Raw genomic sequence first — 134,171 nt, 5'->3', positions numbered from 1 at the left:
AGTAATTTACATCAAAGACTGAATATTTTAGAACGAGGTGATTCAAGAACTAAGTTTAACAAATTTATGGTAAATATTAAAAGAACTGCATCAATACAACAAGTGCAGACATCACATTAATCAAAACCTAACATTTGTACATTTACAAAGTGTATGTTTCTAAAAACATTTTTGCAGTTGTGAAGTTAAAGGTAATACAAAATAAACATATCAAATAAACTGTTTTTTAAAACAAAAATCAGACTTTCATAATGGTGCACACACCTTTACGAAAAGTGTCTGATTGGCGTACGGGTGTCTATCAATTTTAAGGCAAAGATTTTAAGGCACTTCGTGCACGCTTCCTTATGCCGCGGCCCCGGTATGAAGCGATTCCCATCATATTTGGAACCGCAAGTATTTTTCATTTCGGCAACGTTTGATAAAAGCATTAAACATTGTCAACGGCAATGCAGTTAACCAATCGGCAATGCAGTTATATGCATATGGCAGTGCAGTTAACCAATCGGCAAAGTACTCTTCATGACAAGCACATTAAGTACTACAATCCGAGTTAATCACCATTCCTTGCAGTGCTAAAGTTTTGTTGCAGAAAATTAAAGAATTGTTCTACATATTCGTACAAAACCTTTCTACATCCAATTAACGTTGCAGATTTTACGCACCTAAGGGAGGTATATGAAAAAACTTAACAGCAAAAAATATACCTGATAATAGAGCATCAGCAAGAGCAGGTACTACACTGGCATTAAAAATATGATAGCAACATGAAAAATCTTTCTCGAAATCTGTGCTGCAGGTTCGAGCAAGAAATAACTAATGAAAACTGCATTTTTCAGAACATGAGCAGATACTAAGCAATGCTCGAAATATTAAGTTAGAACACATTTTATTTAGAATAAATATTACCAAATTTCAGCAGTTCGCATTTAACCCTATTTAAAGAATGCATAATAATAAAATCACTGGAAAAACTGCATTAAAGAATTTCATGAAAGTTTTCAAGATAGAAAGAGGGGAAAATGTTACAATATTGTTCGAGTTACAGGCTCAAAGATCTCTTCAAATAATTATTCCAGATGAGCAGGAAGAGATTAATATTTTGTGTTGTAATGAACTACGGTAAAAATAACAGCTGTAAATAACTCAAGAAGAATGAAGAAATCTGCAAATCCTCTTTAATACATGATCAGATACAATGATAGAAAGATTACCGATATCTCTCAAAAAGCAGTTCAACCAATTAAGCCACGGCTCGTTAAAATCAGTTTGAACTAACTAGCAACCGACTGTTCTCTGTCGTTCTTATTTATATGCTGTTGCTTCGCCTTTGAAAGCTTCGGTAAAAATCAACAGCCAGCAGTCAACAGACTGCACAAAGAAGAGGTAATGCAGAACATAGCATAGCTGACAATGACTTTGGCGTTCGATAGCTAACAATAGAAGACTGGAAAAGGAAACGGATAGAAAAACATTATCCATTAAGAGTTATGGAATGTGCATTAAAAAGTAGAAAAACTATGAAAAAATTTGACTGAGAAAGTGAGTATAGTTTTGTATGTTTAGTTTACTCAGTTCAAGATCAAACGTATTATTAAAATTTCAGCCATTTAAGTAACTATTTTAGGGCAAAGGACATTGCATTTTCGTAACGTGTGTGTTGGTGTATTTAATTATGGCAAAGCACACTAGGGCTATCTGCCTAAGGGGAGGGATGCCTTCGTGGAGGACTTTCTAAGGGAAACTGGCTCGTATACACGTTACACATGGGGGAAACCACGAAAACGCCCATGCAGCCAGCCCGTTCGCGGGATTCGAACCTCGGACCGAACTACCAGTGTTCAGCGACTTTACCGCTCGGCCGCTGGTGGGCCGCATTTTCGTAACGATTTCGATGAAAGGGGCCCAGATTTCATAGCTAGTGCCGATTCTCTTGACCGATGGCAGAAGCACTACGGTATCCATCAGTTAAGTGTTTATGGTGAAAACACATCATATAATTTTGAAAATGGAAACGTTCAAAAAGCATTTCAGGAATTATTTGAAACTGCAAACCTATCGTATGATCAGATATTTAACCTTTATGAGTCAGGAATTAGTTATAAAACATTATCTAGTAAGAATCTTGCAGCCAGAACTGAAATGGCAGCCCCTGACTATAAGCATAGCAAAGACAGGGTGTTAGCATACAATAATACTAAAATAATCCTAAAAATGTCGCAGCGAGTTTCAAAAAAATGAACTACCCGACAATTTCTAACTCCAAAATTTAATTAAATCCACAATTTTATAACTTGTTCTATATATCTTTATTCGAAGGGAGATTTTATTTATTATTGGCTTACATAACGCTGTACACATTCAAAAAAATTTTTAACTTCAGTTTTTAGAATCGAAACATTTTTTTTGTTGCCAAGCCAAGCATGCTAATATCAAAATTAAATTATTGATTCAGAAAAATAAATATACTATACCATATGATTTACGTAACAGTCAGAATAGCGTTAAGATCAGCAGTGAAATTTTCAAAGACTGTTCTTTTTAAAGAACTGAAGTTCGTTGAATAAAATCTAAAGTATTATTATTATTATACTATAAAAAACAAACTTCTTTAAACTCCAAACTTTCTAAAAATAAAATATTAACTATAAAACAGGAGTGAAACAAATTATAAGTACCCTTTTGAAAACGAAATTCCAATGAATGTATTTTTCGAACAGTCTTTCTTTTGTTGCCATTGTGGGTTTCAAGAGGCTGCTCATCATTGTCTTTTATGGTAAAACATGGTTTCAATTTATCTATTGAAATTCTTCTGACAGTTCCATTAACTTCAATGTCAAAATACTTTGGTGCTCGGTGTTTGGCAACATAAGGCTCAAGATGAAATGGTTGCAAAGATGAAGCGGCTGCGTTATTGTATACGAAAACTGAACAATTCAAAAGGTCTTTGGAAACGAATACGGTTGTATTGCCATGGCTACTAATTGGAGATGGTAGTCATTGCAGAAGGTGTTATGTTACGGATAATACTTTGTAGCCTTTGCGCGATCTCTGAGTGTGTGACATTAGGTACATTGGTGATGAATTCTCCAGGTAAACAGAGGGGACTTCCGTAAAGAAGCTCGGCTGAAGCGTATCCTATACCTTCTTTCAGTGCAGAGCGTAATCCGAGAAGAACCAAAGGTAAAGCGTCTACCCAAAAGATTTGCCTTGTTGTAAATGACATATCAAGCTTGCCTTTATAATCCTGTGTTGTCGCTCAATCAATCTGTTCGATTGCTGCTGTTCTGGATTTTTGAAAACCGAAGTATTTGCTCAAAGATGGAGAAGAGTTTACTTTCAAACTGACGTCCTTGATCAGACATAATACACTGTGGTATTCCAAAAGGATAAATTTAAGTTGAGATCATCTCCTTTGCAACTGCCTCTGCTGATTGGTCCGCCATAGGAAGGGCTTCAACCCATCTTGAAACCTATCAGTCATCGTTAGAACGTATCTGAAACCTTGACATGAAGGCAAGGGTCCAACAATATCAACGTGAACATGTTGAAAACGTTCAGGTGGAACCTAGAAGTCCATAAGAGCTGACTTTGTGTGTCTTTGAACTTTAGATCGTTATCTTTCCTAGCATTCCCTACACCATAACTGACAATCTTTATTGATATTTGGCCATACGAATGTTTTCGTGATTAAATTTTCTTGTGCTTCTAATCCCTATATGAGATAGGATACAAATAGAAAAAATATCTGTCGGCGAAAGTTTGAGCAGATGTATGGGCGCTTACTGTTGTTGGAGACATCACAATAAATCGATTTGTCGATGCCTGGAACGGGAATCTGAATTATTCCTTGGGTTTCTTTTAAAATTTTTAATTCTTCATCATCTTGATATTCTGCAATAGCTGCATAGTCAATTGGAGATAGTATTAATTCTGGAAAGAGCATCTGCAACAACGTTTTCTTTCTCCCTTGATGAAGCGAATATTCTTTGAAAATTTAGTAATATAACTCTGTTGTCTTGCATGTCTGAGAGAGGCTTTGGCTAAATTTTGTTGAAAAGCGAAGGTGAGAGTTTGTGCTCCGTATAAATGTTGAAAGACCTTTCTTCTAATAATATATACCTAAAATGCTTTATTGCTGTATAGATGGACAAGAGCTCTCGATCATATGCGCTGTACTTTTTCTGTGTGTCAATTAAGGAGCGTGAGAGGAAACTTAATGGACGCATCTGTCCCTAGTCAGTTTGATGAATAACGGCTCCGATAGCTGTATCTGAAGTATCGCATGTGAGAGATATATAGCAGCGTCAATTGAAGGCAGGGCCGGATTTAGATTTGATGAAGCCCTAAGCTATTTGAAATATGGGGCCTTTTATAAGTATGTTATACTATATTTTAATACCATATTTATACTATATTTTAAATTTGGGGGGCTAAGCTATAGCTTGTGTAACTTAATACGTAAATTCTGCACGGGTTGAGGGATGAACCAGCATAGTAGCATGACAAAGCGCATTTTTGAGGTTTTTGACGGCATTGCTAAAATTTTCAGTCCATGTTAGCGGTATTTTACTATTTTGGCATCTTCCACTGAGTTGTGAGATTAGAAGTTGTTGATGCTCGGCACACTTTGGAATGAAGTGATGATAAAAATTGATCATCTCTAAGAACCTGCGCAAGCTGGTGGATGATGTGTGTTCGGGTATGTTTTGTATAGCATCAACTTTCGTCGGAAGAAGTCTTAAAGGTCTTATTCCTTCAGTTGTGATTTCATACCCCAAATAATTAAGTTTAGAAGTCCCCAAATAATTTAGTTAAAATACATTTTGCAACATTGATATATAAACGTTCGTTGTTTAACCTTTAAAAAACTGTGTGTAAGTGATCACGGTGTGACTCTTCGTCTGGAGAAGTGATTAGTATGTCATCTAAATAGCAGAATTTAAAGTCTAACCCTGATAGTACCATATTCATGAATAGCTGAAATGTTTGCGCCGGGTTGCGTAAACCAAATGTCATGAATTGGAATTCAAACAGCCCAAATGGAGTTATAAGGAAAGAAGTATAAACTTTATACTCCGTGGTTTCACCATATTTCAGTGTAACGGTTAATTCAAGTGAACCCTATTTATGCTACCTCTTACTTTGAACCATTAAATGGTGTAACATTGAACTGAAATTTTTTACAGTATGATGACAGCGAAGAAACGGACTCGTCAAGAAAGGAAGATACGATCCAAAATTTCTTTCGCTCATTACAAGACTGAACTAGTGAAGTATTGTATTTACTGTATCTAACTTCAGCTAACTCTGTGACTGTAAGTTTATTTCTTCAGTTAAATTTTCACATTTTGTTGTAAAACATGATTATTAATGTACAGAATAATACAAATGTACAAAAATATAACGTAGTTTGACATTTAAATGAACTTTACTTACACCTTCCCATTATCCGACATTCTGCCTGCTCGTTTGTATCGGATAAATAAGACTACTGTATTATGCCTTTTATACAATTTTCAATTTAATTTTATTACTTTATTCAAAGTTCAAATTTATGGCACAAATCATAAGTCATCGTAATAGGCTGAAATTAATTTGAGAAAATCAATTTTAAATTTTACATGTCTTCGTGGAATTTAGTACAGAAAATGAAAATAAAAATGGAGCCTTGGAATAAAAAGAATGTAAAAAATAGCGTACAAAAATTAAATGCTTAATAGGGAAATGAATCTACTATTAGGATTCCGGTAAATGACTTGGATGCATGGGTGTTTTCGTGGTTCTTCCGCACGTATAACGTAAATCCAACCCAGCTTTCCCTCAAATTTCTTCGACGAAATATCCTTTTCTTTAGACAAATAGTCTTCGTATTTCTTGCATACTGAATTAAACAAATAAACATAATTGAAGGAATATTCCTTTCTTTATGGTATATGAGCGAAAATATTCTTAAGAAATGTAAAAACTGAGTTTTAAAGGAACAACAGAGTATGAAGAGAAGTGATCAAGTATTTTAAAAAGAAGTAGCTCTTAAATATCAAAACGATATAAATGTTTCAGATATTCCACCAGAAATACATAGTCTTAAAAACGATGCTATTTCAATAATTGCGATCGCTAAAACAAAATCATATTCTTTCACATAATTCAGGAATACAGTTTAGTTCAATCATACCTGAATTCAGAAATTGTGTTTATAATATTTATGACATTGCCAGTTACCAATACTTGACTGGAGAAGGCTGCAGGGGGGGGGGAGAATACAAGATCCACCTTTCCTTCCGAAAATATTTCAAATAGCAGTATTTTCTGCGTAACTTGTAACACAATTCTTGCTAAGTTCGATGTTTTAGAATTAAATAGGCATTTTGATTTCAAAACTATAGTTTTCTTCTACCTCGTCAAATTTTTTCTGCACACCTTATGTGATGTGACCACTGTCCGCGGCATACAGCTTGAATCAAAGGAAGTACTACCGATCTCCTATTGGCGGACATAAAGCCTCCGATTGGTGCCAGGTGAGTGACGTCTTAGGAGACCAGCGACAGGTGCATACTTGTCTAGACTAGTTCAGCTACGACAGAGATACTGTAGTAAGACGTTGTGTGTCCCTCTGATATAGTGACATATATCTGATATTCCGACGTAGAGTTCGGGTTCTAGTTTGTATGCAAGGTTAGCAGTGTTTAGTTATTTATATATAAACTGAAACTTTTTCTTATGTCTGCCTCTGGTAGTTTGCATTGTAAGTGCTTAAACTACAACGATTCGTTTTGTTATATATATAAATATGGCAGTTTTATTATTCCCAGTCAAAGGATAAGCATCACTACATTTGTAAAGCAAGCCTATTTTGTCGATTTTAAAGGGAAAGTAGGTGATCAAGCTAAATGATAAGCCCCCTCACAAAGTGTGCAAGTAGCGTGTCGAGAGTTTATGGATGTGGATGAAAAGAATATATTCTAAATTTCCATTTAGACATTCGGTATACCAATGATTTGTGAAGAACCCAAAGATTACTCAAATGATTGTTACTTTTGTATAATGAAAACATCAAGATATAACAAGAAAAACAAATGTAAAATAGAGTAGTTTGCCATCAGCTATACGCCCAGTACGCCATTCGGCTGAACTCCCAGTGCGTTTCCAGAGAATTACCCTCTTTGGAAATACAGGAATACGATTCTGGTGAATATCGAATTTACCCCAACGACGATTTTGTAATTCAAAGATGATTCCATTCGTAAAAGATATACAGCATAAAATGAATTATTTGGGACTATCTAAAAAGGCTTCCTGTTAGCATCAAGACTGCACGAGAAAAGCTTACTTGAAAAGGGAGCTAAGGTATCCTACTATCGATCAAGAAAAAGTGTGTTTCTGCAATACCTTCGAAGTGGTGATGGATTTGTGTACTGCCATAACTTACGTGGTTTAATGGAAGAGTAAGGAATTTTAACCTATAATGCAACTCAATGGCGATTTTTCATCAATAGCTCCAAGCGAAGCGTCCTCCGTCACAATCGAAATTTATTTGCTGCAGTCCAAATACGACATTCAGTTTGTTTTTGTGAAGAATATGAAGACATACGCAAAGTCTTTGAGTTGTTGTAATATCACATGCACCAACAGATCATCTGTGTTGACCTTAAAACGGTCTCCTTCCTCCTTGGCCAGTAATGCCAATATACCGAGTATCCATGTTTTTTTTTTTTTTTTTTTTTTTTTTTTTTTGTGTGTGTGTGTGTGTGTGTGTGTGTGTATGTGGGACAGCAGAGCTCGTGAGAAGAATTGGCTGCAGTTGAATTGGCTACCAAGACCTGAACTAAAACTTGGTGATTCAAACATTCTACGCCAGCCACTCATCGAAAGAAAGAAGATATTTCTACCTCTGCGTACCAAACTGATTCTCGTGAAGCAATTTGTGAAAACTTTACCAATTGAAGAAAACTGTTTCAAATACTCATTTCGGCATTTCCTAGCCTGCCATTTGAAAAATTAATACGGCCGGTGTGTTTGATGGTCTACAGATTCGGCAGCTGCTTCAAGATGGACATTTCATCGGAACAATGACAGAACTTCAAAGAATATTTGGTTGGCATTCAAACACATTGTTAAAGACTTTTATGGAAATACGTAAGCATAGAATAACAGCGAAACTGTCCAGCAGCTTTTGGAGAGATTCAAAATGCTTCCTTGCAACATAAATATCAAATTGCACTTTTCACAAGTCATCTTGATAACTTCCCGAAAAATCTTGGTGTAGTATGCGTGATGAGCAAGGTGAGCGATTCCACCAAGATTTAAAGGTCATGGAGTCACGGTACCTAGGTAGATGGGATGTAGACTGCGAAAAAAAAAAGGACAGTTCTGTATCTCCTGTTTTACTGGGCCGTTTGAAGAAATTCGAATTGCATTTTCCATGTCTCGAAAGCGCGACTTAGGATACATATTAGATTTATATATAACTTTGTTCTAACATAGGTTGACACAAAATGGACTTTTTCAGAAAAACATACCAATTTTTTTACATATTTCCATTCTACGACTCAAATTATGCCTAGATATTCAATTTTGTAGTTTTTGGTGAGAACTTTTATAATAAATACGCTAAATTTCAAAACGCGCAAAAATGTAAATTCATGAATATCTTAAAAATTTTTGAATAAAAAACTCTAATTTTTTTTTGAGGTATGCTTAGAAAGACATCTACTTTAAGATGATGGTAAAACTTTCATTGGTTGTAATTCAAAATGTTTTTCGGAAAATTTATAAAAAATATTTAAAAATAAATCATAAAAAATAGGCGAATTTTATTTGGAATCAACCTAAATTTCGAAATGTGAAAAGAAGAATCAAATAAGTTTAAGAAAAAAAAGAGATAATAATAAATATATATCAAATTCAGTTAACACTGAGGAGCTAAAATTTTGAGAGCTAATTTTTTTAAAACTAGTCGTGCGATTTTACCAAAATGTGGCAATTTGGCATAATTTCAGTCGTAGAATTGAAATATGGAAAAAAAACTGGCATGTCATTCCAGAAAAAATCCGACTTTGTGACAGTATACCTATATTATAACAATGCTATATATATGTCTAAAATATATCCTAAGTCGCGCTTTCGAAACGTGAAAAACGCAATTTGAATTTCGTCAATCAGCCTTAGTAGTATGGGAGATATAGAACTGTCTTCCCTTTTTTTTCTTCGCAATGTACATATGACTGCCATCAATTGTAGGAGCATCAAGCGAGAATGCATACAGATTAAACACTCCAGAAAAAGCCATAAGCGAAAATTTTTACCTTAACATGTATGTTTACCGTTTGATAAAACATCTTTACTATTTACATGAACAAAATTTAATATGCAATAATTATGTATAATCTTTGCATGAATAAAACTACTCTTTGTGAACAGTATATTTGGTAAGTTTTCCCTTTATATGCATATTTTGTATGACTTTTGAGACAAAAAGTGGGCATCCTGTAGCCTAAAATGTTAACATGATAGGAAAAAAACTGAGGTTATTTCCGATTCAGAGGCCAAAAGTTGGTAAAAAACAAATGACACATCTAAGAAAAGAAATTGCTGTTCCCCAGTGTAATCAACTAGAGTTTGGAAAAATACTGTCGATTTTTATTTTGTCGGAAGAAAAGTAAATAAATAAATTACAGGAAAAAAAACTTGACTGTTTATGTAATACTTTTTATATTAATTATAGTTCTATTTATATTATTTCAATGTTATTTATCAAAACGACACTTTCTAACATTTTCATTTAAAACTTATGAATTATTACACATACTGATTTTCTGAATACATAAAGTCATGGTTAAAGTAAGAGTTTTGATATGATTTTATCTAGTTACCTCTGTTGAATATAGATGCATCGGAATACACTTAATTTTTACACAGGAGTTCTATTTACTTCTTTGTCTCAGGTTAAAAAATACCTAGGCACGGCTCTGTCTGTCAGTTGGAGCTCAAATACAGCCAGATCTTCAGATTTCCTTTCGTTCAAAAATATTTTTTATAAACCTAATCTTAATTAGCTATATGTGGTCAGAGTTATAATTAAAGGTTTCTCCCTTTTTCTCGCTCCTAATAAAGAATGAAGCGGTTGTTTTTATACATCATTTAAACAAAAGGCAGAATAAATCATTAAAAGAAATAAATAGAGAAGCTGAATATTTTTTGCAACTAATTTTAATTCTTGAAGCAAAATGTAATAGCTTTGGGAACTAATAGAAACTGAGTAAAAAGCATTGGCAATTTATTCAAATTATTACTTACTTTAAATCAGAGTATACATTGTTGCGTGCGTAGGGGTTCGTAATGGATTGAACGCAAAAGTCGATAAGAAGTCAATGAAATGTATTATTATCCCAAGAAATAAAACAAAATGCTGAAATTTCCTTAGATATATTCGTATAATATCGCAGTAACTCACAGTAGTTATATTTTAAACTACTAAAACGTTTTACAGAACACAATTCAAAACAAAGAAAGCTAATCCGATCTCACCGCGAATTCGTTATAATAAACCACAAGAAATAAATAAACAACAACTGAATTGAGATGTTTTTTACAACAGCTTTTATAAGCTTTTTAAACATTCTCGTATTTTCTCGATTTTTCTGGATAGCAAAAGAGTACAATTACGAAATATCTATTTAGTAAACTGTTAAATGCGCGTGATCCTGTATTTTAATTTTTCCGGTGCAGGTTTCTCTTCAAATAAGTCTCGTGCTGTATTGCACGGGAATATAAAACAATTTTAATTAAAAATTCTACTAAAAATAGCTAAATAAATATAAAAACCGTTATAATACATAAAAAAAGAGTGTAAGGAAGAAGTCATTAACATTTGCAAATTTCTCTCATTTTAAAAATTGAGGTTCAGTCCTTATCTCACATTTTTATTTTTAAACGATATGACACATACGAGAAGTATTAAAATAATTCATATTAAGATTATTAAGATATTAATATTATATAAGATATATGATTCTTTGTAATAGTGGCAACTGGTAGGCAATGCAGAATGACAGGAAAATTATTATCTTAAATGAATGATAAAATACAAAGAAAATAAAGCAAAGTTATAAAATATGCATATAATTTCCTTCATATATGTCACCTATGGCTAAAAGTAGAAATTGTTAACTATTAGTTTTACCTCTGATTTTGCTCTGAGAGAGCGACCTGATTTAATGACATTTTCCTTATGTACAAGAAATATAAAGCAAAGTCCTTTCTATTAATTGCATGCGAAATAAAGTTTGATGCAAGATATTCAATTCAGCTTTTCGCTATATTATCAAAAGACATAAATAAATTCTCTGCTTATCAGGAATGGAAGAAAAAACATTTACTAAAAAATTGCGATCAATCTCTCAAAAATGAAAAATCAAGTTATAAATTAAATAAAAAATAATTTTCTAAATTTTCCCTCTCAGCACATAAACAACCATCTGGAAATTAGGTTAAAATAACACGCCGAGTAACTATTATTGGAGAAGTTAAACAAGAATCAGCATAATGTTTGTAAATATGTTTTGCAGGACTAGTTTCGACGATTTAAATACAGAACCAGCTTCTTCAGCTGCCTAAGTGCCAACGAACGATGTTGCATAATCAAGACAATATTTTTTATTTTTAACCAAGAATTTTATTATTACTATTTTTATTATTATTGTCTGTTTTTCAAAGTGTGTTTTGTTTTATTATTGTGTGAAGTTTGTAACTATATTTCTTTTCTTGTGTGGCAACAACGCTTCTGTAATTCTTCTATTTGTTCTTTTGGATGTGTGCCAAGTTTGATGGCTTAATGCTCTGGAGAAAGCGTCGGTTGATTGTGTAGATGAAACATGTTGTTTCAGAACGTTATTTCTTTAAAAATATGCAAAATAAATGTTTTGTTTTCTGAACTCGGATTATGCAAACGCTATTTAGTTTCAACATAAAGGTTTGGCGTCCGTTTGACAGAACGTTCGTGTGATTTCGAGTAGTTTTGATTTAGGCGTTTTGTTAAAAGGAAAACTTAAATGTGAACGTACTTCGTTTATGTTAACTACGAAGATTGTGGAAGAAGAATTGCCTATTGCACGGATCCTGAGAGATTGCAAGTATTGTCGGGCCAACTAATCGACAAATTTGAACGCCTGGAGAGTACTCAAAGTAGCGTTTTAGAACAAAACAAGGAAGCTGATTTTGAGAATGAATTTAATACGGCTGAAGGATACAGAGATTCCTTTATAGCTTTAAAGCAGCGCCGGATTTAGCATTTTTCCTAGGCGGGGCAAAAACTTAAAAATGCCGCCCTTACACATCTTATTTTAAGTTTCTCTAACAAATTTTAGTTTTTTAAATAAACATAGAAATAGGTAGTTTTCGAGATAAAATGTAAAATCCATTTTATAGTAAGAAATTCTTTATTTACCATTTTTGTTCTAAAAGAAATATACATAATAAATGGTTTAATTTCTTTACTTATAGCAAAGCATAAGAGAGCTACCTGCCTAAGAGGGGTGAGGTCTTTCTAAGAGTAATTGGCTCATATGCAAGTTATGCATGAGCGAAACGGCAGAAACACCCATGCAGCCAGCTAATTCGCTTGATTCAAACCCCCTAATGAACAACCAGTGTTCAGACTTTACATCTCAGCCGCTATTGGCCGTAACATAATTAAAAACTCGTGCAAACCCTCTTAATTTAGTTACTTCTCCGGTGCACTGAAATAATCAAATTTACATTTTCCCTGAAATGAGGATTTTTTTCAATATTTGCAACAATACCTATAATATTAATAAATGATGCCAATAGAAAACGATTCAGAACTAAATACTAAAATAGTTCAGCACAGCCCAAAAATGGAAATCAAACATTAATAAATAATAAAAAATTTCATTTAAACAAATATAAGCAAATTACAAATCACTAATACAGTAGATTGAATAATCCTTTTACCAATTTCTCGATACTAACAGTAACTTTAACCTAGCACGTTAAATATTCATTTCACAATAACTCCTTCATGTAGCCTACTCAAGAACTCTACTACCGTCCTCACAAAGCCCGATAACATAATAAATATTTACATATTCACGCAAAAGACTATTTTTGTACTGTAATAATCAAAATTACATTTTCTCTGAAATACGCAATTTTGCAATATTTGCAACAATAACTAGCCACACCATGGAGGTAAGAAAGAAAGGAGGGGCCAACCCTGCAATGCGAGTGAAGCACTGCTCCGAGGGTTTCGATCTCCAGATTGAGTGTTTTTTGTTTACATTTAGAACCTCCATTGACAGCCCAGTGATAGTATTTTGACACACGACACTTCCATACAAATCAAAAAACGGGACACTTCCGCATAAAAGAAACATTCATTGTGTGATGAATAATAGCAATTTGTATAGTTATGCTTATGCAAAATGTTATGTTTAAAGAAGATTTTAGCAAAAATGTTACGCTTAAAGAATGGAAAATACCTTATGGCATCTTTAAAATTATATACGTCTTTCGATACCCTTGATTATGCACTCTTAATAAAAATAATCTTTAGTTACAAAAACTAGATTACATAAGTTGGGACAATAGATGAGCTGATTAATTATGTAACTAACTTTCATTTGCTATACATAACAGCAATACGGGCTACTACTGATAGGAAAAGGTTAGTATTTGTACTTCTTTTCGTAATTCTCATTTCAATCATAATTTTAAGTTCTTACCTAACGCTCTTAAAATATTACGGGATTAAAATTTTACTCTGCGAGCCTTTCGTTCTGCAAATAAATCTATGGCATCATCATAATTAACTTGATGTACTGTTTGATTTTCGATTGCCAGAATTGCGAGACTTGATAAACGCTCCTGGCTCATCGATGATCTCAGATAGTTTTTAATAAGCTTTAATTTGCTAAAACTTAGCTCACAGCTTGCGGGTGTAGTTGGAAGCATAGAGTAAATCCGCAGGGCAATACAAATATTGTAAAAGGCATCCTGAAAATCATAGGAGTAGATCTGTTGCAAGAGATAAAAGCTCTAGCCTTTTTATGTCGACAAATAACATCGGGGCTTGTCCTTTAAAATCGCCAAGTTCATGACAGAACTCAGATGCGTTTAGAGATCTCGCTTATATTTTCGTGCAAGATCTGCTCTATTCTTTTGCAGTTCTTCAGTTGACATATTCAATATTTCACGACCATTGAGAAATGAAAATTTGAATTTAGTGTAATAGCCCTGTTTACCCACGTTTTAATTTTTGATAGGATTCGATCAAATACAATTTTCATTGCATTAGAAAGTAGCTGAACACGATGAAATGTTCGTGATTCGTCCTCGCACAATTCATCTAGTTCCTTTTTGCGTTTTAGAATTCACTTATTTGTCAGAATAGGTTCAACCTCAATTTTTTTCGGCTGCTGCTTTAAATCCTTCTATCCAATATTCCGTAGGAATTTCTCTCATTTTTTGCAAAGTTTTGATCAGACCTTCCATTACTGCGACGGAACGTGCAAGAATAATATCTTCCATTTGAATTTCAGAATTTATTCGATTAATTTCTCGAAGAATATTAGCCCAAATTGTCAGGCTGATAATAAATTCAAAATTTTTTACAACATGTAGCAGATGTCCTACTTCGTACTTTGATAGATAGTTAATTTTAAAATAGTAATATAGCACTTTGAAAAATAATTAATTTCTTTCAAGGATTTTATTACTTCTGGTACATTCGTTAGAAGGGCTTTTAAAGCCCCATATTTTGCCAACCATCTCGTCTGGCTGCTTCCTTTTGAGTTGGTTTTTATACATGTTTTCGTAATATCTCATCGAATAGTGAATCCCACAAAAAAGCTAAATGTCTTCTGGATAATACCAAACAAGTTAACTGCTTCGGCGCAAGACGAGGCAGAATGCACACAGACAAGATTCAAAGAGTGAGCCAAACATCGCGCATTATTCGGGCAGCTTATTCATTTATATAATCCTGCCTTGTACTCCAGGATTACTCCAAGATCTAGTATGGCCGGTAAGTACCGGCAGTACACAATGCTGATGTAACGGCAGTGGCATGTTACTGGTAAATCTCACAGGGTGTACAAAAATTGCATTTTTAGTTTTAGAATATATAAACCAAGATCTTTTAAGACTTTCATTATTTGCTAATGTTCTGTGCCACAATGACGATGTCAAATGTCTTCAATCACGTTCAGTGTACCTAAGGTCTGCGTTTTCTGGATATTTTTCGGCTAATAATACAGCTTGACTGCTAAGAAAAATTGTTGCTGGTCGTTCATTTTTTTCTGTGATTGGCCAACTACCTGGGTCCGACAAATCAAAAGATCTTAAGTCTTCTTTCCGCTGCCCACACTCAACTAAATGAGAAAATACATTGTATTCTAATTTCATGTCCTCTAGATGTTCGTTTGGGGTCTATGAAGAAAGTTGTTCTCTCAGTTGCTGAAATGGAGTCTGTTTGAGGATGATAGATGAAGATTCTTCATTTTGGTCATGCAAATTACAAGAAATATCAATATCGTTTAGAATCTCTGCACCATCGGAAGTTGCGGCAGGGTCTGACGGTTCGTCTTTTCCGTGAAGCCATTTTTCATTTTAGCTGCAATTAGTTTTCTCTGTTCGGTCTTATCTTTTGCTCTGGTTCTATATTCTGCTCCTGAGAGTTTTTTCCTACACCCTCTCATGATTTCTTGCACCCTAAATAATACACAGTATAACTTGCCTAAAAATTGACATAATTAAATTCAACAGTATTAAGGCCGCTTCGCAGACGCGCGCGCTAACTAAATGGTTGCATCTCTCTAACTATAGTGAGGAATACTAGAAGCAGGCATATTAAAAGAAAATGAGACAACAAAAAAGCCTCCAGATTAAAAAAAACTAAAAAAAAAAAATTTAAAAAGTATAAAAATAATAAATCCATTTTTAAAACCTAGGTTGCTGACTGGCTGCAAAAAATCAAAATACCTTACTTCATTTCTGTTGTATATTCTCGACGTACATTAATTTGAATTATTTCATTGGTCCAAAGTTAATTTGTATTGGGTGTTAGGAAAGAGTTACAATTTACAATGCTTCTCCATTTTTTTCGCAAGAGGCGTTGGTATAAAAACAAGGCGCCTCTATGCAATCGTTCTGTTTTTCATTTGAATATTCCCGCCAGGAGAGAGGACAACAGAGAGACTCTAGGCAAAGAAGTTGAAGGGAAAGATATATAGATTCTTTGCTCTAAGCGTCACTTACAGGGAACAAAGACCAAGGCGTCTAGGGAGTACCTTTGTAATAAAATTACACGTTGGGTTGGCAGAGGGATAGGGTCCTTTGACTTTTTCAGTGACGCCTGGAGTCCCTCTATTGTCCTCTCCTTGATCTGATCTTTAGAATCGTGTTCGGCTGTACTTAGCTTACTTTTAAAACTATTTGCTCCATTAAAAGATTTCGACTAATTAATTAAATATTCTTAAAAGTGGTTTTTAAATCTGGCTTTAAAACTACTAATGTTGCACCAAAATTTGACATCATTCGAAATACAGTTAGTTTCAGATCCGGGACTGCTTTAAAGGTGTTTGTTTTTCATGTTTAAGAATTGGTCATTTAAAAAAGCAATATAAAGCCAATATTAAATGTCCCATTTGCAATTTTGATCATATAAAATTTATGTGTCCTCAGAATGTTAGTTCTGTAAAACAAAATGACTCAGTTGGATGTTTCCCTTTCGAATAATAGTAAGAGCGAGAAAGTTTATTTGCAGACTTTATGTGTTCTACTTAAAGATCGAGAGAGAAAAATTAGGATTCTCTTGGATTCGGGACCCCAACGATCATACGTTGGGGAGAAAATTATGAAGCGAATGAAAGCTGATTCTATTCGACAGGAGAAAGTCATTCACGGTTGTTTGGGGGGGGGAGGGAAACTGCGTCCGTAACCCATTGTATTTTTGCTATTGACATAAGCAGTTTAGATAACACTTTTAGGTGTTGTTTTGAAGCTTTTTCTGAAAAAAAGATATGTGGATTTGTTCCAACAATTAAGGATGCTCAGATTAAAGAGGAATTGAAGAGCAGGAAAATTGAGGTCAGTGACACATTTTGCGAGGAAAGTGAAATTGATTTATTGATAGGCGCAGATGTCATTGGTAAACTGTTAACTGACGAATACCTAGAATTACCCTCTGGTTTAACTGCAGTCAAAACAAAACTGGGTTGGACGGTTATAGGTAAAGAAAATGATACTGTTAGGGATAATGCCCTAATAAGTCTTTCCCTACATGTAAATAATGCTTCTTTGAAATCTTTATGGGAGCTTGAAGTTTTGAATATTTCCGATCCGACGGAAAATAGTAAAAGGAAAAATGTTTATTGCGACTATGAGATTGATTTTCAGAATAAATTATCTATTCAGCCCGATGGTACATATGAATTTGAATTACCCTGGAAATGCGAATCTACCGATTTATCAGATAATAAAAGCATTGTTTTGACACGTCATCAAAAACTGATTAAGAGGGCAAAAGAAAATAATTCTTTGAAGGAATCAAATAGTGTTTAGAGAGTGGGAAAATTTAAATATTATAGAAAATGTTCCGGAAAAGGAACTAAACAATAAATGTCACTTTTTACCGCACAGACCGGTTATTAAGATGAACAGTGAAACTACTACGGTAAGACCCGTTTTTGATGCTTCTTCATGTGAAAAGAGAAAAACCTGTCTTTGAATCAGTGTTTATTGAAAGGACCTAATTTAATAGAATTAGTCCTTGATATTTTAGACAGAATGAGATTTTTTCCTATTGGTCTGAGTGCAGACATAGAGAAAGCATTCTTGCAATTAGGAATTTCTCCGAAGGATACAGATTACTTGCGATTTTTCTATCTAAGTGATGAGGGAGAAATAGTGTATAGGCACTGCAGAGTAGTTTTGGGTGTCTCCTGCAGCCCATATCTACTAGGTGCTTCTATTAAGCATCTCTTACTTGGATAACTATTCATCTGATTTTCTAGAAGTGGCTGACAAATTGAAAAATTAGTTCTATGTAGATAATTGCATTGGGGGGGGGAGTTTACAATATTGAGGAACAAGAGGATTTAATTCAAAAGGCCAAATGTCTTATGCCGAGAGGCAGATTTAATTTACAGGGATGGGAGAGTAATGGTGCTTCCAAATATACTACAAAACATTCTGGGGGACACAGCTCTTTTAGGAATATTGTGTAATTTAGACAGTGATACTTTAAGGTGTAATATAAATGTAAATATAACAACTTGTGATACTAAAGTAACTAACAGACTGATTCTGTCTATTGTACAATCAATTTTTGATCCAATTGGAATACTTGCACCAATAACTTTGCTTCCAAAACTTTTGTTACAAGAAACATGGACGTTGAAATTTTCTTCGAAAGAGGTATTGCCTCATGATTTTGTAAGTTTTTTGTGTGGTTATCTGATAGACTTTTGTTGAAAAATGTAGCAATACCCCGATTCATTGGAACCTTTGCAACAGTTGAACTGCATGTATTTGTCGATGCCTGCTAATATGCTTATGCAGGATGTATTTTCGCGAGAAGTGTTGATTCGCGTAGTGTAAAAATTACTCTCTTAAGAGCAAAATCTAGAGTGGCTCCTATTAAGAATTTGACGATTCCTAGATTAGAATTAATGTCTTGTTGCATTGGATCCCGATTATTATATTCTGTTTGTAAAGCTCTTAATGGTTTTGATATAAATGTAACTTTATGGTGCGATTCCACACTCGCATTATGGTGGATCAGAAATCCTGGTAATTGGTCGAACTTTGTAAGCAATCGTGTTAAAGAAATTACTAAGTTGACAAAACCTGAATCATGGAAGCATGTGCCCCGTAATATGAACCCTGCAGATGTGTTATCTCGGGTTTGCTCTGCTAAACAAGTGCTTAACTCGGAGTGGTATAAGGTACCTCTCTGACTAAGAGAAAGCCCTGAATTTTGGCCTACCAATATTGTTTGTCAGCTGAACGAAGTTGACTTGGAAAAAAGAAAGATAAAACTTATTAATGTTAACTTTTCAGAGGATACCACTCCTTGGTATGCAGAGAGTTTCTGATTATGAGAAAATGATTCGTGTAACCTGTTGAGTGTTACGTTTTATTTCTAACTGTAGGAAGAATTCAAATTTGTGTAAAGAATCTAAACTAACTGTTGCTGAAATTATTAATTCCGAAAAAGTTTTGATTCGGTTGGTTCAAATCTCAAGTTTCCCTGACATTGGAGCACTTAACCCACTTGATGTATTCATTGATAATAAAAAAATTATAAGAGTTAAAACTAGAATATTGGAACGCAAAGACAATTCTGAATTTTTAACACCAATTTTGTTACCGAGTAAATGTATCTTTACTACATTGTTAATTCAGTTCATAAGAAACATTGTCATGCTTGGAACTCAAATGCTTCAATCTATTTTAAGAGAGAAATTCTGGATACTAAAACAACGTAAAACTGTGCGTAATGTGTTAAAAGGGTGTGTAATATGTCAACGATATAAAGCGAAACCGATGCCTTGTGAAGTGACTTCTCTTCCTGAAGATCGCGTAGGAGATTATAGGGCTTTTGAAATTTTGGGAGTAGATTTAGCTGGCCCGTTTTTGAAAGACGGTAAGAAAGTTTGGATGGCACTGTTCACATGCGCTGTGTACAGGGCAATCCATTTAGAACTGGTGACTTCGTTATCAACATAATCTTTCCTTTTGGCTTTAAGACGATTCATAGCCAGACGTGGCAGACCACGAACCATTTATTCTGACAATGGGACTAACTTCCGAGGAATTTATAACGAAATGTCTAAAATGGGACATAATAGAGAATGAGACAAAAATAAAGAGAATAGTATGGAAATTCAATCCACCAACAGCCTCCTGGTGGGAACGGCTAGTTCGCATGGTTAAAGAACTTTTAAGATGCTCTTTGGGAAAATAGGTTTTATCTTATGATGAACTGGAAACTTTAATTTGCGATTGTGAGTCGGTATTTACTAATTCTCGACCTTTAACATATATTTCGGAGAGCTCTGAAGATGCCATCCCTTTAACTCCGTCAATGTTTTTAATTGAAAATTGTACTTCGGATGTAGCAGATTTAGATAAAATTGACTCGCAGCATTTTCTGAGAAGAATTAAATACCGCGCAAAATTTCTTAAAGATTTAAGGAACCGTTTCCGAAAAGAATATTTGGACAATTAATAATGAAACAACCACAAAATAAAGTAACTCGGTTGCCTAAAATTGGGGAAGATAGTCTTAATAGGGGATGATTTAAAAAAAAACGCTTGTATTGACCTTATAGAGAAAATTCCTGTCGGGATGGCAAAGTTCGAACAGTTAAACTAAAAACTCAGAATGGGATTTTCATAAGGCCAGTTCAGCGTATTTATCCACTAGAGATACAAATAGATGAAAGTTATTTAGTTGAAGAGCCTAAAATTAGCGACGATAAGAAAAACGATCAGACTGACATAGAACATATAAAACATAAATTTACGTCATCAGGACGGCTTGTTAAGAAGCCTAATGTACTAGACCTTTTTAATAGGATAACCTATGTTTCTGAGCCATTTGCCACTGACTCAAAAAGGGGGGGGGGAAGATGTTGCATAATTAAGACAATATTGTTTATTTTTAACTAAGAATTTTACTATTATTGTCTGTTTTTTCAAAGTGTGTTTTGTTTTATTATTGTGTGAAGTTTGCAACTATATTTCTTTTCTTGTGTGGCAACAATGCTTCTGTAATTCTTCGATTTGTATGTTTATGAATTTAAACTCTTGCTCATTTATTTAGCACATTCAGTTATATTTCTCATAATTCGAAACTTTTATCATGTTATTCGATGAGGGGTAGGGCTATGGCGCCCAGGCACCCTGGTGGTTAAGCACCGCACTTCAACAATCTCTTCGATTTGTTCTTTTGGATGTGTGCCAAGTTTGATGGCGTAATGCTGTGGAGAGAGCGTCGTTTGATTGTGTAGATGAAACATGTTGTTTCAGAATGTTATTTATTTAAAAATATGTAAAATAAATGTTTTGTTTTCTGAACTCGGATTATGCAAACGTTATTTAGTTTCAACAAACGAGATAGAATATGGTGAGAAGATACGAATGACTGGGAAGAAGACGTGCGGAAACCCGGCGCATAAGCTGAATTTCTATAAAATATGTGCAATTTTATAGCTAATTGAGGGAAATGAAAGGAATGAAAACAGAATTCTTATAATCTAAGACATGAGGGTACCTTTTCATGTGTTGAGAATTTTTTAACCGATGGGTTAATAATGTTGGGTGAAAAACCCCTGTCAACGACAAGTGCTTTTAAGTAATTTAGTTCTTAATCAAGAACCCATCAGGAGGGGCAAACGTGGAGTGCACAGAAAACAAAACGAGAAAATGAAGCTAACTTCTGTTTAGTCAAATGACATGATTTGAAGTATGGTGGAAGGCAAACCGATAAAGGCTTACAGTAAACTGTAATACCAAAGTTAGATATGTTGCATGTGACCAATATGTCGAAGAACGGAAAAGAATACAATGTTTGGTAAAATCCTAGTATACGGTGCAGTCTTGGCGCGATTTTGAAAATTATCGCCAACACCAAAATGACCCGTTTACTGCTCATCATAAAGTCGCCAAATCCCTTGTGCACCGGATACTAGGATTAAACCCAATACTTCAAGCTCCAAACTGAACTGAATAGCACATTACTGAATGACTCAATTAGCTATAGAATTGCATGTGTTTTACAGAAATTTAACTTTTGAGTCGTTTCTTCTTCTATCAATAAAATTCCCAGTTTCATACTTAAGGACCCCATCCTGGATATGAATTTCTGGAGTATTTATAGCATTCGTTGCCAGAGAAACTTAATTTATATTGGTCAAATTAAGACAGCCTTAAAATTTTGTGTTAAAGAATGTGAAAATCCTCTGTTGCTCATCACTGTTGGTCAAAAAATCACCAGTTTTCTGCAGCCAAAATTATTCAAAAAAACATCTTCCATTGATGAATTAGACTTTCTAAAGGCATTTCACGTTAAAAAAAACTTTTTGTTCTAGTTTATGACTCTAATTCCAATCCATCTTTACCCTCAGAAGGCAATTATTTTTTAGTTTTCTTGTCTCATCAATAGATGGTGCTCAGTAGCTTAACTTCTTTCCATTCTTATTTTATCACGGTACTCTATCTAAAAACTAGTCCTGTGAAATTTACAAACATGTTGATTTTATGCTCATTCTTGTTGTTTTAACTTCAGTAATCATCTGGAAATGCACCATTACACTGGCAAACCCCAAACAAGAAACACAATTCTTGTAAACAAAAATTTTCACATGTGAAAGCTGCTTTGAGTACATTGAGAATGTATCAGTTCCTTTGTATTCAAAAACTGTCCCATTAATGAATTAATCGGACAACCAATCCTTTCTCGTATCAAATCAATCATTATTCCTGCTAAAATTTTGATAATGTATTTTATGTCTGTTTATTTTGTTTTTGAAACTATGAGATTGAATATTGTAACATAATTTCAAAATAATGCAAGCAGAGCTTAAATTTTGCCAAAAATATACTTTTGTTGTTCCAATTTATATTAAAAAATTTAATAATGAACAAAGAAGATAATAGTTATTTAACTTATTTGAGTTATATGAAATAAGTTTCAGATTTACTTCGTAACACTAAGCTACTTTGCAGTATTACTGCAGCACAATTCTATTGAAAAGTTGTTATTCTTTTAGTTTATGCCATGCTTCTAATATATGGAACCAGAGCTATTGTTAAAAAAAAGCATATGAAAAATTTGGTCAAGGGATATATATATCACAGAACTTGTTTTGGGTCTGGTTTCCAGCATATATTTGATTTATGAATGTGAATCAAATTGGATTCAGAAACTGACAGCTGTACAGCCTTATAAAATGTTATTTTATTTATAGAGATATATGATCAATTCTTTGATTTAATTTTTTCATAAAAAAGTTGATAATCTGGATTGCTAAGGAACCTTTTCTTCGTTCCACATAGATTACAGGTCACAAGAATATGCTTTGAACCATTATCTGCAATTTAAAAAAAAAAAAAAAAAAAAAAAAAAAAAAGACTTTAGAGTACATAATGAAGTAACTAAAGCATCTTCACAAAGAACATTTCACAAAAAACATTTTCACAAAGATTTTATTACATGAACTTTTGATATTTTATTTCTAGATTTAAGACCATGAATATGAAAAATAGCAAGAAAATGATGACTATTTGTGATTACATTAATATAAATACATTTTGAGTGGTAAATCTAGTCAGTAATTTTAATATTATCCATGAAATTTTAATCAAAACAAAATATAATGTTTAGAATCAAAACAAAATACAGTCAAAAGTCGTTAATCCGGACTCGTCGGGACTTCGGCGATTCCGGATTATCGATTTTTCCGGATTATAGATCATTATTTTAAATCTGGTAGAATGGCATGCAGATATAAAAGTAAAAATATGAAACCATAATTTACGAAATAAAGAACAATTATGATCTAAAGGGTATCAAAATTTACAAAAAAAAAAAAAAAAGCTTAATATTTTTATTTGTTTACTTTATTAAACATTTCTTTCAATGTAAGTTGTTTCAGTTGCTTCGTTTTTTATGTGATAATACATTCTCTTTAATTCTATAAACAGACATAATTTCTTGTTCAGTTACAAAGTTCCGCTGTTCTTCAAGTCCTATAATTGCTGTGTCGAGAATACCGACTAATTTGTCAATCGAAATTTTTTCGTTTTCAATAACCTCTGTCACTTTCTTCGCTATCGGAAGCGAATTATAATGACGAGGCATTTGATTTAAATCATATCAAAGACGGAGTACATCGAGATGAAATACTACATTGAGTAAGCAATTATAAGCCAAATAAAATAAAAACATCTGCTCTTAAGATAAGGATAGTGCTGATAAATCAACTTCCAATTCATTGCACGCCGCCGCGGCGTTAAAGATAAACAAAGTTTAGATAAACAAAGAATATGCCTCTATCCATTTTTTGTTTAATGGACTCCGAAAGATACTTTCGCTTTGTATATCCTTTACATATTAGTAAATATATATCTGAAATTCTATTTGACATAATCGAAAGTTCAAGCTTACTTTTATAAAATTGCTCTAACAGTCTGCAAAAAATAATAATCCGGATCCAATTCGAAGATTAAAGAACAACGCAATCTGCAACATTAACTGAAATAGATAATTAGATAATTTTAGCTTAGCTTATCCCGTCCGTTATACATTAAACGCGCATTCGTAAACGTATTTTGCGCACGCGCACACGCAAATTCGCAGCGGTAAAAGTCTTACGCGCATGCGTCAACGCGACGCATGCGCAGAAAGTTTGTAGCTTTGATGTCCGGATTATAGATCATTCCGGATTATGGGTGTCCGAATTAACGACTTTTTACTGTATAATGTTTTAGGCAGATTTGACTACACTTATAATTCATATTTTTAAATCTCTACCTCAGATTAAAATTTTATAGAAGTATTAACTAATAATTGTAGAAATATCTTCTAAATCATAGCTTCTTAAACTTTTTTCAGTCGTGACCCATTTTTATCACTGAGATTTTTTTTCGCGACCACAGGACCCCTATAATATTTATGAAAATTTTGTGAGACCCTAAAAGCATTGTGCAAATCCGACATATGCGTGAGTGAAACTGTCAAATTTTTCACCTGTTACTGTAATATACTACTGCAGTTTTAAGTCATTACCTTTAATTTCTAATTTTAAGATATAGAATAATGTGAAAATTTTAAATAAGTAACAGACGGAATGACAACTTCAAGTGTAAAATGAATGTTTATATTAGAAAAAGAATGAGTCGAAATGTTTTCGTTTTTTCTTTGTCTTTATTGTCTTATCTTTATCTATATTCAGATATATTGTGTAAAAATATTTGGTAATTATAAAATTATTATAATAAGTTAAAGAAATACCATAACTGCAAAAACTTTTGGTGACTCCCTGTTTAAGAAACTCTGTTCTAAATTATAATACAATAATCTTGAACTGAAGGAGTGCAAATAGCTACAGATATACAAGCAAAAATTAGCAGTCTATAACAAGATTTTAAAAAACATCTATTGATATTTAAAGGCAAGCATCTGGATTTTCCCAGTTTTAGCACTGAGTACGAAACCTACAGTAGAAAATAGCTACTATAATAGCTTTTTAAAATTTATTTTATTTTATTTTATTTTTGCTTAGAAAAAAACAAATGTGATAAACTTTAGAATATGGAAAGATTAGGTTGAATCATCTAAATTTTGTAGCAAATATTTTGAGATGATAAAAATTATTCTAAATCTTTATGTGTTGCGAACTCTTTTACTGGTGAAAAATAGTTTCCAATGATAAAAATGCATACTTTACTATAATTTTGACTTATAATTAATATAATAAATAATGTTCATTTATTCTATTAATCAGAATAGATACATTAAATTTATTTATTCTGTTCTCATCAGAATAAATAAATTATGGAATGGTTTTTTGGTCCCCTCCTGTTTTTTTCAGAATCGAAAAACACTCTGAATATGTAGACACTATTTTTTTATTACAAATTGGCATACAGTCAAAAGTCGTTAATCCGGACTCGTCGGGACTTCGGCGATTCCGGATTATAGATCATCAGTTTAAATCGCGTAAGATGGCATGCAGAAATTCTAAAATTAAAAATATGAAACCGTAATTTATGAAATAAAGAACAATTATGATCTAAAAGGTATCAAAATTTACAAAAAAAAGCTTAATATTTATTTGTTTACTTTATTAAATATTTCTTTCAATGTAAGTTGTTTAAGTTGCTTCGTTTTATGTGATAATACTTTCCCTTTAATTCTATAAACAGACATAATTTTTTGTTCATTTACAAAGTTCCGCTGTTCAAGTCCCGTTAATTGCTGTGCCGAGAATACCGACTAAATTGTCAATCGAAATTTTTTCGTTTTCACTAACCTCTCTGTCACATTCTTCATGTCTTTATCCATTTTTTGCAGCAATTTCACTTTTTGTTTGATGAACATCGAAACATACTTTCGTTTTGTACGATCCTTTGAGAGCTCCAGATTCGGAAATTCTATTTGATATAATCGAAAGTTCAAGTTTACTTTTATAAAATTGCTCTTACAGTCTGCAAAAAATAATAAGCCGGATCCAATTCGAAGATTAAGGAACAACGCAATCATCAACATTAACTGAAATAGATAATTAGATAATTTTAGATTATACCGTCCGTTATACATAAAACGCGCACGCGAAAACGTATTCTGCGCTTGCGCACACGCAAATGCGCAGTCGTAAGAGGTCTTACGCGCACGCGTAAACGCCTATGCGCGTGTGTCAACGCGGCGCATGCGCAGAAAGTTTTAGCTTTGAGGTCCGGATTATAGATCATTCCGGATTATGGGTGTCCGAATTAACGACTTTTGACTGTACTTTATAAAAATTTGAATTTTTAGATGAACAGCTAAAAATTAAATACAGAAATTAACAATATTTTGCTTCTAAAATATGCGTAAAATATTTTTTTACAATTTTTTTTTTTTTTTTTTTTTTTTACCAAAATTAGAAATTTTAAGTTTAGTGTATGTATATGGTGGAACCTCACTTACTGAGTTTAATTTGTTCTCAAATCTTACTTGTAATGTGAAACACTCATTAAGCAAAACAATGCTTCTCATAGGGATCAATATAAAATAGGATAACGCGTTCCATTCCAAAAAAGTACAGAAACAAATTTATAATAAATAAGACAATATTCCACAAGAAAATTGTCTAAATACATTTGTTTTTGTCTACACATCAAAATTTGGCAAAAATGAGGGACATGATTATCATAAATTAATTTGCTGCTCGCAAACCTACTGCCTTTTTATGGCGACGCTTTTCTATGCACGGTATAACAGTTTCCCAGACTTTCAGCACCTCCTTTATTTCACTGGAAGATTCTTGCTTTGCTGCTCTTCTCAATTTATCTCTTCCATAACTTCTTACTATGACCCAGAATGCAGCTCTATAAACTCTTCCGTGGTTAATTCCTAGCCAAGTTCTTCCACTAATTCATCGATGCTAAACACTTCTATCTCCATATCTTAGCAAGATACAATCTTGTCAACACAGGCTCCATAGACACTTGCTCAGCAAGAATAAGATATTAGCTGAATGCGCCAAGACGCAGGCGGGATCCTACATGTGGCATCCATGTCTCTACGTCACTCATTAAGAGATTCACTTTTTACTCCAAAGGGGCTTTGTCCCTGAAGGACTATTGTTTTAGTTTTGCGATTTTGCATTGAATCACTATAAATGTCACTTTCAAACAGTTGCCACTAAGTGTTAGAGTCATGCATTATATTTGAAGAAATTAAATAATGAAAAATATGCATATATGTATGTACATTTCTCACATTGTGATAAAACAATGGGGGAAAAAAAGACCTTTTTATCTCCAGCCTGCAGAACTGCGTATCAGAAATTCTAAAGATATGCTCATTTTAAAATTATTTTGCGACATTGCTATTGAACTGAATTTTATGGTTTAAGTGCAAAGAACATGATATTTAATAAATAAAGGTAACACACAAAACGTTAAAAAAAAGTCCCTTTGGGCATAATTTAAAATCTGAAACCTTTCAGATTTTTTTCTTGTTTTAAATTTTCTAAAACTTTAATAATTTTTTAATAAACTGAACGATTTTAAAGCGAGCATTGGCAACACTGCTCAGGGTTAAAACATTGTTTAATATTTTGCTCTTATGCAAATCACTTGTCATCAGTGCTTGTTATCAATCAGGTGCTTGTTATAAAAAAACAATTCAAAACCTAATGCAATTGTGCACTGATAGCAGCAACAAGTGGTGGTAATTTTTGCAAAATAAAATAAAAAATATATTTAAAATTCATCCCATAATTAATTCGGAATAAACCACATACAAAAACCAAAAAACAGAAGTGGCAAGAAATGGAAATGGAAGGAAGGTATGCAAGAAATAGGAGGGGCAAAATATGCCAAAATCAAAAATGAAATTTACATCTTTTGCTGCATTGTCATCAGGGGACCTCTGAAACAAAAGAAATAAGTAAATAAAATAGCCTTCTTCTGAACCGACAAAGACATAAATTTAAAATTAAAAAATAATCTTAGAAAAACAATAAAAGTAATCTATGTCTTGATCAGTTCAACTCCTACAGGCCGATGTAAAAGACCAAAAATGTAAATTTATAGCACAAAAACATAGACAAACTAAAAAAAAAAAAAAAAAAAGACCAATATACCAAAGGACATATAGAGCCAAAAGTCTTTAATCCGGACATCCATAATCTGGAATGATCTATAATCTGGACCTAAAAACTACAAACTTTCTGGGCATGCGTAAACGCATAATACCTTTACGCATGCGCGTTTAATGTATAATGGACAGTATAAGCTAAGCAAAAATTATCTAATTATCTATTTCAGTTAATGTTGCAGATTGTGTTGTTCCTTAATCTTCTAATTGGATCCGGCTTATTATTTTTTGCAGACTGTTAGAGCAATTTTATAAAAGTAAGCTTGAACTTTGGATTATGTCAAAAAGAATTTCCGATTCTGAAGCTGCCAAAGGATCTACAAAGCGAAAGCATGTTTTGATGTCCATCAAACAAAAAGTGGAATTGCTGCAAAAAATGGATAAAAGCATATCCTTTGTTTCTCTAACCATTCCGAAATCTGTTTATCAATTTCACGCTGCTCTACCGGGGGGGGATGTAGCGGCACTCAATGAACTGGAAGTTGATCTGTCAGCACTATCCTTATCTTCAGGGCAGATGTTTTATTTTATTTGGCTTATAATTCCTTACTAAATGTAGTATTTCATCTCGATGTACTCTGTCTTTGAGATGATTTAAATCAAATTCCTCGTCATTATAAATATCACAAATACACATCAAATAGTTTTCTGGTTGCAATTTTCTAATTCCGACTATGCGTAATTTATGCTTTACGCATGTGCGCATTGAAAGAAATGTTTAGTAAAGTAAACAAATAAATATTAAGTAAGTTTAGTAAAGTATACAAATAAATATTTTTGGAATTTTATAGGAAAATTAACCCTAAAGGCTTGGGTACATCCATTTTTAAATAATTTTTTTTTTTTAAATTTTGATACCCTTTAGATCTTTATTTCATAAATTATGGTTTCATATTTTTATTTTTATAATTTTTGCATGCGATCTTACCAGATTTAAACTAATGATCTATAATCCGGAGAAACCAATAATCCGGAATTGCCGAAGTCCTGATGAGTCCGGATTAAAGACTTTTGACTGCATTCATCATATTTCATTTTCATTATTCATATCATTTCCATTATTCATCATATTTCATTTTCATACATACCAAAGGCTATACCATATATTCCGGCATATAACGCGCACCTATAATTTTAAATTAATTTTTTTAATTTTTAGGTATATTCATCATACAACGCTTATCCTTCTTTTTAGAAAGAAACCTGAAAATACATGTGCCATGCTCTAATCTTCTGAAGTCATTCATTGGAAGATTTTCCATAGGCTTCTGAACAATGAACTGAATTGACAAACAATGGAATAATGAACTGAATTGACAATGGAACAATGAACTGAATTGACAAAACGATAAGGGGAACAATATGTATGCTAGAGAAATGCTTGAGGCAGTAAATAATTCTAGGACGTGCACACCAGCATTGAATAAAACCCACTGGATTAGATTCCATGGAGGTTGGATTATCTGTATCCTGATGAATTCAAATGAAAATACACAGTCATATTTAACAAAAAAAGGAAGCGAATACAAACTCAACGTGTATTGAATAAAATTTAATGAGAAGGATGTGTGTCTTCTGCCAATTTGTGGATATTTGGTTCCCTTTCTTTTAACAACAGTTTCAAATCTCTATGTTTAGTTAACTGCAGCTGATTACATTTTTCAGTTAATGGAACTGTGACTGCCCTAAACCCTGCTTTCCACTGAATAAGAATAGAGTAGACCAGGGATTCCCAACCCTATGCTGGCTCCATGGCGCCCGCCGATCGTTTAACATGTGCCCGCCGTTGTGTGATCACAATAAAAATGTTAGTTTTCAGTAAAATTCTATGTGAAAGTTTTCTCATTTTTAATGAAATCGAAAATGCATCCAACACAGATTACCTGCATAAAGCGAAATCTTTTTTTATGTGCATGTATTATTAACGCTATCCAACTATGTATTCACCTTGAAAAAGTAAATGGTGTCCGCCGTCCAACAGATATTCTAGAATGTGCTTTTAGGGAGAAAAAGATTGGGGCCCCTGGCGTAGACTATGAGAAATGTTTGTACAATATTCCCATAAACTAAGATAAAGTTCAGGTATCTGTTTCTGCAGCCAAAACTGTTGGTATCTAGATCTAAATTTAAATTTCGGCTATTCATTTGCTCTTAGCTCAATTTTTTTTTTAAAATTTCAAGATACTTTTGGAATTTTATAGGAAAATTAATCCTAAAGGCTTGGGTACATCCATTTTTAAATAATTTGAAATCTTTTTTTTTTGTGTCCAATTTCAAAGCTTCCAAATGCTTACTATGTTGAAATTCTACAGTTGACAAATTTGTATTCTACAGTTGTAAAATTTGTAAATTCTCCTCAAGTTTTTTTCATGTATCTAAAGCTTTGTCACAAGCACAGAAATTTAAAAATTTTGGTTTTTATAAGATTCAGGTCATCATTTTGGAACTGATGGTTCATTCACTGAATTTATTAAACAAATTTGACATATAAGCCAAGTCTGTTTTTGATTTTATCAAGTCTACTATTAACCGTTTGAGTGCGGCATCTCTTGTGTTGCACGAAAAATGATTAGAAGCGCGATCGTGCTGCTATTTGTTACTATAATTATTGCATTAATTGACAGCAGTTGTATTCATATCAATTTTATTAATATTCACTTGTGGTTTTTAATAAGATAAGAATTAATCTCTTCTGAATAATGTGCTACTATAGTGGCTCACTCTACAGGTACAGGGTCACCATTTGAATTGAATAATCATTTTCATATGTTGTATTTCACACTTCTTTTTCTTTACAATGTTAGCAGCATACGGACAGAATATCCCCTTTTTGCTTTTGATATGCCAATGTCAGGCATGAATTGTTGTATTTCATACGTTGTACTGCTGCATCGTTTACAGGTAATTCACGCTGAAGTCTGCCGGACAAAGAAACAGCGCCGCACAAAATTTAGCCATGCCTAAGAGGTTAAGTAAAACGTTTTCTTTACAAAAACTGCCCGGGTGAAACTTGCAACAGTGTGAGATATACAGTAGAAAAAATGGTAATGGAATTAAGCAATCCAACTTAATTTGCGCTGTACGTAAAAAAGGAATTCATGGAATTTGTACAGACAAACACTCTTGTAATAAGTGAGACTAAAAAATATTTTTGCTAGTAAAAATTACTTTTTAATAATACTTAGAATTAATTACAACCATTTCTATTATTCCCCCCCAAAAAAACTACGCATTTTATTTCACACTTTTAGTATATATATTACCGTGAAAGACCGAAATTGGAGAATGTCGACTTTCACCGGAGAATGTCAACATTCACCAAATACGTCGGTGAAAGATCGAATATTGCATTAAATTCTTGTACATTCGGACCCTCACTGGTGCATGTCGACAATCACAGATATGCTCTGGTGTAGGCCGAAAAGAGAGGAGTATATGTACACGCTGTCATTGCAAAAGGAAGTGTTCCACAAATAAATGCAGTTGTAAAAAGCAAGGGCCTCTTGTGCAATTCAAACTGCCATAATTAAGTTTTTGCAATAAATACGATTTGAATCGCATAATTTAGTAAGTTTATAACTTCTATTATTTTTTTTTTCCTCATTTTGAATGTACTGTGTGTTTTAAGTTCTTATATTCTTAAGTTCTTATTTTAAGTCTCAAGTGCGTTTTTTCGCAACTGAATTACGGAGAAGAAAATATAATATTCTTATATGTTCAACATTCACCATTAGTAGATGGTGAATGTTGACATTTACCAGTGTAAGTCAGAAATAAGAGTATTTGGAAAATATTTCGGTCATACAACAAGCGACTATGTGAATGTTGATATTCACCGGTGAAAGTCGACATTCTTCAGATTTTGATGTTTCACCGTAACATATATACAAGAAAATTCTTTGCTCAAACGAGTAAAGCAGTATCCTTGTCTTCCCAAAATGCAAGAAGTAATTTGGTAAATTTGGAAAAAGGCTTACGAAAGTTTGCTTTGATAACAACTCATGTCTTAGTGAAGAAACAGAATGAAATCTTCATCGGTTTCAATACAATTTTCTCCAAACAATTTGTCATTCAAAGAATTACTTATGATTTAAAATTAGGCTGAAAAGGGAGCTTAGGTTGGAGAAGAAATTGATTAAAACTCTATCAGTTTTGAAAATGAACTGAAACAGGTCCGAAGCAAAAATTTATTTGCAAAAATGGGTGAAATAAGAACCATTTTATTTGGAAAGTGATGGTTAGAGCAAAAAGAAAAAGAAAATAACACCACAAATTGAGGAAAATAGTAATGAAAATCAATACATCATAACGAAATTTTGATTCTGATATTATACTTACAATATTAACCAATTTTTGGAAAAATCACAAGTGAATTAAATTTTATTATAATCCAAAATTTAGACATTTTATGCATAAATTCCAATTGCAACTGTCGTCACATGACATTGTAAATATGAAGAATGGCTTATTCATGGTGAAGTAGGAGATGTAATATTTTGTTGGTACAGTGTTCATGAAATATTAAGCATATAAACTCACTGCATATATAAATTATACAGTTTATAACTACAGTTTAATAATATAAAAGTATAGAACAATATTTTTTACTTTTCTTTTAACTTTTTTCTTTCATGTTACCAATTTCAATTTTACTAATCATTAAAACTTTAAGAATATGTATAACATCGATGATTATGAATATGTATAACATTGATTTAAGAATATGTATAACATCAATAATTAAAGGTACTCTCTCTCTCTCGCTCTCCTTTTACACAGCTGAAAGGTTTTAGTTAAAAAATTCATGCAAAACTAATGCTTTTCCATTTACATAACAATGTGCTTAGTGTTGATTTGACACTGTCAACTAGCCTCTAACAAAAACAAGTAATAAATCAAAACAAACGGAATTTTCAGCCACTAAAAATAAATATAGGGCATGGTTGCAATTTACACATGACTTTTGCTTGGAATTAAAGAAGATAAAACCCAACATTTTAGAAATGGTAGCAATAAAAAGGGCTCATCCGTTGCATTAATCCTCACCATAATAAATCTTAAAATATTTGCTATTGTGTATTATTACCACTATCTACTACAATATATAGCGAATTTATATTTTATTATCACTGTCAACTAGCCTCTAACAAAAACAAGTAATAAATCAAAACAAACGGAATTTTCAGCCACTAAAAATAAATATAGGGCATGGTTGCAATTTACACATGACTTTTGCTTGGAATTAAAGAAGATAAAACCCAACATTTTAGAAATGGTAGTAATAAAAAGGGCTCATCCGTTGCATTAATCCTCACCATAATAAATCTTAAAATATTTGCTATTGTGTATTATTACCCACTATCTACTACAATATATAGTGAATTTATATTTTATTACCATTTAAAATTTACAAATGTAGTTGAATAATACAAATTTAAAATGTTTTATTCTTTGATTATAAACACTTCATTTAGAATGAACTGATTTTTAATCAGAATATATTTTTATGATGGAAAAAATTTTTATTTTTATTTATGTGGTACAAAATTTAAAAAATATGAAAATCTCTGCTTTAAATAATCTATTTAAAGTTCAGAAAATTAATAAATATAAATAAAATTGTACACTGCAAAATAATAAAAATCCCATATATCTTTAAATAAGTTTTAAAAGTTAGCCCCTCTATGAACAAGACAGTCATATACCTGTCTCAGAGGATATGAATGGAAAATTTAACCTAGTTAATAAGAAATTATTACTTTTTAGTTTTACTCGAGATGTTATACCAGGTCGTAAGATAAGATGACATTTCTTGCAAATCTGTCTTTTAATATAGGGTGCACTGAAATTAAAGAGAAAATTAAATAAATAAAATAATGAACTAACTGTACTACAGAAAAATGTTCTGCTCTTAAAGAAGAAGACTGTCTTTTACAAACAATTTAAAATAAACTCCAAAGAGGGATAAAAATAACATAAACAGAGTGTAGTTTCTTTAGATATACAAACTTTGAGCTCCTCTTAACTCAGTGACTTATTTGTACTTTCTTGTCCTTCTTTTGATTGATATGCAACAAAATATATATTAATCAGTTACACAAATCAACAACTTTAGACATTTTTCTCTACATAAATAAAAGCAGGTAATTTTAAACAAACTGACCTTCTTGAACATGAACAAGAAATAAAAAGTTTATAACATGCAATGTTACTATATGGTTGGTTTAGTTGATTATGGCAAAGTACACTAAGGTTATCTGTCTAAAGGGAGGGATGCCTTCATGGAGGACTTTCTAATGGAAATTTGCTTGTATATACATTAGACATGGGGAAAGCCAAGAAAATGCCCATGCAGCCCATTTGCCTGGAATTGATATTTTTGTATGAACAGTGAAACAAATTCTATCAAAAATGAAAAAATATTCTAGTTTTGTTAATCTATAATTCTAGCTATGTCACTAATATACCTATATAATCTAGGAAAATTTAATCAGCTAATATTTTTAGGTAATATATGATATAATAAACTAATGTTACTAGTAGAAACATGGCTTTGAATAATTTTATGTTCAAAATTTTTTAATTTATCAGGTATTTGAGCACTATCTAATTTTAGTAAAGCATAATATACTAAAATAGGACTAACTGAAAACAATAAAAATATTGACTTATATAAATTTAAAAAAAAAGTCTAAAACTAATATTTTGCAATACCTGTACTGATATTAACCTGATCTCACAGATGATATAAAAGATATTCTAAAAATGAGAAATATTTCTCTTATAGTTATTTCCTTCTTTTGTATGGATCACTTTCTAGAAAATAAGATTAGTCACCCTTCACGTTAATGTTATGTTACCCGTCACATTAATCTAATCTTGATATCTCTACTGTAATTTTTGAATATCCTGATAGAATATTTCTCTTTGTTGCTTGCTTATATCTCTTAAATTCTTTTAAGTGAGAATGCAGAAAGTGAATTTTCATAAACCTTCTACATCCTAGCTTGTAAAAACGATCCAAAAGTTTTCAAACCAATTGTTGGTAATTTTCTACTTTATTATTTACTAGAAACCCATGCAGCACTTTATAAAAAATATTCCAGGTTAACAAATCATCATCAATTAACTTCTTAAAACATATTTTTAAGCTCATAAATGTCTTCCAATTTGGGAATCAATGAATATTTCCTTTTTCACTTTTGCTTTACTAAAATTTGCAGACTAACTACTGGGTATGCAAAACTTTCACTGTTTCTCTCCATACCCTTATAAAGTTTTTGTACATATAAAATAATAGCTTAATTTGGCTCATAATTGCTAGATAACATTATGTTGTTTTGTTATAAACAACTCTCTAACCAGCGGCCACTCTTTCACAGTGTAGTGTTACCCACTTGCCTTACTATCTCACAAGAAAAATAATGTTTCATAAATCCTCTAAGTAGCAAAGAAATGATCTTTAAATCTCCACAAACCTGCTATTTCTACTTATTACAATGAATCACTTTTAATTACACAGATAGACACTAATACAAGTAAACTTTGTTGACGTATCTTCTATCCTTTATGAGAAAACTTAAGGGAAATGCACTCACCAATTTTATCATTAAGCATAGCTCTGAATATAGTTTTACAAATTGAAAAGTCTTGTATCTTTTTGAATCATCAGAACAAATAGTTCAAAGTAATCATGTAACCCTCCAACTAACAATTCAAATCTTACATTATTGAGCAAGTTACCAGGTGGTTGCTTGCTGATAGGTAAACATTAAGTGGAAAGTATTAAGTAATTAACTCAAGTGTTTCCATTAACTATATTAAAAGATGTACTTTCTACTGCTTTCAATGGGATAATTTTCATCACTTCTTCATGTGGAAATTTTATTTCTCCTTACAAAAACAGTTATTGTTTCACTCTTGGTTTAATTTTCTCCATTATTTCCCTCACCTTGTATTATAGCTATATCCTTTTCTAACTTCAGTATCACATTTATAATCATTTCCTAAATCTCCATCTGTACATTACTAGTTCATTAAAATATTCAAAACTTTCTTTAAGTTAATAGGATCATTGAAATAATAGAAATGCTCTACTTAAGTCATAACTGCACCACAAATAAAAATAAAAGCAGACAGAAGCAAGCAAGAGAATGCTACTCATATATAATCTCTTCCAGAGCCACTCAGATATGTTTGATTCAACTAGTTTCTATGCGCATATTGATAAAATTAATATTTTCAAAAGCGATACAGATCAGAAGCTGGGAACGTAGCTCTCTCTCTTTTTTTCTAAGTATATCATTTTTTGTGCAGTAAACAAAAGTAAACACAGAACACCAGTCACATACTTTGCAGGAGGCAAAGGCTTAACGATTACCAAAGTAGTTTTCTCTTAATAAGAATTTATCTCTTACATTTTGCAATTAATAATTTAGTTTGCTTTGAAATCACTAGAAGTTTTATTATTGATGATTGGAATATATATAAGAAAATGTATTTGAAAAATTAATTTCAAATGATTAAAAACTACGCTAAATTTGTTGTTGAGAAAATAAAAACGATAAAATTATCTTACTCTTACATTAGTAATGGATTTTTTACTTACATAATATGTATATACATACAAAAATCCCATATTCATGGAGATAATTTCAAAGATATACAACGAGAAGATATCTTAAGGAGAAAAGTATATCAAACATTTATAATCAATTAAATGTTTTGGTTTGTTTAAATTCTTATATGAATAACAGCTGATTTAATCAGAAGTTACATATTTTTCTGTCAACCATAAAATATGGCAGAGATCCTGGTAAACTTAACAACTCACTCTGGAGGAAATTTGAAGAAACAGATTGCTCTTTGTTTAGTTGCTTAGTTAACAGATACAACGTATGGCTATAGCATACAAAATACTGGTTAGGGTAACATGAAACCAAGAGGAAGATCTTACAAATGAGTTGTGAGGTAACACTAATTCATTATTGGTGCTAAATCACACTGCTTGGCAACAATTTCCATTTGTCAAATATGGTTGATCAAAAAATAAGCAACACTGATCATCTTTAAAATTTTCATCAAGAAATTTCATTCAATATTTTTCCAATACTGTTGAATGATATTCATAAATACTTTAAGAACTTATCTTCATCTGATTTTCATAAAATGCATGACCTTACAATGTGCATAAAATAATAAAAGTTAGATTGGCAGTTAGTTAATCAAAACATTTAAGCTTAAGATAAGGCTCTTCATACAGAAATTCCAGTTAAGCTCATTTGTGCTATAACCTAAATTAGCTTATATTATCACCACATATAGCAATCCTTTCAATTGCCAGAAAACGTATTTCAGAGAAACTATAAGTATTCCACTCAACCATAATAAGCAATATAATTGTAGGAAGAGTAAATTGTTGCGGCTGTATAATTGTATGTCTGATAAATTCTACAAGTCCTCATGAAATTTTACAAAGATTTGGCTACAAAAGGATGATTTTTACCTGGAAATGAAAGGTTAGACTTTCATATAGAAAGAAAGAATTTTATTCATTTCATTCCTACTTTTATTTTTAATTTATATATACATTTAAAAATCTTTTCTCCATCAATAAAGAGTACACCTTATGCTTTTCATTAGGTAATACTTTTCAAATTATTTCCAAAGCTATCCTTTATTTATTTATTTTTTTTACTTTATTTAGTAAAATATAGAAACCATGCAAAGACCTCATTTTGTTCATAAAGAACTTAATATGTTTTAAGTAATCATGTATTCTAAAAATTTTTAACCAAAAAGAACTACACATTAAAGTTAGTCCAGTTTTAGGTACATGAAACTTTACTAAAATATGAATATTTATCCTTAATATTTTTCCTAATTAGATAGCCACTTCTACATTTTTACATCAAATCATATTGTTTGGATTTAAAATAATGTTTAATAAATAGCAAGGAAGCATTTTTTTATTCTTTCTCTCTCTTTTTCAGTCTAGATGCATACAATAGCTCATGAATAGTTTGAATAAAGCAATTAAGCAGCCAAATTTAAAAAAGAAAAAAAAAAAAAAAAAAAAAAAAAAAAAAATCATACATATTGAAGAAAACATTAAATTGTCAGCAGTCTCTATAACTCTGACAAAATTCAGCAGTCATACAGACCTTTATTTAAATATTTAAACTATTTAACCTGAAAATAATAATTATAATAACATTTACAATCTAAGCAATAAGGAATTTACTTACAGTTTAGATTGAGTTCGGTTTGATAACATCTTTATCATATGACCATATGAGCAAATAAGTCCAACATTAGCTGGACAAGAAAGCACCAATGTATATGCAGCCTATAAGAAGTAGAATATTATTAATTTATCATTTTACAGCTATATAAAAGCATTTTTTTAAATAGTATTGCTTGTTATCATTTATGCTGTAGTGAAAAAAAAAATCTGAGCTACAAGATTGGCTACTATGATCAATCAAATAATATTGTTACACATACAAACCCTCGGAGGAGCCTGTAACCCCTACAGGGTGCGTCCCCAGGTGGCAGATCGGGAATGCCTCCATTGGATTTCCAATGGGTGGTTGAGGGAAAATAAAATACCCTCCATGGACTAATAGGTAGAAGTCCAACCTCTTCGGAGGCTCTAGCAAACTTCCTTTTCCATGGATAGTACAATATTGGAGTCTGATCTTAACGCTACTGCGTACGGGGCAGCCGGCGCATCATGGTCTGCAGTTCGGGACCATGTTGAGAAATTTTCTATGCTGACAGTGAATTCCCTCCAACTTAATATTAATGGCATGCAAAAGAAAAGGGATGAATTGTCTTTTATTCTGCATTCAATTAATGTTCACATAGCCTGCTTGCAGGAAACGAAACTAATCATAATTTAAACTTAAATATTAAGGGATTCACAATGATAAGGAAAGATAGGCTCACTGGTATTGGTGGAAGCATTGCTTTATTAGTTAAAACTTCAGAGCTGAAGTTTACAGAAATACTCTTCTGCCAACAGTAACACGGAAGCTCAAGCAATAAATATTTTTCTTCCTAAACATACTATTACTGTGGTAAATGCTTACCATCCTGATCATTCACCAATTGATACCGATCTCCCCCAGAGTCTTGCAGATACCAATTTTACCAATTGCAGATACCAAATAAGCAATTATAAATTTAAACCTCTTGCAACAAAAATGAGCCAGCTGCAATAATCAAGGAGAAAGGCACCCACACCATCAATGAACTTTCAAATTCGGCCCAAAATCTAGCTATTGCATATACAGATGGTTACTCTGATTCAGACCTTCATAAGGGTGGCACTGGCATCTATTTTGTTCATGCTAATGGTGAATCTGAATCCCATAGAATACCTGTTGGTAAAACTGTCTCAAATTATACCTGCGAGCTCGTGGCCATCAAAAAGTCTTTACATATCTACCTTTCCAAGGCTATCCAGAACTCCAATGGCCTCTTATTATTCTACTCTCTGATTCTAAATCTGCATTCCAAGCCATTCTAAGGGGCAACTCTCAACTTACCCAGGACATTGTCATGCTCATAAACAAAACTACTGCAGCCCAAAGGACCTGCACATTACAGTGGATACCAGCACATGTTGATATTTACGGAAATGAGCAGGCTGATGGCCTTGTCAAAGACGCCTGAAATAGTTCTCAACTTTCCAACAGCTTAACCTTTACTGATGCTGACGCATAATGTTAAATGTTCATCTAAAGTGTCTTTTCCTCACTAGAGGGAGTTAGGGGTTCCACTTGTGAGAGAAATTAAAACCTTGTTTTTTTTTATTCTTTTTTGTAACCAGAAGATAGTTTGGTTTCGAATCCGTGTGACGGACAGATAAATTGATTCGTACATCCATGAGAGAAAAAGAGAGGCTGTACTAGAAAATGTATTTAAATAATATTTTTTTCCTTTTGAATGTTTTATGTAAATAAAATGTGATGTCAAGAAATAGAATTGTGGTTTTTCTGTAAAGAAGATTGCCAGCTGAAACATCACGTCAGATTCAACAATGCATCAGAACAGGTAAATGAATTTTGTTCTTGTTTTTTTATATCAGTTATATAAATAGAACCTGCATACGTCAGTGGATTCTGACAACTTCGATCAACAGTAGTTGATTAATTACATAATATAATACATAGCCTGCCGAAGACTTATCTCTCAATCAATCAAAAAGAACTCCATTCCTACCCTAAATTGTAACTGTTTCATTTCCACTACCACAGCTAGACTGAGGACAAAACACTTTTAGGGAATGAAGACATCCCCTGATGGGCAGTGAAATTATTATAACTATCCTCACTGTACTGATATCCAACTTTCTCCAGACCATCTCTTCGACTGTCCTGCTATTTTGGCCAGGCCCCTCAGTATAGATATAGCTCCCTCGCACCACTCCTCTATTCTTCGAAGGTTATTGATGTTGCTGTGGCTGTTTTGGATACTTTTGGTCCTATTTGACTCCTCTGCACTGACTTCTAGGAGAAGACAACAACCCATACAAAACCATACAGAAATGATAAAGAAGAAGGAGTTTCAAACAACACATGTGAGAAAACTCACACTTCACAGCAGTTTTTGTATATTTTGGCATGCAAAACAACATTATTTTATTTATCATTTTAATAGATGTGTCACTTATCTCCAAAATATTAGCCGTAAACTGCTTATGATGTCGACTCCATAGACCTGAAAATTACACTTTACCTAATAATTCTTAATTACTTATGTGAAAAATATCTTGTGCATATATTTAATCTTTTACAGAAAATATATGATTAGTTGCCTGCTACCTCCTTTTCAATAAAAATGCTGGATGTATTTTATATTAAAATAAAATTCCTAATCATGGCTATGAATAAGTAATTATATATTTGAAAAGTAGTTCCAAATAATATAATCTTATTTATGGGTATCTAGATCAAATAAGATGTTTTCATTACAATGTTCCAGAATTAACATATAGGCAGAGTTATAAAAATCCATTTTGTCCTAAAATATCAATTAGATTCATGGTGATACTAGTATGTTTTGTCCAGAACATTTTCCAAAGAATAGGTTTTAAAATTGCGTTCTGTTTCTGATTAATATATTAAGCACAAGATGAAGTAAATTCATAATATTTTATTGTAAAGTCACTCCGCAAACACAATAGCATTTTACACAAGTAAGTTGTTTTTCCATAATCATTTTGACACCATTATGCAAAATATGAGCATTGGTTTAAGGATGCTGGCATCTTTATGCAGAAGCAGTCTAAAAAAGTACTATGCAAATGCATTCATTTTGCATAACAGCTCTTTTATGCATAAAATTGCAATGAATCTGAGAAATTTACATTCAGTTAATAATTCCTTTGTGAATGTATAGTGAATATACAAGAATATTCAATATACATTCACAAAGGAATTATTAATTGAATGTTAACTTCTTAAATGAATGAATATACAAATCTTAAAGTTTTCATGATTATTGCAAATATAACTGCATTTTTTAATGAAAAGATCAAATTTTGATTTTTCACCAGAAATAATGAAACAACCAGTGCAATGCAATGCAGTAATAGCTGTGGCCACATGTGGTGGCAGAGATTGCACTAGATAGCAGAAAGCCTTGGATCAACACTGTTTTTCACATCTATGGAAGGGGGAAGAAATTGAGATATGATAATTAGATGTTTCATAGCTTTTTTTGTAAAAAACAAGATTAAAGAAATGAAATTATGAGGCAACTGAAGGCATTTTATTAAATAGTTCATCAGTGCCACATAGACACCTCGCTAAACAAGCAAGCAATAAAATTAAGACAAAGAAATGACAATTTTAAAATGAGTAGCTCATTCATAATCAAAATTCTTGAACCCAAACCCTATTTTATAACCTTCAAAAATTAATTGATATTCCTTTACCTTAAAACAAGCTAACTACAAAAAATGCAAGTAAAATGCTAGTATATGGTTACAGCCTTGGGGAGAGTTTGAAAATTGTCACCAACAGCAAAATGATGTGTTCTAAATCCCATATGTACTGTATACCACTAGGATTGGACGAACAGGCAACTTGTATTTGTTGTTTGATGCAGATTTTTGAGTACATGATAGGCTTCAACTTTTATTACGATGTGAAAAAGAGAGAGAGAGAGAGCAGGGAAAGTCTCAGAAGTTTTCAAAAGTTTTACAATTAAAACACATTTCAAATCTATTCACTTGTCTAATTGCAAAAGCATACTTGGTATATGTGTGTACGTGCATGCCTCTATGTGTATGTGAGAATATATTTCAATTTTGTGTCTGTTTAGCTTAACACTAAATAAACACAATAAGAAATATCTGATGTGGACACCACATGACTTCCTTGTACGGCCTATTAAATTATATACATTTTTTTTGCTGCATTTCATTTAAACTTATTTCCTTGAATTTCATTAGGAATATATTTCTCAATCAATTAATTTAGTTCTCACTTTGCAGCAAGGCAAAAATACATAAAAACTCAAAATATCTTCATTAAAAAATGTAAAATACAGAAAAACATAAAAAAACCTAATACAGTTAATTTTTTTTACAATTAAAACTAAAATTTCTATGCAAAAACAAGCAATTCGACCAGTAGGCAGGAAGCAGATTTTTCAGTGCATAAAATTGGAAGTATACTTCGGCCCCACTCTGCAAAAAGATACTGAAGTTGGTGTACAAATTGACTAAATTCACTATTCTACAACGAGTTTTAAAATGGTACCTTCATTAGGCTTATCACTACTTAAACTTTAAATTGTTGATAATTCTACAACTACTGCATGCAGATTAACATAAAAACCTTAATTGAAACATAAGAGCAACATTAATTAATCATTTTTAAAGCAAAAATGCACAATTTACTAACACATAAGGAAAAAAACTGAGCTCACTGAGAGAGTGATATATACAGTGGCTCACAGAAATGATTGGACACTGAATTTTTGTATTCTTTAATTAATATAAAAACTAAAATAAATTAAAACAAAAAGAAAGGCTTTTATTTTGATTATATATAAAAATTAATTTTAGAAAAGATGATAATTAAATTAAAAAATCAGTACCATTTATTTAATGAGGAAAAATATTCTCACAAAAATAATCGAACACTTTTAGTAACACCCAAAAATGAAAAAACCGTGCACTGCTTTTGCCTTTTAATTTCTTGTGTGATACCTTTACACTTACTTGATCACTTCATTTAATCTTTTGGGCATTGACTCCACGAGTTTCTTTTCTTTTTCTTTTTTTTTAAATTTTATTTCTGGACTTAGTTTACGCCACTCCTTTTGAATCACTGCTTTCAGATGCTTCCATGAAAATATGCTCTATTCCCGAATTTTCGATTCTAGTTCCAGCCAAATATGTTCCATAGGATTAAGGTGTGTCTTAATTACTTCTGGTCACTTAGACAGAGTCTAAGACTGTGCGCAGTATGCTTTGGATCACTGTCCTGGTAGAATTTAAACAATTGGTATATTAAGCTTTTGTGCTGATGATGCCAAATTTTGCTTCAAGATGTCAAGTTACTGATACTGATCCATAATACCATCTATATTTTACCAACACCAGAATGTGCCATAGCTCCCCATACCATGACTCTTCCTCCGCCGTGATTAACACTTGGTACTTAGTTTGGCTTCAAAAATTCCTCTTTGGGTTTTCTCCCACCAGCATTCATCCATCTGAGCTGAATATGTTAAATTTGCTTTCATCAGCAAACGACACTTTTTCCAGTAGTCAGGTGTCTTTTGAATCATCAATTTTGTGAAAGCGAGTTGACATTTTCGGTTTTTTTACTGACATAAAACTATGTTCTTGCTACTCGCCCATGATATCCTAGAGATTGCTTTACTCTTCTTAGTTTTTGAATTTACACATATTGCATATAATTTACGAAGTTTGGCAGTCTAGGATTCTTTTTAATATTCCTTAGAATAAAGCATTTCACTCCATCAGATAACTTAAATGGTCTTCTAGATCTTCTTTTGTTTTGAATACGATTATGTTTCTTATAAGACTTAATAATATCAAAAAATGTATAATTACTTAAATTAAGTAAATAGGCAATTTTTCTAATAGGTTTCCTTTTCTTGTGATGCAAATCAATACCTAATCTGCGGGTTTTAATGATGTTTCCTTTAGTGATAGAGCCATTGCAATTATTTTCTAAAAAGAAAATTTGGATTATAAAAGCAAACGATTTTTAGATTTTTACCTAGCTTCTTTATCCAAACTAATTCCATAAAATTTAATTTTTTATTTATTGCAGACAATTTTAAATATAGATTATGAAAATATCCAATTCATTTTGTGGTATCTTTCTTTTTTCCATTTCAGCCTAAAACACTATTTTTAAATTTACTATTTCATTTTTTCAAATTTATTAAGTACAAAGAGAGTGCTAAGAAAATATGCATTCAAAGGGAAAATATCCTTCATTGCTTTATTGCAAAGCATTTCTCTTATTACTTAAAAAAATATAAATATTGTTGCGTGCATACGGGTTCGTTTGAATTTAATGCACAAGTCCGATGAAAAATGGACAAAATTTTATTATTATCACAATAAAAATGCTTAAATTCCCACAGATATTCTTTCAGTATTACAATATCTCACAGTAGTTATCTTTCAACTACTCAAAAGTTCAACAAAAGTTAATTCAAAACAGCTAAAAGAAAGCTAATCCGCGAATTCGCTACAATCAACAAGAGCAGTTTTCTAAACAAACTCTTAAAACAACAACAAGCTAACTAAAATCAATGACTGACTGAATTGAGAGGTTTTCCTCCTTTTTATAAGATTTTTAAATTGTGCGCGAGAACTTTCTAGTACTTTCTTGAAATCAAAAAGAGATATTTATTAAATGTTAAATGCACGCGCTCTTGTATTTTCAATTTTACGGTTTAGCTATCTTTTAATATTCGTCACGCGCTACACTGCACGGGAAATAAAACTATTTAATTTATAATTCAACTAACACTAGCTATTTAAATACTAAATTCGTAACACTGCCCCCTTTCCAAGAACTGAACGTCCCGGGCAGTGCAATCCCTGGACAGGAAGCCAAACTTGAAACTAAGGCATAAATACAATAATAAGCATTACATTACAATAACAAACAACATGAACAATAAATGCAATCAATAAAACAAATCAAATGCTATCAAATACAAATCAAACACAAAATACAAATCAAATACTAAATACACATTTAGAAGCAAAAAGGACCATGGTCTTACACTATTTACAATTATTTACACTACATACTATGGCCATAGATAGTAATGAGCTAACCTAACCTGTCGTAAAGAACGACTTTAGGTTCAGAGTTCGAAGACTTACGGATCCGAACTACGAGGTCATTCAGCCTGTTTAGGACCATGTGCGGACCATCCCAGTGTGACTGTAATTTAGGCCTGACTCCTTTTTCTCGAATCAGGTTCCACAACCACATTTTGTCTCCTTCATTGAATCTGTGTCCAGTAGCTCTCGTGTCGTATCTCGTCTTCACTTTCTCTCGCCAAGTTGACTTGCTTTCGTGCAGAAAGGTGCATCACTTCAAACCGGGCCTGGACATCTTGGATGTGTTCCACAGGCGATGAAGGCGAATCCGTAGGGTGACCAAACAGGCGTTCACAAGGCAGACGAAGGTCTCGACCGAAGAGCATCCGGGATGGAGAATAGCTGGTAGTGTTGCGTTTCTTTTCGACCCTAGCATGATTTCGGCAGCTTCTCGAGCTGGTTCTTTCAGTCAAAGCGTCAGCATTTCCAGGTGAGGATCTCTTCTGAGGATGGATAGTCATGTCTTCAGATCATGAAAGCAGTTTATTGTTTTTGAAGTCTAAGGAAAAATTGCATTTCCTTAAAAAGTCCAGTCCGAGTATGCATGGATCTGTAATATCCGGCACATATGCCGTGTGATGGTAGGCGACACTTGCAAACGTGATGTTCACGCTTAACTTCCCAGCTATGTCGATCTTGTCACCAGACGCAGTCTGAAGGGTAACACAGGATGGCGTCCAAATAAGTTTATCTTTAAACTGTTCAACTAAATCTTTTCTAATGATGGTAACATTAGCTCCTGTGTCAATGATCATATTGCAAGGAACTCCATCGATATGCCCATTGATGAACAGTCCGTTACTGTTGCCACTCACCGTAGAAATCTTGAGTGCTTCAAAACAAGGTTTTTCATTATCTGGCAATCTCCGTTCCTTGATATGGTCATTAATTTGTTTCTTGCGTCGTCGCTGAGAAATGGTCTCAATTTCTGTGCTCTGGGGTGTTCTGCAGTTCCTTCGTATGTGGCCCTCAACACCGCAGTTCCAGCACTTTAGGGTTGGTTTCTTCTCACTAGAATTCTGTCTCAAGGCATTCACTGGTCTTGTCAAATCAACCATTTTATTATCCGTGCCCTGGGGGTGTTCTGCAATGCCATCGTATGTGCCTTTCAATACCACATTTCCAACACCTTAGAGCCACTTTGTTCTCACAACTACTCCATACCAAAGCATTGACTTCTCTAGCTAAATCATCTAAACGAGCCATCAGTTGATCCACTGGCTTGTGGACTCGCATAGCTCTGACTGGGTAGCAGTCTCTATGAGTTGCTTGCTGGGCTGCCTCGAATTTCATGGTGTACAACAGAGCACTTTTTATATCCTTAACATCCGCCATTCGCAGTCCTTTCTGTATTTCAGGGTCCCGGATACCATCGATGAAATATTGCAACGACAGGATTTCTCTTATTTCTGTTGGGCACTCCGAAAACGCGTGAAGTGACAGCCTTTCAACATCTGTGGCGAGCTCCTGAAGTGTTTCGGTGGGCTTCTGCTGACGGGATTTTAGTTGAAGCCTGCTGTAGTCTTTTCTCCGAAGCACAGCTCCAATGCGCCAGATGGAGTTTCAAAGTCTAATCTCTGGTTTTCGGGAAGAGTCCGCAGGATATTCCCTGCGTCTGCTCTCAGAGAAGCGGCGAGATGACAGGCCTTAGCTTGGGAATCCCATCCATTCGCATTCGCCACTATAGAAAACTGTGTTTTATACACTTGCCAAGAGGTCTTCCCATGATATGTAGATAACTTCAGAGAGAGATGAGCAGACATGGGTAAAAATTTAAAACCATCACTATTGTTCCCTGCTGTCGCTACGAATTTCTTTAAAATATTCACTTCTTTGGCAACTGCAGAAACCCGGTCATCAATTTGTTGTTGAATGGAACAAACTCTTCCTTCAATTCGTTCCTCTACAGCAGAAACTTTCATTTGTACTTGGTCTCTTTGATGGAAGAAACTCTTCAATTTCTCAAACCTTACTTTCAACCGAGTCTATTCTACCTTCTATAGCTTCGAATTTGTTTTCTATTACGCAGGTAATTTCTCTTTTCATTTTGTCCTGACCTGCTTTCATCTCGTCTTTAGCAGATTTCATCTCTTCCTTAACAGATTTTTGACAAGCATTCATTTTCTCTTTAACGGCTTCCTGTCCCGCTGTAATCTCTTCTTTAAAGGATGCTTAGCTAGCTTCCATCTTTTCTTGGAACGCAGCAAAAGCACTGATGAGCTGCCTCAATTTTTCTTCCACTGCTCTTGTTATTGGTATTCAAACCCCACTCCTGACACCAAAAATTGTTGCGTGCGTACGGGTTTGTTTGAATTTAATGCACAAGTCCGATGAAAAATGGACAAAATTTTATGATTATCACAATAAAAATGCTTAAATTCCCACAGATATTCTTTCAGTATTACAATATCTCACAGTAGTTATCTTTCAACTACTCGAAAGTTCATCAAAAGTTAATTCAAAACAGCCAAAAGAAAGTTAATCTGCAAATTCGCTACAATCAACAAGAGCAGTTTTCTAAACAAACTCTTAAAACAACAACAAGCTAACTAAAATCAATGACTGACTGAATTGAGAGGTTTTCCTCCTTTTTATAAGATTTTTAAATTGTGCGCGAGAACTTTCTAGTACTTTTTCGAAATCAAAAAGAGATATTTATTAAATGTTAAATGCACGCGCTCTTGTATTTTCAATTTTACGGCTTAGCTTTCTTTTAATATTCGTCATGCACTGCACTGCACGGGAAATAAAACTATTTAATTTATAATTCAACTAACATTAGCTATTTAAATACCAAATTCGTAACAATATTGTTGTGCCCGATCATTTTTGCATGACACTGTATATATATGTTTGCTGTGGCTAATTGCAACAAAAAGAGAGGTACAGAACTAGCAGTCCCATGTACAAGTATGTCCCTGTACAAATAGCAGTCCCATGTACAAAATTAGCATGGAATAGCAGTCCCATGTACAACATTTCTACATTCAAAAGCTACTCATTTTTGGGTTATGTGAGATACATAAATACATATGTATATACAGACATCATGAAAAAGTCTCTTCTGAATCCATTTTATATCCACTTTGCAATCTGTTTTAGAAAAAAGATTCTTTATTCTGTCCATACGTATGTATGTCATGCAAAAACATTGTTCAAATGGATTCAAGATTAAAACGGATATTTTCGTTGAAATATGATACCCCAAATTGTTCATGATTATAATACTTCCCTTTATTTCATACAAGGAAGTAAAAATGGTCTTAATAATGATATATGCTAATGCAAAAAGTTAATAATATATTTTAGTGCAAAAAGATCTAAAAATTATGATTAATTAGATTGAATGAGCTAAACATACTGTTGATGTGCTTATTGGTCTTGGAATACGACTAGTTTTTGGCAGTTTAAACTATTTAATTACCACTTGTAACAAAAATAAAAAATCTATTTGTTGCGTAAAATTATTAGTTGTTTTACAAATACATGGACTGCAATGAAATGATCATTTTTCAGACATACGAATAAAAACAGCAGGTAACTTATACAATGGAAGAAAAAAAAAAGATTATTGCCAAAAAAAAAAAAACAACTAAGTGGTATAGCTTTATTTCTTAAAAAATAAGATAGTGCATTTCGACATCACAAACAGTTTGAAAACTCAAGCACAGTCATGTATAGATTCGATTATTTTTAGTTTTATACTATATTCATACAAAAATGAGCTCTGCTTGCAGGACCAAATGATCTTATTGATGTATGTAATCAAAACAAATTAGAAATAGCTAAGACACTTTTGTTACAATTTTCTTGATGAAGTAACTAATGTGAATGTCGCATTAGTTAGAGACTATCTTTAAACAAGATAATGCTCATCATATAGCAACTGTTTATGTAAGTGACACATTTTTCTCAAGCTTACAGATCTCTAGAACTTCATCCAATTGAAAATAAGTTACAGACATGTTACAGTACCATTATAGACCTCTTGTAACATGCACAAATTTATTCAGCAGTTATAGAGTATACAGAAATAATTCCACTGACAGTATTCAATATTTGTGTGAGCCCATGCCAGACAAAATATCTACATACACTACTACTAGAAGTATCATATTAATTTATAATGGTTATAGATTTGACTTGTTCAATAAATGGGTTGATTGCTATCCAATTTTAATATAAACTAAATTTCTTCACCTTTGCACACCTGCCTAATGGTCAATCACATTTTATCATAATTGAAGCTTTTCTTTTATAAGTGTGCCAATTTTTTTTATCCACAGCAATATTATTCTAATTGTACTTGAAACTAACTATATATATAAATAACAAACTAAATTAAATTATTTAACTTACAAAAAGCACACAAAGGTTACCTGCCTAGCTTCATTTTAAGTTTGAATGAGCATCACAAGAATAGAATCCAGAATTTTGTACCCCTTTTACTGTCCAGCATTTGCTCAAGTGGATTGATTGACAGATTTTTAAATACCTTTATGTGAAAATCCATAAAAATATTACAGACGCAAATATCCAATGCATGTGACCTGAAATTAATCTCATAAGATTCATCATCTGCTAACCTCCATACTGTGGTAATGATTCTTTCCTTGGTTGTGGTGGCAAACGTATATGCCACATGTTATGATAAACAGGAATATAGTGGCAACTTACCCCAGGACAAGATCCAGGTCTATAGCCCGCCGTGACGAGAGAGTGACAAACACGTGAAAACAGATTTAATTCTTGCTTTATTGGATACTAACAATACTGAAGAGATATTCCTTTTTTTTTTTTAAATCCGGTATGTCACATGACGATATGAGGCCTCCTCACTCAGTACAAAAAAGATAGGTCAATTCTTCCACACAGCCCTTCGAAGACTTGGTGTATTTCAGCTCATACACATGCAGATACTCTTCATCGGGATGCCGGGCGAAAATGCCAAGCCCGGGAAAAAAAAGGAGATTAGCTTAAATTTTGCAGCTACAACATCAAAGAGAAAGAAACTCGCTTCTTTCATACATACTGGGAGACTAAAGAAAGCTTGCACAATAAACTCCCACAAGTTTGCATTTTTACTCCACTCTTACTGTCTTTCTCTATGCAGCATCTCCATCTCGCACCTTCACAATCTCCTCCTTCTCCTCCCTCCTGGTAGACAAAAAATACCGCCTTTTATAAAGTTCCACAGTTAAGTTTTGCCGCCCAATGAAAAAAGATCCAGCGTCAGAAGGCAACCAATCGCAAAATACCTTCAGCTACCCAGGCAAACAGAAGTGAAGACGCTAGTTGTCTGACGCAATACTTTCTTCCGCTTACAACAGTTGTCTGATGCAATACTTTCCTCCGCTTACAACAGTTGTCTGATGAAATCTGTTCCTCACCTTACAACACAAGTTGGCGAAAAAAATGAAACTGTCACCAAAGGAATCTGATGCAAATATCTAAATATTGCCATAACGTAGTAAATAATTAATTCCATGTGACCTCGTCACATATCCACCCCTCCTTCGGAAAAAAAAAGGGTAAAAAAAATTCCTATGTACACGAAGAACATTCCTAGTGTTAAGAGGGAGCCTCATATCAACACATGCCAATTCATGTGAAAGTGCTGGTTAAAAATACATATATTACACACAAATTGCTATTTACATAATAAATAAAAGTACATAGTATACAAATGCCAGACAAATAACATAATCAAATGCGCTATAAATAAACATACAATTTCTAACATATTAAAACATGGAGATCACTTGGTTACATTGCTATCGTTTTAACACCAAAGTATATGGATAATTGTGCAAAGAATCCAATTTTACACTGTTGGCACAGATGATTAAAGTTCAATTGATAGTCTTCTGTGCATCACGCACAGTAATGGAAGCATTCATTTTAAAAGTCCATGAAAAATATTATAGTCCATAATATCAAAAAGTCTATAAATTTAGCATAATTACCGTACTGAGTATTCAGGCACAGTCTCTAACACGTGTACTCAGTAATAAGTGATATAATCATTGCGCATTCACATAATTTGTCCAAAATATTGAAGAACTAGGCACATAATTGATAATAAGTATGCGTTAAAAAGGTACACAGTCCACAAAAGTAGTCGAGATGTCAAACAATTTGAACATTGTTCATATAGTTCATAACCTACATTCTGTTCTATTTGCACAGAATTCAGCATTTAAGAGGATATATGGATACACAAACACAGAAATATCATGTGTAAACAAAGTTAACTTGCAAGACATAAGACAGTTGTGGTGGTAAATGCATTAACAGTGAGTCCTCAAAGGCACAGTAATAGAATATCATGACATACAATACTTCTCATGCTATACAACAAACAAAATTCACATACCAACTTTTGATGCAAAACATGTTTCATGCTATAAATATGTAGTATAACACATACAGTTTCAAGATAAAAGTAGGGCGTATAAAATCTCATGGTGACTAAAGATTAGAGAACCGTTACAATAAAATAAGAAAACATTCTTTATGATAAAGCAAAATTGCAATTTTTACATAAACCTAGTTACACTTAATAAATAGCATTTATGATGACAAAATATTATAAGACAACTATAATCACATCATACAGAGAGATTTTGAAAAATAAAACACCTTTAATCATTTTAAATATGTTAGGCACAATGTTGTTGAATCTATAATTGATATTTAAGGGTGATCAAGCCTTAAATACTAATGATTATGCCTGCACAATCATAAGAATTCAACAAAAGAGGCGCAACAGAATAAATTTGGTACAATTAGATATAAATACACTACTTAACAACATAATAACTTTTCATATATATCAACATTCTCCAATACACTATGTTAAGACGAGAAGAAAATTTAAACGTGCTGTCTTTTTCTTAGATTATACTGATGTGTAACTTGAGGAGCAGGAGGTGGATTTTGAACTAAGTGAGAGAATCGTTTTGGAGCTAAACGAAGGCGATTGATGTGAATTTTGAATGGTTGAGCAAACTCATTGTCAAGTGCTCGAATAAAGTAGTTTACATCACTTGATTTTGAAACAATACAGATGGTCCAGAAAATCTGGGTTTAAATGTATCCTTAGATTTCAGATACACTACGTCATCAATACCGAATGATCTTAATTTGGCATTTTTCAGTTGACGAGTATTTTGTTCTACTTGTTTTCGCTCAAGCGTCTCATAGGCATGTTCATAAGTTAATTTCAGCTGCGTTAGAAGATCACACAAATAATGGGATTTATCCAATTGAGCTGGCCTTGGATCAGGATGAAATGTATCAAAAAGTAAAGATAAGTTTCTTCCAAAATGCAAAATATTAGGAGAATAGCCTGTTGAAGGATGAATAGTACCATTGTAAATATTCTGATGGATTAACAATGCATTTTGAAATGAAACACCTTTTTCATGAAGGGTAAGTAAAGAAGTTTTGATTGAAGTATTAACTCGTTCACTTTGTGCATTGCATTCCGGTCTCTGAGGAGTACAATGAGATAATTTAATACCTAATGATTTTGTAATTGATTCAAACACTAATGAAGTGAATTGTGTGCCCAAATCAGTCAAGATCATTTCCGGTCGTCCATGTACAGATATATATTGTAATAAATGCCCTGTAATAGTTTCAGCAGTGAGATTTTTAAGTGGATATAAAGCAAGATGCTTAGAAAAATGATCTAAAACAGTAAGAACATGGCCACAATTCCTTATAGGTCCGACAATATCCATGGAAATAAAGTCATTTGGGTACTTAGGTATTCTGGTGGCTTTATATGGTGCTTGTTTAGAAGTGAACGACTTATATTTGTTGCATAAATGACACGAGAGACAAAGTTCTTTGTGTCGTTATACATGCCCTTCCAAAAGTAACGTTTCGATAAAATCTCATAAGTCTTTTGCACCCCAAGATGGGATATATGGGAAATTTCTAACACTTTAGATTTCAGTGCTTGTGGAACAACAATTAACTCAGCATTATTTTGTTTGTTTGAAATAAACATAAGAAGCTTGCTTGACTCATTAATAAAGAAATTATGTACCTTTGCAGCATTAAGCAAGGAAGGATTTTTCAAAATTGTGATAATTTCTGAAGTAAAAGGATCCGAACTTTGCTCAGCAAGAAACGTTGACTCAGAAATTTCATGAGCAGGATCTCCAGAAAAACCAGGGCATTCACTTGGGGTCGTTCAAAATTTGTTTCAACAAACGGAAGAATAACTGAGTTATCTTCAGAGTTTTCAGCCAACACTGGCTGATTATGATCAGGATCTTGCATACGTGACATGTAATCAGCTAGAGAATTTAATTTTCCAGGAATGTGCTTAAATTCAAAAGTATATTCACTTAACTCCATAAGCCACCTAGTCGTGTTGTCAGCAGGTGACGTAGATTTTTGATAATGCAATGGAGGTTTACTATCAGTCAAAATTGTAAACTTTCGATTATATAAATATGATTTGAAAGCAGTAACAGACCGATAAATGGCATAAAGTTCCAATTTTATAGCTGGGTATTTTCTTTCAGATGGTGACAATGTTCGACTATAATATGATACAGGATGCAATTCATTGTTGTGCTCCTGCAGTAGAACTCCCGAAATAGCATGACCACTGGCATCAGTATTCAGTATAAATTTCTTGTCCCATTGTGGTAAGATAACAAAAGGTTCAGAAAAGAATATATGCTGAAGTTTCTCAAATGCAATGCTATGCGCATCAGTCCGTTTAAATTTATTCTTCTTACTGGTCAATTGTATCAAAATATCAGTAACTTCGGCATAATTTGGTATGAGATGCCTATAGAAACCACAAAGGGCTAGAAATTTTCTGACCTGTCGGACAGTCTTAGGTGGTTGAAAGTTAGTGATCTTAGCAATATTAGTTGAAATGGGTTTAATTAAGTTATGAGAGATGTGAAATCCTAAATAATCTATAGCTGTTTTGAAAAAGACACATTTTGTAGGAGACAGTGTTATGTTATACTTAGACAAAAGTTTCAATACTGCAGTCAACTTAGTCATCATATCATCAAAGTCAGAAGCACCTATTACAATATCATCCTGATATGCATGCACACCTACGATGCCGTCCATTTTTAGTTCATCAATAAGCGTATCCACTAAAGCTTGAAAAGTACTGGCGGCAGTCTTTAAGCCAAAAACTAGCCTTCTATTAGTAAAGGATCCAAAAGGTGTAGTAAATGTTAACACATCCTGCAAGTGATCGGGAAGTTTAATTTGCCAATAAGCATTTTTTAAGTCAAGTACTGAATAGTACTTGTAAGTGGAGATGTTGTTTATAAGCGTTGAAATCTTTGGAAGAGGATATGTTGAATGTTCAATAATAGAATTAAGCAATCTTAAATCAAGAGCCATGCGGTATTTGGGTGGATTATTAGGGTATTTGGGATCTGGCTTCTTTTTTACTAACAGCATGGGACAAGCCCATTCAGCAACATTTCGATGAATTAAACCAGCTTCCTGCAATTCCTGAAGATCTTCTTTAACTTGGGATTGCAATGAATAAGGAATTTCAAAAGGGAATTTCCCTAATGGGATTCGAAGACCTAAAACAAATTTGTGGGGTTACCCTATCAGTGCAGCCAAGTGATTTTAAAGATTTGGAAAAAGCTGCATAATTAGAGATTAACACATCCAATAAACACTGCCTTTGTTCAGGAGAAAGATGGTTAAGATCAAAGTCAGTTGGTAAAAATTCTTGTTTCCTTATTTCTAAAACCTCTTTTGATGGAGTTATAAGATTGCAATACTCATTTTGAGGAGTATCCGAATTTACAGAATCAGGTATGGTCTCGGCAAATTCAATATCAGATGTGACTTGACCTAGCTTCTGATTTTTGTTTATATGAACATTGTTCGAACCAATATTTTTGATGACAGTAATGAAGGAATTGTCGTTTAGAGTGTGGATCGCAGGATGCAATTCAATATTGTGTTTACTTACAGTTGGTTGAAAAAGGACAGGTTGATTGTTAGCATGAGAACTATTGACTCTTAAGTGCGCAATTGTCGATTCTCCAGGATCTAACATAATTTTGTGTTTCAAAATTGCATAACATTCTGAAGGTACAGGATTACAATTATAATTTTTTACATTAGCCATATTAATTAGAGGTACATCAAAATTATTAAATTTTACAACTGCACTTTTAGCACATATTAAGACATCATGTTTGGATAAAAAGTCATAACCTAAAATTCCATGAAAATTTTGTTGAAAAGCATCAGATACATAAAAGGCGTGTCTAAAATGCTGCTTGTTTATCTTAAATGATATTTCTGCACAGGCTGAAAAATGTAAATTGGAATTGATAGTTTTAATTTGAACATGTCTGGATAAAAATCTAACTTTAGTATCCAATCTTATTGTATCAAACACAGCTTTTGATAACAATGACACAGAACTTCCTGAATCAAGTAATAAAGTGCACAAATTTTTACCAAATGTTACATGAATCAAAGGAAGAGTACAATCAGAAAAGACATTATTTATATGCGCAATAGGTAAACAATTACTTTTACTTTTGACATGAAATTGTTGCAAAAACTCTTTGATAGAACTCGAGGGTTTACCACTGATTATCATTTGTTTATTTAAATATGTTTCAATACTCTCCGATTCTTTGCTCGTATGATAGTTGGTTTCTGGTGACTTGGTTGAAACATTAGAGGTCACATCGCCACCTACTTGTGAACTCCCCTTGTGTTTAAAGGGGTACTGTATCTTGGCTGATTATAATAATTTGGTCTCCGAACATACGATGGAAATCTGTTAACATTTGAATTATCACCTTGTCGCGTACTATTGCGATAGAACTGTGGTCTAGTGAGATTAGGACGACTGCTAACATAGTTATTCGAACTTCTAACCTGGTTCTGACGAGGGCTACACATCGCCAAATACGCACGACATACTGACATTGAATGTACAAATTTATGACAGTATAAGCAAGGAAGTGGGTATGGAGGATATATGGGAGTTTCTTGCATCCAATTTACACAGTGGTCATTTGTATCTTGAGCATGTGTGGGATTACCTGTCTGTAAAGACAAAACAGCATTACATTGATTTAAGGGATGCTTATCTAAATTACAAAACTGACATTTTTCATTCTGTAATGCAATTTGAAGACTGAGGTTTTCAACTTGACTTTTTAAACTCTCAATAGCATCATTTTTGCTATTCAAAGCAATGGAATGTGTTTGCATTATTTTCAAATTTTGCGAATTAGAATGATGTTGCTGAGCTAAATTCACAAGCTGATCAAAATTATCTGTAGATTCACTAATTAATTTTTCTTTGAGTTCTATTGGTAAAGCAGCTAGAAACTGCAAAGATTTTATTTGGTTTAATGCTTTGCTATTTTGAACATGGTTGTATGTAGCATGAGCCAAAGTTTCAATGCGATGAGCAAGACTTTTCATTGACTCACCAGGTAACAGCTGAATGGTCTGGAAAGCAATTAAATTAGATGAAGAGTTAGAATCCTTTGAAAAGAAATTTATCAGTTTTTCACAAGCCTCGTCTAGGGAAGTCACATTTTGACAAGCAGGCGATTCTGCAAAGAACTGCTGTGCAGCACCAACAAGATTACTTTTCCGATATAATAGTGCAACTTTATCATTCCAATTATTAAGAGTTTTATATTCTTTAATCTGGCTAGTGAACCAGCGAACGGTATCAAGATCACCAGAAAATGATGCAATATTAAATGTGAATGTTTTAGTTTCCATTTGTTCAGGAGATTGTTGTCGTGTCTTAGGCATACTCAATTAAACAAAATAACATTCTATGAAATGACACATATGATAAATATGCAAATTTTTGCCCAATAAAGGTATATACCATAAATCATATATATAATACAAATAAAAAAAATTAATATCAAACAAATTTACCACTGCAGCATAAGACTTAAGTTAGACTTTGAATCATTCATGTGATTAATACAATGTATATTCATCTTAAATACATTCAGTTAGACTTTGAATCATTCATGTGATTAATACAATCTATATTCACTTTAAATACATTCATAAATACAACTGCTTTAAATACAGTCTTAGAATAGATACAGTTCAATGCAACGTTAATGTAATTGCCACAGCACACGAAACGGTTGGGCACGGCACCAAGTGTGGTAATGATTCTTTCGTTGGTTGTGGTGGCAAACGTATATGCCACATGTTATGATAAACAGGAATATAGTGGCAACTTACCCCAGGACAAGATCCAGGTCTATAGCCCGCCGTGACGAGAGAGTGACAAACACGTGAAAACAGATTTAATTCTTGCTTTATTGGATACTAACAATACTGAAGAGATATTCCTTTTTTTTTTTTTAAATCCGGTATGTCACATGACGATATGAGGCCTCCTCACTCAGTACAAAAAAGATAGGTCAATTCTTCCACACAGCCCTTCGAAGACTTGGTGTATTTCAGCTCATACACATGCAGATACTCTTCATCGGGATGCCGGGCGAAAATGCCAAGCCCGGGAAAAAAAAGGAGATTAGCTTAAATTTTGCAGCTACAACATCAAAGAGAAAGAAACTCGCTTCTTTCATACATACTGGGAGACTAAAGAAAGCTTGCACAATAAACTCCCACAAGTTTGCATTTTTACTCCACTCTTACTGTCTTTCTCTATGCAGCATCTCCATCTCGCACCTTCACAATCTCCTCCTTCTCCTCCCTCCTGGTAGACAAAAAATACCGCCTTTTATAAAGTTCCACAGTTAAGTTTTGCCGCCCAATGAAAAAAGATCCAGCGTCAGAAGGCAACCAATCGCAAAATACCTTCAGCTACCCAGGCAAACAGAAGTGAAGACGCTAGTTGTCTGACGCAATACTTTCTTCCGCTTACAACAGTTGTCTGATGCAATACTTTCCTCCGCTTACAACAGTTGTCTGATGAAATCTGTTCCTCACCTTACAACACAAGTTGGCGAAAAAAATGAAACTGTCACCAAAGGAATCTGATGCAAATATCTAAATATTGCCATAACGTAGTAAATAATTAATTCCATGTGACCTCGTCACACATACTATGTACAGCAGCATAAGCAAATAATAAAATAACAGTGCCGCCCAACTGGGATAGTGGTTAGTGATGCTGACTGCCATATCAAATGGCCCGCGTTCGAATCTTGGAGAGGGAATGAATGTTAGTAAATGTACAGTGTCTATATGGCATAGTGGCACCCTAAATATGTGGAGAGCCGAAAAGTCCTCTCAAGAAGTTGGTGGTAGGGGAAGAGGTGTGAGAGATCCTTGAATCTGTCCTCCATTGGATACTCTCCATCAAAATTAGGAGCAGATCTGAGCAAGGTCACCTGTATGGTGCTCAAGGTACTTGCCAATGACAGGCGCAATCTTGCACTCTTCGCTACGATAACTTTCGTGGGCTTGTTCTGATGTCAGACAAATGAGATAAGTCACAACAACAACATAAAACAACACTTAAAATACATCGCATTACATCTTAAGGAATATTCATTATAAAAAGTAGCAAATACATGACTATTTTTTAATAATGCAATTAAGTTTTATTAATTGCCATTGTTTTAATAGCAGAGAAGACAGTTTAGTTCTTACGAAAAAGCACAGGCAGCATATACTGGTCTATACATAATTTCAATCAGATTTAAAAACAAGTATCAATTAAAAGAGCATGGACTTCATAGTTTTTTTAATTTTTTCTGTTCCTTTCCTAAAATTTACTTAAAAAGAAATTTCTATAACTGTAATAAAATTTACTTAAGAATAAAAAGAAATTTGGTTAATCTTTGGATTATGGTAACTCGGCGATTTTTTGGTGACCAACCCTGCTACAGCAACCTGCTAGTTTTTGTTTGGATGCTATTTTGTTTTCACGAAGCAAAGGCATTTTTCCCCCCTTCAGCATTTTTTTCCCAACAATCTGCTAGCCAAATTACGCTTATGCTAGAGCTTCTATGGAACAAAAGTGCTTAATCATGACGAAGATTAGGTGCGAAATTGGGAGAAAGTGCAGAATCGCAAACTGCTTGCCGCGTTTTTAAGAATTGCACATACACGGTATCCATGTACACGTCGACCTATTTTCACTTAAAAAAACATCCCAGAATTGCACAAAAATGGCATTGTGCACACTCTTGACTTTATCCATGTATACTACTAAAGTCCTAGCTAGTAACCTTTATCACCTTACCAAAATGTCGCCAAACTACCTGTTACCATATTCCAAAGATTAGCCAGAAATTTCTATAACTGTACTAAAACATGTATACTTTTTTGGGTTACTTTAAGTTACAGTTAAACAATTTAAATAGTGAACTAAAAATATAGTTGTGTTATTTACATATTTCTAAAATTCAATAAAGACATAAATTAAAAAAATTTAAAGCCAATTTTTCACAAAGACCAAAAATTGTAATAAACTTCAAATAATCCTATAAATGCAATAAAGAATTTAATAAATGTTACAGCCAAACCTCTTCAAAGAAGCAATACCCCAATTAAAAAAAACCAATGAAATTTAAAGAATAAAGATCATAATAGAATAGGAATTCAATCAACCTCAATGGCACTTCGTCAGGAGGAGGACCATTGGATAAAAGTTTATTTACGGGTATCCCTTGGTAATTTTTGGCGGCATATGGATACCGAGATTGTGCAATTCTTTGACTTGTATAGTGGCCGAAAATCAGCACTGCACAAAGCCAAAATAACAAGACAAAGAATTGCACAAACTGGTATCCATGTGTACATCGACCTATTTTCACTTTAAAAAAAAATCCCAGAATTTAACAAACTTGGCATTGTGCACTCCCATGACTTTATCCATGTACATATTGACCTATTTTCACTTAAAAAAGCAGAGAATTGCACAAACTAGACATTGCACACTCCCTTGACTTTATCCATGTACACATTGAACTATATTCACTTAAAAAGTCACTTAAAAGCCAACAAAATATATATATAATATCAATGAATTACATTTTAAATCAAACAATGAAATAACATAAAAAAAATTCATCTTTGCACTACACAAAGGAAATATCCACGTACCTTATTTATGAATTAACACATCTTCAGTCAAACAAAATTCCTTATCAGCATCCAAAAACTTCCTAAAATTATCTGAACTAGAATCTGTATACTGGTATTGCCATACAAATTCGCAAAATAAGAGTAAAAAATATTCTCCAAAATGCAGTATCCTCCAACCATACGCATTTCTTTCCTACAAACAGGACACTTAATAATGTCTACTACGTAAGTGTCTACTAAGTACTACTTTACATTTACACACCAGTCACATAATGCTGTTTCCCTCTTTCTTTCCAAATCGTAGAGAAACTTCAAATTAATCTTATCTCATTCAGCCATTTGGTAAAAGTATAAAGTTTAGGGTACCCCTTGGCGAAACTTGGCGATTTTTGGCGGTACATGGATACTGATTTTGTGTAATTTTTTGACTCGTTATTTTGGCTTGCGTAGCGACAATTTTTGACCCCAAAATCGCTGCTACACAAGGCTAAAATAACAAGACAAACAATTGCGCAAACTCGGTATCCATGTACACATCGATTTATTTTCACTTAAAAAAAAAATCCTCGAATTGCACAAAAATGGCATTGTGAACTCCTTTGACTTTATCCATGTACACATCGACCTATTTTCACTTTTAAAAAAATCTCCGAATTGCACAAACTTGCATTGCGCACTCACTTTACTTTGTTCATACACATCGATATATAGTTTCACTTAAAAAGTCAAAGAAGCACCAAATTCTACAATATAGGCAAACAAAAAATAAAAAATACATAACCTCAATGAAATACATTTTAAACCAAACAATAAAATAACATAAAAAAGGAAAAACATGTTATACATTTAAACACTACCAAAAGCAAATATTCACTTACCATGATTTTCGAGTTCGCTTTGTACACCCAGAGCCACGTAAAAATCAAAATATCAATCATACTCAAATGACTTTTTTCAAACCAGGTACTCTTTCTGATCGAACGCTTCACATAGTGACCATGTGAACCTTTCTTCCTACAAACCCATTCAAATCCACCTAAACGGTTTTTACGTTCGACTAGACGCATATCCTTCCTACATACAGGACACTTATAATGGCTACTAAGTACACACCTTCATTTACACATAAGTCAATTAAAGCTCTTTTCCGCTTTCGCACCAAATCGTACAGAAACTTCAAATTAATCTTACTACACTCGGACATTCTACCATCTAAAGAATCAAACCAACACACACCACAAAAACGCTTACAACACATATCATGATTCAAAATTTCGCAGAATCATGCACCCGATTACGTCACAATAGGGTTCCCATAACATTGAACAACTCAGGCTACCATAAATGAAACAACAACTTGGCGATAAATCAAACAAAAACTTCGCCATAATACAAGGGGTACCTTAAAGTCTACTCTACCCAGCCATTTTACCATCTAAACCAGAAAACAAGCAATTTACTTCCTAACCAACACATACGACAAGCCCTTACAAATCACTGCAATCATGCAACCAATTACGTCATAATAGGGTTTCCATCACATTCAACTACTCAGGCTACCATAAATAAACCACCACTTGGCAATAAATGAAACAACAATTTGGCAATAAATGAAACAACTCCACGATAATACAAGCGGTACCTTTCTCTCTACTTTAACTGAACACTGAAATCTCTCTTCCACAAATTCTGTATCCAGAATAAGCCGATGAACCATTTCAATGCATTTTAATTATCATAGTTCATCCAAAAATTCTTAAAATCTTGAATAAAGAGAATTCTAATAATGCACCAAAATTCTAGACATGAACATATTTTGTTTTTAAACAAATGTTTTGTAATTTTTAAAATTCAAGATATATTGGCGTTTTCCTTGACAGCCCCCTTGAGGAAATCACAATACAAAGTTATATGCAGTTATCAGTTGAAAAAAGAAATTATTAAATGGGATTTTCAGAACATTTAACATTAAACAATGATTACCAGATAAACTATATGCTAAAGCACTTTAACATCTTAGCAACATTAATCTATAACATACACTTTGGTTCTGATGTTTTTAATACTTGAGAAAATAGAAATTGGCTAGTTCAAGTTCCACTTTTGGCACACATAAAATTTGCACCCACAGTACTTTACAGTACATTAATTTCAGATCGGCACTAAAAGAACACATTGTTAACAATAACAACAAAAGATTAAATATATAAAAATTTTGCTTTTTCTAGGTAATTTAAGAATCAGATTAATAAAACTGATAACTTTCTTATGGCCATATACATTATTTTGAACAGCACAGTACTACATTTCCCATATTTCATGGCTGACCCATCATTTTGATAAAAATGATAGTCCTGTTTTTAAAAGTTATAAATATGCTTTTAGTGGATAATCCTGAATTATTCTCCATAATCCGTAACTGTATACCAGTATTGTGAAAGCCAGGATAAGTATAGGGTTTGACTGATAATATTAATACCTTCAGTGTTCACAAAATTACACAAAATGTGAGACACTTATATCTCTCTGGAATAAAGAGAACATTCCTGTATCTTGAAGTGAGCAAATTTTCTATCAGTACATTGTTCGATCTTAACAAAAATACAGGAAATATAACACCTAATGAAACCATATCTTGTTATGAATAGTATATAGTCAAAAGAGAATTCTTGGGTTTAATCCTATTATCCGGTGCACACGGGATTTGGCGACTTTATGATGAGCAGTAAAAACAGGACATATACGATGAGTAGTTAACGGGTCATTCAAAGAAAATATACAGTTAAACATAGTATATGCTTTGTATATAGTATATATACTATGTGTATAGTAAATATATATATATAGACGTTATTTGGATCATTTTTGGTGTTGGCGATAATTTTCAAAGTCGCGCCAAGGCTGCACCGTATACCAGGATTTTACCAAATCTTGAAAGCTGAGACAGTGTTATGCTAGATTTTGATAAAAATTTATGTCATGAAGAATGAGAAGTTCATGATAAGGTATGCAAACATCAGAATGCCAGGAAGAATAACTTTATCAGAGGAATGTTCATAACATTACAGTGAAGACGAAAGATAATTCACATCTAAGTGTTATTTTCACATCTAAATTTTCGTACGAGTTCTGTTATGAAAATTAAAAGTAAATTCAACATCTAAGTGTTTATCATATAAATCATTTTCTGTGATCTTTCTTCGTCAGGATTTATCGGGAAAAACAAGACACTCGTTTTTGTCTCACGAAATATGGTCAGCTATTCTATGATTTGTTTATAACGTGAAAAGCAAAACATTTTCCTTCGAGAAGTGTAAAATAAACGATGAATGCATTTTAAAAGAATTTTGAATTTTTCGGTAATAACTGAAGTAATAAAATTTACCTCGAACAGGAAACATATTCTTTCATAATTATCCTGTCCTTTTTTATTCTTTCCCATCAATATTTCAAACTCAAACTCAAATCAAAATAGCCGGCAAATGTTTATTTGCACTTGAGATTATAGTTGAAGTGTTTAATTTTATATTGAAAAACATTGAATGAATTTTATTATATTTTTAGCTTTTAAAAAACATTTTCACGTTACTGAATGTCGAAGAAAATTTGGCCATTGATTTTTTATTCGCATTTATGAAATTGATTTAAAAACTCCTATTAATTCCAATGAAGTGAAATGATTAAAAATCGAATCTGAATGATGTTTAGGCGCATTGTTTATGTTTCGATGTATTGTGCACGGAGTGTACTGATACTCCGTGGTATTGCGTAATGTCTAATTAATTGATGAATTCTTTGTTTATAGCTTGCTGTAACATTTTTTTTTTTTTTTTTTTTTTTGCTGACATAATGTTTGATAATCCATTTAGAGTGCTTCTTGATTTGACTGAATTAAATATTGAAGGTTTTAAATATGTATGGATTAATGTTTCACCACGTGAACTGAAAACTATTGGAGATTTCAAGTCCTCTTTGTATACAAAACTGAATTTTGAAAATAGAGATATAAAACTCTTTGTGAAAGATGGTTTGCTTTTAGAAGATGAGAAAATAATCATTTTGAGAGAAAACGATACCGTAAAGTAAGTTTAATGAGATGATAAGAATTCTTAAATATCTTAAAATTCCTTAACTTGTACTAGGTGTAGAAAGCTTATGAAGGATTTTATTCTCAAAATGCATCCGGTATCAGCAGAGAATTTATACCTGCTGTAATGGAATATTTGGTTCTCAGTCCTTCAACATAAGTTATAGCAATAGTTTTTATCCTGTCATTGCTGTACCTCATATTAAAAGTATTTTCCTGATTGCATTGACACACTTCATCTTTAGATTGGTTACTTGGTTAATTGATTATGGCAAAGCACACGAGGACTGTTTATTTTAAGAGAGATATCTTCAGGGTAGACTTTCAAAAGAAAACCGATTGTGTTATCATTATAATCATGTCTTGCAGATTTCTTGCTAGAACATTTTGCTAATGTTTATAAATTTTCTTTCAAATGTAAAATAGCAATTTTTGGATAAATTTCATGATGATCCATGTTCAGCTGTGGGGAAAATTGGCCAGGTTAATGTGATGGTGACATAATAGGTTACTGCACAACCCTTAGTTCCTGAATGAACTTTCAGAGAAGAAAGGAAGCTAGGGATAGTGAAAATAAATAATAATGTAATTGTTTTTCTTCACTTATACCATTCGTACCACAACATTACAAGAGCAAAAATGGTAATTGTGTTGTTGCCTTAAGAAAATAATTGATAGTGTGAAAATAAACTAAACATCAAAAAAACTAACTTTTTTTTAAAAAAAATTATTTGTCTTTGTGAAATGACTTAAGATGAGTACCTATTAAAGTCAGCAATTATAAAACTGATTTAAGGCCATATTTCCCTAAAATGACCATTCCTTGAAAAATACTTAATAAAATCCTAGTATACGGCCTTGGCGCAATTTTGAAAGTTATCGCCAACACCAAAATGACGCGTTGCTACTTTTCCGCTTCGCCGGCGCAAATCTCGCCAAGCAGACTTTGTTGGCGACAACATACAGTATACACATAAAAAATGTTAACAAATGTTAGTTCTTATAATTTTTTATTTTGAAGGCATAAACATTTTAATATGGTTTATAATTTGTAATAATAAAGACAATAAATTTGTAAAAAGACAATTTAAGAATTTACTATGCTATCATGGTTCAACATCCTGATTTGCCGGTTTGTATCACGTGACAACAAGTGATCTCATCTCACGTAAACTACGCTACAAAAATATAATTCTCTCAGTAATTATCTACATTAATTTAAAGTTAAATCTTAATTTGGAATACACGTTTAAATGCAAGAATTATTTCAATTCCTACAAATAGCTTACTGAGAAATTATGTAAAACCATAGTACTTTACTTCGCTAGTGCATTCTCATTAGAATTGATGAATTTAACCCTTGACTTTGCCTTTTCAATATTTTCGCCTATGGGCGAGCGGTGTGATTGCATCCTAATTGACTTAATTACTGCGAATAGTCTTAGGGTATAAAATTTTATTATCTTTGTAAATTTTCTATCTAATTGTATGCCAGTATTGAAAGAAAGAATCAATCTGGTAAGAAATGGCTGCGACTTGTTTTGAAAATGAGGTGTAAAAGGTTACCAGCTAAGATATTCCACTTGACATCAGTTGTACCATTATTGGCGACTTTATCGTTTGCGCCGGCAAAACGGAAAAGTACTGACGCGTTTAACTACTCATCGTATATGTCCCGTTTACTGCCCATCATAAAGTTGCCAAAAGTAGCCAAGTCCCTTGTGCACCGAATACTAGGATTAAACCAAATACTTTTCTGAAACCAATCATAGAACAATTTATTACATTAAATTATCATGACAACCAGTTCTTAAATGAATAATTATAACACAAATGTCGGGATGTACTCTGTTAACCACTCGAGAAAAACACCTTCATGACCCATAAAGTACAGACTTTCATTTTCTGGTACGTAAACAGAAAGGAAAGTTCTCTCAAACCGTGCTCTATTTTATGCATTTTAAAAGTGTAAAATTTTAAAATAATGTACTATTATTATTATATAAGCGTTAATAATTTTTTTGCTTGTTATATTGAAGTAATTAATTCTTTTTAAAACTCTAAAATTAATTTTTAAATTACATATGAAAAAGTACGGAACACTTAATCAAATAAATAAAATAAACACAATTTACTTGCAAATGCGTACAAACTAAATTATTTAATAAATTTCCCATCTACAGAATCTGGATTATATAAATATACAAAAGTATAATATATAAAGAATATTTAAAAACTGCAGCATATTATTTTAAGCATTTTCAACAGAATTTTTACAAATTCTCTTGGCATGTTCATTACATACCGAATTCTTGAAGCTGAAACATAGATAGGTAGTTTTTCTTCTCAGTCTAGGGGGATAAAAAAAAGCATGTTTTATGCTTTTTATGGGTGTCAGTTACATCTGGGCTATAGATTCTGCTGGAAACTCCTAGCACTCTCTGAATGCAATTTTTATTTCTGGGTTCAAGTTGGCTTTTGAAGCCTCTATTATGTGGTTTCACTAATTCTGAAGATAACTCCATCAAAAATTCGGGGTAAAAATATTCGTTGCTAATGTTTTTGATTCATCAGCCAAAATTAAATAAATGACATTGAAAATAGTACTGATTATATAGAATTTAAATGTATGACATAATTTTATGTTTCAGAAAACAAAATTAGGCTAATCTTTGGAATATGGAAACAGGTAGTTTGGCGACATTTTGGTAAGGCATTAAAGGTTACTAGCTAGGACTTTAGCAGTGTACATGGATAAAGTCAAGAGTGTGCGCAATGCCATTTTTGTGCAATTCTGGGATGTTTTTTTAAGTGAAAATAGGTCGACGTGTACATGGATACCGTGTATTTGGAATGCTTAAAAACGCGGCAAGCAGTTTGCGATTCTGCACTTTCTCCCAATTTCGCAACTTATATTCGTCATTATTAAGCATTTTTGTTCCATAAAAGTTCTAGGAAACTACTCTGATATGCGCCCTCAAGTCGCCAAATTTCTCGCCAAACATTTTTGGCGAGAAACTTCACGCTGCCATATTACTATCTAAATTTTTTGTTTATATTTCGAACTTTAAGCCTAAAATGTCTCCAAAAACACGGTTTTCGCACATGCAAAAACTACGTTTTGAACACACGATTTAAGCTAAAAATCCGAAACAAAAAATTTAGATAGCAAAAACGTAAAGTTTCTAACCAAAAATATTTGACAAGAATCCATGCACACAGCCACGTTTTAACTTAAAAAAAGTCTACGAATGGCACAATGTAGGCAACGAACGAATTTACAAACTACGCACACCTTGCTTTAATAAATTAGCATAACAACAATCAATTTCAAAGAATACCATGTACACAGCATCCTGTTTAAACTTAAAAAAACATCTACGAATTGCACAATTTAGGCAAGGAACGAAACTACGAACTATGCACACCTCGCTTTAATAAATTAACATAACAATAAATTTCAAAGAATACTGTGTACACAGCATCCTGTTTAAACTTAAAAAAACATCTACGAATTGCACAATTTAGGCAAGGAACGAATCTACGATCTACGCACACCTCGCTTTAGTAAAATAACATAATAACAATAAATTTCAAATAATACCATGTACACAGCGTTTTGTTTCAAAAACAACAACGACAGAAATTCATACTAAACAACCAATGAACATAACATTCTACAAAATAAGAACAAGAATAAAATAAAATGCACTTACTATGAATTAATGCTTTTTCGAGCAGCAGAAATGCCAATTTCATACCGCCACGTAATCACTATCGTATTTACATGACAGCCAGACACACTCCAGAAAATTCATACTATGGTTCACAAATAAATAAAATCACAAATCCCTACTTCTATCATGCACAGGCATTAAAAATAATCTCCCAGACCCTCCTTCCACACCTCCAAATACCCACTACCCCTCAACAGGATGGCCACAATGATATTTCCTTTTGCCGAACTTCAATTCAACAACTTCTTTATCTTTCCCTCCCATCTTCTCAGACACAGACGCGAATCAACGAGCTCCAGCTAAAGATTGTTCAACGTCAACAGGGTTGCCATAGAACACGCAATCGTGCCAAAAACCAGCGCAGAACACATATCGCCACATTTGGTGTAATTAGAGCGTATATCAGAGTTGTACCAGTTCTAGTATAAACGTGATTCGGCTAGCAGATTGTTGAAAAAAAAATATTGAGTAAAAAAAAAAAAAAAGCATGCCTTTACTTCGTGAAAACAAAATGGCGTCCAAAACGAAATTTGCAGGTTGCTGTAGCAGGGTTGGTCGCCAAAAAATCGCCAAGTTACCATAATCCAAAGATTAACCCAAAATTAAACAACATTTTAAAGTTAACATATTTATTATCACTTGAAAATTTAAATTTTACAGGCATATGACTTCGAATGTCTCCTTGCTTATAAGATTGTCATCATAATTTAAAAATTTTTAAAATACTATTCAGTTTTGAGGGCTGTAAAAAATTGCCAAACTATTGTTGCCAGTGCTGCCAAAAAATTTTGTGGCAACCCTAACTCAAGAAAGGAAGTAAATTAGTAAATAACTATCTAAGATTGATGTTTTAATTAAGATGAAAGGTTAATTTCATATTGATGTTTTAATTTAGGTAAAAAGTTAATTTCATATTGATGTTTTAATTTAGATGAAAGGTTAATTTCATATACAGTCAAAAGTCTTTAATCTGGACGTCCATAATCTGGAATGATCTATAATCAGACCTCAAAGCTACTAACTTTCTGCGCATGCGTAAACGCGGAATGCATTTACGCATGTGCAGAAAGTTTGTACACGTTTATGCATGCACATAATACCTTTAGGCATGCGCGTTTAATGTATAACGGACGGTATAAGCTAGGCTAAAATTACCTAATTATCTATTTCAGTTAATGTTGCAGATTGCGTTGTTCCTTAATCTTCGAATTTGATCCGGCTTATTATTTTTTGCAGACTGTTAGAGCAATTTTATAAAATTAAGCTTGAACTTTCAATTATGTCAAAAAAAATTTTTTTTGATTCTGGAGCTGCCAAAGGATCTGCAAAGCGAAAGCATGTTTCGATGTCCATTAAACAAAAAGTGGAATTGCTGCAAAAAATCTTTAAAGGCATATCCTTTGTTTATCTAATCATTCTGAAATCTGTTTATCAATTTCACACTGCTCTGCCGGGGGCGGTGGGACGTAGCAGCACTCAATGAACTGGAAGTTGATCTGTCAGCACTATCCTTATCTTCAGGGCAGATGTTTTTATTTTATTTGGCTTATAATTCCTTACTAAATGTAGTATTTCATCTCAATGTACTCCGTCTTTGATATGATTTAAATCAAATTCCTCGTCATTATAAATATCACGAATACAAATCAAATAGTTTTCTGGTTGCAATTTTCTAATTTTGCCTATGCGTAATGTATGCTTTACGCATGCGTGCATTGAAAGAAATGTTTAATAAAGTAAACAAATAAATATTAAGTTTTTTTTTTTTTTTTTTTTTTTTTTTTTTTTTTTTTTTTTGTAAATTTTGATACCCTTTAGATCATAATTGCTCTTTATTTTATAAAGTACGGTTTCATGTTTTTCATTTTATAATTTCTGCATGCCATCTTACCAGATTTAAATTGATGGTCTATAATCTGGAATCGCCGAAGTCCCGACGAGTCCGGATTAAAGGCTCTTGACTGTAATACTTTTTTATTATTATAATTTATATAGAAAAGGCTAAACGTGACTGAATGGAAGCATAAGAGTAAATAACTATTTCAGATCATTATTTTATATGAAAATTGCTAAATACAACTGAATGGATGCCTGCGTCGTTATTTCGCTACTGAGTTATCATTAAAGCATAATTTCATCTCGTTGGTTGTTCAAACATAATTTTCTATAATGAATGATGCCTTTTCTTTGAAAAAATTCTTGGTAAAGTGCAGAATCACCCACTTATTTGTTTGTCGCTTTTTACAAGGGTAAAAACAATTAGATTTTTGTCAATTTTCTTTTACTTTTTAAGTGAAAATAGATCGATATGTACATAGATAAAGTAAAGGGTGTGCACAGTGCCATATTTTTGAAATTCTGGGGTTGTTTTTTAAGTGAAAATAGGTTGATGTGTACATCACCTCTTCACTAATACTAATCTCCAAATATATAAGTAAATCCAAGTTATCTGACATGGCTGTTGGACGTGTTTTAAACCAAAACAATCTTTGTCACTTGATTTAATTTGTATGGACATGATCATTGGCCACCATTTGCACCAAAAATGACATAAAGTAATGTCTTAAGTCTTAGATACAATTATATAACATAATGTTGAAATTTTATTTATAGTATCTAAATCAGTTACTCCACTTTTTCATTAATTTTGCAATTGCATCTTGTAAACATAGCAAAAACAATGGAGATGTTTGTTTATTTAGTAATCGTCAAATTCATATGTATCTTTTAGTATGTAAAAATGAAATATTTTCAATGTTGCACAATGCTGCATTTGATTCATTTTGTTTCAGAATTGATAACCTGATGCATTGTAAATAGGGTAGTGAGACAGGAAAAAAAAAAAAAAAATGGTTGAGAACGACATATCTAAAAGTTTTCTAACATTTAATATTACATAAAATATGAGATTTTAAAATGAAAATGTGAGTTTTTAATGTGAAATAATTAATGGCTCCGAATATCGAGAGAGGTCATTTATGTGTAATTTATATCTGTGTATATTTTTAGCTCATGTAGTGCAATATGCATATGTAATTCAAATTTAGCTTTTCCAGTTTTAAATATATTTAAATTTTGGCTACGTTTTAATTGAATACACCTTTAACTATTTTTAGGGTTGAGTATGGAGACAAATATTACACAGTTTTGAATGGAACAAACGGTTGGGAGAGAGAAAAGCTTGAAAGGTCTGTTTTAAAAAGTTGCGAAGAATCTGTTGTTGATGTGCCAACTCATAAGAAAAAAAAGCGTCATAGAGATAAGGAATCATATCTCTATGCTAGTACTTCTAAGCTAAGTCCAGAGATAAAGAAAGATGAGCATATTGGTGATTATTCAGAACCGGCACCAAAAAAATGTAAAAAAAGGGATGATCTACTACACAAGGATATTTCCAAACTGAATTCAGAAATGAGTAGTGATCCAAATATTAATGGATCATCAGATGCCAGGAGAAAAAAACACAGAAAAAATGATGATCCTGATAACAGTGTTACTAACCTGAATTCAGAAATGAGTAGTAGTTGCAAAATAAAAAAACAAAAAAGATCACACAGTAAAGATGTACAAGAAAATTTAGTTAGTCCATTAATTATATTAGAAAGCCCTAGTAAGAATGGTGATTCCACAGAAATTTTCGAAGATTTCCAGCAAGGTAGCTCTGACATTAAAAATATAGATACAGATAATGTGCTTCACTCAGTACCTGATACAATTCTATCTGAAACTGGTCAAACACTTCCAAATGATAAAATATCAGAAATAAAACGTAAAAGAAAGCGTAAGAGAAATAAGAAGCGGAAAAGTACATCTGATGTTCTTGGTATATCTCTTTTAGAAAATTCATCAGCGGACCCAAATTTTATGCCACAAAATTTCATGGAAAATCATAATTCTTTGGGTATCAGTAAGCACATACGATATACATCACCTAGCCCTGACCGTAATAAGAACTTGTGTAAAGAAAATGCTATCAGTTCCGAATCATTTATTGCTGATAACAATCTTGAAATCTCTTCTGACATGGCTATTACATTAACTAAGAAGAAATTTCAGAAATCCATTGATTCATCAGTTGACGTTCCCAGTATTTCTCCTAAAGTATTCACATCAACTTTGCTAAACAATATGAATTATGGTCACTGTGATATGACACCTATATCAAATACTGTTTCATCAGAAGAAGCTAATGTACATAAAGTAAGGTTACATTTCAGTTATGTAATTGCTTTCAAATTTATTGCTAACTTTGTTATTCAGTTAAATTGCAACTGTATTAGTTACTTTTATTGTACTTTATTATTTGTACAGTAGCATGAAACTCCATATCTTTAACGTTTTCAAATTTCAGTCTTTATATTTCTTTCTCCCTTCAATTACCTAAGAATATTTATTTTTTTATATAATCTTTTATGAAATATAGCTAGTCTTCTTTAACCATTAATGGTCATACAATATATGTGGAGCAAATTGCTATAGTGGTATGACTTTTATTCTGCCTAAATATCCCAGCAAAAAGAAGAGGAGATATATATTAAATTTCTGCTCAGAAATGAATAGAAAATATTACTCTGTAAGAGACTTAACACTGGTTGCAGAATCTGAAGTTAGTCATTTTAGTGTTTTAAAAGGTTACCCAAGCCCTGTACACATACCTGTTAAGAAATAATTGATGTGTAATCTATTGTACATATTCCATTACACTAGATCAAAAGCATGCATTCATAGCCTGAGTTTCAAAAGTATACATTCTTTCAAAATTATTTCTTTCTAATTATATTTTTGATTAAAGTTATTCAACAAAATTTGACTGTTTTATTTGAATATATCTGACGTATGTGTTCCAAATTTATGTTTGTTTGCTGCTTGTGCTACTTATGATCATACAACATTTGATATGCTAAATAGCAGCTATTAGCGCTATTTATCTCTTGCCTAATATACTTTTTATATATTATCTCCATTCTTTTTTAATATTTTAATTTTTAAGTTTTAAAGTTCTTATACAAAAACTTTACTGTATTGAAGGTTAGCAGCCTCCTTACTTTTATATCTTGCTAGTTTATCTCAAATTGAAATCATTAAATGTCATTCCACTAGATGACAAACTTGAAAATTTAACACCATGCCTGCTACAGATAAACCCAAAAAACAATTTCTATGAAAAACGTTTAACTGTATTTACATGATTACATGCGGCACTTGACATATTAAATATATAGGATAAACTAAAAACAATCTTAACTTTCGCATCAATAACCATAGAGCTCAAATAAAAAAATTCAGCGCACAAAAAAATAGCATTAAAATAAGTACACCATGACTTCAACTCTGTTCAACTTCAGATACTAGATATAATACCCAATCACAAAACACGAATTTTTCAGGAATCTTTCTATATACTAAAACAACGTTCACTTTATCCATATGGACTTAACACTTATATACATGGTCATAGAGATACTTCTAAGAAGATTTTTCAGCCAATTTAAGCTCTACAGCAACAAAACGCAGAGAGGAAAAAGAGGAAGCAAAATAAAAAATAATGCGAGATTTTTATCCACTTTGGATACACTTGCATTGAAAAAACAATTGAAATGTTTTTTTGACTCAGACAACTTTCCCAAGAAACTTCTCAACTGGTTACACTCCTGTACTAATAAATTCCTTATCAAACTAAAAAATTCATTCAAGAAAGCTACGACGACATACAAATCACTAAAGACATGATTCTCGATTTTAGTCTTTTCAGACTCTCTAATAGTCTCATTCAATGCAAAATTTATTTTAAAGTCAATTTTCTGCATCCACAGTTTGACAATATTCATTTCTCAAGAATCATCAGAGATTGTAAAGATTACTTCCCTGCAGTCGACACAATACCAATGGTTGCATTTAAATATCAAAGGACCTTAAGCAACTTGCTGACTAACCACCATGAAATAGATGAAACAGCAGAATGACATTGTAAGACACCAATTTACAGCAATTATGTAGATTCTCATCACCAGCACATAATTACTGGCAACCTGAATATCATACAAAACCATCAACTAAAAACACTAATTAGTTATGGTACAAAATTTAGACCGGTCAGAAACATGACTACAAATTACTGTTACAAGACTTTCGAAAACATCATCAACGAATTTATAGTTAAAGCAAGCTATTAACTGAATTTACCCATAGATACCTTCTTAAAATGGAAAGCTAAAATTCTTCAACGCATATCCACCGAAATCAGTCACCTCAAGTTTAAAAGTACACTGAATTGGTCGCAACTTACATCAGATATTAAAAAATTAAAACAGCTTTTTACTATTACAAAAATAGATAAAACAACTAATCACTTTAGCATTATATGTAAACAATTCTACGCAGAAATTATTCATAAAGAACTTTTCAACGCAACTACTTATCAATTGGCCAACCTTACAGAAACATCTATAATAAACAGGATTAAAACTTTTCATAAGAAACTCAATATTACTTTCAATGCAAACTACAACAGATTTACTAATCTTTATGTGATTCCCAAATTCCATAAAACACCATTAAAATTCAGATTTATAGCTAATGGAACTAATAATTACAAGAAAAATGTAGACTATTATTTTTCAATTCAACTTAATAAAATCTGTAAATTTATTTTCAATGATTGTAACACTAATCATAACTATTGCTGGATCATTCATAATAACACTCCTGTCATTAATACCATTCAAACCATTAACATCCAAAACATTAACTACTATGACTTTGAAAACTTATATACCTCACTTCCTCTAGAAATCTATACCAGTCTACTTGATCTACCTAAACTCTTCCCTGATATGCTCAATATCATGACTCTTGACAAATGGAAAACCTACCTAAAATGCACACTTTTTCATAACTACATCAAGTTTCAAAATCAACTTTTTAAACAAGTCAGAGGATTGCCAATGGGCTTACATTCCAGCACCTCGATCTGTAATATCTTTTTATTTGTCAAAGAATTTAACTTCCAAAAAAATCTACAACCACAAGAGTTAAATTACTATAAACACACCTACAGATATATTGATAACCTTATTACAATTAATAATTTTGGTAAAATTGAACACTCCGAGATTTATCCGAATTGTCTTACACTTAATAAAACTAATAATTCATAAAATAGCATTAACTACAAAAAAATTTTACTTTTTGACAAAACAAGAAACTTGAATTTCAATACTAACAAATTAATAAATTAGAACTCCAACATATCCAAAAAAGTAATTAACAATACTATAATTAATCAAATACAACGAATTAAAATTATATGCACAGATACAATAGATTTACAATGTGAAATTTTGCTCCTTATTAAAATTCTCAAAAATAATCTAATACCCATTCAATTTATCAACCATTGCCTTAAAAGAGCAGGCGTTAAATACTCACTCTAAATCATTTAACTGATAGGGATATGATAATTTGTTCCTAAACCTGAGAAGGCGGTATAAGTTGGATGACTGTCAGTTGAAGGATTTGTATATAGTGTAATTACTCAATTGTATATATTGTAAAAAGCTAAGTGTCGTCAGACTTATACTGTTACTAAAAAAATGGGCCTATTTCATGACTTTAGTGTGTCTAATAGCTCTTGGACAGTGAAAATTCCTTTTTTCCTTTCTTAAATTTTTAATCATTGTGACACGACAATTAGCCAGAAATTAATTAATTTCCATTCACTAGTATTTTCAAAAAAATCTTAACAGACAGTCTCACTCAAATAAGAACTCCACATAATACATCCCTCAAGAATTCCGAGTCCCACCCACTACCATAAATTACTTCACCCAAGTCTTACCGACTGATATTATTCAAAGCCCCCGCTGCCGCTAAGAATTTTCGGACACCCTACACTTATGAGTCAGACACGAAGAGAACACTTTGCCAACTCCCCCACTAGAAAGAATGTAAGTTACTTAATACCTTTTCTGGCCTTTATATTTTCATGTACATTCACTGTTCTTATTATATATTATATATTATTTTTTATATTTTTTTATATTATTTTTATATTGTCTTTGATTTGTTTTTACAAAGTTTGCATTATTTATCTTATTTTGTAATCTTCTATGTTTATTTCAACTTTACTTTGAATTCGATTTCATAATGACAAATTCCAATGCTTAATTTTTACAAATAATATAGAACTCAAATGCATAAACATGAAGGTGTCGGGGACGGTTACTCGGGTTATTTCGGATTTCTCTACAGAAATTGCTTTTTACTCCAAATTGAATTGACTAAAATGCTTCATAAGAATAAGTTCTTTGAGTATCAGCATTGGTTCATAATCCCTTCTATTCGCGGAAATATTTGACCTGACTAGAATTGCCGGTTTGGCTTTAACTTATAACTCGAGTAAAGACGAAACACCTTTGTATTTACGTATTTTTATCAATTATTGTTCATTGAACAGGAGTTGGTTGTTCCCCTTGAAAAGTCAACTAATTTCCAATCAATGACAATGATTACATGTTTTTAATTTTTCCTTTTACAATTGAAATTTTATTTTTCATGATGATTTAACTCCAGTCCCCGTTAAAACATTATTAACATTTTGCTTTCAAATTACTTCAAAACATCTTTCAAAATATAACTTACCAGTATGGATTCACTCTTTTAAAATAATTCTACTTTAATTAAACTTAGGAGATAATATAATCAATTAATCAATATTGTTTAGGAAATAAATTATTATATATATATATATTTTAAATGGAGGAATAACTTTGGGAGTATTATTTTAAAAAATTCTGTGCAACATTTTATATTTTTGTTCTAATGATCAAATACTTAAAAAATAAAATTTAATGTTTTTAAGTATTAAATATTTTAAATTTTAGTGCATGTTATTTATTCTGTGTCTATTTTCCCTTCCTCACCAACTGTATGTGTAGTTTAACTTTTCTGGTTAATTTTACGTGGATTAACAATCATTGCTTTGGACAACTATTAAAATTTGTGTGAAATGATCTAACGACTGAACAGTTAGTAAATAATTTAAACTGAATTAAACTTTTATTTCAACAGTATTGTGTGTTATGCAATTTGAGAAGAATAATATTATTTGATCTCCTTACAGGAAAGCAAAAACGAAAAAAGAGTCTTACAAAATGCAGCAGTGGAAGGAAAAGATAAATATCCAGTGTATCCTATTTTAGAATCTATGCCAGCTGTTGGTACTCATATTGCTTATAAGGTATTATGAGTGTGTATATGTGTGTGTCTATACACATATATTGGTTTTAATCAAATATATAAGATACAAATTTAATTAGTGGTATCTTCTTTTGAATTTAATGTTTCTTCTCTCCTGTCCTAAAAATAGTAATATGTTCATGATTAATCTTCCTGAAGTATGTCATTCCTTAATTAGTAGTTATCATATGATATATATATAATGTTGCTGACACACAAGTGAATAGAAAGTAAAAATGAAATCCTAGGTCAAGGTACTTACACCAAAACTTTTAAGAAGCGCTAATAAAATAGCAGTATTATGTCTCTTTGCAGAGTTGCCAACTCTCCTGATTTAGATGAGAGACTGCCCATTTCCGATCATTCTCCCGGCAACCTGATTTACAACATTTTTTTCCTGACTTTATCTTCTTTTTAAATTTGTTCATGATTTTTATGTAGCATGGCTTAATACTTCATTCTTTGCACAAAAAAAAAAAAAAAAAAAAAGTGATTTGGGGTGTCCAAAAGTACGTGGTTTTTTCTTAGATTACATATAAAAGAAAACAAAAGTTGTTTTATCAGTGAGAAATTATGACATGCTTTTGTTTCGTGAGTGAGAGTACGTGTCCGAAAACATAGTGTTCCAGTTCTCCAATGAGCATCGGCACCACTATGTGTCATCTAGTATATATTAGCCAATGAGCACAAAGCAAGATCAAGGGGGTTATTTCATTCATCTTGTCTCTGAGTGGTATGAGTGCACGTGCTTTTAAGAAATTACGATCTTTTGTTTTAGTTATGTCTGCAAAAACGTAAAATTCTTGTAGTGGCAGCGCCAAACAGGCGATACAGACTCAAAAACTCTGGAGAAAAGCGCCAATTGGTGAAACAGTAAACCTGCTTGATAACCCTACGGGCTGACGGGAAGAGAAGAATTTTCCCTGGCAGTTCTGCGTAAAGACTTCAGTCTGTGTGTGTGCGTCTGTGAAATAACTCGTCTTGTGCCTTCCACGTGATATGTAACGCCGATCTGTGTGGGGACTATACGCTTCCTTAAGCCATTATTATGTATCCATATTACTTCTCCTTATTAAATCTAATTCTTAATGTTAAATGCCTGATTGCTATTTTCTAGGTAAGGTTATCTATACTTTTGTAGGCACGCGTTACTCACTGGTGACCCGGACGTGATCTGAATTAAGATTGCTATCCTATCTCAGTGTACTTTTCAAAATCACTTTCCTTCTATCATTTCCTCAAGGAAATTTAATGCATTTGTCGTTGCAATTTTTTGATTTCACACGGAAGGGCCGATGTTCTCAAACATGTGCGTGCATAAAAACACACACAGTGTAAAGCACTACCTGCCACTGAATGCTTTGGATCATGCTGCAGCTTTATTTAGAAAAATGTTTCCCTATACGAAATTGCTAAGAAATACTCAAGTGCAAGGACTAAAATGGCTGCAATTGTTTAAGAAAAGGGTATGAAAAATAAATCTGCAGTTATTGATTGCATTAAAACAATTCCATTCTGCCTGTCTATGAATGGAAGCAGTAATGCTGATTCAAAACTGTATCCAGTTGTTGCTTCTTTTTTTAATCCATTGTTTCCAGAAATTGAGTCTAGTTTACTTTCTGGCCCCACATTTGAAGGAAATTTGACAGGCTTTAATATAGCACAGCTAATTATTAAAACTTTAAAAGAAAATGTAATTCCTCTGAGCAGTTGCCTAGCACTTGGTGCTAATAATGCACCAGTAATGGTTAGCTTTAAGACTGGTATTGCAAGCATCTTAAAGAGGAAAATTCAGATTTACAAATTATGGGGGTTATAATTCAGATTTTGAAATTATTATTACTTAAATTTAGCAGCTGTAACAGCTTCTTTACCAATAAGTGTGGATGAACACATTGTTGATATTTTTTACTATCTCGAAAGGAGTTCTAAAAGGAAAGGAAAATTTCTTTACCAATAAGTGTGGATGAACACATTATTGATATTTTTTGCTATGAACACATTGTTGATATTTTTTATTATCTTTAAAGGAGTTCTAAAAGAAAAGGAAAATTGAAACAATTCCAACAGATGCATAACACTGAAAGAAGAAACATTTTGAAACATGAATGTACACATTGACTATCTTTAAAGGAATATTTATCTAGAATCTTCGACCAATGTAATCCACTGGCATTTTTTAAAACGCTTGTAGTAAGTAAACGCTTGTAGAGTTAAGGTAAAAGTTATAAAATACCTAAAGTAAATGGAGATGCAACTACTACTTTCACTGCTAAAAATAGGTTTGAGAAAAATTAATTAATTTCTGCACCAGTGAGCAATTTAATTGTCAATTCTCAAAATAATACTACAAAATATATTCTTAAAGCTGATACAGATATCTCTCAAACTAAAACAAATGCTCAACAAGGGAAATATTTTCCAAATACTTACGGTAAGCAGTGTAAGCTTATCTTCTGAAGAAGGAATATTTATGTTTTTGTCCTCGGACCTTAATAAAGATTTTTGCTTTTTTGTACAATTCATTTTGCCATCATTCAATGTTCTCAATGCAGTTTTACAAATCAGAAATCCATTAATTTGTAGAGACATTAGGTATTTTTTAGAAGCAGGCAAGATGAAAAATGAGCAATCGCCTTCGCCGGGAATCGAACCACGGACCTCTGAAATACCAGCCCAGCGTGCGGAACCACTACACCACGAAGGGACGCCCAGAAGATGGAAAAAATACCTTATAAATTTATATTTTGCAATCAGTGATTTGTGATCTGTTTAAAGACATTTTATCAAAGTTTTTAAGACCAATCTTTGTTTTGTCTTCTAATTCTACATGTGATGTGATTTATTGGGAAATAGAAAATTGGAAGAAAGATGAAGATTTGGTAATTGGGGCTTCAACTAAAAAAAAGGTGGAAGAATTTTCAGAAAAAGACAAAAATAAGTGTTATTTCCATATTAGAAACTACTTAACCTGAGTATGTGATTACATACTACATAAATTTCCAGTCAACGATGAAGGGATTTTATATGCTAAAGTTGCCGATGTTTCTGTTCTAGTAAATGCATCTTTTTCTGATATAAGATATTTTTTAATAGATTTCCAGTTTTACTTCATTCAGTCATGAACATCTATCATATTGATATTGCAACTGATAAATTACAGTCACAGTTTTGCACATTACAATTAGAAAGTTTTAAAAAGTTATAAAATCAGCTAGGATTGACACCCAGTGGTTTTTATTGAAAAACTGAAAGGTGCTGATCGAATTTTAAAGTATATTGAACTGTCTAGAATAATGCTGCCATTCTGACAATTCCCTATAGTAATTCAGAGTGTAAGAGGATTTTCAGTGTTGTTGCAAAAATAAGACTAAATATAGATCTAATATTAATAATGACACATTATAAAAACTTTTATTAGCGAAAGCGAACCTATTCTTTCGTAATGAAAGAAAAGTCTGCCACTGTCCATATCATTTGTACAAAAACTGATTAAAGTATTATTTTTCTGTTAAAGAAGGCAAATGATAATGTTCTTTTAGAAGTGAATATTTTTGTACCTGTTACATGTAAGAATTAGTAACTGGACTTTCAGATAGTAATTATTAACTATTTAAAGTAATTCATTATTAAAAAATATATTTTCATCATTTAAAAAATCTTTTTGTCATTGAGAAAAATCTTCCAATTTCTTTAAAAAATCTCCTTATTTTTGAATATTGTAGGTTGACAAGTATGCTTTTTTAAGAAATAAAGTAATTTCACCATTTTAAATCTGATTTAATACCAAATTTTTAAGTGGCCACTGGCTTTCTGCTTTTTGTTTGGGCGGCCACATATTTAGTCCTCTTACCACAAATTATTTTTTATTAAGTTTGTTCAGTCTGAAAGAGCTATATCAAAAATTGGTGGTATAAAGGGGGTTGGACAAAAATATGGCAACACCAAAATAAAAAAGATATTGCTGTGACTAATACGGCGTAGGAAAACTGTTGGCATTTAAAACGGTTTGCATTCTTTTTGGAATGGATAAATAGAACCTTTATATGCTTTGCAAGGGAATCTTAGACCATTTTTTCTCTCCAAAAAAACCTCAAGACTTAATATTAATATCTGGTGACTGTGGTGGTGGCTATGGTAGATGTGATAGTTCATCCTCATCCTCAAAAAACCAGTTCTGGACAATGAGAGCAGAGTGAATAGGAGCTCTGTCACCTTGGAATGCGGCATAACCATTGGAGAACAAAATTTATACCATGGAATGAATGTAATAGTCAGAATGGTCACATAATCTTTAGCAGTAATGGGACCTTCTACAGTAATGATGGATCCCACAGAATACCACATTGTGGCTACTCAAACCATGACCCAACCCTGTCATGTTTCACTGTTAGACAGCAAACTCTTATCATATGATTGAGATGGCATTTGCTAGGTGCAAACTCACTCAGAAGTCGGAAAAAGTGTGAAGCTAAACTTATCTGACTAAATTACTATCTTCCATTGCTCCACAGTCCAGGTTTTATGATTTTGGTACCATTTTCTCCTCTAACATACATTTTTATCACTGATGAGTGGCATTTTATTTGCAGCTCATTTGAAAGTATCCTGTTTGTAGAGCCTTCATATTGCTTTGGTGCTGAGAGGGTTTGTGAGTGTGGCATTCAATTCAGCAGAAACTTTTGTGGCCTCTTAATTTTTCATCACAATCCTCTTCAACAATTGTCTATTATGATCACTCAACACACATTTTCATCCTTGCTGTGATTTAGTGGATGCACTTTTTCTAGTTTCCTTATATGAGTTTAAAATCTTAGATACTGTGTCCTTTGAAATACCAAACACTTCAGCTACCTTGGTTACGGAAGCACCCACTAACAATGTACGTATGCTTAAATTCATTTAGCTCCAGCTGGATACACTCACTACTACACAGAACACTGTCTTGATAATGAATGACACTTGCAACTTATTGAGAATGTTGTAGAGGTGGCATTAGTGATCAAACACATCAGTCCCACCAACAGCTTTTGCTAGAATAAACCTTTTAGTTTAAGCATGTATTTTCTTGAGGTGCTTCAATGAAATATCCCATTATCCATTGTCAGAGATATATTTCTTTGGTAAAATATCAGTAGTGTGTATGCATAATACGAAATATTAGAATTATGTGTATTACTGTAGTGTAAAAGTTTTACTATATCACTAAATTTAATCCTCCCCCCTTTTTTTAGTAATAAAATGTTTATTTCCAAGAAACACTAGTATAGTCTTAAAACTGCATTTACTATCTGCATAATGATGTTACCTCATCACCATATTAGCTGCTCAAAGTAGATTAGATATCACATCATAATATTATTATAATTGCAATCACTAAGTATCTTTAACTGATTACAGTTTTATAATATTCTGTGTGTTAATATTGAAATAGAATCTATCAACTTTCTTCCAAATTACAGAATATTGCTCAGGGGTGAAAGGTAACTATTGCTTTGAAGCTGTGTTGCAGTCAGTTTAGGAGAAAAGAGTTATAGCAGTTGCTGCTACAGTCAAAAGTCGTTAATCCGGACTCGTCGGGACTTCGGCGATTCCGGATTATAGATCATCAGTTTAAATCTGGTAAGATGGCATGCAGAAATTACAAAATTAAAAATATGAAACCGTAATTTATGAAATAAAGAACAATTATGATCTAAAGGGTATCAAAATTTACAAAAAGAAAAAGCTTAATATTTATTTGTTTACTTTATTAAACATTTCTTTCAATGTAAGTTGCTTCGTTTCATGTGATAATACTTTCTCTTTAATTCTATTAAACAGACATAATTTCTTGTTTAGTTACAAAGTTCTGCTGTTCAAGTCCTATAATTGCTGTGTTGAGAATACCGACTAATTTGTCAATCGAAATGTTTTCGTTTTCAATAACCTCTGGGTCACTTTCTTCACTATCCGAAGCGAATTATAATGACGAGGAACTTGATTTAAATCATATCAAACACTGAGTACATCGACATGAAATACTACACTTAGTAAGCCAAATAAAATAAAAACATCTGACCTGAAGATAAGGATAGTGCTGACAGATCAACTTCCAATTCCCAGTGTGAAATTGATAAACAGATTTCGGATTTCAAAACATACTTTCACTTTGTAGATACAAATTACACATTAGTAAATATATATCGGAAATTCTATTTGACATAATCGAAAGTTCAAGCTTACTTTTATAAAATTGCTCTAACAGTCTGCAAAAGATAATAAGCCGGATCCAATTCGAAGATTAAGGAACAACGCAATGTGCAACATTAACTGAATTAGATAATTTTAGCTTAGCTTATACCTCTGTTACACATTAAACGTGCATGTGCACAAACATATTCGCAGTCGTAAAGGTCTTATGCGCACTCTTAAACGCCTGTGCGCATGCGTGAATGCGACGCATGCGCAGAAAGTTTGTAGCTTTGAGGTCCGGATTATAGATCATTCCGGATTATGGGTGTCCGAATTAACGACTTTTGACTGTATAGGTATTCCACACTAGCTGTTGCTCAGATCATTGCTAAAGTTACAGGAATGCATATTGTTACCATAGGCCCCACCAGCAACCGAGTGGTGAGACTCTGAATACTGATATTTTGACCCAGGTAAACGTGTTTGTGACATGATTGATTTTCATGGTTGCTGTTCCAGCCCTTGGGCCTCATGTACTTTACTATATTCAAGTAACCTAATCTACATTTCTCTTCTAGTTTCATGAAAATTTAGCTCCCACATATTTGCGAGCTGTTGCACTCACAACATTTTTTTTAGTTGCTTACGATTATTTAATAGTTTCAAATCTATTCTAATATAATTATTAAAATATTAGATTATAGGTAAATATTAAAAATAGATATTTTATGTTGAAGAGAATATGATGTAATGTAATTTTGGATGAGAGTAATCAGCAAAATAAACTAAGCAATTAAAAAAGTATATCTCTTATGAGTATGTATGTTTGTCCAAATTCTTCATCGTCTTGTTTTAAAAATAGTTTTTACAAAGAGAAAGTGTTTGAGAAATTGTAAAGATTATTGCTGCTTGTCATAGCCTTTCAAAATATTAATAAAATGCATACTGTCAAAATCAGAGTGTTTTTTATTAATACTTTAAAGCAGTTTCTTAAACTTCTTCCAGTCGCGACCCCTTTTTATCACTGTGATTTTTTTTTTTTTTTCGACTCCCAGGACCCCATAATATTTACAAAAATTTTGTGAGTCCTCATATGTATTGCATAAACGCTTGAGTTATGCAATACATATACAATATATCTGACACACGCTTGAGTGAAACTGTCAATTTTTTCACTTGTACTGTAATATACTATTGCAGTTTTAGGTCATTAACTTTCATTTCTAATTTTAAGACAGAACAATGTGAAAATTTTAAATAAGTAACAAACGAAATGACAGCGTCACATGCAAAGCAAGGAAAATGAACGTTTATATTATACAGTCAAAAGTCTTTAATCCGGACTCGTCGGGACTTCGGCGATTCCGGATTATCGATTTTTCCGGATTATAGATCATCAGTTTAAATCTGGTAAGATGGCATGCAGAAATTATAAAATTAAAAATATGAAACCGTAATTTATAAAATAATGAGCAATTATGATCTAAAGGGTATCAAAATTTACCAAAAAAGAAGCCTAATATTTATTTATTTACTTTATTAAACATTTCTTTCAACGCGCGGATGCGTAAAGCATACCTTACGCATAGCCGAAATTAGAAAATTGCAACCAGAAAACTATTTGATTTGTATTCGTGATATTTATAATGACGAGGAATTTGATTTAAATCGTATAAAGACGGAGTACATCGAAATTAAATACTACATTTAGTAAGGAATTATAAGCCGAATAAAATAAAAACATCTGCCCTGAAGATAACGATAGTGTTGACAGATCAACTTCCAGTTCATTGCGCGCCGCGACGTCCCCCCCCCCCCGCGCAGAGCAGCGTGAAATTGATAAACAGATTTCGGAACGGTTAGATAAACAAAGGATATGCTTTTATCCATTTTTTGTAGAAATTAGTTTTTGTTTGATGGACATTGAAACATACTTTCGTTTTCTAGATCCTTTGGGAGCTCCAGCATCGGAAATTCTATTTGACATAATCGAAAGTTCAAGCTTACTTTTAGAAAATTGCTCTTACAGTCTGCAAAAAATAATAAGCCGGATCCAATTCGAAGATTAAGGAACAACGCAATTATCAACATTAACTGAAATAGATAATTAGATAATTTTAGCTTATACCGTTCGTTATACATTAAACGCGCACGCGAAAACGTATTCTGCACTTGCGCAGACGCATATGCGCAGTCGTAAATGTCTTGCGCGCACGAGTAAAACGCCTATGCGCATGCGTCAATGCGGCGCATGCGCAGAAAGATTTTAGCTTTGAGGTCCGGATTATAGATCATTCCGGATTACGGGTGTCCGAATTAACGACTTTTGACTGTAAAAAGAATGCGTCGAAATGTTCTCATTTTTTTTTTCTTTGTCTGTATTGTTTTATCTTTATCTGTTTTCAGATACATTGTGTAAAAATATTTGGTAATTGTAAAATTATTATAATAATGTTCAAGAAATGTCAAAACTACTAAAATTTTTGGCGGCCCCCCTGCTGCAGGTCCACGACTTCCTTGGGGGTCGCCACCCACAGTTTAAGAAACCCTGCTTTAAAGGACCATTACAAGCAGGGCTTTAGAATATCTATTCATAATGCTAGAAATAGTACAAGCTTTAAAATATTAAATAATCAAAATTGTTTTAATCTTTTGCTTGGTAAGTGAATCAATATGAAACCCATTAAAATGAGATATGATCTCTTATAAAAGTATCTGAATTAGTAAAATATGTAAATCATACACATAATTTATTAAACGTTGCAACTAAGTATATCAAAGCTTATCTACTTTCTATTTAAATTTTTAGGATAGGCATTTGAAACAAAAGCATATGCATATAATAGCATAAAATACTGTGTTTAGAATTTAAAGGAAAATATTATATAAAAAAATCAATATTTTTAACAATATTTTGATCAAATTATATATAGATCAATATCATTTTAAGATGTACCTATACAGATTTTCTGCTTGTTAATTAAATATATGTTAGTTGTAAAATTGATTAATAGCCATTCTACTATTTATTTAAATAATTCTGAACTTACTCTCTTGAAAGAGATATATTTCTTTCAGTTTTAAGAAATTGTATTAAAAATATTAATTGACTTGTGATGATATCCCAAACATATTTATAAAATTCATGACTTAGTATTAATGGCCCATTATCTTCAGTCTGTATTTAAATATTTCAAAGTCGAACGGCTGAGAAAATTACCTAGGCTGTTCAGTGATATGAAGGTTTACTTTTCCCGAATACGTCACATCTAAAACATTGAAGCATCCAACAAAAATTTGCTCTTGTGTTTAGGTGATATGTATGAAGTGGCCAAATTTATGGATGTCTGAAGGGAAGCAGCAAATCTGTTTAATAATAAACAATCAGTGTATTGCTGCCATCTAGTGCATTTGTTGTTTAAACTATGTTTGAAAAATTCTTTGTCTCTGAGAGTAATACAGTATTTTGCTATCGATTAAGTTAGATTACTTGGATATGGCAAAGCATATGAGAAGTACATGCATTAGGGGAAGAATGTCTCCTTGGAGGACTTTCTAAGAGAAACATTATGTGGAGACAACTGCAGAAATTACCCATGCTGTCAGCTCAGTCACTGGGTTTGAACTATAAGTATTTTGTAGTCTTAACCACTCTACTGCTGGGGTGCGATATCCGGTTAATAAATAAGTCACTGGTAAAGTATTTCTCTAATAAAAGACTATCCAGATGCTGGGGGGAGGGAGAAAAAGGTGTGATGCTTTGCTAAAAGTATCATGAATAAGGGGTTTGAATATGATTTCATATCTTCTTTTTTGCATAATTTTCAGTGCAAGGTATTTAATTGTCTTGGAGTAGCAACTGTGTATTTGTAAATTCTGGCCTTTTTAGGACACAGTGTTTGCTGAATTTATTATTGGAACAATAATTTTCTATTTTAGCTTTACTGCATTGACGGAATGTAGAATTAATCTAGGAGGAAACCAGGGTTGGATATTTCCTAAGATGATCAAATAAAATTTTTTTTAAAAAAAGAGAGAGAGAGATAAAAAAAAACTGCAGGAAATGGACAATGATGCACTTATTTAGCTGCTAAAGTGAATAAATTTACTACTACTAATTTAACTTTTTTGAAAACAAATATTTTATTGTGTCTTCAGTAGAATGCGTTTCCCCCTAAAATCCCAATGAAAAGTCATTTACTGGTTTGATATTCTAATATTTTTTTTTTCTTTCAAACATGTGAGCCCAGTTAAAAAAATGGTCATTTCAATTTAGGAATTTTTAAACTTAGTATATTTGAATAATAATTTTTTGGAGTATTTCAGTGTTTTAAATACTATGTCCAAATTATAGAATATTTTGCCTTACCATTTTTCATTGTTCAGTAGCTTCTCCTCTTCGCTTTACTTGGTAGCTCTTGGCAAGAAAAGCTTGTCCTAGTTTGTGATAAATTTTTTATTTTGCTCTGGTATGTAAACTTGTATTTATATATCATAGTACAGGATTAGTGAATTAATAATATATTTAATTTCCATTTTGAGATGGGATATATCAGTCTCTATGATTTTCAGTCTCAATAAAGATAATAATTTCTTTTAAACTTTACTCATGTTTCTTTTCTTGTTATAAATAAAGGGGATTCTGCTAATACAACATCCTGTAAGTCTCAGATTGATTTTTAAAAATCAGACTATTTCAACAGTGAAAAAGTGTAAGGACCCAGTTCTGGCAAAACTGAGTACTGAAATCTTCCAAAAATTTAGACAAAGGCAATTTGATAAGAGGAAAATTCAGTGCAGTATGAATGATTTCATTTATTCTATTATTTTACATAAAGCAAGTTCAGAAATTTGTTTCTTCCCATTTCTTCTGCCCTTTTTTTTTTTTTTTTTTTTTTTTTAGCTTCCAAATAATCTATCATTGAATCAAATATCTGTGATTTTTCTTGTAATCTTTTCATCAAAATGTCCAGTGCTTTGAATAAATTTTTCTTCCTTGTTTCTTCTCTGGAAAGAGTGATATTTTGAATGCTTAGCTTCATTCTGATCACTGAGCTTGTGCAATTTGCATACACCAGTTTTATATAAACTGTTACTACTAAATTAAGACACAATAACACGCTGAACAAATACTAAATCAGAAGTCAATCAACAAAAATCAGTGTTATATTTTCAAATTTTCATAGGACTAGTTTCGATGATTTTACCGAACCACCATCCTCAGATGCAGAAACGCAAATGAACGAGATAGGATATAATGATCAGATAAGATAAGAAAGCCTCAACGGAAAATAAGCTAGTGGTGCCATCTGTTCATGAAACCAGAACTAAAACATAATTTCTTTAAAGGCCGAAGGCAAAGATGGATTGGAATTAGGATCATCAACTAGAACAGAAAGATTTTTTTTGAATGTGAAATGGCTTTAGAAAATCCAGTTCTCCAATGGAAGATGTTTTTTGAATAATTTTGGCAGCAGAAAAATTGCAAGTGTGATTTTCGGACCAACAATGTTGGGCAACAGAAGTTATTTCTGTGTTTCCTTTTTTCTAACATTTGCCTCATGTTCCTTGACGCAAAATTTTAAGGCTTTCTTAGTTTGGCCAATGTAAATTAAACCACACCACGTACAAAAAAAGGAAGCAAAAAATAAGCCGTTTTCGGCTCCGAAACACGTACCAATGCAAGACAACGAAAACCACGTGGAAAAAAGAAAGCAAAAAATAAGCCTGTTTGGAGCTTCTGTAATTAAGACACAAACATTATTAATCAAGCAGTTAAAGCCCAACATTATTAATCAAGCACTTAAAGCCCAACATTATTAATCAAGCACTTAGCCCAACATTATTAATCAAGTATTTAAAGCCCAACATTATTAACCAAGCAGTTAAAAAATTCTCATCTCAACACATTAAAAGGCACACTTTTGTTTTAGGAGATTATAAAAATTCTGTTGTCATTCCCTTCTTTCCATCAATTAGCTATAAAATTGCACATATTTTGCAGAAATTTAACTTTCAGGTCATTTATTCTTCCATCAATAAAATTCTGAGTTCCATACTCAAGGACCCCATTCCGGATATGAATTCCTGGGATATTTATAGAATTCCTTGCCAGTGTGGTTTAATTTACATTGCCCAAACTAAGAGAGCCTTAAAATTTCGCGTCAAGGAACATGAGGCAAATGTTAGAAAAAAGGAAACACAGAAGAAACTTCTGTTGCCCAACATTGGTAGTCTGAAAACCACACTTGCAATTTTTCTGCTGCCAAAATTATTCAAAAAACATCTTCCATTGGAGAACTGGATTTTCTAAAGGCATTTCACATTCAAAAAAAAATCTTTCTGTTCTAGTTGACGATCCTAATTCCTATCCATCTTTGCCTTCGGCCTTTAAAGAAATTATGTTTTAGTTCTGGTTTCATGAACAGATGGCGCCACTAGCTTATTTTCTGTCGAGGCTTTCTTATCTTATCTGATCATTATATATCTCGTTCATTTGCGTTTTTGCAGCTGAGGATAGTGGTTCGGTAAAACCATCGAAACTAGTCCTGCGAAAATTTGAAAATGTAATGCTGATTTTTGTTGTTTGACTTCTGAATTAGTACAGTGAAGTGTTTTGGGGGTCTCATTGGTTCTATGTGAAGAAAGACTAGCTGGCTTTCACATGTACCCCTAATTGCCCTTAGATACACTGTAAATTACTGCTGGCAGGTCATAACAAATTTTAATGATTGTTATAAGTGAAATTAATTTAAATATTACACCTATATTTTATTTTTATGAAAGTGTTTGTTCTTAAGCAAAGCAAAATATAATGATGCAGTAATTCCAAGTTTTAAGTGTTCTCATTTGTAAAATCATGAAACATTATACCTGTTATTTCAAAATGAAATATTATATAATTTCAAAGTGATTAATAGCATGTAAAATAAAAAGTAATTTTTGCTGGCCTTCTTTTCTATTTAGATGAAATATTTTAAACTTTTTTTTTTCATCCATCAAATCCAAATTATTTATTTATTATGGTAAGATCTTTTTGACTTATTTATGAAAATTTATGAAAACTGTATAAAAAGTCACTTTTTATACAGTTTTCATAAAAGTGGTACTTTAAAAAAAGTGGTACTTTTTATACAGTATTCATAAATTTGTTAAAGCATTTTAACTATTATTGTACTCATTAGTCTTCAAACTGTATCATTAATCTCCATACTCAAAATATAATAAACCCTGTGTTATCACTTCTTTCAAATGAATGACTACTTCTGAAAATGACCACTATTTATGCGAATACTGTTAAATACTAGTACTAAATAACCTAGAGTTTAACAGTCTCTCTAAGATGACCACCACTGCTGTCTGTGCAGTTATCTTAGATATGCGTATAACAGTTTTTTATATCTAGTACCCTTCGGTAAAAACCATAGCATACCACTGATGTAAACTCAATTAATTTATGATAAACCAACTTGTTTTTGCAAAAGATAAATATTAACTGCTATTTACCTATTTTTTTAATTAAAAAAGATTATTAATATTTAGCCTTCTGCAGAACAGCATGCAGTAGAATATTTTCAAAGTTATGGGATCCTCGCAACAAGAAAAGTTTACTTTAATGGATACAATATGCGACTTAAAAACAGATAAGCAATGGTGAGGCAACATGAAAAATTATATAAGAAATTTAAGTTTTTTATATGCTATCTGTAACTTGAATCAGTTAATTATCTAACTAAATAAAGAATGGTGTTCTTCTTTAAAATTCTGCTGAAATGTTTGGTGCAAATTTGGTAACATTTCTCTGCCAACCCGCATGGCTAATAGGGTTTCATTATCAATTTTGCTTTTTTATATTTAAGGTCAATAGCTATTGCTTTTAAATATAGCTATTGACAGGGGCTTTTCACCCAACATTATTAATCAAGCAGTTAAAAAATTCTCATCTCAACACACTAAAAGGCACACTCTTGTTTTAGGAGATTATAAAAATTCTGTTGTCATTCCCTTCTTTCCATCAATTAGCTATAAAGTTGCACATATTTTGCAGAAATTTAACTTTCGGGTTGTTTATTCTCCCATCAATAAAATTCCGAGTTCCATACTCAAGGACCCCATTCCATATGAATCCCTGGGGTATTTATAGGATTCCTTGCCAGTGTGGTTTAATTTACATTGGCCAAACTAAGAGAGCCTTAAAATTTTGCGTCAAGGAACATGAGGCATATGTTAGAAAAAAGGAAACACAAAAGTCTTCTGTTGCTCAACATTGTTGGTCGGAAAACCACACTTTCAATTTTTCTGCTGCGAAAATTATTCAAAATAACATCTTCCATTGGAAAACTGGATTTTCTAGAGGCATTTCACATTCATAAAAATCTTTCTGTTCTAGTTAACGATCCTAATTCCAATCCAAATTTGCCTTTGGCCTTTAAAAAAATTATGTTTTAGTTCTGGTTTCACCAACAGATAGCGCCACTTGCTTATACTTGTCCAGGCTTTCTTATCTTATCTAAACATTATTTCCTATCTCGTTCATTTGTGGTTTTGCAGCTGAGGATGGTGGTTCGGTAATACCACCGAAACTAGTCCTGTGAAAACCTGAAAATATAACGCTGATTTTTGTTGCTTGACTTCTAAATTAGTGTTACTTCTGAGCTGTAAAATACAGTTGAAAAATGGATGTCCAATCTACGAACAAAGCATGCATTCAGTTCTATTTAATTAGAATTGTTAGAAAAAGATGTATAGCCACATGATTAATATTTCAGATTCATTAACTAAACTGTATAAACCAAAGTGCATATAACATATGTTCATTGGCAGTAGTTTCTATTTCATAATCTGTTCTTATTTTTGGTTGAAATTCTTGCAGAATTTCTTAATTTAAATTCCCTAAAAAAAAAAAAAAAAAAAGCTCATACCTTGTTTCCATGATATTATCAGTAATTTAGGAAACCTGTAATCATGTTTAACTCAAATAAATAGAATCATCTGTACTTTTCATTGCTATTTCTTTTGCAGTAATCTTATCAAATTTTATATAATATTGCAATGGCTTTTTTATTAAGATAATATTTTCAAACATTACAAAACTGGATTTATAGGATGTATAATATGAATGCAGAAACACAGTTATGATATAAAATAACTATCATTTATAGAAAAATGAAAGTGAAAAACATAGATTTGCAAGTGAATTTTTTTTAATTTGTTATTTTTTTAGCTTTTAAGTACTGTATTATTTTTTGAATATGTTTCATATTATTTTTATAGTATTTCACTTTAAAATTTTACATGTATCAAAAATATTCTTCTAATGCTATATTTATTACATATAATTAGTGCAAAACAATTATTTAATTTTAAATATATGTATTGATTTTAAATATTTCATTCTAGATTTTAGAACTGAATAGTAATTATAGTCCAGAAGTATCTGATTATAAAGTAAGTTATTATTTTATTTCAATATATAATAGATCATATATTTAAAGAATAAACTTTTATGAAGATAAATAGTTACAGAAAACTATTAAGATTTCTGTAACTGTAAATGATACTATGAACATCAGTTTGTCCTAAATGACCAAAATTTGTTTTTAAATGTCTGCCTTCCTATCACAGCCATCCCTCTGCTTTAGCTGTACTTGTGTGCTAAGTCTAGTTATGTTGGCATTTGTTCTCTTGATCTGCTGAATGGTGAAACAAAACTTCTTCGTAACCATCTACTGAGTTCCCAGTATCCATATCAATGCTGAACCTACCATGATGCTAATCAGAGCTGCCACTAGGCATTTTGCCACCTGCTGCAATTTTCGCAGGTCCTAAGTTCTGCTGCCCATTGCTTCCATACCTAAACTAAAATTCTAAACATTTTCCCCTAAATTCTAAAAATTTAGCAATCTCTAATTTTTTTTTGCTCGATGCTTCACTTATTTCTAAAAATTTTTGCTGTCCTTAAACTTTCTGCCAGCCAGTGATCGCACTGGCCATGATGCTAATCAAAATTCCTTATGAGCACTTTGTAAATGTAAAAATAAATAGAGTTCAAGACTTGATAGTCATTTGTTTATTAATGTTAGATTCTTTCTCCTGTTGTGTAGTCAATTTAAATTGGTGCAATAAAAAAGGAATAATAATAATTGATAAAATAGGACGAGTACTTTAATCTGCAATCTAAATGAAACATTATGACAATCAGTATAGCTACAAATATTTAGAATCCAAAAGAACAATTTCACAATATTAGTGCAGCTGGAATCAAATATACCCAGGCTCATTCAATATAATGCTACATTCAGTCTCTTAACTATACGGACATGGGCAGAAAACATGACATAATTACATAACCTTGCTATACAAATCCAAGGACAAAATTACCACATTTAACATATTAAATAAAAAAAATAATAATAATAAAAACCCACAATTAAAAATTTTGTCCTATCTAAAGAAAAATCAGGGAAAAAAAATTTTAATAAATTTAAGCTGAGAGAAAGTAGAACTTAACGTCTGCAGATTTCTGGTTTCTACACCATTTAATTCCACAACAGATTAAACTCCGTGAGATTAACAGAACAGATTAAACTCTCTGAGGGTCATTTGTCTAATGCACACTAAATGTCAGATTGCAGTGTCTTTATAATATTTCAAAGTTCAGATCGTGGCACGTCACATTGTTGAAAGCCACAAAGTCTGAAATTTTGCACGTTCAAGCTTATCTGTTCCACGACTCATTAAAAAAATCATGAAAGAGTTTTTTATTTATTTATTTATTTTTTTTTTTTATTATTATTTTTTTTATCTTCATCTAATTTGTCATAAATTTGGAATTCGTTGTCACTCTGTCTGGAATTTTGCATTTTCATACTCTACTCTTCCTCCACTCATTCATTAAAAGTCTCAAAAAGATTGTATCAGTCTTCATCCAAGGACAAATAATATCAGCAAATCAACGTTTCTAAATGTGGAATTTTGTACGTTCATGCTCATCTGTTTCTGCACTCATTAAATAATAGTCTCGAAAGGGGTTTCTGATGATATTTTCCAGGAAGTCATAAATTCAGTATATCAACTCTATGTACACATGGGAAGAAGAATGCAACATAGGTCATCGTTCAACTCATAACTGTGGATTTGACATTCAAGTCTTCTTTGATCCTACTTTAAATAATTAGGTTCAGCTGGTCATCATGCAGAAACCTCTTCAAAAAACTTTCTTTCATCTCGCACATTCTTGTGAATTGAACAGAACAACTTTGGTCTATTTTTCCCCCTTCACACACATCTTTCTATCAGATATAAACTGCATTTCTTCCCTCCCTTTTTTCCCCCCCCCCTTCATTTTCACTTAACTTTACATCAACCTCAAGCTACTACTGAGATAAAATTAAATCAAACAAATGCCAAAAGCCACAAAACGTTGAAAAATCAAAAACATATGAAGAAAACTCTGAGCAGCTCCCTTTCAACCAAATCTCATCTTTTTTAGCTGCTTGCCTAATTATTAATTAAACAGCAACTTCTGACACAACCACACCTCATTTCAAATTAGTTAGTCAGTCAAAGTCTGACACAATCTTTTCCAAGCTAATTATCACTGCATAAAAATTAGAGTAGGCACCACATGTCTTTCTTTATCAACAGTGTGAGAAAAACCCACACTTTTCTCTCCGTGGGGAAAAATCGAAATACATCATGCCCCAACAATACATCTCCTACGATGAACAATACATTTGTCTACATCTTCTATTTGCATCACAGATCAAGGAACCCATAACAATAAATGGCATCTATTTTCAAGTCAAGACTTATTTTACAAAAGCCACCACCTACAATAAAAGCAATCTTAATCTTCCCTTCAAGGCATCCAAATCACCGCCGTAAGAATTCTTTATCAAAATGCCTTTCACCCACTGGCCACTGGCCAAGTCCTTATTTAGGAAAAGGAAAACAATCTCTCTGTCTCTACAACAAACGCAGAAAGCAAAACGGGTCCTTTATTCTTTACCTCTTATCTTGAATTTCCTATGCCTTCTTTGCAGCCCAACCCCTATTTTGCTGATTTATTTCCTGTCAAGGAATCCATAGTTAGAAAAACTCCTGAAAGGAGAATGTCTACGTAACATCCCTTTCCCTACAAAATACATTAATCTTAAGCTTCAATGTATATTATTTTCTTTATTAAGTGCATTGCCTATTGTGTTTTATTGCTGTAATGCTTTGAATAATAATTTTTCGCCCTGCATATTTCAAAAAAGTATTCTTAAAATATTTTGGTCATGGAGCAATTAAATTAGAAGCAGAAGAAAATTCTAGTAAATGAAAGAAGATACATTTTAATAAATTTAAGATATTTCCTCAGGTATTTGCAAATTAAGGTAAAAAAAGGGAAAACAATATATATAAGGAACTGATAAAATAATTAACTAAATGTATGAATGCAACTTCCTGTTTTGCTTTTTATTTTAAATGGGTACTGTTCTGTTATCAGGACCGGGTCCAGAAATGCATCTGTTTATGTGTTCATTGTATGCATGTATATATGTATATACATATATACCTGTGTGTGTACACACATACATACACTTCTGAATTCAGCCCTGATAATCGAAGTTAAATGTTTGAACAGTTTAAATATTGTTTATAGAATACTTGGACTAAGAAGGTATTTATGAAATGTTTTGATTTGAGATAAAAAAAAAAAAAAAAAAAAAAAAAAATTATGTTAAGCTGTATTAAGTAAACTGCAATGTTAAATTTTTATCAAATAACAAAATTATTAGAGCATATGTATCTTCAAGAAGAAGACACTACTACCACTTTACAGGAACTGTGAAATTATTTGCTATTACTAACATCTTTGAATTGCAGTGTATGTAATTGCTAGTATCAATAGTACAGTGTTGTGATTTTACTTTCCTCTGTCATTCTCATTACTGCTACTTTTGATATTGTTGTAATCAAAAGATGGAAGTACAGGTATCATAGACATCAGATTCATTATTCCAAAGCATGTCATCTTGGGTACTAGCTAGTGTATTTGATATTTAATACTTTAGATTATCTTTAATGATTATTTCTGATTTTATGAATGTTTTATTGGATACTATCACAGTTTCAAGGCCCTTATCATAATGGCTCCAAGATAATTGCCACATTCATCCAAAATAAAATAAGATACTCTTTTCTTGGAAAAATAATAGCATCTCCTTCAGTCATAAATGATTATTAACAATAAATAAACAGGATTTACTCACAGCTGTTATCTTTCAGTTGTAGTTTTGGAAAGTTTGAGTTGTTTCTCACACCACTTAATTTATATGTTCCTCTGCCCAATAGTAAAATAAATTGTAGCAGTATTACAAACAATAGTCTGGAGCCACTGAATCAGTTGTTGGAAGTGTATACTTTTCTTTTGTTTGTGTCGCCTAAAGATTACTTACATAGTTTCATTTTGTAGCCATTTTCTTGTGTTTGAATAGAGGGTAAAATAACCTCTTTCAGGAAGACCTATCTAGCAATTTCCTCAGTCTGTAAATCAAAAATTATTAACATTTTCTGTTTGTTTATTTTTTAAAGGAATTATAATTTACTGACAGTATTAAAACATGGTCAAGAAATCAAAAATTATAAATCTATTTTTGAAAAAGGAAAGCACATCATGCAACTTACTTATAACTTTTCTGGAGGGAATAAACTAAATAAGTGATAGCTGTTGGTTTAAATATCAATTTAACTTTTAAACACAAATAATGGTGAACATAACAAGATTTATTGAAATTACATTGCACAGAGCAGTAATCATCTTACAGAACTACTCTTAAAATTTAATCAAAGCTGATTTACTCTTATCTTTTATAATGTGGTCAAAAGTGCATTTCCACAGTGGCTAAATAAATAGTGCATAAACTTTATTTGGCTAAACATAAGTAATTTACATTAAAACTGTTGTTGCTGATTTTTCAGTAGTCTTAGTTGCATTTAAAAACCAATGCAGTAAAAATGGTAAAGTACTTTTTTTGTTTATTTTTTGTAGTTTCGGTCATCAAAGCCTGCGTGCAAATGTCATGTGACATTGTCACAAATCATAATAATAATGCCCTGTGCATAATGTAATGAGTTCATTAAATCTTGATGGTGTCTCTGTCCATTTTCTATAGGGCAGGCAAGTTTTTGCTTGCAAATAATCATACACTGGATTCAGTAAGATATATTAAGATAAAATTTGATTTAATTGCTATTAAACCAGTGGTTATGTTTCCCCCCTTATTTAATGCATTTTTAAAAGATTTTATTTACATTAACTCATTTTGTTGGATTGTCTTAAGGAATTAGTTTTATAATGCAGATATAAGTCATATGTATCAGTATATTTTAGTACCATAATATTTTTTCATTCACACATATAAATAACATCCCTAATTTTTGGTTCTATGTTTTGAGCAAAACCAAGAATATATTATGTGTGTATGTATTGCTCAGCACTGAAACTGTAACACCAAGACAGAAGTACTGTAAGTTTATGCAAATTTCTTCTAATATACTGGCAGTGAAACACTGTGCAGATTTGATCATGGAAACAGTGATATGCTCATTCTTACAGAATGCCCCAGGAACTGTTTTTTAATATAACTGCTAAGGTACTGTGAATAGATTGTAGACTAAAGTCATATCACACATTTAAAACATTATTGCAGACCTTTATGGGGTTACCATGTAAAAGGAAAAACAATTTTCCAATACAAATGATGGTTGATTCAGTGCTGATAGCTGATTGGTGACTGAAAATGAATATCTTACAATTTTTCATAAAAAGAAGGAAAAATTGTGCATCTTTCTTTCAATGGTAAAGCAAGTCTAAAAACTGTTTGAAACAGTTGTTCATTCAAAAAGGATGTGTGGAGCCTTAATATTCTAACGCGGCCTGTTGTATCTCGAGACTTGTCTGTCTTCTAGCATATCATTAGTCAACTATTGCAAAAGGAAGAGACATTTGTCAGTTTTACATTCTCATGTGCTTGCAGCATGGTAAAACATTCCTCAGAAAATTATTAACGAGCATGCAAAGGTGTTTGGTGTATGGGAGTCATATTCTACACTAAATAAATTAAATTGATCTGAATGTTTTGTTTTCAGTTTTTGATTGTTTGTATGTGATTATCTATCAGTCTTGGGAATTTCAAATTTCTATTCTCTTTCCATTTCGGTACAGCAGTTTCATTGTTGAGCAGTGAATGTATATATAAACTAATCCAGTTTTGTTGGCATTATAAAAAGTGATATTACAAACATTTCTCCAATTCAATACAAATGAACATCTTTTTTTTTTTTTTTCTGTTCTTATGATCTTACTTTTTATAACACTGTTTACTCAAAGTATTGAAAAATTTTCAAAACTTGCACTGTATTGTTTATTAGGAAGGCATCATAAGAAGTATAGATGCTGACACTGATGAAATTGAAATAGAACTTTTAAAAGAAGAAGTTAAACCAGGTAAAACTAGTTTAAATTGGAAGTTCAGTGTTTAAAAATAATTAAGTATCTTTATTAAGTTCGAGTATTTATCATACAGATGATATTTTTCCGCCTTATATATTCTTCTTCTTATCCCCCCCCCCATTTTCTCTTTTTGTTGAAATCTAATATATGCCAAATAAGATTTTTATTTCCTTGATATACATTTTAAAAAGTGATATCTATTAATCCATTATATAAGATGGATTTGAATACTACTGTTTACTATAAACCTTTCTAGAGGTAATTGGAATAACTTCGTTATCATTTTATTTTATCCTTCTGTCAGTTATGAATTCACTCACTTTCACTACAAGTTTAATTTTCAAGTCATTTTCCCATCTATCAGTATAATTTATTGTTTGATTCTTCAAGATTCCATCTCTGATTTATAATTCTTGTGGAATTTACAGCGTACCTTAGTAGTATGGTTTGAGATATATTGATTAAAATAGAAGCATATTAAAATTTCATAAAAAGAACATGAATTTTTAAAAAGGAGAAATAAACAACTTTGACAGCTGTTCATAGTTGTATACTTAATCACAATTTTCATTATGGTTGTATGAAATTTATCCACAGAGCTTCTTCTGTTGGCTAATTAGATTTCCTTGGAGCCTTTCACATTCTAAAAAATGTACCTTCTTTGGTGAATGGTGTTTAAATTCTAATTCATTTCTTCCTAGTACCTTCAAAACTAACATCTTATCTTTTTCGTATTTCATTACTAGTTTTCCTCAAAGGTATCACTCATTTCTTTGCTGCACCCTTTCAAGTATTTCTGTTGCTCTTCCTACTTTTGCTCAAAAGTGGGGAACCTATCCCTAATATCTGTGAAATCAGTACCTTCAGAATCTGTGTTAAAAATACTGTTTTTTGCCTTAATATCAAATTTTTTTTCGCACCAAATATAAACTTTCCCACAATTTATTAAACTTTTAATGTCTAAAATATTATTCAAGTGCTTATTTTTTCATTAGCTCTTAATCCCAGAGTTCTCTTCAACATTGTTTAGAAAATATAGCTTAAATTAATCATCTATAATTATATTATTAAATAAGAATTATTTTAGTGCATTTTATTTTTTATTTGTATGAAAATAAATTTCAAATATGATCACACACATGTTGTTTCTTATGCACTTTCCCATACCCAAGGTCATCAATCACAATTTTGTTTGGAGAACAGTGACTTATAATAAATCTATGGTGATTTCATCAATAATAATTTCCATATAGTTATGGACTTGCTGCTCAATCTGCTATTTTACTGTTTTATATTGTCTGGTCATTGGTGACCATTACTAACATTTTATCCTCCAAACCCCAGTAATACACTCACACTTAACTCAGACGGCTGTTGCTATATTGAACTGTAATTCTTCTTTAGATTTCAGATATTTTCAACCAACAAATGCCAGTAATTTATTGTTACTTTTATGAGTCAGTAAGAGAACAGCAGTGTGTATGAGCTACTGTGTAAGCACAGCTGAGAAACCATTTTGTATCCTGAAGTAAATGGTTCCTTGCTATTAAGAATAAAATTCTGGTATTTTAAGACTTATGGTTGATTAACTGTTTCTAAATGTCAGGAATTAAATATTTTTGAAGGTGCATACACTCAGTTGTAGTTTTAATTTGTATATTTATAGTTTATTTTTACATATTTTAATTTGATTTTTGTAAAATATGTTTAACATCATTATTTGTTTGTTCCTTAAAAATTAATTTATTAAAAAATGTGTCTCTATTTCAGGGAGAAGAGGGAAGTTCGAAATTTTACATGAAGATGAAGTACCACCTCCAGAGATCATAAAACAAGTGAGTCTTCCTTCTCTAATTATTATTATATCATTTATACTTCAGTCCAAAATTAGGAAAATAAGCACTTACTTACTTACTTTTTAAAAAAATTATTTCTTAAAAATACAGTATGGAATTCAATGAAATTTGGTATGGTATAGAGTAACATGACAGCAATTTATACCATATCACAATTAAAGTTAATATTTGCTCATGACAACTAGAATGCAAAACTGATGCTGCATGATGTCAGTTTTAGCAGATGGAAATGGCCATGTATAAATCAAGACAATGAAATTAATTAGGACATAGCCATCTCTAACTGGCATACAGGTTGCACAGTAATTATCGTAGTGTTAAGTGTAACAGTTATGACAGTTGAGGAATCCCTGTAACAGCTGCAAGCATTTTTTTTTAAAATTAAAGCAGTTCTTAGCTTTTGAATTCTATAACACCTGTATTGCAGTTTCGCTTCTAAAGGCATCCCAGATCCAGCCATGTTTTTAACAGGGTTTAGGTTCGGAAATGTAGCTGTTTAATCCATTTGCATAATAACCTTACTTTGAAAAGTTCATTCACTAATTGAGCATTGTACAGCCTCTGTTAAAAAAATAATAATAATTAAAAAAACTGGAAATTTTCAAATTTTATATTACGTCCAAAGGGGCTTTTTTTAACGTTTTGTGTGTTTCCATTATTTATTAAATACCATGTTCTTCACACTTAAACCATAAAATTAAATTCAACAGCAATATCACAAAATAATTAAAAAAGATCATATCTTTAGAATCTCCGATACACAGTCTTATGTACTGGAGATAAAAAAAATTTTTTTTTTCCATATAGTGTTGCCATTGCTCGCTTTGAAATCTTTAAGTTTCCTAATCAAAAACTCATAAATGCTTTACAAGATATGAAATAGAAAGGGCTTCCAGGCTCTAGGTACCATTGTTTTATCACAATGCGAGAAACATACATACATTTATGCAGATTCTTCATCATTTAATTTCTTTAAATATAATACAGGGATTTGGTGGCAACAATTTTAAAAGTGAAACACCACAAAATTCCAAAATGAAATTAATAGCCATTGTGGGATTTTAGCCCAAGCCCAGAATGGCATGTTGTGTAGCCATCCAGACCAATATCTCTGCTACCACAGTAACCATTTTCCTAATGTTGTATGGCTGGTTTTTCTACGTACTAAAGTCGTGTCATCTATGAGTATGATAATTGTATTCAGCACCAACACTATTGTATTATTATTTGACATATTCAGTTTAAATTCAATATCTTTTGAGGCATTTAAAAAATTTGTTTATTCTCTTCATTTTAAACACCAGTGCATAAATGCTTATTGATTTTCCATATTTGTTTCATTTACATATTATTTTTCATGTTTCAGGTTATCTTAAGTTGGCCAACATTAATTGAACCTAGACTAGTCATCAAATAGGTTTGTAAAAATTAGTTTCTTTAATCATTCTGGATGATTCCCATTAATAATGGGAGGTGTGGAGCATCATCATCTATAATGTGATTAGTGCAGTTGCGAAAACCATTTATTATTGAACACGTACTGGTTGCAAATTTTGCAATTAGTATATTCCTTATGATTCTAAAATGTACAGGACTTGCATAAAAAATACAGGAATAAACTTCATTTTTGCTATGATATTATGGTATTTTATTCTCCACTAGTGCTCAGATTTGTAAAAAACTGAGTTGGGTCATTTAGCATATGAAAAAACATACATAAATTAATCCATAAATTTCCTTTTGTGCATAAAAATTCAATATTCCATAGTAAGAGGTGAAAACAAAATTTACCAAAATAATTTTATATTTGCAATGCATTAGCGACATCAATAACTATGCATTTCAAATATGTTAATCCATGTAGTTTGGACACATTGACAAAGTCACCATGTGTGTACTATTTTCTAGTAATTACACAATCTTGGACCAGACATGTCTGATATATAACAGAGCTGTTAATACAATGACCATGGCAGCCATTCAGAAATTGTTAGACATTTTGTATCATATGTAATTATACTTCTTGTTGGTAACTGAAGATGAAGAGCAGCAATGGGTTTTAACACTTCCAGAGATGTAATAGTGTATATTTTGTATAAGCAGAATTAAAATCAAATGGTATTCCATATGCAGTTGCTGAGTCAGTATAGTATTTCTTTCTAAACTTCACTGTAGCTCCAGTTGCCAGAAATATATAATCAAAGATACTGATATCTTGTATAAATTCCTCAATACCTGCTGACAATGCCAAATCATCCATGTAGACATTGATTGCCGGACAACACTCTGTAATTCTCAGGCTACATTTTGTGATGTGCACATATAATCCGTATACGCAAGCCGTCTCACCTCTTACTTGATGGTGTGATATAGCCATTAGAATCTTTCAAGTGCAGTGAGTTTATGTTGAGACAGGGTTCGTAGCGGTCCTTACAAGTGCTTATAAGTCCTTATATTTGAAAATAAAATATAAAGGCCCTTATAGGTGCTTACTTTTTTTTAAAGCCCTTATTTTTTTGTTTTCAGTGCTTATTTTTTGCTTTTAGTGCTTTTTTTAATGAACGCGCATTTCCCCCCCGTACCAAAGCCGAAACTAAATAAACAACTTTTCTTCCTTATATGGAACGTCAGACGGTGAATCATACTCCCGGAAATAGCTTTTCCTCCTTTCTCTGCATTAACGTAACCTATGGTGCACGTGAGAGTACAGACAGGTGCACATCGTTCTATTGGTCAAAGAATTGCGAAAACCGTAGAAAATTCTGGTACATTTGGTATTCTTTTCCTTCCACCCAAATACTACATGCGTTTGAATTTCTATCAAGATTTTAATAATTTGCATTCTCGTTCTGCGTGGTCAGTTTATATTTGTGTTTATGATTGTTATGCTTATATTATGAGTATATGTATGACTATTTATAATAATATAGTTGCAGTAGCTGTTAAAGTTTAGATAAACTTCCAAAAATGGGTGTATTTTTACACAGATTAGCTTTCTAAGGAATAATATTCGAAATGGCTTAAATAAAAGAAAATTACAGTACACTCCCGATTATCTGCGGAATTGGGTGGCGTGGTCGCCACGGATAACAAAAATCCCGAATAATTCGAAAAAAGCTAAAAGCGGGTATAGCAAAAAAGAAAACAATTATTCCAACTTTGAAAAATCATTTTCTGTACAATAAAACATAAAATAAACAGCAGGAAATGAATATATCACTCAAAACTAACCTTAAATGCATTTTGTTAATAAAAACAGAAAAGTGCTTTGTACTTACGAGAGGCATCAAGGATGCACAGAAAAATTAATATATACTAGCGGGCAAGCACGCCACATGTTAAATTTCCGGCGAATTTAACCGCTTTATTCCCGTGTGCATCCATAAGGTACTGCATACACGTTACACATGTGGAAAATCATGAAAACACCCATTCAGCCAGCCTGATCCCCAGGATTTGAAAGTTGCAACAAACTACCAGTTTGAGCAGGCTGCGCTCGCTTTATTCCCGTATTCATCCAAAAGATACATCACACACGTTACACATGCGGAAAATCCCGAAATCACCCATGCAGCCAGCCCGCTCGCTCAGATTCGAAAGATGGACCGGACTACCAGTGTTAAGAGGATTTGCGCAGGCTGCACCCGCTTGATTTACGTATCCGTCCATATGCCTAAAATCACAAAACACCCATGCAGCCAGCTCTTTCGCGGGTATTCGAAAGTTAGACCGAACTACCAGTGTTCAGTGGTTTTGCGCGGATTGCACCTGCTTTCTTCACATATCCATCTAGAAGATCAAACACGTAAAAGCACAAAAACACCCATGGAGCCAGCCTGTTCGCTGGGATTCAAAAGTTGGACCAAACTACCAGTGTTCAGCGGGATGATGCGGGCTGCGCCCACTTTATTCACGTATGCATCCAGAAGATACTGCATACACGATACACATGGGGAAAATTAGGAAAACACCCATGCAGCCAGAATTCGCTGAAATCTGAAGGATGGGCAGAACTACCAGTGTTCAGCGCGGGCTGCGCCCGCTTTATTCACGTATACGTTTAGAAAATACTGCATACACAATAAACATACCTAAAATCACGAAAACACCCATGCAGCCAGCCCGATCGCCTTTATTCGAAAGCTGGACCGAACTACCAGTGTTTAGCGGTTTGCGCCTGCTTTATTTACGTATGCATCCACAATATACTGTATACACATTACACATACGGAAAACAGGGTTCGTACGGTCCTTAAGAGTCCTTAAATTTTTTGGAATTGATTTTTGGTTCTTAAAAGTCCTAAATTTTGGCCAAAATCAGCAGAAGGTCCTTAATTTTAATCATCTGAAATTTCTGTCTGTTTTTATGACTGCCATTTTGAGTGTGAATTAGCATTTTGGAGGAATATTTCTGGCGATTCACTGACATATATGGTTATCTTTTGAATGTGTTCATGGGTTATAATTTGTTTCTATTTCTAATAAAAATGATGGGATACTCGAGTTTCTAAGCAAGAAGTGAAACATAAGCATTTCGAAATTCCTTTTATCTAATAAAGAACTCTTAAACAACGTTTTGCTTTTGGGGATGTGAATTCTTTTATTAAACAGCTCTAAATTTGGCAACTTGTCAACATTTTGGCGATTTTAGGATCAGTTTCTATAGAAAATTTTTAATTCCGAGATCTGACAATTTTTCGACCAGTTTTTTTAAGGCATCATAACATTGATAAATTTCATTAAAATAATGGTAATATATTGAAATTATATGTAAAAAATAACATTAAAATAAAATATTTTTTTTTCGCTGTCATATTTATAAAGTTTCATTTTGGCAACTTATACAATATTATGAATCTGATATATAAGCCATATTGCTATAAAGCATAATTTACGAAACGGCTCTTAGCAAGAGCAAAATTGGCTATGCAATTAATTAAAAATGTCTTCTTTTTAATTTTTTCATAGTAAGCGTTTTTCACATGCAATTATCTCGGAATATTCAAAATTCTCAGTATATGCAACAGTTTTCTCTATAAAATTAATTTTACACTTTTTCCCTCCTCCTTTTTTTTCAAAATATTTCTGACTTTTGGCTCTTACAGAATTGGTAGGGATAATTTTTCTTTAGTAAGACGTTGCAGCTTGGAAAGTTTAGAAGGGCTTGAAGTAAAGATTTATAGACCCACGATTCTAGAAGATTCGAGAAATATGTGACAAAATGAAAAATGTTTCCATGATATCGACACGTAATGGATATATTTTACAGAAAGTTTGCGATGAATTTCTTACCTTTTGGAGAATGTCTGGAAGAACAATGAAAACATAATATTTAAATGTTTTACTCCTGATACTAGAATCTTTTTCTTAACATGTTTATCTTCCCTTTTATTTTCTCTACCTTTACTAGACACAAGCATAAAAAATATCAAAAATGCTTCTAATCTTATCACTGGGCAGGCATTATAGGAAGGGATTTTTGTATTAATAAAGAAATTGAAAACTTACAATTTAAAAGATTCATCTAATATGCCTTAATGCATCATACACAGAGCTGGCACTAGGCATTTTCCCACCTGATGCAATCTCTGTGGATCCTAAATTCTAAATGTTTTGCTATTTCTAAATTTTGTTGTTCGGTGTGTCACTAAATTCTAAAAATTCTGCCACACCAGTTTTGTAACCGGGCTTTACCATATATATTTCATATTTCTTCTGAATGTTCATATTACTAAAGAAATAGAATTAGCCACTTTTTCATTACATTCTAAATGCATTTAGTGTTTTTTAGAATAACAGAAATAATTAGATCCAAAAATTCTAAAATGAAAAGGAACCGTGTTGAAGAAAGAAACTGAATACATAAAGAAAATTACTCCTTAAAGATATGTGCAGTTATTATTATGTAACGTACTCAATTGTTTATAATTTCAGCCTTTCAGTTTATGATTCAGTCGGGGGTTTGGGACTATTTAACTTTTACCAGATCAAGTAAACCCTCATAGGTACCTTGTGGAGATGTGGACAAGTTAGAAGATAAGCACGCAGAAACTAGCGAGAGCATTGGTTTGCATATTGAGATAACTCTCTAATTGTTAGAAAAGATGATTAAAGAGAAGGAAATCGATATAAACTAGCCAAAATGTTTGGAAGGCTTCAAATTAAAATGAAGGATAAATATTTTGTTGAGTGTTGTTACAAAACATTAAAACATAAATGTTTTGTAGCTTTTAATGTGTATCCTAATATAGTTTATGAATCAATGTCATAAATTACATGTATTTTAAACTGTGAAATTTTATTAGATTTTGATTTTAATAGGCTTTTTTAACAAATATTGTTAAAAAATAAAATTTAGTAGTGGCCATGTAAATCCATAATGACTAAGGTTATCTAATTACCTAATTTAATTATTTATAACTAACTGCTTACCCTTAAAAGTTATCTCTACATATTAAAGCGAGTTATTGCCTTTCATTAACATTTACTGTCGTCACAAGATAAAACACAAAAATTTAAAAATTCAAGTAAAACTTATTCTTTGCATCTAGTGAAACTTAAAAATAATACAAAACAACTTATCATCTCTGGTACTTTAATCGCTTATTGGAACATTAAAGTAGTATATTAACTGGGCTACAATTACAATCCCTTGGAACTCTACACAAAGCTATGACATTAACTGCATCAAACAGAGCCTAAGTTTCAACACTTGCCAACTGTGTCTACATCAGACCTTTCAGGTTTGTTCTAATGAGCAGGTCTCTCTCTAGACAAGCAACAGCGGTGACAACATTCAGTCTTTTGTTATGAATCATGCTGATTATGATCTTACTTCTCATTTTAACCTATGTCGTTTGACATAAAATCTACCTGCTATTTACTAAACCTCTAGACTGACTAAGTATGTAACAAAATGAGACATAAAAAATTCAACATAAAGCTAACTATTAGTAAAATGTAAGTAAAAGTCATCTTCTTTCAAATATGTCCAACTACTATAAGTGTAAAATATTTAATCCTACTTGATAAATTGTATAAAGTTTATTTTATTCTCAAACTTAGTAATCATTATGTTAATTAATTCATGTTTAGTAATAATGCATACTACTCAGGGATCTATTTTATTTTTAGGATGGTATTACAAAAGTGAAATTCAGGCATAGAATAGTATTTTTAATTGAATTTCAGTTCCCATTTGCTCATAGGTCCTTAATTTTTTCATTAATGATCCTTAAAAGTACTTAAATTCTGTGTGCAGAAATGTGTACGAACCCTGGGAAAATTATGAAAACACCTATGGAGCCAGCCCGTTTGTCAGGATTCAAAATTTGGACTGAACTACCAGAGTTCAGCGATTTTACTGCTCAGGCTCATTGCCAAGTATAATCGCAAAAATTTCCGGGCATAATATTCAAACAGTAGATTCATTATTAAAATTCCTTTTTGATAAACTTCAACATAATCACACACAAATGTGCATCAATATATATATTAATGTAATTAATGAATCATAATTATTTATAATAAGAAAACTTTCCATATGCCATGTCCAAGCAACAGAAATTCAATATAAAACCCTGAACGAAAAAAAATTAATCAGAATTTAAATAAATAGTTTAATTATTTTTATGCTTATTTTTTTTGCAATTAAAATTTCTTAGTTAAAATTTAATTTAATATTTGCTTTATGCAAACAGAGACATTTGTTACATTCAAAATTACAACAATATATATATTAATGCACTTATATATAATAACAAAAGCAATGAATGATTACGTAGCTCAGTAACACAAATGAGCACGCTGGTTTAAGCTATTAGAAATATTAATTTGTATTACTCAAAATTGCTTTTTTATTCACATCTAAAAATCACGAATTGTTCAAAAAATACGTATCTCGGCAACCAACAGTCCGATCGGCTCGAAATTTACAATCTTAAAATTGCCAGATTTTGAAATGAGTTTTGGTCTTTGTTCCAGAGAAATGGGCAAATTAGAAGATTAATTAGCATAATGAATAAAAATGCTCTACATTAATTTCATCCCTGGCGAATGGCCTTGACGATTCCCACGACCGAACCGAAACCAGCTTTCCCCCTTAAAATTCGCCGCTTCCGAATCGAATCGCAGTCTGTCAAAAAAGATATCCGAAGGTAAGAAAAACTATATTAGGGTGTTTTTAATGACCCTGCTAATTAGGCTTCTAATTAGCAGAACAGTATCCAATCAACACCATCTTTCATCCGAACATGTATCAAGCGCAAAATTCAAAATTTGGAAGAAATCGGTCTATTCGTTCAAAAATTACAAATTTTTTGTGCATTTTTCCAGTTCAATTGTCTAACTAAGAAAAATGCAGTAGAAATTTGTAACTTCGGAACCAATCATCGGATTTTCTGGAAATTTCGACTCGGTCTCCTCCTTGCTTTCTTCACAATTTCGTCATCTGTCAAGCGTTTGAAGCCAGGTTCGTTGACGTCACACTCCAACAACTCGTTAATGTTTTCAGCATCGACGTTCTCACCATCCAGAACTGCTTTCACCATATCGGCAGGAGTTGCCTTGGGCATGTCTATTTCTTCATTCTCTTCTTCACAACTCAACTAGGTTGTTGTTGGCTTCAACATGAGTTTTCTCCATGATTTTATGAGGGTTGACATTTTCACTGCGTCCCATGCAGATGCAATATCGTAGATGCTGTCCCAGATTGTGTAGTGTTTCCAACTCTTTCAGATCATAACCTTCTTCAATTTTGGTCATTAGCAGCTTGGTTCGGTATGTTCTCTTCATTGTTGCAATGACTTCTTGGTCCATGGATTGTATTAGCGCAGTAACGTTTGGGGGAAGAAACTTTGCAAAAATTTGTCCATCAGAAGACTTTAGCATGCTTGTTGCTGGGTGAGATGGTGCATTGTCGATCAATAGCGCAGCAGGTTTTCGATTTAAGATGTTTACGCACTTAAAGAACAAAGATTTTTTTCGAACCACTCTTGAAAAATGTTTCGGTTCATCCATCCTTTTTTTTTTTTTTTTTTTTTTTTTTGTTAAAATAATAAACGGGCAAATTTTCTATCCTTGTGCCTTTGAAAGATCTCTTTTTTTTTTTTTACTTTCCAATGACAACAAGTCTAAGTTTATGTCCACCGGTAGCGTTACTGCAAGATATGATAGTGATCCTTTCCTGGCTGCTTTTATGACCTGCCGCTTTACTTTCACATTCACATGCTAAAGTGCGAGTGGGAAGACATTTCCACAAAAGTCCTGATTTGTCGGCATTGTAAATTTGTTCAAAAGATAGCTCTTCTTTTAAAACACATTCTTCAAATTCATGGTGGAAATCGTCGGCTGCTTGTTGACCACCACTAAGTTTCTCCCCATGAAGTCCAATTTCTCGAATTCCATGTCGCTGCTTAACCCTTTGACGCGTGGTGGTCACGCCCTGAAACCACCAATTTTCGAATTTTTTTCTCCTCTTCCTTCCGAAATTTTTGAGTGAAAATCAATTGATTGCTGATCTTTTACCTCTAAATAACACAAAATGACTTCAGAATCATACATGTTTTAGGTCTTAGTACTTCAAATCGGATGCCTTTTAAAATTCGTTTTCAATGAGACAAAATAACTTCCTTTTATTAATATAAACAACTTTAAATTTCAAAAGTTATTCATCGCACATCATGATTTCTATCATAAACAATAAAAAATAGCAATAATTAAACTGCATATATAAAAAAAACCCTCTATATGCATGACATTTGCTTTGTGGTTTTATGGCGCGACCAATGCCCCACTAGAGCATTGTGCCACAATGCTCTAGAGGCTCGGTGGTCACACCTTGAAAGCACTGCTCTTCACGATGGCGTTTGCCTGCTTCTTGAATAGGAATGTTCATTTTTACCCGGATATAGATAAGGGATTTTGAAATCACAGAGTTATTTTATTACTAAACAATACATGCACCTGCTCAGTAAAAAGGTCTTTCTTTTCCAGCAACTTCAATGCACTTGCTCCCCAAGCTAGTATTGTGATTTTATAAATTCTTTCCTGTGGTTTATATTTAATGTACATATACTTTGCTGTAATTAAAAATAGAAATCGCATAAAGTTTTATTTGAATTAAAAATATTTTCTGAAAATTTTGGGACGAAATGCGAATAAAATAAGTATGAATGGGACGAATGATCCGTATCAAAGCCAAAGAGACTAAGCCCCTCCTCATTAACATAAAAAAACCACAAATTTCATGTGCCAGATGAAAAGAAACTAAATAATGCTGGGCATATACCAGTGAAATTTAGATCCAATCAGTGTACATTTCCTAGCATAAGGAAGAAACCTCACAGAAGATACATGTGGCGAAATGTGCAATGTGGGCATGCATGTACCAAAAAGACAAAACATGCTTTGAACAATGTCACAAAAAGTATTTGTTCTTTGAAATTAAAAAAAAAAAAACTGACTCTTTTTTTTATCCTTATTGTACTGAGTTTTTTAATTCATGTAGCCAAACGTCCTTATTATGTAGGTACTTTCACTGCTATAGAAAAATTACATAAATGTTTATTTTTTAATTTTTTCTGACGATTTACTTTGCAAAATAATGTAAAAATATATATATATCATGTATTATGCAATTCCTACATGCATTTTGTTTTAAATTCGTAAAACAAATTATTGTTATTGGAAATTATTGGTATTATTGGAAACGTGCACGGAGAAAGGTAAGTTTTTTTTTCCTACTTACTTCGGTAAGTTTCAAGTCCTAGACGCGGGGTGGTTTCACAGTGTGACCACAACCCACAGAACAATGGGCAAGAGTAGATGTTTTTAAATTCATATATTATTTGTCTCTAGGATAATAATATTCAATTTCTAGAGTTTTTAGTTAAAAAAAATTATAAAAATAATATTGCGCACGTCAAAGGGTTAAAACGAGTCAACCAACCAGAGACGCATCAAAATTTCCTTTCAGGCCTAACAACTCAAAAAAGGTTTTTGCCTTTGCCGCAATGATAGGACCATTTACAGGAGTACCCTCTTTTCAAACTTGAGCTAACCACTCTGTCAATGCGTGTCTAGCTCATCAAAGTTAGAACCCTTCGCGCTTTCATTGTGATTTCATTTCATCATAGTTTTTCGCGCTTTCATTGCCGAAGCACTGTCCGACATTGATGAAAAGTTCACCAGTTTGTCTTTTTGCTTTAGAATGTCTCGCACTGTTGTTTCTGCGATTCGGAATCCAATTCCATCTGCTGCCTTGTAGTGCCGTTTGCTACTTTGGAAATTAATTCTAGTTTTTGCGCAATCGTCAACACAACCTTCTTTTGCTTTCCTGACATTTTAAATCGGTAACAAAAAACCAAAAAGTGCAAGCACTGAATAAAAGATAAGAAATTAACTCCGACCAGTTCGCAAACACTAAACTAACAATGGTGGGTGGGAGGTGTTGTAAAACATTTTATAGCCTCGAAATTTCACAACAAATTAATAAAAATAGAGAGCAAAATGATTCTTCTTACCTTCTATCCAGTGCAGCATCAAGCGAGATCATACCTAATTAACTTGCAATCCAAAATAGGTGTAGACAGAAATTGTAAGATCACAAAACACATTCTTTATTAATACATGAAAAATAGATAAAAATTCGTTAGTATTCCAAATACATATTGAAAAAGGGATTTATAGTATAGAGAGTATTATATCACTGTCCTATCCTGAAGGAGTGAGAAAAGTAAGGTGTAAAGAATAAGTGTGTTACACAATTAAATTCTTTTTCAGGGTTTCCAGTTCATACAGTTTATCGCGCTATTGCGACAGTCCATCACTATATGCATACCAACACCCCTACTTGATGGGCAGGATCGCCATATGCAGCGATTCTCGAAGTTTCTCGAATACAGGTTTGCCTAGTGGTTAGGTGAGCAGATCTGCAATCATGTTGGAGCTTCTGCAGTAGTCTAGGCACAGGATCCCGTTTTGTTGAAGTTCACGCAAGTAGTGGTATTTCACGTCTATATGCTTTGTTCTGGAGCTATTTTTCTCCATTTGTGATAGTTTGATGCACGATTTGTTATCTTCATAGAGAGTAATCGGCAGATTTTGTTTTAGCCCTAGATCTTTAAGCAAATTTAACAGCCATTGTGCTTCTTGTGCTGTATTAGCTGCTGCAATATATTCTGCTTCAGTTGAAGATAGTGCAATGCAGTTTTGCCTTTTGCTGCTCCATGAAATGCAGTTATTTCCTAGTTTGAATATGTATCCGCTAATAGATTTTCTTGTTCTGTCATTTGCCCAATCTGCATCCGAATATGCACTTAATGCATATTCGGATGCAGATTGTTTAAATGACATGTTTAAAAGTATTTTTCCAATTTTCAGATTCCAAGCTCTAGCGGCTTGTTTTAAACCATATATAGATTTCTTCAGCTTGCAAACTTTATTTTCATTTCCAGCTTTTGAGTATCCTTCAGGTTTGAGTCATGTAAATTTCTTCTTCTAGTTCTCCATGAAGGTAAGCTGTTTTGACATCGATATGTCTGACAGACATGTTCTTATACGAAGCTGCACATAGGAAGGCTCATAGCGTTGTGTATTTTACTACAGGAGCAAAGGTTTCATCATAGTCAGATCCAAACTTCTGGCTAAATCCTTTTGCGACTAATCTGACTTTGTATCTTTCAATTTTTCCTTCTGCATTGAGCTTTGTCTTAAAAGACCATTTGCATCCTATTGGTTGTCTTCCCTTTGGTAAATCAACTAATTCCCAAGTGTTGTTTTCTTCTAGTGAATTAATTTCTTCTCGAACAGCTGTTAGCCATTTTCTTTTTTCATTTTCTTCCAAACTTTGAATTTCCTTCCAAGTTTTGGGTTCGGGGGAGATTAGATATTTGGCATGGAATCCGTAGCGATCAGGAGGTTTACCCTTTGTGAGTCTGTTTGATCTTCTGAGTTCCAAAGGTTCTTCTTCATGTTCTGATATTTCTCCCTCTTCGGGTTCTTCTCTTTTTATTTCTTCCTGTTCTGAGCTTTTTTCCTTAGAATTTTCTTCATCCTGGTTTAAATAGATGCTTACAGGCTCCTCAGTTCCAGTGTCTTCAATAAATCGTACAGATCGACTTATTATAATTTTGTCTCCAGGAATTAAAATTCTGTAGCCTTTACTTCTGCTGTCGTAGCAGACGAGTATTCCTTCTATAGCAGTATCATCCACTTTACCTCTCTTAGATTTATGGCTGTAAGCAAAAGCCTTGCACCCAAAAGTCCTCAGATGAGAGAGGTTGGGTTTCTTGTTATTCCATAATTCGTATAGAGTTTTTGCATTTGGTTTTGTAGGCATACGATTCTGTAAATAATTTGCAGTCAGCACTGCTTCTGCCCAGTATCTGTGAGGTTGACCTGAGTCAGCTAAAAGACATCTTGTCTTCTCCATCAAAGACCTATTTTTGCGTTCACTTACTACATTTTGTGCTAGACAATACGGTACAGTAAGCTGGTGATTTATACCATGTTTTATAAGATATTCTTCAAGTTCCTTACTTGTGTACTCACCACCGTTATCACTTCTTAGCGTTTTTACCTTTCTTCCGAATTTATTGTTTGTAAGAGCAATAAATTGTTTTAGTTTAGAAATTACTTCATTTTTCTTTTTCATTAGGTAAATCATTGTGAACCTGCTGTAATCATCAATAAAAGTTATGAAGTATAGGTATCCGCTGACAGACGGTGTTTGTACTGGTCCAAAATATCAGTGTGAACGAGTTCTAATAGAACTACTTTTTCGACCTGTAAACAGGTTCCCCCTCCCCCCACCCCTTGAAGAATGCATGGAGGTAGGAAAGGGAGGAGGGGCCAACCCGCGCTAAAAGTGAAGCACTGCTTTGAAGCTTGGGTCACCAGATGGGGTGTTCTTTGTTTACATTCAGAAGCTCGCTTGACAAGATTCTGATAGTATTTCGACACACGACAGTTCCATAGAAATCGAAAAAGGGACACTTTCGCATGAAAGAAACATTCATAGTGTGACGGATAATAGCAATTTGTATAGTTTAGTGACATTTACGCAAAAATCACATCTTGGTTATTTTTCGATAACTAACAACAGCGATTTTGATTATGAATTTGTTTTATAAAATTCTAAGCTGTTGCACTACAAAAATATACTTTTTAAGAAAAATGTTATGCTTAAAGAATGAAAAATACCTTACGGTACATTTAAAATTGTATACGTCTTTCGATACCCTTGATAGAGTATTCGCTACTTTTATTTTATTTTCCAAACGTCAAAATGTTTTAAATAAAACAAATTTTTTTCACATCCATATATTATTGTAACATGTACCTTTTAAAATTTTTTAGAGGAGGGGCTTTACTGCTGCTCATTTTAAACCCATCGTTTTAATTTTATATATCTGAAAAATAATTACTTTGGGCTTACACGTTTTATAAATATAAAATTATGTATGTTAAAATATTTGTAATTAGGCACATAGGTCAGATTAAGTTTTTATTAAATAGAGTAACTCATGCAAGGGCTATCTGCCTAAAGAGAGAGATGCCATCGTGGAGGAATTTTGAAGAAAAACTGACCTTTGAGTGGGTATTAAAAATAATACTTATAATTTTCATTCAAATTATATTCATATATATTTTTTATGTAAAACTTTCGGGTGTATGCTAAATTAGTGTAAATTACTTTACACGAAAAATATAGTGAATGCACAGAAATTAAAGATTTGCACATGCCGGAAATGAAAAATAGGAAATATGTATGGGTATTTATGCATGTGCTTGCAAAAAGCATGTATCTGCCTTTGACAAAATACTTAAATATTCATTAAATTATTTATAAATGTATTTGAAATGAAGAGAAAGTGCTGTGAAGAAATCTAATTATTAAATGTATCTAATTTATAATGATTATAAATGTTATCTAAATATATAACAACCTTAATATTGAATGGTAAACATAAATTGAAATCCTGTTGATAAATACGTTATAAAACTATTTAAGCAAGAATTGTTCGTATTGGAAAGCAATCTGTTAAAAGGTATTGTAAAGCAAATGCTATGAGATGCGCACTTAAGAACGTAATAAAGAGTTTTGGAATATGTATTGTTGAAATAAAGGGTAAAAAAAAAAATCTGATAAGTATAATTAAAAGAATTATTCCCCTTACATTTTATAATAACTCAGTTACAAATTTTAAATAATACTTAAAAAAAAAAAAAAAAAAAAAAAAAAAAAAAAAAAAAAACTTATTTTATTCCCTTTCAGAAATGTTCAGAGAAAGTCAAGTACTATTTAATTCCTAATAATTCTCTATTTTATACTGAACCGAATAGAGCATTAATTATAAATTGACTTACATTTTTCGATTTAAAAGATGCCTCAGAAGCCAAAAAATCATCTCATATTTAAGAAAGTATTTTAGAAAGAAGCTCTATAAATAGAAAAGAAATAATGCATAATTTTAATATTACTAATACAATAAACTTTGATCTTAATTTTTGTACCTTAACCGAATAAAATCGAATTACCTTAATTTTTTTTCTAATGTAATTAACGAAAACTTGTGAAAATATTTCATTCAAATTAAACCATTCTGAGAAAACTGTCCTGTGAAAAGTATAGCATTTAATTCCGTTCAGAATGAAATGTTGTTTAAAAATATGTTGTTTTCACATACTTAGGACTCTGAAGTGTTGTAGAAAAAGAAAATATATACATTTATATGTATATTTACATCCGAACGCGTCAAATCCCATAGAACTCAATGGTAAATGACCCAATGTTTTGGTCACCACGTAGGGATCGCCGGTGCTTCAGAGCAGGGTACGGGAGAAACTTGTTTAGGGCGACTCCATCTTACTTCCTACCTCCATGGAAGAATGCGCATCGGAAAATCTCCCCTGCGTGCTCTTCACCTCTGACGTATGCAAAACACGATTATCAAGGTTCAAGGAAACTTCACCTTTTATTTTTCTAGTCTAAATTTTATGGCTGCCCCTATCTAAATTATTCTGGCCCTTTCTAGGCGCAAAATTAAGACCTTGTGAGTTTTTTGCCTTTTTTTGACTTAGTGTGAAGGCACTTATTCCAAGTCATTCGGCTTATCAAAATTTTACCCTATTTGACAATCCCCTCTTTTTTGATGATTTAATTTCCTTTGAAGATGTGGAGGTAAAGGCGTAATTGCCTATGAACTCCGAAACTTGCACTTCCTTGATCCTTGAGTTCTAGTGGTTTAGATGCTCTGAATTTGGATCCTTTGGGATACGGAAAATCAGTTAGTTTACATTTTATGCACTGAATGCATTTGGTATCATGTTTACAATTATCCAGTTTAATTCCTTCAGCGAGTTCTTTGTTTACAAGTTGCTTGATTGCGTCATCGTTTCTGTGACCAAGGCGTCTATGCCAAAGTTGAACACAGTTCTCATTTTTGCACTGAAATGCTACATGAACTGATGGTTCATTATTCCTGTCTATTGGTTTAATTTGGTAAAGATTATTAGTTGTATGACATTCTAGAATAATCTGATCTCCCTTCATGATCATACATTTATTTCCTTCAAACAACCAAAAGTCCTTTTTCTGTTATTTCTTTATTGAGATTAAATTCGTTTCTAATTCAGGAGCGTATAAAACTTCCGATAAAAGAAATTCAGTTATTTTTGTTTAGCATTTAGTGTTTTAAAACGGACAGTTCCTACCACCGTTGATTTAATACATTGCCCATTCGCAGTTATGGGTTTCCGTGAAATATCTCTTATTATTTACCAAGTGGCTACTTGCTCCGCTGTCGAAAATTAAACTCTCTGATGATTGATGTAAGTTAATAGACAGAGCGACGCTGTCACATCTGGATTCGATTTCCGGTGTTTTAATTTTTGTTTGTTGTTGATTCATCGCGAGGTTACCGACATTCTTTGCTTGGCGTGTTTTAGAATCCGCGTATGTTTTCTTTGAGTTTTGGCGCGGTTCATTTCTTTGTTTCGATTTTAGATGATAACACTCTGATCTAAAATGGTTATTTTTATGACAATATGAGCAAAACTTTTCTCTCTTTGTCTTGTTTTGAAATGAGGCTTTAAATGCCTTTGAATCTGATGAATTATTTTCAACTCCCTTGTTAAATTCGTCAATTAATTTCCCTTTTAAGAATTCTGGATTCAGTTCCGAATCTGCTCTGGCTTCAAGAGCCGTAATGAGCATATCGTAAGAACTAGGCATTTAACAAAGCAAAAGTGCCGAAACATGTTCGTCTTTTATGTTCTCACCTATTGATTTGAGTTTATCGACTAACTCCAGTAATGTATTTATATGTGTTTGCATATTTCCGTCTTCTTCAGGCTTCAAACTGTAAAGCTTTCGCAAAAGAAATAGTTTACTTGAAAGATTAGACCTTTCATATACCTGCCTGAGCTTTTCCCAGGTGGCTTTAGCAGTAGTTTCATGTTTAATGTGAATTATTTGGCTGTCTTCGATAAATAAATTTATCATCGCACGACATTGCCGATCCCATTTACTCCATTGTTCTGTAAAGGGGCTTGGAGGTACATCTTAGATTACATCGTAAAGATCCTCCTTTATTAGTAGCATTTGCATTTTGAATTTCCATGTTGAGTAATTGCTGGAATTCAGTTTTGCAATTTGCATTTGACTTGAATTCAACATTTTTGTATCCTCGAAAAATTTATTTTCGATTTTAATATGAAACTACAGTTTAGCTTTTTTGTTTCCTTTATTATTATTTAATTAAGCTATGATCTTTTCATCAGTCTCATAATCTTTTGTTTTAAAACATTTTATAGCCTCGAAATTTCACAACAAATTAATAAAAATAGAGAGCAAAATGATTCTTCTTACCTTCTATCCAGCGCAGCATCAAGCGAGATCATACCTAATTAACTTGTAATCCAAAATAGGTGTAGACAGAAATTGTAAGATCACAAAACACATTCTTAATTAATACATGAAAAATTCGTTAGTATTCCAAATACATATTGAAAAAGGGATTTATATTATAGAGAGTAAGTATTATATCACTGTCCTATCCTGAAGGAGTGAGAAAAGTAAGGTGTAAAGAATAAGCAAAGAATCTCTTTGGAATAAGTGTGTTACACAATGAAATTCTTTTTCAGGGTTTCCAGTTCATACTGTTTATCGCGCTATTGGCGACAGTCCATCACTATATGCATACCAACAGGAGGAAGTGGATGTGCCAGTAAGATTAAGACGAGAGAGGGCGGTGGAACGGGCACTGCAAGGGTGAGTAAGAAATCACTTACTCATCAGAGGGGAAGAATCCGAGAAGGCCTGGGATATTTTTGCTATAAATAAGCACAATATTAGCAAATTTAATGTTTCGCTCAGTTTTGTGAACATTTTTATTTTCTTTGCTTTATGCTTGTAAAAAAAAAAAAAAAACTGTGCGGCTGGCGTGGATAATCGGGACTCAACTGTAATCGAATAGTCAAAATATTTTTTTTTTTTTTTCCCAATACGTTATACAGTACGGAGGTTGGGAGGTTCTCCCCCTTCTCCACAAAATCTCTAATATTGAAGCAGCAGACTGGTCCGGCGATTTCTAAATGGACTGTAACTCTCAATTAAACTAATTAACAAACTACTCTGTAACATATCTTTATCTTTATTATACTAATTTTTGGAAGACGCTCAGGCTCCCACAATCACTCTCTGCTTCGCCATTGAAGCCAACTCCAAAGTAATTCACATTCTTTTTGTAAACAGTAACGATGGCAGCGCCATCTGGCTTCAGAGAAACTTAACACTCCCCCGGATTGAAATTACAAAATTTCAAGAAATTATACAAACATTCTTAAACAAAGTTAATATGCTTATAAACAACATAATATACTATTACTATAACTACAGCTATTAACAATACTATAACAATACAATACATATGCAAAAATATCATTTCAGTTTTCTATCGGAAGAACGGCGATCTTTGTTATCGCTCTTTTTAATTCTCCTGATTTTGTTTTGATTTTAACCGTTCTTACTTTATTGTCAGATCCATGATAGACTTTAATAACCCGACCTAATATCCATTTGCAAATTGGCAGATAATCCTCCTTGACGAGTACCATAGTACCAACAGAAATATTGTCCTTCTCTATCATCCACTTGTTTCTCTGCTGCAGTGTTCCTAAATAGTCATTTGACCATTTCTTCCAAATAATTTGAACTACTTTCGTTGTTCTCTGCCACCGGCTTAACCGATTTTCATTTACGTCTGTTATCATTGGCTCCGGCTCGACGGACCACTCAAATGTTCCCAACGTTTCTTCCAAGGCAGATTAACAATATAACGACCATCTTTGAAACTAACAGTTTTGTTGAATATCTCTAATGCTTTATCTTCATCGTAAGAATTGTCATCTCTGATACCAATTGATTCCAAATCAAAAAACTTTTTCAACTGTGCTTCGACATTGTCATAAATTAACCCACAATGCATTAATTGTTTCTCATGTGGTAAATCTTCAATGCTACCACTTACCAAATACCCAAATGCTGAGTTTTCCCTGCTAAAAATGCTCCGTAGAAACCCATAAAATTTTTTACGGGGAATTGGCCTACGGGTACCCGTAGACCAAAAGCCCACAGACAGAAACCCGTATGGTTGCCAAATCCCCGTAAAAACCCATAGAAAGAAACCCGTATGGTTGTACGGGTACCCGTAGGCCAAATCCCCGTAAAACCCATAGAAAGAAACCCGTACGTTTGTACGGGTACCCGTAGGCCAAATTCCCGTAAAAACCCATAAAAAGAAACCCGTACGATTGTACGGGTACCCATAGGCCGTATACCCGTAAAAACCCATAGAAAGAAACCTGCACGGCTGTATAGGTACCTATAGGCGAAATACCCGTAAAAAACCTGTAAACAGAAACCCGTACGACTGTACGGTTACGAGTAGGCCAAATCTCTGTAGAACTGTAGGCACTATAAACAAAATCCCAGTAAAAACCCATAGCCAAAAATCAAAACTTTATATGCATATCCATTGGCCAAATTTCCATTAAAAAAATGGATATTCCGTAGGGTAATGCTTTGTAAAACCCAGTAAACAAAAGCATGTACACCTATACAGGCACTCATATGCCAAATCCTGTAAAAACCACTACACAAAAATCCACAGACCAATAAAGGTACCTCTTGGAAAAATCGCTGCACAAAACCCATAAACAGAACCAATAGCATTATACCATAGTGGAGTATCCATACATAGAATCGTGCATAGAACGGGTTTCCATATACAGAATCCCTATAAAAAACAATACACAAAAATAGAACTGTAAATCAAATTTCCATAAAAACATAAACCAGCAGAAGTACATAATTAGCACTGATGAAATGTACAGAACTAAATTGCGGAGAAAGCATGTAAAGTAATTTTAAATAAAACTCAATGTAATAAATAAAAATTTTAAAATATCTAGAGGCCTACGAGCCCGTCCTTCTTAATGCACGTCAATATCTATAAACATATTAAAAAATATTTGTATAAATTCTCTTTACAAAATTTTAAACTACCTTTATATAATTCTGAAAATAAAATGAATAAAGATAATAACCAAAGTCATGATTCACAACCATCGAATGATAAATGTACATATACATATGTAAGAAAAATAAGAAATATGCAAAAGATTAAATTAGCAGCGTAAAATTAATTTTCCTTCTCTATTCTAAAAACAGTAATCTTTCTGCACTGCATCATTTGAAGATTAATTCATGTCATATGACTCTTGCATAATTTGATGTTGTAAAAGAAACTAAAACTCAAACAGCCAATAGTAATTTTACAGCAGTATTAACTATCAAAGACGAGTAAAAATGCATCGAGAACCAAAATTAACTCGGTCTGAATTAAGATTTCACCCTTAACATAACACATTTGCTTTTTACGCTTTGTATTAGCTGGATTGCAGTCTGTTTGCTCCTTGTTTCTTACTACAGTCAAAAGTCGTTAATTCGGACACCCATAATCTGGACCTCAAAGCTAAAAATTTTCTGCGCGTGCGCCGCATTGACACATGTGCATAGGCGTTTACGTGTGCACGTAAGATCTTTACGCCGCGCACGCGCATATGTGTGTGCGCAAGTGCTGAATACGTTTTCGCGTGCGCGTTTAACGTATAACGGACGGTATAAACTAAAATTATACAATTATCTATTTCAGTAAATGTTGATGCTTGCGTTATTCCTTAATCTTCGAATTGGATGCAGCTTATTATTTTTTGCAGACTGTAAGAGCAATTTTATAAAAGTAAACTTGAACTTTCGATTATGTCAATTTCCGATTCTGGAGCTCCCAAAGGATCTACAAAACGAAAGTATGTCTCGATGTCCGTCAAACAAAAAGTGGAATTGCTGCAAAAAATGGATAAAGACATGAAGAAGGTGACAGAGAGGTTAGTGAAAACGAAAAAATTTCGATTGACAAGTTAGTCGGTATTCTCGGCACAGCAATTATGGGACTTGAACAGTGGAGCTTTTTAACTGAACAAGAAGTTATGTCTGTTTATAGAATTAAAGAGAAAGTATTATCACATAAAACGAAACAACTTACATTGAAAGAAATGTTTAATAAAGTAAACAAATAAATATTAAGCTTCATTTTTTTTTGTAAATTTTGATACCCTTTAGATCATAATTGTTCTTTATTTCCTAAAATACGGTTTCATATTTTTAATTTTAGAATTTGTGCATGCCATCTTACGAGATTTAAATTGATGATCTATAATCTGGAAAAATCGATAATCCGGAATCGCCGAAGTCCCGACGAGTCCGGATTAATGACTTTTGACTCTACACATTTATCAAAAATGTTAATTTTTGGAATAGGCATAAATAATGTGCCAACTTGTTTGTGGCTGCAACATATTTGCTGAAAGAAAAGTTGAATTAAATCTACCTCGACTGCCAAATTTCTTATTCATTGTGGATTGGAGTTTCAACATCTCTAAGCCATCAAAATTCTTGCTGTTCATTACGGATTCAGCTGCTTGTATTCGACTACAGAATCTATTACATATATATATATATATATATATATATAATATCATTTCATTTGATGGTTGCGAATCATTACTTTGACTGTATATATATTATTGATTTCATTATAAATATATACATATAGTAATGTACCTCACTGCATATATTTGTATTTCAGTTCTTTAATTGGGAAATTAAACAATTGTATTTAATCACATCAGCTTGTTTAACAATTTGATACCTAATGAGAAATGTATTGCCAAAGGATGGTACTTTCTAGCATCTGCTTAAATTTTAAGTTACCTACAATGCACTAAACCAAATTAAAAAACAAAACTAGAAGAAACCCAAATTTTCAGGAAGAGAAACATTATTAACAAGCAAGCAAAAAGAATACGGGACTTGCAAATTAGAAACTTAACATAGAGTTCAAATTTAGCATACTTGCTATCCCCTTAAAGCTCGCTTACCAATGATAGTAACACCCTGCAGCTTATTATGACATGCATACACATAGATGTTTTGCGTGGAAGAAAGGATGAATCCAAGAATATAATGTAGTGAAGAAATAATAATATACAAACACTGTGTCGATCCCTTATTACAATACTTTGAATGTTACCTGTATCTCTCAAAAGATAAATGAAACATGAAGATAACATATAATAAACTTAATAGTACCCAAAATACAATAAATTATATTGTAACAAAATGAATTTTAAAAAATTTACAAGTTTCAACAAATACCAATTCTCAACGCACAGTTCGGGAATTAAGAAAATATCTCATAGTGTATAATGTTTTATTCCGTATCTCACTTTTAGTGCTATATAATCTTCCACAGATTTTATATAAATAAAATCTATAACATAATGGGTATTTATAGTATATGTAGTTCTTGATGTAAAAAAGATCAACTTTTGTACTGTAAAAATTCCATCTATGTGAATAAGTATGAATATACTCATATACACATAATTATACTAAATAACTAATTTAATGAAACTAAATTCCTATAGAAAAATGGGGAAAGTGTAGAATCGCCCACTGCTTGGCGTGTTTTTAAAATTGCACATACTCGGTATCCATGTACACATCGACCTATTTTCACTTAAAAAACATCTCAGAATTGCACAAAAATGCCATTGTGCACTCCTTTGACTTTATTCATGTATACATCAACCTATTTTCACTTAAAAAGTCAAAAGAAAATTGACAAAAATCCAATTCCTTTTACTTTTATACAAAGTGCCAAATAAATAAGTGGGCGATTCTGCACTTTACCCGAAATATATAAAAATACCATTTACCTATATATATTAATAATTTATTATTACACAAGGTTTTTCATATATCATCTCAAAGGAACATAAATTTAATTAAAGCGATGCATTATTGGAATAAATTTGAGTCAGTGTTTTACGTGCAAGTTATTTAGATTTCTATTGTAGAAAGAATACTTGAAATAATGCATAGAAATATTATTTTGAACCATAAAAATTCTCAATAGTAAAATTTAAAGTACTGAAAAGGTAGCTATTGTTTTTGACAGTAGATTATATAATATAAAAATACCTCATGCCGAGCATTTTCTGAAATTACAATGCTAAATGAAATTGATATAGTGCAGTATTTAGCAATAATAACTTTTTGTAAACAAATGTGGCTATATTCGCTTAATTGTAATGACAGTAATTTTAACTGCATTTGTATAAGGCTGTACAGAAGGATTTATTTATATGGGTTTTCATCCGCAGAGAACAAATGGATTCCCTGTGGAAGTGCTTCCGAAAATAATGTTTAAATATTACTCTAACTATATTTGAAAGCAATGCTATAACAGTGCCCTTATGACTCATGATCCGAAGAGCTTTGGTTTTAAATGTCTCGTAAAAACTTTCAATTACTTCTGCAAAATTCATACCCACGTAAAAATTACTACACCGAAGTCAATTGATTATACAGCAAAACGTTCCTAAAACAATCAACTCCACAATTCGAGATAATGCCAGTTTCCTGTAGCCTGACAAAACTATGAATGATTTTTAAGTCCTCTTATTTAATTATTGTCCTGACAAATGTGCCATTATCAGAGGTGGTCATTTAAGAAAATAACCACTATATGAGGTTTCAACTTAATGTAATTTTTTTCAAATAAATAATTCACTTTTTATACTCCCAAGACTAGTACATTTAATATTACATAAATCTTATTCACAAATCTATTTCTATTTCAAAAGCAATTTATGAAAAACACATTTGAAATTTTCTTCATCAAACTAATAATAATGAAAATTAAAGTATGCATAAAAATGATTATATGTGTTTTAACAAAATAGCACAAAATATTTAATGTAAAAATGTGGTTCTAGTATCATACTAGTACAGAAAAATAGACCAAAAAGGAAAAACAATGTAAGCTACTATGATCATCTAAATTTTCACATAATTTTAGTAGTGGAATAAAGATTCCTTAAGCTTGTATGTCTTGTCTACCCCATTCAATAAGTAATAAACACATTAAATACTTCAAAGTTTATTTCATTAATAAAACTTACCTTTTTTGCTCGCGAAATATAATTAGTACATTTTTTAAAACATAAAAAAACATTCTTTTTGCTCGGCCACATCACATTAGTCGAAAAATTCAAAATTGAATCATGCAAGATCATTTTTAAGTAAGGTATGCTCAAATTTATTAGTACATAATATTCAAATGATAAAGCATCTACATGAACAAGCTTTAAAAAAGTATTTCTAAACTGTAATCAAAAAAATTAATTTTCCAAAATACAGTTTCAGTAGAATGCAAAAACTACATTTCTGCATCTGCACACTGAAAAAAATTATCAAGCCTGAAATTATCACTTTTCAGTCTTTAAGCACATTGTTTTTCAGGACAAAAGTAAAGATGGAAAATCAATTTCACGCTCAGAAACTCTATTTCACAACTAGTCAGTTATCAGCAACGTTCTCTCAAACATTAGACACGATTACACGTGCATGGCTTTAGTGGTATATTCATAGTCAGTGCTGGTATTTTATTATTTATTACTAATTTCTAAACAGTAAAACATAGTAAAATTTGTAATACAGTAAATAATATACTGCATTACTTCAACTACGAAGAAAATAACACCAGCATCACACAACAATAACTAGAGCGGCGCCATATTGCTTGTTTGGGAAACTTCTAAGAGTGGGGGAGGGAGGGGGAATTTTTTTTTTTCACGTCAGCGTTAACAGGGAGAAAAGTTTTGCGAATGTGAATGAACTTGCTCGCGTTAAAGAGATGTTGGTTGATATCGGTGTTTATTTGTAATATCAGAAATGTAAGTGCTTATGTGTGTGTATTCAGAGAACCAACTCGTAGCAAAAACCACCTCCCTAAGACGACCGCCTCTGAAAGAAACCAGTATTTCTGAAAACATAAGTATACTTTGGTATTAAATATTCCCTCTGTAAAGCGACCATTCACAAAGAAAATTCTGCAAGTGTGTCTGGTCGCCTTAGAGACATTCATTCCGTAGATGCAATCTCCCTAAGACGACCACCTCTAAAAGATAAACGTATATCTGAGAACGTGAGTATCTATTGGTATTGAGCATCACCTCTCTAAGGCGACCGCTTACAAAGATGAATTTTTATTTGCGGCTGGTCGCCTTGGAGAGACCTCGTTGTGTGTGGTGTATATGATTATTGTTATTGTTTCCGAAAAAAAATTTAAATCAAATAAATAAGCATATTTAGTAAAAACCCTCTCTAAAACGACCACCTGCGTTTCCAGGTTACTCTGGTGGTCTTAAAGAGATCATATTTTCATTCTGTTAATTTTATTGTTTACAAGAAGTATATTAACGTCAGATAAAAAAATAGCACAAACCCATATAAACCAACAAAAGATTTATTATTATATTGATACCAGTAAGAAAACCAGTAAAAGTCAATATAAACCTATACAAACCAGTACAAAGTTCTGCCATTGAATGTTGGTTGTATGGGTGTCAATTGATACCAGTAAGAAAAACCCACAGAGATCAATAGAAACCAGTAAAAGTCAATAGAGACCATCAAAAATTCTTTAGGTACCAGTAGAAAGTTTTACTGGTTTCTATGCGTCATTTTGAAACCAGTAAAAAAAACCCACAGAGACCAACAGAAACCAGTAAAAGTCAATAGAAACCCATAAAAAGTTTTACTGGTTTCTATGGGGCATTTTTAGTAGGGTTGTAACACTAAATTTGTATTTGGTACATAAATTTGCCCGGATCTTATCAAATCGAAAAATATTTCAGATCCTAAAAGTAACTGAATTTTACCCGGTTTGTGAAAGTCTGGATCAGCTAACGTAACTCCTTGTGGAATCTCAATATTACAGACATCAATTTGTCTAGAAGGCATCAAATGAGTAATTTTCGGAATTACGAAAAAATCTAGTTTACGACTGTATGTGTTTCCTTTATTTAAAATAACCGCACTTATTTTTGATTTCACCGTTGTTGAAATCCCAGATAAACATCCTACTGATACGTTTACATTTTCTCTGCAAATGAAGCTTCTCAGCTAATTCCGATGAACAAAGATGAATCATACTTCCACTGTCAAGCAATGTTCTGGCTGGAAATATTTCTCCTTCATTTCCCTTAATATAATCAATCGCTGTCGATAGTAGGACTCTATTAACTGCATTACAATTTTTATTTATATCAGCTGTCATAAAACACTCGCTATCCTTATTTATAAATGGTTTTGCGTGAGCGTTCAGTTTCGCTACTTCCGTAGACGAACTGGCGTCTGACTTTTGATCCGACAGAGAGGCGATTTCGCAACTCTCTCTATTTTGGGAAATCGAAACTTTTTCTCGCTCATAACACAGTAACGAATTGTGCTTTTTTCTGCATAGCCTACAAGAGTAATTTGAAGGGCAATTTCTCACTCCATGATTTCCAAAACAGCAGAAACAAAGTTGTGCTTTTTAACATACTCGACTCTATCCTTTAAGCTGAATTTTTTAAATTTAGGGCATTTAAATAATTTATGTTCCACATTACACAGTTTACAAATTAAAGCACGTTTTTCAGTCACACATGAAACCATTGAAGAAACCTTTGATTTACACATTACTGGAATTCTAGAAGCGTTTAATGTCCTCGCGTGATCCTTTAGAAATTCTAATAACTCTGTAATGTTCGGTATTTTTTCTTTCTTTAAATTCCTTTCCCACCATAACTTAGTATTCTGATCAAGTTTCTGGCTAAGAATAAATGCAAATATAGCGGATGAAACCCCATCTAACTTTTGTTCTAAACATTCTAACGATCTTACAACTTCACTTGTAACATCAATTAAATTTAGAATCGCAGAAGCTGACTCGTTTTGAATAACGGGAATACTCATAAATCTTTTAAGATGAGCATACATTTGTTCTCTAGGATTCGAGTATCTTTCTTCAAGGAGAGACCACGCTAACTTATAATTATTATCCGTTATAGCTATCGTTTGGATAATTCTAAAAGCATCTCCTTTCAGTGCTGATTTCAAATATTGCAATTTTACAGCATCTGATAAATTTGGGTTTTGATCAATACTCGCTTTAAAAATGTCCTTAAAGGAAAGCCAAGAATGCATTTCTCCTGAAAATGTCGGTAACGAAATCTTAGGTAAACGCACAACAGTATTTTCAGAAATTACTGCATTTTCTACTTTATTTTCTTTAACAACGTTCGACAATCTATTATTTATTTCAAATTCTATATCAATAATACTACTATTGATTTCATCTTGCTCACTGAAGATTTTTTCGATATTTTCTTCACTACTTAATTTGATAATAGAATTAAAAATATTATCGAATTCATTTTGCAGATTGTTAAATTTAGTTTTTAACAATTCTAAATCACTAACACTGAAATCTGGCTCACAAAGTTTCTTTTGCAACTTCGATAAGATAGTTTTTTGTTTTCTCTTTTTAGTGAGAACATCTTTCAGTTTCGTAGCCATTTTCGCTACACTTATCAATAACAAATTATCACACAAACTTAATTCAGAATTTACTAAATCCAACAGTTAATAATGAATAGTTTCAAGGGTTTTTTACTTACCCCTTTCTTTCAGCAACTGGCTATAATCCACAAACCCAAATTCCATTGAAACAAAATGGCAAACTCACTGTTTTACACTAGATTATTTATTTAGCTGATATCTCTGCGGCTCTACTGGACCACTCAAATGGTCCGGCGATTTCTAAATGGACTCAATTAAACTAATTAACAAACTACTCTGTAACATATCTTTATCTTTATTATACTAATTTTTGGAAGACGCTCAGGCTCCCACAATCACTCTCTGCTTCGCCATTGAAGCCAACTCCAAAGTAATTCACATTCTTTTTGTAAACAGTAACAATGGCAGCGCCATCTGGCTTCAGAGGGACTTAACACAGACTTTTTTTTTTGGTCACTATCCAATCTGGATTGAATAGGATTAAAAGTTTTGCGGTCTACCCAACCCAAGCGAAGAATGATTCTGTTTCGGAAATTTAACGCAATCTGTCTAAAATTAGAATCAAAAACACCCCAGATTAGTAACCCTTTTTCTTTTCCTTTATTTAGTTCCTTATTTTCCGAATACAAGCAGCTGTTGATTCCGATAGCATAATACCACGCATGGAAGAATTACGCCGCACGTATAGCGCAACATTTGCGGTATTTTGCAGAGATAATTAATTTTTATGTTCAGTCTGAGATTTAATGAACACTTAAAAAAGAGTTTTACTGTGCTTTCTAAGCAGAATATTTCTCAGTTCCATTGGTCTATTTTTATCTGATGCACATATCGAAATGTCAAAATAATTTATTTAGCCGAGAAATCTAAAGAACGGCTACAATTTCCCCCCCCCTCCTCTTTTTCCAGTTACGCTCGACTATACGGAATATTCGGCAATTTCCGAGTGTGCGGGTTAGTTAAGCTTTTGCTGTTAAAGGATGACTGCATAAAGCAATTTCCCGTCTCCTGATTTCAGAAATGTTCCTCTTTTTTACTTAAATTAACTTGCTTGGAATATATGTTAAGGGAAAAAACTGTTATGCAATGAAAATTTAGAAAATGTTCAGAATTTTGATTTAAGTTAAATTATTTAAATATTATTAGGTGCCAAGCGAATACAAATAATATGGCTTATTATTATTTATTTTCTATATTTTGAACTGAAATTTCATCATTAAATCTTGTAATATAGTTTAGTTCTGCATAGTTTTTTTCCTCTCATTGTAAACTAATTCTGTAAATTGAACTGTCATTTAAAATTAAAAAAAAAAGTTAATTGTTTTCCATGGTTGAGGTAATTAATGTTCATTCTCTTAATAAATATTGCATTGCCATACCTGCCAACCTCTAAAGATAAAAATTCAGAAGAACACGAAGAATTAATATCATGCTTTGATATTAAAAAAATAACAATTTATACAAAGAAAACTGTACTTACATTAGTAAATCTCAATTAAGTAGTAACTAAAAAATTTATTAGGAAACATAAAACAAGAACTTAATGTTACACAAAAAAATTATTGCAATGAATTTAGAGTGCATTTTTTGGCTTTAGCCGAAAATTCTTTGGAAAATTTCCTGTCATAACAATAGCAATTAAAATGTTTTCTAGAGTTTTTGGTGAAATTGAAGAACGAAACATAGTTTTGTTTTTCTTCACAACACTGAAGACTCTCGCACTCAGCATTACTGTGTGGAATTACGAGAATAGCACATAAAGCTCTTGCTAGTCTATCATATTTTGGTGTTCCATCAGCTCTTTTTATTCTTTTTAAGGTACCAACGAGGACATCAAGTCTATCTTCTCCTGAACTGGCAAAGTCTTCAAACTGTGCAGAGAAAATTGATTCTGTAGTTCATCTAAAGCATCATTATGGAATTCATTTAATTGTTAACAAAAATGGAAATTTATCAATAAAAAAATGAACCTTTTCAAAAGATGAATTTTCAATTTGTTTCAAATTGCCACTTCAGCATTTAAAAGAATGATTACATTGTAAGGAATTGTAAGGATGTAAGGAATGATTACTGCAAAGGAAACTTCCTTACAATGTAATCACAGGCTGAGGAAAAGTACTTTCTAACACATTGAAAAAATTCTTTTTTCTCATGATCTTTCAAAGAATTTACAAGTTCCCTGGTTTGATTTCCAATTATAAGATCATTGTCATCCTTTTGATAGGCAATATAGGCAACACGAATCAAAACACTGTTTTTTCACAACGGACAGTTTTACAAACTTAGTACAGTCAAAAGTCGTTAATTCGGACCTCAAAGCTACAAACTTTCTGCGCATGCGCACAGGCGTTTACGAGTGCGCGTAAGACCTTTACGGCTGCGAATGTTTGTGCGCATGCGCGTGTAATGTGTAACGGAGGTAAGCTAAAATTATCTCATTCAGTTAATGTTGCAGATTGCGTTGTTCCTTAATCTACGAATTGGATCCGGCTTATTATTTTTTGCAGACTGTTAGAGCAATTTCATAAAAGTAAGCTTGAACTTTCGATTATGTCAAATAGAATTTCCGATATATATTTACTAATGTGTAATTTGTATCTACAAAGCGAAAGTATGTTTTGAAATCCGATATCCGTTTATCAATTTCACGCGGCGGATTGGAAGTTGATCTGTCAGCACTATCCTTATCTTCATGGCAGATGTTTTTATTTTATTTGGCTTATAATTCCTTACTAAGTGTACTATTTCATCTCAATGTACTCCGTCTTTGATATGATTTAAATCAAGTTCCTCGTCATTATAATTCGCTTTCGATAGCGAAGAAAGTGACAGAGGTTCTTGAAAACGAAAACATTTCGATAGACAAATTAGTCGGTATTCTCAACACAGCAATTATAGGACTTGAACAGCGGAACTTTGTAATTAAACAAGAAATTCTGTCTGTTTAATAGAATTAAAGAGAAAGTATTATCACATGAAACGAAGCAACTTACATTAAAAGAAATGTTTAATAAAATAAACAAATAAATATTAAGCTTTTTCTTTTTGTAAATTTTGATACTCTTTAGATCATAATTGTTCTTTATTTCATAAATTACGGTTTCATATTTTTAATTTTGTAATTTCTGCATGCCATCTTACCAGATTTAAACTGATGATCTATAATCTGGAATCGCCGAAGTCCCGACGAGTCCGGATTAACGACTTTTGACTGTATAAAGTTCTTTCAAAAGATAATTAAGAATTTGGATAAGCAGGGGTGATTTAGGCGAAGCTGATTGTAGAAGTGTATTTACACTTTCAAAAATCTTAATGGTACTTAACACAAAACTACAATATGCTTTGTTCAAATCCGAAGAAAGAAGACAGAAAATCCTTTCCTCCCGGCTAATAGAAGACTGTTTTTTCTTCCCTTGAACTTTTTTTTAACAAAGTTGACCTTTGAGGAGTCTTCTAAGCATTTTCTTTTTAAAGAGTTTGATTCTGTGTGTTGGCTTTTCCCTTTTAAAGCATTTTGATTAGAAGCAAAGTTGGTTTTCGGAATCTTATATGCCGACAAATTTGATGGGATCTGTGGTTTCGTTTTGGTCTCTTCGTGGAAATATTTTAGCAATGCATCCCACTGTTCAATAAACCTTCCTAGCGCTCTGCCTAAGGATAACCATCTCGTGCATACATGTTTCAGAATTTTTCTCATTTCACCAGAGCACAGTTCTTGGAAATTCTTTAGATTTTCTTTCCTTTTTAAACTTTTTTCCAGATAGAAAAACACATCAATCAGAAACTGGTCAATATTTAATGGTAAACCAGCTGCAGCTTTTTCTGCTGCCAAATTAATTAAGTGGCATGGGCTTCCAATAACAATTCATTTTGTTCTTTTTTGAGGTTCTTTTTTGTCACCCACCATGACATGAGCATTATCTGCACCAAATGAAATGCAGTTTGATATTGGGATGTTAAGTTGTTTCAACTCATTAATTACCAAGGAGGCAATATTTTCCCCCATAGCGTCTCCATTTAACAATGGGAAACGCATGACAGAAATATGTGACAACAATGGGGTAAAGCTTCCAATCGCTGTCGTTGCTGCCATCGACTGACACTGAAAATGCTGAATTCTGGAGTGCAGCTATCGTTTTACTTTGTGCATCGCAAGCAATTTCGTTCACAATAGAAGATGTTTTCGTGTGAGCACAAGCATATTTCTGAGCAATCTTGGAGTCGGGAAACATCCGTCTGAAAAGTTGACAGGCGTGATCGGCAGCGCTTAGCGGCATGCTGTGTTCGATGAGGAATGCAGTAAACAAACACTCTGCTAAAATGACATCGGCATCCGAATTTGAAAAAAAATCATCCACTTTCTTTGACAGTGTCGAAGCCGAAGCATTAATGACTTAACATGCTTCACAATGTCGCTTCTTCCACTGTGACTTATTATGAAGTCGCACACGTTGCAAAATGCATAGTTATTTCTTTTGAAGGATTCTTTAATTGTTGGAAATTCGGTTTTGTAGGCAGGCTGAAAATATTGAGAATACGGTTTTTTTAAACTCATTTCGTAACAACGACGTATTAATAAAAATTCGTAGCACGTGCCAAAAAAAAAGTGACAATCCACGCTCGCTGAGTAATGCCCTTGCAGCTGAAGCGAACGTGAAAAAAATTAAAATAAT

The 134,171-nt window shown here is 32.4% G+C and overlaps 2 protein-coding genes and 1 long non-coding RNA gene across 4 annotated transcripts; 2 read left to right on the top strand and 1 right to left on the bottom strand.

Annotated features, from left to right (window-relative positions):
• Positions 1–22,967: 22,967 nt before the first annotated feature.
• Rpp21 (ribonuclease P protein subunit Rpp21) lies at positions 22,968–64,412 on the bottom strand. Of its 2 annotated transcripts, XM_085819004.1 has the most exons (5): positions 64,255–64,412; positions 38,644–38,744; positions 34,156–34,238; positions 28,139–28,168; positions 22,968–23,120 (listed from the first exon to the last, which is right to left on the bottom strand). In XM_085819004.1, exons 1-4 carry the CDS (start codon positions 64,309–64,311, stop codon positions 28,158–28,160), a joined length of 252 nt encoding a protein of 83 aa, XP_085675130.1. In that variant the 5' UTR covers positions 64,312–64,412; the 3' UTR covers positions 22,968–23,120; positions 28,139–28,157. The 2 variants fall into 2 exon arrangements, with proteins under 2 accessions (XP_085675130.1, XP_085675129.1); XM_085819003.1 differs by lacking the exon at positions 28,139–28,168.
• Positions 64,413–64,559: 147 nt separating this feature from the next.
• Positions 64,560–103,098, top strand: LOC118193568 (uncharacterized). Its single transcript, XM_035364674.2, has 7 exons — positions 64,560–64,951; positions 71,810–72,893; positions 77,815–77,931; positions 93,504–93,551; positions 99,525–99,600; positions 101,377–101,441; positions 102,829–103,098. The coding sequence occupies exons 1-7, from the start codon at positions 64,656–64,658 to the stop codon at positions 102,877–102,879; spliced, it is 1,737 nt and encodes a 578-aa protein (XP_035220565.2). The 5' UTR covers positions 64,560–64,655; the 3' UTR covers positions 102,880–103,098.
• Positions 103,099–119,154: 16,056 nt separating this feature from the next.
• On the top strand, positions 119,155–131,665 carry LOC146996865 (uncharacterized). The gene is made up of 2 exons (XR_015041725.1): positions 119,155–119,736; positions 131,317–131,665. It is a non-coding gene; the product is annotated as an uncharacterized LOC146996865 (long non-coding RNA).
• Positions 131,666–134,171: the final 2,506 nt, after the last annotated feature.

Source organism: Stegodyphus dumicola, chromosome 6, assembly GCF_044657685.1.
Source record: "Stegodyphus dumicola isolate Sdum_Otavi_A_Nest chromosome 6, ASM4465768v1".
NCBI classification, from domain to species: Eukaryota; Metazoa; Arthropoda; class Arachnida; order Araneae; family Eresidae; genus Stegodyphus; species Stegodyphus dumicola.
This window is presented reverse-complemented; position numbering and strand designations above follow the sequence as displayed.

Bases quoted from the DNA above. Each gene is read 5' to 3' on its own strand.
- Rpp21 (XM_085819003.1), bottom strand. From the start codon at position 64,311: ATGGGAAAGAATAAAAAAGGACAGGATAATTATGAAAGAATATGTTTC. The intron at 38,745-64,254 runs GTAAATTTTATT...TACTTCTTATAG, and splicing joins GAATATGTTTCCTGTTCGAG to GCTGCATATACATTGGTGCT. The intron at 34,239-38,643 runs GTAAGTAAATTC...CTTTAATTTCAG, and splicing joins AACCGAACTCAATCTAAACT to TGCACCCTATATTAAAAGAC.
- LOC118193568 (XM_035364674.2), top strand. From the start codon at position 64,656: ATGAATTCTTTGTTTATAGCTTGCTGTAACATTTTTTTTTTTTTTTTT. The intron at 64,952-71,809 runs GTAAGTTTAATG...AACTATTTTTAG, and splicing joins AGAGAAAACGATACCGTAAA to GGTTGAGTATGGAGACAAAT. The intron at 101,442-102,828 runs GTGAGTCTTCCT...TTCATGTTTCAG, and splicing joins CTCCAGAGATCATAAAACAA to GTTATCTTAAGTTGGCCAAC.